This window comes from Lissotriton helveticus, chromosome 7 (genome assembly GCF_964261635.1).
Source record: "Lissotriton helveticus chromosome 7, aLisHel1.1, whole genome shotgun sequence".
NCBI lineage: Eukaryota > Metazoa > Chordata > Amphibia > Caudata > Salamandridae > Lissotriton > Lissotriton helveticus.
The window spans coordinates 193,337,220-193,481,398 of NC_136068.1; the positions used below are offsets into that span (position 1 = coordinate 193,337,220).

A 144,179-nucleotide genomic window follows, 5' to 3' on the forward strand; every position below is an offset into this window, starting at 1 on the left:
AGCTTGTTTCCTTCCCAGTGTAAGAATTGGCTTTTGTAGTCTGGTCTGCCCTGTTCCCATGATGCACTGGGCCAGGGACAGACTAATTTGCATACAGCCAGGTTCTGAAACTGGGATGGTGCAATGAGCTAAAAAACAGTGTTGGATCTAGCCCTGATCTCTTGACTGGGTGAGAGTACTCTGCTTAATTCAGAGACTCTGTCCATCACCACCCCTTGTTGTAAATAATTTTGTCCACCCTAAGCGTGGAAGGGTATACTCAGATGTGAGTCCCTTGCTCATTGCACCATCAGGATTCAAGCAAGCCGGGCCGAAGACGCCTGAAATGGCAGAAACCGGTCCCCGGAAGCTTGTTTCCTTCCCAGTGTAAGAATTGGCTTTTGTAGTCTGGTCTGCCCTGTTCCCATGATGCACTGGGCCAGGGACAGACTAATTTGCATACAGCCAGGTTCTGAAACTGGGATGGTGCAATGAGCTAAAAAACGGTGTTGGATCTAGCCCTGATCTCTTGACTGGGTGAGAGTACTCTGCTTAATTCAGAGACTCTGTCCATCACCACCCCTTGTTGTAAATAATTTTGTCCACCCTAAGCGTGGAAGGGTATACTCAGATGTGAGTCCCTTGCTCATTGCACCATCAGGATTCAAGCAAGCCGGGCCGAAGACGCCTGAAATGGCAGAAACCGGTCCCCGGAAGCTTGTTTCCTTCCCAGTGTAAGAATTGTCTTTTGTAGTCTGGTCTGCCCTGTTCCCATGATGCACTGGGCCAGGGACAGACTAATTTGCATACAGCCAGGTTCTGAAACTGGGATGGTGCAATGAGCTAAAAAACGGTGTTGGATCTAGCCCTGATCTCTTGACTGGGTGAGAGTACTCTGCTTAATTCAGAGACTCTGTCCATCACCACCCCTTGTTGTAAATAATTTTGTCCACCCTAAGCGTGGAAGGGTATACTCAGATGTGAGTCCCTTGCTCATTGCACCATCAGGATTCAAGCAAGCCGGGCCGAAGACGCCTGAAATGGCAGAAACCGGTCCCCGGAAGCTTGTTTCCTTCCCAGTGTAAGAATTGGCTTTTGCAGTCTGGTCTGCCCTGTTCCCATGATGCACTGGGCCAGGGACAGACTAATTTTCATACAGCCAGGTTCTGAAACTGGGATGGTGCAATGAGCTAAAAAACGGTGTTGGATCTAGCCCTGATCTCTTGACTGGGTGAGAGTACTCTGCTTAATTCAGAGACTCTGTCCATCACCACCCCTTGTTGTAAATAATTTTTGTCCACCCTAAGCGTGGAAGGGTATACTCAGATGTGAGTCCCTTGCTCATTGCACCATCAGGATTCAAGCAAGCCGGGCCGAAGACGCCTGAAATGGCAGAAACCGGTCCCCGGAAGCTTGTTTCCTTCCCAGTGTAAGAATTGGCTTTTGTAGTCTGGTCTGCCCTGTTCCCATGATGCACTGGGCCAGGGACAGACTAATTTGCATACAGCCAGGTTCTGAAACTGGGATGGTGCAATGAGCTAAAAAACGGTGTTGGATCTAGCCCTGATCTCTTGACTGGGTGAGAGTACTCTGCTTAATTCAGAGACTCTGTCCATCACCACCCCTTGTTGTAAATAATTTTGTCCACCCTAAGCGTGGAAGGGTATACTCAGATGTGAGTCCCTTGCTCATTGCACCATCAGGATTCAAGCAAGCCGGGCCGAAGACGCCTGAAATGGCAGAAACCGGTCCCCGGAAGCTTGTTTCCTTCCCAGTGTAAGAATTGGCTTTTGTAGTCTGGTCTGCCCTGTTCCCATGATGCACTGGGCCAGGGACAGACTAATTTGCATACAGCCAGGTTCTGAAACTGGGATGGTGCAATGAGCTAAAAAACGGTGTTGGATCTAGCCCTGATCTCTTGACTGGGTGAGAGTACTCTGCTTAATTCAGAGACTCTGTCCATCACCACCCCTTGTTGTAAATAATTTTGTCCACCCTAAGCGTGGAAGGGTATACTCAGATGTGAGTCCCTTGCTCATTGCACCATCAGGATTCAAGCAAGCCGGGCCGAAGACGCCTGAAATGGCAGAAACCGGTCCCCGGAAGCTTGTTTCCTTCCCAGTGTAAGAATTGGCTTTTGTAGTCTGGTCTGCCCTGTTCCCATGATGCACTGGGCCAGGGACAGACTAATTTGCATACAGCCAGGTTCTGAAACTGGGATGGTGCAATGAGCTAAAAAACGGTGTTGGATCTAGCCCTGATCTCTTGACTGGGTGAGAGTACTCTGCTTAATTCAGAGACTCTGTCCATCACCACCCCTTGTTGTAAATAATTTTGTCCACCCTAAGCGTGGAAGGGTATACTCAGATGTGAGTCCCTTGCTCATTGCACCATCAGGATTCAAGCAAGCCGGGCCGAAGACGCCTGAAATGGCAGAAACCGGTCCCCGGAAGCTTGTTTCCTTCCCAGTGTAAGAATTGGCTTTTGTAGTCTGGTCTGCCCTTTTCCCAGGATGCACTGGGCCAGGGACAGACTAATTTGCATACAGCCAGGTTCTGAAACTGGGATGGTGCAATGAGCTAAAAAACGGTGTTGGATCTAGCCCTGATCTCTTGACTGGGTGAGAGTACTCTGCTTAATTCAGAGACTCTGTCCATCACCACCCCTTGTTGTAAATAATTTTGTCCACCCTAAGCGTGGAAGGGTATACTCAGATGTGAGTCCCTTGCTCATTGCACCATCAGGATTCAAGCAAGCCGGGCCGAAGACGCCTGAAATGGCAGAAACCGGTCCCCGGAAGCTTGTTTCCTTCCCAGTGTAAGAATTGGCTTTTGTAGTCTGGTCTGCCCTGTTCCCATGATGCACTGGGCCAGGGACAGACTAATTTGCATACAGCCAGGTTCTGAAACTGGGATGGTGCAATGAGCTAAAAAACGGTGTTGGATCTAGCCCTGATCTCTTGACTGGGTGAGAGTACTCTGCTTAATTCAGAGACTCTGTCCATCACCACCCCTTGTTCCTATCAATGCTGATAGCATGTTATTAGTGATCTACCATCAAGTGGGCAATACTGATGTCCATCTACTGGGATTACGGTTCCCATTGTATTTGATTCATAGTATATGTTACTGCAAGATGTATATCAATTTGGAGTAGGTTCCGCCTGTTTGTCAAAATTATGTAACTCTAGAGTCACTATTTCCCTTCCCTTCCCCCCCCCTCCTAACAGCAACTTTGCAACTCTCTTCAAACAACAATCCTCCTTGAACCTTACTGTTTTATGTCACTTCAACCTGGTTTATGGGTTGAACAAATTTAAGAATATCTTTGATTGCAATGAAGATTGTAAAATGATTGTTTTTCATGTGCTGGTTTCGATGGTGCTTATTGTATTTTATTATGTAAATAGGTACAACAATTTGATTAGTCTGTTTCCTATGTATTAAGGCGATATATGCTCAGCTGAGCCTTTTGAGTCATTTTTTAATTGTATGTCTATATGTTTTTTGTTAAATACAGCCCTGAAGAAGTCCCAAGAGGGACGAAACGCGTCGGCTGTTCTTTCTTACGCATTGGAATAAAAAAAGATCAAAAACAATGGACGCCATTTCCTGTGATCATTGTAACAAGTCTTGGATACAGCTTTGGAGTCTGCTATGTGGTGCACCTGTGCTTTTGTATTGTATTGCAATGAGTTATCTTTTGAACTAGCATTGTGATGATGGGTGCTCATCGGTGGCACACAAATCCAGTTGTTTAAATTAAAACGACAACTACTATTTGGTTATTTTGGTTAGGTGCTTTTCTAATGAAGGATCCACTATAATTTTTTCTTTAAATTGGTAAATTCTTTGTTTTGCCTTTGTGATTACTTTTTTTAAGTTGCAGTTTGCCGAGTAGTTGCACACCATAAGTTACAGAAAGTCTGTTAATTGGGACTTGCTTATGTACAAAAAGGCAAAATATTGTGCTTTTACTAGTGGTATTGTGTAGGTGAATAGTGAAAGTTTGATGTAATAGCAATATTAGGTGTTTAGAGGTGTCCTGACAACTTTTAGGCTCAATGCCACTGCACTTTCTGCATTATTAAGTTGACCCTATTGCCTGTAGGGTAACTGCACTTGAGACTGCCTGTTTAGTAGTAAAAATATAATAAAATATAGGTGTTTAGAGGAGTTTCGATTACTTTTGGGCCCAGTGCCGTTGAACCATTGCAATCATGAACCTACTGCCAACTAGATAAATGCTTGTGACCGTCTTGCTTAGTAATAACGTTTAGCCATAATCTGGGATTAGTGGTGTCCCTAGAGTTGTTGGCCTCAGTGCTACTGCACCATTCAAATAAAGTCGCTTTTAACTGCAAGGTAACTTTAATTGCGACTGTGTGCTTAGTAGTCAAATATAGCAATATTATGTGTTTGAGGAGTTCTGACAACTTTTGGGCCCGGGCTACTGCACCTGTTGCACCATTCAAATCAGGACCCTGTTGTCTGCAAGGTAACTGCATTTGTAGCAGCCTGTATAGTAGTAAAATGTAGCATGGCTCTTGTATATTAACTATTTTTAAAGGACAGTGTATATAACATTTAGAATTTGATTATAACCAGATTAAGTGGAGGAGGAAATCAATCTGATAATGCCCAAAGTGCAAAGTAAGGTACTGATGCATGAATAGGACATGCCACAAACATTGTAAGGCTTTGCACAACTAATTAACAATCACGCATTCCAGCATACTGTTGAAGCAGTCTGCCTTTTCTGTGGGAAGGAATCTTATCTTTAAAGTAAATGGGGCTTAAACAGTGTGAACAGCTTTAGTAGAAGTATCGTAAATGAGTGCAGCCAGAGGAAGTAAACCAAAAAAAGTTCCACACAAAAGCAAATGAACACAGAAATTCAGCGTTGGGAACAGATAAACCCCCTTGTAAGACCTAATAAATACAGGATATTTCACAAGCCCAGCGCAGTCGAAACCTAAAAAGGTCAAGGCTAGCACTACAAGGTCTCATACCCAGTAAAAAAGCAGGGGGAGCAAAACTTAACTGGCAGTAACAGCCATGATTGGATAATGATAGTGTGTGCTTCCTTACAGAAACGGACACAGACTGCAGACCTCTTCGCCTGAAAACTGTCTACATAGCCCAGCCTCTTTTTTTCAGAATTAAAAAAGTTGGTAAAAATTTGTCTTCAGTCATTCTATGTTTCAATGAACGATTTCTTTAAATACAAAATTTGATTTTTTGCAGAGAAAAATATAAAAACTGACTGAGATTGTCACCGAATAAGCTATAGAAATTAAGAAGGAATTCATAAACATTCCTGGTTGAAAAAGGGCTCTAGGACAGTACTTGATTTGTAAAAGAATAAGTGTCAGGGCCCTCGCAAGAAGCACTGAATTTTGCACCACCCAATGCCCCTCCCAGCCACACTGTCAAAACACCTAACCACCAAACTCCTACAAGTGTTCCAATTCAGTGTATTCCAGGTCCCATAGCTATTAGAATGGGTTTAGCGGCAGGTATCAACACCAGTATTCAGAAAAACTTTATTCGGTTTTTCAAGCGAAAAAAACATAAAAGCAACTATAATGCAGTTAAAACATGGTGTATGATCATAAAAATCGTATGTTAAAAACATTCCATTTAAAAGAATATAATAAACAGCAACCATTGGGAAGCAGCTATAATAGTGGCAGCATTTATGAAATAATTAGGTCTCCCTACTATTTCTAAGTTTTAGGGCCGATTTTAAAAAACCAATCAAGAATAAAGTGCTTTCGGGCTTCAACATTTGCAAGTAACAGAGTGCTGGTTGGACCTGGGTAAAATTCAGTTTTTTTAAAAAGGGGCTTTAGAAAAAAAAACCCGGGGTGCATCATAGAGGGAAAAACAAATAAAAAGTGCACCAAGTCCTGCGGAGACTCATTGTCGCAGCCGCAGGACGGTAGCACTTGACCTCTGTGAGAGCCCCTCGGGACAGCTAGTAAAAGGTGGTAATAGTCCAACGGAACCTTATTAGCAGAAACCGCTCATAACCCGATATGGACCATGATAGATAGCTCCAGTGATGGTGTGGTTTTCAGCATGTGTTTGCGAACACTGGGTTTGATTAATTCCACCTCATCTCGATTCATTTGTTGTAATAAGGTGAAAGATTTTTTCACATACTCCACGTCAGCAAAAACAATCGAATCTGGATTTTAAAATGCACCAGTGCAAAAAAACAGTTTTTAAATATTTTAGCCAAGGAATTTTGAGCTTGTTATCCATGGACAATACTTCTTTTGAAAGCAGGTGATTTAGGACCAAATCTTTGTTAAGCCAGCACTTTAGCCAAAAATCTAGTGGCCGTAGTGCTAGGGTGTCACTAATAAAAGGAGTACCGGTTTCCTCATGAACAATTAAATTGGAGGTTCCTTTTGGGACCCCCAAAAGCTGTTACAAAAAATTGTTCTCAACCACCCAAATACCATCAGCTGCCACATATCCCCAAAGTTAACTACCGTAGCTACCTAGTGGATCACCTTTTGCCTGAGAAATATTTAGTAATGCAGCGATAGGTAGTTTGCCCATTTTCTTAGCAAAGTTAAATATAGCACAGTTTGCCAGAGTTCTCACCCCTTTTCCTTTGGAGCAGTGGTCCCCATTTTAACTGGTCGTCGAATAAAACTCCCAGATAAGAAAATGTTCTAGTCATGGGAACCTTCTCCGTATTTACCATAAATGGATACGGTTTCTTGGTACGCAGCCCCACCTGCATAATGTAGGATTTGGTGTTAATAGATAAATCGCGGGCAGCCATAAAACTATAAAAGGCACTTAATAGGGATTGAAGACCTCTGGCAGTTCTAGCCAGGAGAATGTCATCGTCTGCATATAACAGAACAGGCAAACCCCTACGACCAACATAGGGGTAGTCAACTCCAGTGTTGACCAGGCACTCATCCAAATCATTAATATATCAATTAAAAAGAAAGGGGGCCAGTATACAGCCCTGCCTTACGCCCCTATGAACACTAAAATCCCTGGATAGCAACACCAGTAATTAAGTGCTGGTGCCCAGCATCAGTAAACACGGACTCAAATTAAGCCCTGGTCTAGGATTATGCATGCTGATCATCCTTTATGGGAGGGTGGGAATAGAAAATTAGAAACCACACACATTGCAGGCCTGCAAAGTCCAGACATACTTGCTTTGCCAATGCTGGTATCTAGAGGTTGGTATTGGGATCTACAATCAGGAATAGGAATCAAGAGAACGGCCTTGGCAAAGGTTGACTGGTCACCTTTCTAGGTTGAGGCTACCGTCGCACTGCGAAGCAGTGGGCGGAGCCGAAGATCTTATGATCTTACAGTGTGGGGCTTTGTCCCGCCTTCTCTTTCATTGGCTAACTCCATAAAGCTCCATAAATGGAGGCTAGCCATTGGAAGAGATGTTTGTCAATTACGCTTTCCCCCTCACATCGCGAATCGGGGGCGTTTCTGTCTCTTTTTTCAAGTCCCGCCCTCCACACCCTCCCTCTCGCCAAGGTCCGTGGCTTGATGCGATCCATGGGCGTTTCTGTCTCTTTTTCCTAAGTCCCGCCCCCCACACCCTCCCTCTCGCCGAGGTCCGCGCTGAGGAGCGCTTCTTTTCATTTACTTAGTCCCGTTATTTATTTATTTATTTCGAGGGAGCCCACCCCTCATCTGTTGCCGTGTGAAAATCACCGCCGGTCGGCCCAGGACAACCCCCTGACGTCCTTCCCAGGGCCGCGCAGTGATTGGCTGCCGGCCCGGGACACCCCCATGACGTCCTTCCCCGGGCCGCGCAGTGATTGGCTGCCGGCCCGGGACACCCCCATGACGTCATTCCCCGGGCCGCGCTCTGATTGGCTGCCGGCCCGGGACCTGACTTGTTCATTAGGTACTCATAGCAGCAAATAAAAGATTGCACTTTTATTCAAGTATCATGTCCAGGCCTTTGAAGAATCTTAACAGATGAGCAAATGGCCAATAATCTTTTTCTAGGAAAGGTGGCAGCCCAACCCTACTTTTGAGACAGATGTGTCGGCGGCTGTTTTCCCATTCGCAGCGCAGATGCAGGAACTGTTTCCAATTTGAGGGAGGGGGGGGTTGATGGCGCGGAGTCCAGCGCTCTGACGGGACATTTGCATTTCAAACGCTGCAATCTTTCCGAGCCCGGCACAGCCTCCTTTCGCTGGGAAAAGCTAGGACCCTGTTTCAGTGACGCCAAGGGCTTGAAACGGCGACATTTTTCCAGATCAGGGGGTTGGGTGAAAACTTATGGCCCTATAAATTAAACCAGCTAGAAGGTTGAAGCCTGCTTCACACCCGCAGAACAGGGCACATATGGGAGAAGGTTAATGAGACCTGGACACGATAAATCAATAGCAACACGTGTGTGAGAGTGTGTGAGCAAGAACACACACAGAAACACACACATGCATGCACTATTTCTCTTTATGCGTGCACACCAAGCACTTCCGCGCAATGTTATTTGTTAATTTAGGTATTAAATCAAGCGCTGGGTGACATTTTACTTAACTTCAAAGCCTGAACAGTAAACGGGTGGACGTTTTCATGCATATATTTTTTGAATAGATAGAAGCACGGGTAGATATGTAGATTGATAGATGGCAGAATTTAGCTAGAAAAAAACACAGAAAAAAACATTGTTTAATTGGCAGACGGCGGGTATATAATTAGATAGAAAGAGACATATATTAGATGCATGGATGTGATAGGTAGGTAGATGGCACCGAGTTGTTTTAAATTAATCTGTTGCTCCTATACATGAAAAATAATCCCGTACGTCTTGAGTTCACATTTGTAATATATCTGTATTTAGTTGTAGAAAAACAGATCTATCTATCTATCTATCTATCTATCTATCTATCTTACACCATGTCGAGCAGTGGCATACAGGCCCTCCCTCCACTATCACAGACAGACGAATACATTGTCAAACGTGTTAGGCCTGTCTAGAGGTAGGTGAAGCCCTCCACCCCACAGAGTCGGGCCTCCCCTGGCCGGGCTGCACAGATCCCTGTTGGAGAACGCAGCCCTCCAGGCCAACCGTCAGACACCACCTCGTTGTCGCTCTTGCACCCACAGTGGGGGCACCCGTCTCCACTTCGAGCTGCGCCTGCCCTGCTGCCTCTGGGAGGGTCGCTCACCCGTCCGAGCCCGGCTGCTCCTCCAGCTCGCCTCTGCTCTTCGGCAGTCCGAGCAGGTCCCGCTCACTGATGCACCCTCGGAGTGCCTTTAGGGAGGGAGAGGTCAGAGGTCATGATTTCCATCCATACAGTGAGAGTGTCAGTGACACGTGGGCAGCGTATCTCAAGACGCTGCACTTCCTGGTGTGATCTGCAGCCACAAGGCGCCCTGAAGAGAGACAGCTCCCTCGGCACACGGTCTAACCCTCCCCAAGGCCCGGCCTTGACCTCTGATGAGAGGACCGTCCCCCCCAGGATTCAGGGGCGAAGAGACGTCACACCTGCCGGGCTGGAGGGACCAGCCGGCCAGGGCAAAATGCACCCCAACACCAGTTAGTGCAGGGCACTACGCCGCTTCCGGGAGTGTTTGCTGCGAATGCACCCTCGCGCGCGCACGGATGTCTATACCATGATCCTTTCTTTATATACACATGGGAATATCTGCATCTACCAAATATGTGAGCACCAAAGTGGCACTAAATGCAATGCTCTCACCTCCTGCCTATATTTTTGTTAATGTTTGCTAATTTATCATTTGTGTAGCATTTATTTATTGTATTTCTAAAGGGAACGAGAAAGTTGAACTAGTGTATATGCCTGCACGCACACGTATATTAAATAGTCTCTGTAAATATTCACTACAAAATACTTGGGATCGGTCACTATAACAGACTCAGAAATCTCAACTGGACATACTGTGCATACGGTTCTCCATAAAATAATTCCAAACTCCCTGAAGAAACTGTCAAGATCTTGCCTCCAAGAGGGCGAGGACTGGAATTAGAAGAGCAAATGAGCCCTGAATTAACATTGACAGAAATAGAGTTTGTCCGAGTTTATGAATCAAATGCAAGTGAAAACATTTGTAGGGAGACACTTTTTTTCCAACCAGGATATTTCCAGGCTGTATTTTAGACTGCATTATTTTCAAAAGATATGTCTGCAATATAGGACCGTATACAAGTACTTACTCATACCTAGCAATGTTGTATGTCCATCCCTCTGTTGACGTTCACATTAATAGATAAAGTACCGTATTCATACACACCTGCATACTCCTGCATTTATAGCCATGCGTATATGTCCACATAACTGACGTGCACATAAACGGAGGTAACTTTTACGCATTCCCTCTCTCCCTCCCTCCCTCCCTCTCGCTCAGTGTGTGTGTGTGTGTGTGTGTGTGTATATATATATATATATATATATACACAAACATATGTGTGTGTATATATAGATATATGCATCTCTTTCTGTGTGTGTATATATATACACGCGTATATATACACACATGTTTGAATATATATATATTCATACATCTCTTTCTCTCCCCCTCTATATGTATATATCTATACTCTATAGAGAGAGAAAAAGAGAGATAAAGGCGTATGTGCAAAGCAACACATGACTGCAATGCATCTATCGGTAAATATATAGATTCAACACACTGTTTATGTGTTTTCGTATGTATGCTTTCTGAATGTCGATGTTACTTCCTGTACTTCTCGGACATCTGTGTTGTTCACAAGACTGAATCCAGTTCAGGGAACCGTGAGCCTTTTTATTGATTCGAATTAAATTGCAAATTGTAGTCATGCCACAAAGGCTCACCCAAATATTCCAGCCTCAAGCAGAGATGGCTCAAACATCCTCGTTCCGTACAGTGCGCAACACACTGCGCTCCTTCTGCGCAATGTATACCTTAAATAGTTCCTGGCGTGTTTCCTTCCTTTTAATAGCCCAAGTTTGCGAAAGTGTCACATTTTGTTGCTTGGAAGTGTTAAAAAAAATCGAGCTGCTTTTGTTCATATATTTAGCAGTTTGAAAATGTACCTAAATAGTGCGCCTTCGTCGCGCAATATTATCCGAGCCAGTGTGTCACAAGTAACACGTCCTCACTAACTGCCCTGTTATGTAGCGCCGCTCCAATAAACTAGGCAAGCTGTCCATAAAATCATTAGCCAAAACAATACACGCAGAAATGAGTAAGAGAATGTTAACAAAAAAGCGATACAGTGCAAACGTAATTACCACACACTCCGTTCTCTGAACTGCGCGGTTTGTAGAATTCGGTTATATTGATAAAAGTCAGTAACATATCTCGATGTTGCATTTATTTTGAGGTCCACGTGAGCACTGAACAAAATCTAGAATTGATGCATGTGCAGAGGCTGCAATTGGGATTTTAGGCCGCTCTGACCTCGTGCCCTGTTGGCACCATTTTGAGAAACTCCAAAGCTCACCGACGATGCGGAAAATATATCAAAAACTACATGTGATGTAGTAATAATTCTGATTTCCGAAAGCACCTCCCACATCTAAATAAAGTGTATTTGTGAGAGACTTACATAGTCTCTGCATGCGCTGCCTTAGCATGTAGTTTTCAGTTAATCCAACACAAAATATTAAATATTTGTGTTTTTGGTCGTAAAATGTTAGAGTGGCCCCCACGACCTGCTCTGTTCTTAGTAACCTGCCGACGGGCAAGGCCTCGTGTTCCACTCCGGTGCTGTTGAGCTGTGATCTCTCTGCGCTGACTTTTCCTCTTGCCCAGAATGTCAGAGTCCTGCGCTATCCGCGCAACCGAAATGTGTGCAGAAAGGTGTGTAAAAAGTTGACCGCACACAGAGAGGGGCTGCTAAAGGTAACCCCCGGGTGAACCTCTTCAGCTGAGAGCTCCCGCTATCTTCTTTCATGTAGCGCATTTTTTCAGTTTTCCGTGATATACAATTTGTGCATTTGAGCTTTTATGCGCCTATGTATATACAAATAACGGTAAACACACACTCGGTTAGGAGCAGCCTGTGGTAAACACACAGCCGGTCACGGACAGGCTGTAGTAAACACACACTCGGTCAATGTAGTTTGGCATACACATTACGCGACTTTGAGCTATTGGCATTGTAAATGACAATGACTTTTATTTATGTTTTGGTTTTTAAAACATAAATAAAAGACCTTGTCATTTACAATGTCAAGACCTTAAACTCACGTTCATTTACAATGCGAATAGCTCTAACTTTTGCAATGCTGAGACCTTTGCATTGTAAATGCTTGTTCTTGCTAAATTTGGGTGTTAAACCGATACCGAGGTGTAACGTATGACCAGACAGTATTAACAAGTGTAAAAATAAGAAATTAATTAATACTATCAAAACATTTTAGCATTACGCCATCTATTTGGCCTTTAAGGCAGTGGTCTTCAAACTTTTTTGCTCTGAGCCCCCCCTAAGCAAAATGTTTTAAAGTGATGCACTCCCCCCCCCCCCCAAAAAAAAAACTTTACGCTGAGGATTGGATGAACAGGAGGGATAAGGCTGAAGGCAGGGGGCATGGCTTATGAGATCATTTCAGGAGTACTTATACTATTGCTCATAAACCACATTAAGGGCCTGATTAAGACTGGTGCTGCAGCGCCGGGTCCACCCCAGAACAGCACCACCAAAGCAGTGGTCGGGCTGCCAGCCAGATTACAAGTGTAAATCGTGTCTGGTGGGCTTTTATTTTGATGTTCCGACTGCGGGCCTGATAATGGGCACCGCAATAGTGAAGTACCAAAAAATATATGATCCCCTCCCAACAATAATCATTACATTACCAAGTCCCTTATCATTACAAATAAGCAGTCGGTCGGCAGTGTAGAAGGTTCAAGCGTTTATTAGACAAACACAAACTCTGCCAGAGGAGCTCCTTGCGACCTGACCCAAAAGGTCCGCCAAGAAGACTGCTGGCACATTGTCAGCACATCACATATATACAATTGCGTTGGCACCGGCATGGCCTAACATGGAAAAATACAAATTGGTACAAGCTAGTACAGTAATAGGAAAGCCCATATAAGGCACACAAAGAGCTCCTGATTTCGCTCAGGCAGCAAGGTCAGACGGGTGACTCCCTTCTGTCTTCTCAGAGACAAACCACCCTGCACCCCTCCCGGAATGTGCTTATCGGCCCTTCCTTGGCTAACTACGACCTTGCCGAGCCTACCGAGCTGAAACAGCAGTTTCTGCAACAGTTGGTTTCTTTCCCAGGAGCAGGGCTTTTAGAGCTAAGGGAGAATAAGGCCTGTGCATGTACGATATTAAAGAGGGCCATAATATGGTATTCATATAGCGTAACGTGGCATGAAGCTAAGTGAAAGAAGATACCGTAAATACTAATTATGCATGTCTACAGTGTGAGTTTAGTGACACCATGCTAATCCTAACATATCGATTATCAATACTACGTGATCAGGAATCGATTCTGGTACCTCAAACCCTCCTTTTAGCGTGGTGGCGCTAAATGATAACAGACGTCTACTCCTCAAATATTTCTTCATCGATGATCATCATACCATGTACCTCTTTCTGCAGCATTTGGGCTTTAACAGCGATAGGGGATGGAACACACAGAGTGGTGATACGGGAAGCACAGTAAGAACAGCAGGCTGGACCACAGTGCATCAAGACACAGCACGTGAAAACGATGGCAGCAGCTCCTCCTAAAATTAACATTACCTTCCATCCCCATGTGGCCAGAAGTCCCCAAAACCAACCTGACAATGACCAAGACCCATTGTCAACATGCATTTCGGAAGCAATGCGATGCAGTTTCTGAATGGCTAGATGGACGGAGGGGGCGGAGTCAGGAATATATACACAACAAGAACTGCCGATGACGCGGCATGCCCCACCCCGATCAGCTAAGATAACGTCTAGAACCATTCGATTTTGAAGCGCTACGAGGCGAGTAGCCTGAATTTCCACCGTTAGGTTAGTTAAAATATCAGTAGTGATATTAATGACATTCTCCACTATTCTAGACAGTCTCCTAATTTCCCTACTATTGAAAATAGGCCCCCAAAAGGGTACTAGACCCTTGCTGAAATCCGTAAATTGCTGCAAGGAAGTATCCGTCTGATCAACTTCAGTCATATCGAGCTGTCTACGTGCTCTATGTAAGAGTGTACTACGGGAATGGCTCGAGGTCACCTCGGTGAAGCTTGCTATCGGTGTGCTTGTGATTGGAGCGGCTGGGTTCCCATGATACGACCGCATCGGGTATAACTGATGCGTTTTATGATAGTTGGAGGGAGCCACATAAACAGGGGGAAACAGAAAAGACAGATAACAGCGTCCTCCCCAGTTTCGTGGTAGCCAAGTGTATGCATGTTCCCCGCACACGAAGTACACATTGTGGGGAGTAATCAAAGGAGGGCTAATACGTTTTCGCAGTCGATAGGTATAATTGCAGATGCTATTCCCCATTTGCACCTTACCTATCCCTTGCACACAAAATCCTGCAGAAACATTCAAAATAGGGATGGGGACAGTGCGATCTCTGGTAACATTTCGTTCGATGAAAATCTGAAAGTATTGAGTGGCATTAAAGTCTTTAAAATCATACAGTTCATCTTGTAACCAAGTTTTGTTCATTACCGCTAAATACAGCTGTATACACCCTTGTGGGTCAATTATCACCTTATCCCCATGTCCTGTTCTATTATAAGCATAGTGCGTTCGAACATAATCAAGAATAATATTGTGCTCATTGACATCTAGATCTCTGAAATGCTCACTCCCATGCCGGTATATCGCCAGAAACAGTTTGTACCATGCTTCACAACTACCTAGATAAGACAGAGGGCGGGAGAGAAATAGATCATGATTGCGCACCACAGTAGGCAGGAGTCCACAAACCCAACAATCCGTGGCGTTAGTAACATTGTGCGTCTGATGCAACATTTCTATGAATACATTTTTAGCATATTTTTGGCGATGTCTTTCTTTGTGGGGCGCTAGGGTAAACAGGAAATGTTCGGGAGGTGCGGCAGTTGTGGGCAAAAACTTTTGTAATGGGTATTTATGTTCTAGGTATACAAACAGACTCATGAACACAGCTACTATAACAGTTATAGTTACAACAAAAGCTATTTTGACCTTCGTGGTCCATGTGGAAAACATTGGCTCGTAAAAAGGTATGCGTCTAGGCGCAATAGGAAACTCTTCTTCTAGGATTACACGACCAAAAGGGTACATTGCTAGCTAAAAGTCCAGAAATAGGCCTAGCAGTCCGACCTGCCAGAGGGTTTCTTCGTTCCTGCGTCCGTCAGAGTCTCACAGGCAGACTCGTATCCCTATTCCAAGGTAGAAGCCATATCCATTTGAACAGAATCTTCTTTCTGAACAGAGCACAATGATTGAAAAGTTCCAGCTCTCAACGAGTTCAGTCCAGTGTCTCGCTCAGCGCTCAGACCGGTAGTCTAGCAAACCCTATCTTATGCAATGAAGTCCTTCCCTATCTCCTGACAATGTGGTCTGAGGCGCCGTGTGTCGGCCTTCTGGGCCGAAGATTGTATCGTTCACGACCCAACACTTCAGGGTCAGAAAAGAGCACACCCGGGGCTTTCCGTACTGGTGACGTTTGGTCGTCTGGGGTACTTGAAACAGAATTCAACGCTACTGCACGCTCACTTGCAACTTCAGTGGAGACCAAGTCATCTGATCTCGCCGATCCTTCCTGTAGCCTCTGCTCAATCTCGCAGGCATCAGAAAAGGGCACAAATGCATCAGCTCTTTCAGTTTCCTGTGTTAGAATTTCCCCTGGACGTGACCGCTCACCAGGGAGTGGAAGTGGTAGCCGTTTCAGATGCGAAACATGTATCCAATGTTTTCGGCCATCTACTTTAACCGCCGTCCGGGTGGCCAACAAAATCTGCCGTGGCTCAGACCATCTAGGAGCCAAGCTGGTGTCTCGCTCAAACTTTTTGACCAGGACCCACTGGCCGGGCTGTAAACGATGACCGGGGCCCTCTGGCAGTGGCTGCAGTACAGAAGCTACCTGCTGATGAATAGAACGAAGGTCTTTAGTCAAAGCATACAGGTAATCAATCAACATAGGATATTCAATATCTGCAAAAGAACGAGGTCGAGGTACCCCCCACACGTTAGCAGGTCTCCCAAACAGTATCTCATATGGAGAGAGACCCGAACGTGAGTGCGGGGTGACACGTAAAGACATAAGGGCTAGAGGTAAAGTGTCAGGCCAGTTCAACCCCGTGCTCTCCTTTATTTTTGCCATTTTCAATTTTAGAATGCCATTGTACTTTTCCACGAGCCCTGCTGATTGGGGGTGTCGGGCAGCATGGAACTTTTGTTGTATGTGTAAGCCCTCGCAGATATGCCGCACAAGGGCCCCATGGAAATGTTGCCCGTTGTCCGACCAGATCAAGCGAGGCAATCCGAAGCGAGGCACAAACTCTTTCAGGAGAGCTTTTGCAGTTGCCAATGCTGTGTTCTCCTTAGTAGGGTATGCCTCAACCCATTTGCTAAATGCACAAACTACAACCAGTACATATTTGAGATTATTGACGCGGTCCATATGAATATAATCCATTTGGAGCACTTCAAAAGGCAATGCAGGTGGTGCGAAATTCCCGGCTAAAACAGTTTCTCCTTTTCCTGGATTATGCTGCAAGCAGACCATACAATATTGGACCAAACGGACAGCCGTCCGTTGGATATTCGGATTATTCCAAACTGGATCTAAGATCCCACAGATACCTTTTGCTCCTATGTGTGCTGGTCCGTGCGCCATTGTTACCACAGCCTGTACTAATGCATTGGGCAGTAGCCATCTTTGTTTTTCAGTCAAATCGATCCAACAATTATTTTCATCCAATCTCCCTATCTCTTGTTCCCATTTCTCTAGTTCCGCTGAGGTGGCTTCCTTCTGTAGTATTCTCACACTTTCCATAGTATTATCAAATAATTCACAGTCTCCCCCCACCCATCTAGTAGAGGAATGAACGTACATGGGTGACATCAGCGACTGTGCTGTCTGCTTGGCCACCTGGTCTGCAAAAGCATTGCCTTCTCCTACCTCATCCACAATTACTTTGTGAGCACTGCATTTGATAATAGCCACTTTCTTGGGGAGAGTGAGAGCATCCAACAACCTCAAAACCAGCTGCCCATTCTGTATTTTCTGACCGTGTGAAGTAAGGAAACCCCTTTCTTTCCACAGCCGCCCAAAACTATGGGCTACGCCAAAGGCGTATTGGCTGTCCGTGTAAATGTTGACCTCTAGTCCCTCACTCAGCTCACAGGCTCGTAACAAGGCCATAAGTTCAGCGGCTTGGGCTGATCGGTGGGGTAGTCTGAGTGTTTCAACAACTGTTTTCAGAGTCGTGATCGCATATGCAGCTGTCGTTGTGCCATCTGTTAGTTTGAAACAGGAACCATCCACATATAGCTCTCCCTGGGGTTGATCTAAGGGTGTGTCTGTGAGGTCAATCCTACCCTTGGTTTCTTCCTCTGTGCGATATATGCAATCATGTAAATTAGTGTCCTGCTCACTCGTATGGAGTGGTAACAATGTGGCTGGGTTCAATGTTGCACATCGAGTAATCGTAATATGTGGTGCAAATAAGGTCAGCTCATACCCAGTAAGGCGTGCACTCGTAAGATGCTGCGTTTTTGTTTTATTTAGCAAGGTGTCTACTGCGTGCGGCACCATTACAGTCAAATTGGAATTCAAAACGAGTCCTTCTGACTGTCGGATGGCCACTGCTACTGCAGCCGTAGCCCTCAGACAGCTAGGAAGTGCTCTTGCAACATTATCCAATGTCGCTGACAAATAGGCGCACGGTCTTTGCTTACCTCCAAAGGCCTGCGTTAAAACAGACAATGAACACCCGTCGACCTCGTGTACATATAGTACAAAAGGTTTACGATAATCTGGAGTACCCAGAACAGGGGCAGAGCATAAAGCAGTTTTCAGAGAGTCAAAAGAGAGCTGACATTCATCCGTCCAGGGTAGGGGTTCATGCACGTCTTTGGTAGTCAAATGCAACAAAGGTTTAGCCAGAAGTGAAAAATTAGGTATCCATTGGCGACAGTAAGATGTGATGCCAAGAAAAGCGCGGACTTCACGCTGCGTGCAAGGTACAGACATGTTAGAAATGGTAGCAATACGTTCAGGTGTTAGTCGTCTACCCTCCTTCGATAAGAGATGACCTAAGTAGGTCACCTCCTTTCGACAATACTGAAATTTAGATAAGGATACCTTATTCCCCTTGGCAGCCAAATGGTGCAACAATTTAACCGTAGCTTTTCTACATCCATCCTCTGTGTCAGATGCAATGAGTAAGTCATCTACATATTGCAAGAGGACATTGCCATCCGGCAATTCTAAGTCATCCAACAGAGCCTTCAGAGCCTGGCTATATATGCTCGGACTTTCAGTGTAGCCTTGAGGAGCGCGACAGAAGCGGAAGCTGCGTCCGGATAATGAAAATCCGAAGATCTGTCTGCTATCAGGGTGGATAGGAATGCTGAAGAAAGCATTTTTCAGGTCAATGACCGAAAAGTACTGTGCAGTCGGAGGAATCATGGTGAGAATGGTAGTGATATCGGTCACCACAGGATACTGTGGTACCACAATTTTGTTAACGGCTCGCAAATCAATCACAAAACGATAGGCAGCACCCATCTCCCCTTGGTCATGGTTCCTCTTCAAAATCGGGAGGATCGGGCTATTGCAAATATTGGCGTTTGTTTCTTCTACAACCCCTTTGTCAATCAATTCCTGGATGATGTGCAATAAAGCCCGTTCCCCCGCCGGTGCTATTTTGTACTGTGGGATGCGTGGTAGTTTAGCGCCTTGCTTCAACGTGATGTGAACTGGGGGTATGTCCAGTACACCCACATCTGCATCCCCTGTCGCCCAAAGGGAGGTTGGGACGCCATCGAACTCCGGTGGGAGTCGTTCATTTTTCGTAAAACATTGTTTAACAGGTGTTACAGAGGGACGTATAGTTAAATAGACCCCATCCGCAGAACAATGTATAGTAGCATTCAATCTTTTCAGCATATCCAATCCCAACAGGTTCTCCCCACAATTCGATGTCAATAAGAAAGGAGTGTCCATAGTGGCTGGACCAATCGTAAAGGGGATAGGTTTAGAGATGGGGCTTACAACGGGGACTCCGGAAAAACCCACCGAAACATTGTTTTGCCCGGACAGAGCTGCCCCTGGAACCAATGATCGAGCAACGGAACTGTTCATTGCTCCTGTGTCAATTAGAAAATTTTCAGATGTCCCCAACACTTCCCCTCTGATGTAGGGTCCCCTCTGATTGACCGGAATTGACACATGGCCCCCCCTCTGTCCCTGGCTATCCTATGCTGGGGCATATTCATCATCATTCCCTTCGGCATAGTCACCATGATAGTATTGTCTGCGTTGGGTGTTATCGAAGTGGTTCCTTTCTGACCTGTCTTGTTGAACGTCTCTGTACTCGTCTCTATGCATATCACCTCGGTCGGGGCCCCCTCGTCCTCTACCTCGTCCGCGATTTGCTGCGTTCTGGGCGGCCAAGTATGGACACTGAGCCTTCCAGTGTCCCTCCTCTTTACAATAGGAACATTGGTTGATGCCTATTGACGGGGCTCCTCCTGAACCCCTTCCTGTCCCCGCCCCTCTCGTCATTGGGCCCCGACCACCTCTACCTCCTCCTTGCCCTCGAACCACTTGCTGTAACAGTACTCGGGTCTTCAGATCCTTAACCTTTTTATCCACTTTATCCTTATTTTCATTTTCTCTATGCTCATAGTACTGGGCCATGCTGAGTATTACAGACGGGGAAGAGGTAGTCCAGGTACTCTCTGCCGCCTCCAGTCGTGCTGAAATTTCCAGAGCCAGGTTCGTAACGAACCTGTTAACGAACAACCTTGTGCCCCCTTCTGTGGCCAAATCTTGTCCACTAAAATCAATAAAAACCTCTTCGAACCTGGTAAAGAAGTCGGACACACTTTCGTCCTTCTTTTGTCTACAGGCGGACAGTTTATCCCAATCGACTTTTCGGGGTGGGATCAGAGTATGCATAAAAGTTATTATTTTCGCTGGAAGAGAAGTTATTTCCACTCTTGGTTTGTCCCCTGGCTTGCGATCCTGGTCCCAGCCTCTAAACTCCTCCCACGTGCCACCAAATTCAGCATGATTAGAATCGTGCACCTGTCGCCATATATCAACCGGTACTAGTAGTCCGAAGAACAATTCAACATCGGCTAAAGTCATTACAGCGGACGCAGCTGCTTCGGTCAATTCTTTGTAGTACGCAGTAGGATTCTTTCGAGGATCTGGCAACTGAGATTTCAATGCCAGTACTTCACTTCTTTTCCATGGGGTATAAACCCACTGTTCCTGGAACCGAGCCGCCACCCCTTGTCGTATGATCGCCTGGTTACCATCTCGTTGTTCGGGGATTTCGGGATGATAGATTGGGTGTACTTCTCGCATAGGGTATTGCGTAGTCCACTGTGGACTTTTCAAGAATAATCTGTCGCGATATTGTACCAAAGTGTCTACATTCTTAAATACTTCTTCCGGTGTTAGGCTAAATTTATGGGCCCAATCTCTGATAGTATACAGGATCTGGGGGGCTGTCCCGTCCCTAAAGCTTATTTCCCAATACCCAATGAGCGAATTGGACATTTCGTATAGCACATGTTGTTGCATGACTGGCTCTAAATCCTTCACAGTACTCCATATGTCAATCAGGGTATATACTTCATTCCGCACCCACTTGACAGCCTGGTCTCCTAATGCTTCTTTTTCGCCATATTCTACGGATGCTCTAGTGAACAAACGCTTGCTATCTAGGCCCCCTACAGCTCCCCTCGGGGTCGGGTCAAACCCTCTGGGTGTAATACAAGCTCGGGGGGAGGATATCTCCGGCATAGGGAGACTCAAGTGCGTCTGAGGGGAAGTGATCAGTTGTGTAGACTCGGGGACAAGCGTAGCCAAGGCCCCACCTTGAGGAGAGGAAACATCGTTATTTTGGTCATTGATAACGGAGCCCCGTTCCTCGGGCGCAGATGCCCGTGGTCTAGCTTCTGGCTGGACAGGTATTGCAGGGTATATACGCTCCGGGGCATATGGTGGGGGAGGCCTTGCATTTAACAATTCCTCAATCTCATCTTCCGCCCCTTCTCTGGCTACATAACATTGGTCTACCTGCAGTTTAAACCGCCTGTCTGCAATTTCAATATTTTGTTCTACCTTATTTTTGTCATATGCGATAGCCTTCTGGGTAATAGTCTGTCCCTGCTCTATCTTCATTAATTTTTCAGATCGGATGCGTCGTCTCTTTGCTTCTTTCTGCCATTTGTTAAGGGTGTCGAACATCGACTGCCGACTGCGTTTAATAAAAAGACGTTCTTGTAAATATGCCAGTTTTTGTTCATCGAAAGACCCTGTTTTTGGCCACTGTAATTCTATATTGTCCTTAGTGTATTTATGCCACAGAGAGTTAAAGATGAGGGGGCCAATACCATGCTTACAATACATAAAGTGGCTAGGTGTCCCCTCTGGGGGGTTCGGCTGACTCTCGTCTAACCTCCCTTCCTCACTATGGACACAACCAAAACACAATTTGCTAAGGCACGGCATATTGTATTATCTAGTTTCTGGCTGAAAAGGAATTTCTCCGTTAGTACAAATTCAACAAAATTAAATATCACGTTATCCTTACGCTTTTATTCTCATGGCCATGACACCCATCATCCTCACATCCGTATTTTCCTTATACATCAGACAAACGTAAAACGTGACACATAAGTTCCTGCAATTGCAATCGAAAAAGTGGAGCCCGTCGGCTCCCACTCGTGGAGAACTCTTCTGCTAATTTATTCAAAAGGCTGCAAAAACACGACCAACAACAGTCTCGTCCTCAGACTGCCTAAAGATGGTTACACAGGTTTTAAACCACAGACCGGTCTACAAGCCATCCGACAGCATTCATGGTTCACCTCCCGAACTGTTCTGGCTAAGCCCGCGTTTCAGCGCCGCTCCAGATTTGTCCGGGTGCTACCCAATCTCAACCATCGGCTTTCCCGAGAACAGTCCGGCCGAGCGGGAACCGCAGTTCCCCTAGGCGTATAATCCTTATCTTTAGTGTACCCAGAGCGTTCGCACGTGCAGTTCCACACTGCCCCCGTCGAACCTCCGACCAAATCCTCTCTGTGACAACTAATGCAAAGTCAGAGTTTCTCCGTGACCATGGGCCACCAAATGCTTAAATCCCGTTATTTAAATCTGCATATGCAATTCAACATATAACGAGACACAACACTCACCTGGTGCACGCAGGTTTGCCGGAACGTTCTTCACTGCCGACGTTTGCCCAGTATCAGCGCTGCAGGTTCTCGGGTTGCACCCGAAGGACTCCGGCGTGGGGTTACTAGCAGCTGAAGCCCTCCGGATCGGGAGGGCAGAGCAAAACCCCAATTTCTTATGCGTCTGGTCTGCAACTCTCCCGATCAAGAGGACCCCTTTCGATGTCGCCTGTGGCTACACAGGGACGACCCCAACGCGGAGTCCCGGCGGAGTCGCCAACTGAAGTACCGAAAAATATATGATCCCCTCCCAACAATAATCATTACATTACCAAGTCCCTTATCATTACAAATAAGCAGTCGGTCGGCAGTGTAGAAGGTTCAAGCGTTTATTAGACAAACACAAACTCTGCCAGAGGAGCTCCTTGCGACCTGACCCAAAAGGTCCGCCAAGAAGACTGCTGGCACATTGTCAGCACATCACATATATACAATTGCGTTGGCACCGGCATGGCCTAACATGGAAAAATACAAATTGGTACAAGCTAGTACAGTAATAGGAAAGCCCATATAAGGCACACAAAGAGCTCCTGATTTCGCTCAGGCAGCAAGGTCAGACGGGTGACTCCCTTCTGTCTTCTCAGAGACAAACCACCCTGCACCCCTCCCGGAATGTGCTTATCGGCCCTTCCTTGGCTAACTACGACCTTGCCGAGCCTACCGAGCTGAAACAGCAGTTTCTGCAACAGTTGGTTTCTTTCCCAGGAGCAGGGCTTTTAGAGCTAAGGGAGAATAAGGCCTGTGCATGTACGATATTAAAGAGGGCCATAATATGGTATTCATATAGCGTAACGTGGCATGAAGCTAAGTGAAAGAAGATACCGTAAATACTAATTATGCATGTCTACAGTGTGAGTTTAGTGACACCATGCTAATCCTAACATATCGATTATCAATACTACGTGATCAGGAATCGATTCTGGTACCTCAATAGGAAAGCCAAAAACAGCTCCCGCACGGCATGGACTGAAAAGTTCATGCTGTGAAGGAACCAGGGTGCATGCACACAGCAGACACATGTTGAGATCCGCTGCATGCACCCCTGGGTTACAGATTCACAAGGGGGGTCCTGTAGAACCCCTTAGGTTTCCTCTCCACCAAGATTTTCATGGAGGAGGAACCGCCATGAAAACCATGGCAGAGAGGAGACTCCTAATATGTTTGGCAGAACGGTGGCGGTCCCACCAATTATATTGATGCCTTCTATCTGCTGCACCACTGCCAGGGAACAGTGGTTCCCTGGTGGCTGCGGCGGGACAATTGCAGCCCGAACCCCCTAATCATAATAGGGTCCTAATGCCTGAAGGATAATAAACAGCCATAATTAATGTTTAGTTGGTTCCTGGTATCTCTGGTTCCTGCAGTACCAATGAATATTTCTGGCCCTTTGTGTTAGAGAAGCAAACGTTATCTGGGCTCTAATGCTAACAAGGAAAATGGGCACCCACTCCACGGTAAGACAGCTATAACTAAGCAGCAGTGGCGCCATTTACACAGCGGACAGCATTACCTGCTGCACTAATGGATATATATATATATATATATATATATATATATATATATATATATATATATATATATTCTCCACTCCTGTGTTTACCCGATGATAAACAGGCGCTGACACCGTGGGATCTCGTTCAGGAACAAGTTTTATTAATCAAGTGAAAAGTTGACGCGTTTCGACAGATGAACCGTCTTGTTCACAACAAAGAATTCAAGTAAGTGAGTGCTTTTAAACTTTTCACAGTGCTCATTGGTCTGTGTGGCGGCATCAGTGTTGTCATAGTGACCATTGCCTCATGGCCACTGAAGAGTTACAATTTTACATGCAACAAACAATTCACGCTACACATTATATTCACCTTTGGCACAACAAAATAAATTAAACATGTCTGATGACAATTCAATTTCATTGTATCAGGGTAGAGTTTCTTATCACTTAAGGTTCGGCACTTATGAATATATGCAAATTGCTAATTATTTCATTCACAGTGACTTAGTGTGGCGTTTGATTGTGTATGTGTATTTTCTTGGGTCATGTACATACATTAAGAATACAGCTCACATACGTTTGTTTTGCGCTGAGAAGGGATCATGGTTTTAGGGTCTAGTGCCCTTAATTACTGCTCTGACACTAGTGGTGCTAATCCCTTCTTTCCATTGAGCAACTTTCAGATTGTTCTTAAATACAGCCCATGTGGGCAATTACAAATGACAATCTAACATATAGTGTGTTAATTTATTTACATTACTTCACCTATAGCAAGATGTTATTTACATTTATTTTCATGGAAAATATTATTCACAAAATCATACTATTATATCGCCACTCCCGTTGTCAATTGCCACCTCATATATACTCTACTCTGATACTTACAGCATTTGCTGAAAAGTAATAGTGAAGCTAATGTTACTCTTCTTTAGCGGAAGGGTGGGTTCAAAGATTGCATGGACAGCTACTTGTATTGTTACCTTTTGTTGTGGGCTATAAATGCACACTGAGGGCCTCATCTGCGTTCAGTCCCTGTGGGGCCTTGGTGTCTAACAGGATAATGTACCGAGATTCTAATCTTCGGAGGGCCAACTGTCTGTTCCCCCCTCTGATGTTTTTCTTGACATGGTCAATCACAAAGTACTTAATGTTCTCTGCTTTTCCTCCATGTATAGCGTTGACGTGCCTTGCCACTGGATATGAGGGGTCGTTGTTCGTAATAGCTCTTAGGTGCTGTAACACCCTTACGTGGGCAGGATGGATAGTGCTACCCACTTACTTTTTATTACAACTACATTGTAAGGCGTAAACTGCAAAGTCCGTCTTGCATGTATAATTTGCGCATATCTCGAGTGGTTTTCTTCTATTTGGCACATCAACTTTGGTAACATTCAGTCCATACTGGCATGCTTTGCACTTAGTGCATTTAAAGAAACCATTTTTTGCTTTTAGCCACAGGGGTTCTTTTTTCTTTGGGACAGGGTCATTTACTACCAGTTCTTCCTTCATACTTTTAGTTTTTCGAAAAGTATGCTGGGGGATTTTGTTACAGTCTTTCCCTATCACAGGATCATTCCTGATTATGGGCCAATGCCGATAGATGATATTCCTAAATTGTTTCGGATAGGCATTGTACCCTGTGATTAGGCGTGGGGTCCCTGTACTTCCTTTAGACTTATCTGTTACAGGTTTGTGAGAGAAAAGCAAGTCTTTTCTTTCTTTTAGATCGCATTTTTGTTCTGCTGTTTTTAGTGTCTGTTCAGAATAACCTCTAAGGCGTAACCTGCCAAACAAACTAGCCTTGGATTCTTTGTAGTTTGTGTCAGTACTGCAGTTTCGCCGCATTCTTAAACATTCTGCATAAGGGATGCTATTTATTAGGTTTGGTGGGTGGTAACTTGTGACGTGGAGGATTGTGTTTCCAGCGGTTGGCTTTCGGTAGGTACTCGATTGAATTTTCCCATCTGATACATACAGCTCCAAATCTAGGAAGTTAATCCTACTCTTGCTGGTTTCACAGGTAAATTTAAGGTTCAGGCTATTTTCATTTAGTTGCTCTGCAAATTCTCTCGCACTTTCCTCACTCCCTTTCCAAATAGTAAAAATGTCATCAATATAGCGACTATAGTGTGCCATATTTTCTGACATTATCGCAGTGTGTGTCTTCATGAGTACTTGCTCCTCCCACCAGCTCATGTGCAAATTAGCATAGCTGGGGGCGAAGCAAGTACCATGGCAGTTCCCTGTATTTGCTTATACAGTAATTTGTTAAATGCAAAGGCGTTATTTTCTAAACACCACTCAGTCATTTGGAGCAGCATCTGAGTATGTTGGTACAAATTACTGCTTCTTCCACCCAAATAATGCTTAATTGCGTTCAAACCATCTCTATGCCTTATGCTTGTATAAAGGCTTTGTACGTCCAAAGTCAAACACAAAATTGGGTTCCCACTTGATGTCAAAGATTTTTTTGAGAAAGTCCCCACGGTCTTTCGTGTAGGAGGGTAGTGTCTTTACGTGCGGTTGTAGGAAAAAGTCTATGAATCGGCTAGTGTTTTCAAAAAATCCACCTATTGCCGAAATTATGGGTCTCCCCGGGGGGCAGGTTGCATTCTTGTGCACCTTTGGGATGAGGTATAGGTTTGGCGTTACTGGATAGTTATTCTTTAAAAAATCGAATTCATTCTTCGAAATTGTTCCAGCACTTTTCCAATCATAGAGACTCCTATGATACCTCTCTTGGATGGTTGTAATGTTCGTTGCACTGATCCTCTGGTAACATTCCCTATCTGACAGCTGTGATTGTGCTTCAGAGTTGTACATTTCAAGCGGCCAGAGGACCACGTTTCCCCCTTTGTCGGACCACCGCACTACTACATCACTTCTTTCCTTGATTTTCGACATGACATTATCATACGTTGATCTCTCATTAGCATGTTTTTTGAAGAACTCATTACTACTACTCCAAGACAGAGATTTTAGATCACATAGGACTTTGTCAGAGAAGATATCGATGCAGTCTTTTGGCATGATGGGGCAAAATGTTGATCTTGGTTTGAACTGTGTCTTAATCGTGCCTGCAGTATAAATCCCTGCATGGTCTGCCGCATCTTGCGTACTCCTAATGCCATCATTTCCATTAGTATCCAGGTCCGCCATTTCCTTGATGAATGACATTTCATCAATTCGCCAGTTCGTATTGTCGGTGGTTGTCTGTCACTATTATCTCTCTCTTCATAGTTGAAGAAATGTTTTTTCAGTTTTAAATTTCGTATGAACTGATGTAGGTCTATTCGTGTTTGTGTGTAATTAAAATTTGTGCGCTTACAAAAGGATAATCCCAATGATAAAGTCTCTTCTTCCACATTTGTTAAAGCCATATCTGATAAATTTATGACTGTTTTTATCCTTGTCATCCATTATCGTCTGTAGTTCCTTCTGTAATTGTTTTTTTGTTTCTTTTTGCTGTTGTACATTTCCCCCATCTCCTGTTTTTCCGCTTTCTACTTTTTGTGATGTTTTGTTCTTGTTTTGATTTTGTTGAGGCCGCCGTGGTCTCAGGGTTCGCAGTCTTTCTTCCCGTAAAAAAGCAAACTCCTCTGCGGGGGTTGGTATTGATTTCATTTGGGCTGTGGCTGTTGAAGTGCTGGGGTCTGATTCTGCTCCCGAGCTTACTTCGGACTCCTCTGGTGTTGCATTCTCGTTGGCAGTTGGCAACTTCCTTTGTCTTATTGCATCATATTTCCTTGCAAATGTATATATGCGACCTTTCATGTAATCTGCACGGTCGCGCTGGAATTTTTGTGCTTTTCTTTCTTTTATTGTTTGTTCATATTTTGCCACGCGAGATTTGATCTCTATCATTTGTTTAGTTATGAAATCCTGTTCTGCATGTTTTTCAAGTTCCTCTGCAATAGTATTCAACTGTGCCAAAAGTTTGTCTCTGTCTGTGGTGGCGTATTTCACAAGTATTTCCAAGCTATTCCTCGATGCTTGTGCATAGTTATTTGCCCATTCCTGTAGCATCTTAGGGTCGGGGTTGTCGTATGTCGGCGCTAGAAGGATTCTCAGTCCTCGTGGTACTCTTTGTACTTCTAAGTACCTGCGCAACGAAGTACATTCATTGCTTTTTCCACTACCAGATACAGTGTTTGTATCTTTATCAATGTCCTCAAAAATATCAAGCGCTGCCTCCATGCGTTCTCGTTCCCATTCCTCCGCCATCTTTTCACTTGCTTTTACCAATTTCAAGTCGTTCCTGACACCCACTGTCCTTTGAGTGTTGACAAGCTCCTCAGCAGACTACCTCTTCCAGCTGCCACCTGGTCGGATGCGCTATGCGCTGACACCCGCACTCGCCGGCTTCCCTGGATTCCTAGATGCCCTCCAGCACGCTGAAGGATCCCGGTTGCCGTGTAGGTCATCTCCGCTGCTTCGGTCCGTCGCGTTTCAGGCTTGGGGGGCGCTTCGCATTCCTCGTTTACAAAGATTTCTCCAAAGTGCTTTTGCCAGCCGACGAAGAGCTCCAAAGCGAGGGGGGTCAGCGTGCGGGATTCTGGTACGTCCCGTAATATATTCTCCACTCCTGTGTTTACCCGATGATAAACAGGCGCTGACACCGTGGGATCTCGTTCAGGAACAAGTTTTATTAATCAAGTGAAAAGTTGACGAGTTTCGACGGATGAACCGTCTTGTTCACAACAAAGAATTCAAGTGAGTGCTATTAAACTTTTCACGGTGCTCATTGGTCTGTGTGGCGGCATCAGTGTTGTCATAGTGACCATTGCCTCATGGCCACTGAAGAGTTCACAACAAAATAAATTAAAAATTAAACATGTCTGATGACAATTCAATTTCATTGTATCAGGGTAAAGTTTCTTATCACTTAAGGTTTGGCACTTATGAATATATGCAAATTGCTAATTATTTCATTCACAGGGACTTAGTGTGGCGTTTGATTGTGTATGTGTATTTTCTTGGGTCATGTACATACATTAAGAATACATCTCACATACGTTTGTTTTGCGCTGAGGAGGGATCATGGTTTTAGGGTATATATACATTTCCCAAAAGTGCTTCCGGGCTTAAGGACGCCACTCCACGGTAGATTGTTTGAACACAAACATTTATTTATGAAAGCAGCACATCAATTCCGATATTTCCAAATCCCTGACGCGTTTGAGAACCTTTCTCCTTCCTCATAGGGCAAAGTCTGACAATTACGGAAACACACAACCTTTATTTCCGCTGATTGCATGCACTCTCCAGTGAGTGGCATGCTGGTAGTTGTGGTAACAATTCAATCCCTTAGGTGGGGTCCGTGCATTTGCCAGTTAATTTTCCTTTGTTTTTCACTTTCAATGAATACAGCCCTCCAGTGGGCCTCGAAATTAATGTCTGGTTTCCGATTAAGATCTCGCCGTGCTGTTCACAGAATGTAAGGTTACAACTGTGCAGGCCCGTGTCATATTTCCAACAGGTGGTGCATCCTCCGTGGCCGGAAATATATATATATATATATATATATATATATATATATATATATATATATAATTAAAAAAAAGGCTCCCTTATATCGTCCCCTTCCTTGGGTTAGCTCTGAGGATGCAGTCTCTGGCCATTTGGAACCATAAAAATGAAGCCCCTACACAGTGCTTCTTCTGAACCATCTCTTTAAGAATATTTATGAATATCATTTTTCTCCTTGACCATTAGTCTGAGGCCCTAGGGGTCAAGAGGGTCAGGGCTCTGCATCTGAATGAAACTGTTGACTTCTTCCTTGCCATCCCCTGGACTCAGCTTTTACAAAAGCAACTGCCCCTGAATGTTCAATGCTGACTTTGTGCTGCATCTCCCTGAAAGCAAATACGGGGTGGTGGTGCAGCCAGTTCAAAACAGAAGCAAGCATTTAAAAAAAAGATTTACACAGCGCAAACTCGACCTGAAGGTATCCGAGCACTTCACATGAGCACCGGTTGCATTACAGACTGACACGTTCATCTTTTTTCAGGCAAGGGGAGATTAAGTGATTTGCCTAGAATCACAGATGCTGGAGCCTCCTGCCAAGACTTGAACATGGTTCCCTAGCTTCAAAGTCAGGTGCTCTGGCCGTTACACTACATCCTCTTACCAGCCACTAAATGATTGAGCCACTTAAAGCCAGGGCCACTGGAATTATGGGTTTGAGGTAGCAGCGCTTTCCAAATAGTTATGGGTTTACCACCTTTGCTAAATAATCCATCATCTGCAGATTTTAACTAAAACATTTAATTCTAATTCAAATTAAGCAAAAGTTACTTAAAAAGTGGCTGGCCTGGCTAGCAACAGATGGTGATGGCCGCAGCCTAGGGAGGCTCCGTGCTCCCACTACCAATCCTGTAGATCCGCTGGATTTCCCGACCCAGCCCGTGTGCTGAAGGAGTGGGGGAGGCACTGGAACGAGCAATCCGGTCCCGGAGAGTGAGAGGTGATCTCCGGGCCGGTACGGACATCGAGCGGTTCTGCGGCGGCGTGAGAGGCCGGGGCCTCGAGTGGCAAGTCCTCCCGGAAACGTCTGCTGCCGGTGCGGAGTGGCGGGCTCGACCGCGCCGGGGGGGGGGAGCCGGTCGCCCAGCTGCTGCCATGGCTGAACCCTGGTCCCGGCGCAGGTCGGGCAACGCTCCGGTGAGTGCCTCGCTGGCCCCCATAGCCCCTGAAACCTGGCAGGGACCCATTAACTGCTGCGCGGCGGCCATTGTTGTTGCCCCGAGCCCACGCCCGTTGTTGCCCCCGGCCCGCGCCCATCGACGCTGCCACCTGTAACGATCCAGCGCTACACCACGCTGAGGACCCACAAGCGCGGGGCGCCCCGACCTGGCCCAACCTCCGCCGATTTCGGCCGCATCCCAGGTCACACGGAGGTGGAAGGAAAGTGATACCTGGTGCCACGTGTGCAGCCGGGACCTCGATTTGGCCGGTAGTCCCGAAACCATCCAGGGGCGCTGGGGACGAAGAGACACACGGCAGACCAGCTCTGGGCCCGGATTCTCACCACTGCGATAAACTAGCGGCACCGCGAGGGGAGGCCCTGCTCTGCCCGCTGCTTGGGTGCTACTAATTGTGATCCACGTGCCTTAAAGGCGAACAGTGACCTGCGGGGTGGGCAACGCCCGACCTTACCTGTCGCTGAGGGACATTATTGATCGGTGACGTCCCAACATTTGCAGAACCACACTGGGGGCCGCGGTGGCCTCCTACGAATCATCCAACGCATATAGCCGTGCTCTGTGGGGGCCCCCGCCAGAACTCTGTATTAGTACGCGCTGCTGGTCACGATGAGTGGTAGGAACACCAAAGGTTCTACCCAGGCGAAGCTTGACCAATTCACGTGCGCGAAGGCACAGATGAAGACGTCCGGCAGGGGGAACACGCCATCCCAGGGGGGAGCGGCCGGAGACGAGCAGGAGGTAACCCTACGAGATATAATGGCGAACTTAAACAAAGTGGACTCGCGTATTGAAACCCTTGCGGTGGATCTCTCCTTAATCAGGGTCGACTTCGGCAAATTATAGGCAAGGCTGACGGATGTCGAAACTCTCCCCGAAACTTTAACCGCTGACACCCCTACTCTCAAAACACAGATGAACCACCTTCTGGCTGAAAACAAACTGCTGGCTGCCAAACTGGAGGACCAGGAAGGTCACTCCAGATGCAATAACATTCGCCTTATAGGTGTGCCGGAACGGATCGGGGGGCCAGCCCTTGACCTCTTCGTGGAAGAGCTTATAACAAAACACCTGCAACCAAAGGGCTTGTCGAATTACTTCTCCGTGGAACGCGCCTATCGGGTCCCTGGTGGGCAGACCGAAGCCCGGGGCCCCACCACGGCCTGCCTTGGCCCGTATTTTCAACTTCAGGGACAGGGATGTGATACTACAGGTCGCCCGTACAGCTCCTCCACTGAAGATGGACAACGCAACCGTGACCATCTTTCCTGATTACACTGCAGCTGTCACGAAGCAACGGAGAGGATTCCAGGACGTCAAAAAGGCACTTGGGGAACGAGGTGTCAAATACTCAATGCTATTCCCGGCCAAATTGAGGGTGGAAGACGCCGGTAAAACAAATTTTTTCATCACCCCGGATGAAGAGCAGGCATGGCTTGAGTGCTGGCGGAAAGTGGAATGTTCTGGTAGGCACCGGGACACTGATAACTGGCGCCAGGACCGTGAGCTGACAAACACGTGAGTGACATTGATGTTCTAACTGTTTTTCCTGAATACTGTTTCCATCACGTCGGAGAGGTGGATGCGAGCGGCAGTGCGAGGATACTGAGACTGCGGAGACTCGGCCGGGGTTTTGTCCTCCTGAGTCAGACATGTTTGAGACAATTTTTTTTTACTCTGTTTATTGGCTTGATCTTGCAGACTGGGCGACTCCCGATTGATCTCTCCCTGTGGTACAGCACATTTGCTAGGTCCATCCTCAAGATGACATTTGGGGTCTGGCGGGGGATCCAAGAACCTAATGATCGTGTTGGGGTTGGGAGGGTACAAATGCGGACTCACCCCTGTTTAATCTGTGCTGGGATGGGATTTAAACACTCTGCTCGGTTGGGGAGGCGGGAAGTTCTGAATCCATCAGGCAGGGAGAGGGAGGTCATGTTCTCAAAGTTTTGTGTTTCTTTGTATTGTTTACAAGGGCTGATATGACGAACCACGAAATAGATGACAATTTAGAGCTGCATGGTGCTGCTGTGTTCACAACGCTGCGCTTTTCTTATGTCACAGATGGCTACCCACGATCGCCATGACTCGGCACAACAACTGACTCCACAATCCCTGGGGCTTCCTTTGACATTACTCACTTGGAATGTGCGGGGTCTGGGGGAAAGATAAAGAGGGGCCTGGTGCTGCAGTACATAAAACTGAGGCAACACTACAACACGCAGAATCCCCTACACACCACACTTCACAAAGACTGCACCTCACACAGCGCGAATGCGTAGCGTATCAGAGATGGTTATGACCAGACTGCAGGCCACACGAGTCTACGAACTTGGAGATAAGGCAGGTAAACTGCTGGCCTGGTTAGATAAAAAGGAGAAGGCAAGTAGAATGATCGCACAGTTGCGGACAGACGCAGACTCCATTGTATCGGCTCCCATCTGCATTGACAGTATTTGCCAACAACAAAATACTTAATCTACTTATTTTCTTTCTAGCCATCTTCGACACTCTGTGGCCTATCTTCATCTGAACTTTTTATCCCAATTTAAAGGGCTGCGTGTAAATAAAGAGCCTGGACATGCGGCAAATGAACAAGGCAGCAGTTCCAGGCAATCTTCATTTGCATGTAACTGCAGAGGCACACCCCCCCCCCCATGGAAACCATTCACGGACTTAAGGCATGATTCATTCAACCCGGACACATATGGCCATCTCCTGCCGCATAATTCGAGGCCCTGTGCATACTCATGTAGTGTAAGCTATGGTCGATTTGCTGTGTACAAGGAAAAGTGATAATTTATTGGTAGGTGTCAGCAGCAGGTAATGATCACCAATAAGTTAAAAGGTCAAAAACACATGGTAAAACAGCAAATAAAAAATAAAAAATTAAACAGGTTGAGAAGTTGAAAGCTATAGAATTGGGTAACTCCTCACCGGAGGAAAGCCCCTTGCACCTCAGAAAAGGATGGCGTTAAATATGAACCACAAGATATAGGTTTCTCAAGAGGCACATGTGAGACTTGCATTATCTAGCAGTTTGGGAAGAAATGGGTGCAAGGCATTTACAACAATTGTACATTGGTTAGATGAAGTTGAATTGTTACTCGGCATTACATGCAAGCAATAGAATATTTGTTATCAGTTACAATTCATACCAAAACTAAACTATTCTAATTATTCATATCCAAAGAAATAAATCCTCTGTTGGAAACATTAACTGTAGTCCACAACCAAAATTGACAGACACGTTTGTTTACATAGATATCATTTATTGTGAATTGGATTAAAGATGTGGCAATAAGCACCATTGTGACAGGCAAAGTAGTTTTAATGAATGCTCTGTAGCAGTAACTAGGTATTTAACAATCAGGTACAGTACTAAGTACTATCATGCCCACATCCTACAGCCAGTCACCTGTTTAAACCATCCACTGAGCTGGAAACAGACAATACAATACGTGCATATTATCATTAGTAAGGCGGATTTAGTGATGTGGGCATTTAGTAGTAAAGAAAGGACTAAAAGCATAGATTTCACAATGATCATCAAATAGGCCTAGTAAAGACTATCACTACCAATGTGTCTCAAATAAGTACTTGGAAAGTACAAGGATCTGTAGCATTGTTGTTCCAGACTGCCAGGCTGGTCTATCCACCCCCCCACCCCCGCAACCCACCACATTGAGACTGCTTTTAATTTAAGCACAGATACTTTAGTCCAACTAAAATAGAAGTTGAGAAATACCAATTCCCAGCTACTGATATCACAACAGATCCAATACATCACTAATATACAAAGGCTGCAAAAATCTCTGTAGTACTCAGATTTACATAAAGGTACTTTTACAGCAAATACCAGACATGGATATTTTATATATATAAAATAACAGAACACGCTGGAACTCTTAACATTTTTATTCCATTTATGTTTTTACACATTCCTGATTATTTTATGCAAGGTGAACCTAGAACTGCTTAAAAGACATACACAAATCTAGTACATCAATAACCATGTATTTCATTTCGCTATTCTATTTTCACAACCACGTGTGCTAGGCAATAAAACCACAAAAGCTAATTTTAGGCAGAATACTGGTCAGTAAAAAGAAAGCGAAAAAGAGCTACCAGATATACAGACAGGCTCGGTTCCACATTCACTACTGCATTTATCAAGCGCCAAAAGTATCAACTGAACATTTTGTGCAGTTGGTGAATGGGGTTTTAAAAATCAGTGCATGGATTTCTTTTTTAATCAGCAGACAGATGAACAGACATATGAGAGCTACAGCTAGGTAGAGTGTTAGGATTGAGGGATAATACTGTGATGCTGGGAGGCGGAGGTCCCAAATGAGACAGAACATCTACTCACTGCATTGCTGACCGTTATGATGGCTCTAATCTTAATGGACATCAAGCATCACTTTAGAAGGTAACTATTTGTCAGACAAAAGAATTGGAGGAAAACTAAAAATTGAGAAATAGGAATTCCATTCAAGTACTTTAATGCAGACCTTTCTGTGATTGAAATCCGTAATATACATGAAACTGAAGGAAGACTTATAGCAGCAAAATAAAAGGGAGAAAATCTAAAAACTCAAATCCATGACTAATTACACTTTTCTCCTTTCACTGGAGAATTAACAGGCATATACAAATAAAGTGTGCAAAGGTTCAATCAGGGAATAGGGTAAGATGCGTGCAAATGCTTAGACATTTAAGGGACGATTGAACATATTGAAACATATCAAAAACGCAAACAGATACAAATTATTAAATCCGTTATGCTAAGAGCCCCTGTAAAAGTGAAATGAACAAGCAAGAAAATGCCAGATTTTGGAAAGAGCAAATTAACTAAAGAACATTAAGAAAATCAATATCCTTGGACAGACAATTTGAAATGTATTCATTATTTTATCTACAATAGTTACTTAACAGTATTTCCTGGAAAACAAATTTAACTTACCACTGCCATGTATAACTTACAATTAATGCAATGAAAAAGTACCTGGAAGCTCGCTCAAGCTTTCAGTCAATTGCTACAATGAGGGGGAGCTTCATTGTCAATGCCATCAATGAATCACTTAAATGATTCATCACTACTGAATTTAGGTAAGAACTGCAGTGGTCCCAAACGTTTATACCATAGAGCACTAAGATTACCACTTTACAAATCTTATACCATAGCTTCTGTTTAAAATTGAGTGTATAGCAGTATTGTGAATGGGAATAGGAGTTATGTACATTTATTACTTGCCGAATGACAATGGGCCATCTGTCCTCCCTCAACCACCACCCTCACCAGGGTCACAGTATGAGCTCTAAAACATTCTGTACAAGTTGTAGAACAGAATTGTACTTCGACTTAATTACCAGTTTAAAAATAAAAAGTAACATGTTCTTGTTTACTTTTCCTACCGGTTAGAGTTTGTTAAACTAACTGCATTCACAAAACCCCATTTAATCACAGTGCTTCATTAAAAAAACGTAAAAACCCACAGTAACCATACAAATCTAGATGGAATTGAAAATGAATAGAAGAAAATTTTGAATGCAAGTGTATCTGTTTAGCTTGTACCTTATGTTAAAGTACACAAACACCAACCAAATATTTCTTCATCCCACAAAATGTTAGCTACACTGAGGTTGTGAAAGTCGATGTACTATTCTCATTACTTGTTGCACGAGGGAATACATGTGTAAGATACTGAGCGACGGTGAACAGATAGTTAATTGTGGCAGTAATTAGTTGTCCCCCTCTGCAGGATCGGCATCGTCTCCCTGATTTTCTGATGTCCACAACTGTAAAAAGAAATGCAAAAATAGGCTTTAAATTACAGTACAAGCGTTGAAGACTACAATGTCCGCAGAATTAGACTAAGCAGTGTAGCATATTAAAGGAACAGTGCAAAACAGGTTTATGAACTTGAGCAGTGTAAAAAAACTTTAACATATTGCCATTTAAGAACCGGTCATGGTCTACAGTTCAAAAGATACAATCAAGTGTGACATACACCGCAATCACTGCAGTAGATTGTTAAGTAAAGTGTTAAGAGTAGGATACTGGGCTGGAAGAGTAGGCGAAGGAAGTCAATGATGTGGTTTAAAAGAATTTAGTAATTCACCTTGAGGGTCAAAGCTACACACATGCATAATGAAACTGAATACATTTCTCAAGCTTTGTTCAAAGGACCCTTTTTGAAAGAAAAAAAAAATGTAGACTATGACAAACTATTCTAACACTGAACATTAGCAGGACTAAATTCATCGGGTGTATTCATGCAGTTTAATTTTAAAGAACTGTTTCACATGAGAGCCTTGGAGACCACTGCTACTCTACAACTAGTGATTGCCTGAATGCCATTCCTGAACTGAGACGCTAGTCTGAAAAGGTGAGCCATTTTAAATGACAGGGATATGGCACAAGTACACACATTAGTACAGAAGACTGAGGAAACCACTAGCATATACAGCTAGAAGAATAAATAGGCAAATGTTGAACGTTAACCACCATTTAGAACGTGGGCCTGGATTTGTAGCTCATTGAAAAATATAAGTTTAGGTCAACCATGGGTGCCTAACTAAGAATTATGCCACCGACAAATAGTCAGTGCCCGCATTCTTCAGGACATTGATTATGCTATGCTTCAGAATGACGTCAGTGTGATTTTGTGTAGGAACATGTAGGCTGCTACAGATACCAAGAGGCATAGTCTAGGACCGATTTCTGCAAATGAAGTAAAGAGCAGGTCTTGTACAGGGGTCTCAAGGATTGTATTCCCTTACGAAGAATATAGTATACAAATATTTTTCATTTGGCAGCATAGCACTCTTTTCGGGGGTCTACGAGCCAAGAAGCTGAATGGAGCAAAATTCTAAGACCGCAGAGACTACATCACAGGATTCAAGCCTTGGAATGTCAGGGTTTTAATATCTGCTCATGGTATGTTGCAGGGGTAGCTGCTAGTGCAATTGAAAAGACTGGTCCAGTGGCAAGCGGTACCATGGTTGGCTCTCCCAGGTGTGCCCCCTTGTTTCTGAATGAAGTACATTGTAGTTATATTATCTGTTGATATGAGTACAGCCATGTTAAAAGATCAAAAACATTTTCAGTGCCAGTTGCACTGAACCAGCTCAAAGAAACTTGTGTGTATAAGCTCCTGTAGGTACTTTCATAACTCCAGAGTGGTCAGGGTCCCTAAAGGTGCTCGCCAACCTGAAAGGGATGCATCTGTGGTAATAACGACCTACAGCGGAGGGTTGATAATCAATCTGAGCAGTCTTATGTTGATGTCCATCATTTTAGTTTGGATAATCTAGTGCTGGAAGAGTTGAGCCCAATCAACTAGCCATCTGTATATACTGCCTGCAAGGACACTCCTGGAGTGGGTGCACATGAAGGCATGTATTTGGCATTATCACAATCTAAAAAGCTATGATCCTCAAAAATGTCACGATCATTCTCATTTTCAGAGAATACAATGTCTGGCAGAGAGGAAGCAGCCTGTCTGAAGCCATTTTCAGGACTGGGCTTTGTCGCTGTTCAGTATGGCTCAAGAACTTTCTATTCTTTGGGGGAAAGATGCAATTTTTGGCATTTACTGTGCTATCCAATCGATGTAGAACCATCACTACTTGTGGAGAATGTGTTAGACTCCATATTTGGAGGACTGGCTGAAGAGCACCAGCCTCAAACCGCAAAGACACGAAAAGAGCTCCAGCACTGCAACCACCACTAAGCTTTGCAGAGTACACGTGGGGCTATCTTGACCTGGAACTTTAAACGGCCAATGTTTCCACTTACTAGGAACCAGAAGTAGCAATGGCGTTCCAGGAGGATGGGAATATGATAGTAGGTATTTGTGACAGAGGGCCACTAAATGATCCTCTGTATGGCAGAGAAATGACTTCTTACAAAGTTGCCATCTTTAAGTATTCTGACACAAAGTAACAAAGTAGCCATGGGGTCTTTCATTGTCCTTTGTGCCCCTTACTTTTTGGGATTAGTAAGTATAGTGAATATATTATTAGTCTTCCGATTCACCGGAAACCGCTCTATTGCCTTTTATGGAGATATAGATTCATCTCCTCCTGCAGTGGACTACGGGGGTTCTTTGTCGACAGTGTGGGTACGAGATGGTAGATTTGATGGTGTGGTATCAAATTCCGATCATCCATGGACAACTATGGATAACACCCAAAAGGATATTATTTCTCACCAGGGAAGAAAGAAGCGCATTCTTCTTTCAGTTGGTCTACGAGTGGCAGATTAAGCACTGTTGAAGAGGAACCCTTGCATTTGACTCATCTACATTCTCTGCAGAAGTTTCCCTGTATAGGCATTTCAGTTCCTTGAGGTTTTCCAACATCATATCTACCTGTGGGTCAAAAAAAGTACATTGGCAAAGGGGAAACTCAACAGATGTACTTCATGATGGAAGCCAGATACCCTGAGCCAAGGAGGGCACCTGAATGGTAAACTAGGGTTGTCCCTCTGTATAGGTTATCAGCTACATCAAGGGCACAACAGATATTGGCAGTGGAGAGAATTTTCTCTACTTGGATTAACTGCTTTCTTATCTTCCGATTAGCCTCTTGCGGGTGTTGCATCAGTGATCTAATCTCTTCACGGTGGAACTGTTAATGACTGACCAAACAGGCCCACTGAATTTGAGATGTTCCATAGTGTGACTGCACTGATCATTTTACTTGCTGCATTGATCCTTCTACTTGCCTTATCAGGTGCTTCCCACAGGCCAAGGCCCTCTTTCTGGCTTCACTAGAGAGGGCTTCAAAGATGGGCAAGTCTGTGGGTGCATGCTGTAGTCCTGGATCATCTACAACATTAACAGGGATAGGGTCTTCATTTATGCCCGGAACGCCCATGATCTACTCAGTGTGCACCAAAGTGTGATGGCAACTGGACTCCTACGTCCCCGCTCTTAGCGGTCGGGAGTGCACACAAGTTAATGAACGCATGATCCAGGGGCGAGGCAAACATGAAGAGGCAGGAAACTACAATAGCAGATTAACAAAAAGAAAGCAAATTAGTGACAATAAAATTAACTGTAAGCATCTAGGAGTATAAAAAATTGGGGGGTGGGGGTAGTTCTGCCAACATGTTGGTGGTTCACGGGTTATGCTCCTGCAGAATTGGTATGCCTAGTCCGAGAAAGAGTGCTTACTGCAATCCTATTCGTTTCCCACCTCACCCAAGATAGCCACAATTTTAAAACAATGACTGACGCAGCAGGAGTGTGCTGCGTGGTTGCATATTTAAGGCAGCTAGATATATTTCTTCATTACTGCACACAGTGAGCCACTGGGAGAATCTTCCACAGGGTTTGTGTAGCACCTTTTTTCAATGCACCTCTCAAGGCATTTCACGGATATAAATACATTATATTGGGATAGTAAAATGGCACTGTGCGCTTAAGCTACCCTTGTAGAGATCGGTGTGACTACTTAACTATAAACTGCCACAGTACCAATTGTTTGAAACTGAGAAATGTACTCCAACTCTTTGCATTCCCTTACACGTTTGCATTTATTCACAGTGCTGCCATCCCGATAGAATTTGGGCTAGTAGTCAAAGCACAGTGGAACAGTCACTCAAGAATTACAGTTATTGGTTTCTCTAGGCAAGAAACATTCTGATCTACATGTTGCAGACATGCATGTCTCTGCACATGGAGCATTCACACCTGATGGGGTGAGGGAAGTCTGTACACACGCAGGAAGGGCAGCAAACAATGAATTTGCATTAAGATCCTGGATAGGGAAATAATTCATGTCACCTAACATACAGAATTCAGATAAGAAAATGTACTTGTTTACAGGACAAGGTTCATATAATTTCCAAGGCTGCATTGTTAAACTTAGCAGCTGCGCTCGTATATTTTCAATCTGCTGAAGGATCCCCAGTGTTTAGTGGCAAACCCCCATCATTGAAATCTTAGTTTTGCACTTCCACCACTTTCCAATACAAGAGCATAATACAACATGCATAACATTAGGGTTTGTGGTCCATGGAATATGCAGTTTACGTCGTGGACGCAGCTTCAAGTTAACATGTCCGTCGTTCATCTTCTTGAAGTAATTAAAATGTGTACCAGGGGTTAGGCAACAAAGTTGTTCTGGAGGGGGTGAAGGGGTGTCAAGTAGCACCCCACATGGTACTGGTATTTATTAAGAAAAATGGTAAGGAATATGCTACTTACCAGTATGCATCTGTTCTTGGCATGTAGAGCTGCAGAGTCTTATACTGTGCATTAGATCGCCACCTGGTGTTGGGCTCGGATGATTGCAGTTTGTCGTCTTCTTGGAAGAAGTCTTTGTAGTCACGAGATAGGTGACTCCTCCCTTGGACAATACCGCGCATGGTCATCGACTCCATCCTCAGATTGTTTTTCGCCAATATGGGAAATGGAGTTAGTAGAAGTAAAGATAAAGAAAGGATGTTCCATGCGTGTGCATCTAAATAAGATAACTGGAACGGATACAAGTCCCGGGGAGGCGGGTGGGCGTATAAGACTCTGCAGCTCTACATGCCAAGAACAGATGCATACTGGTAAGTAGCATATTCCGTTCGAGGCATATGAGCTGCAGATCGTATACTGTGCATCGATTGTGCAGCAGTGTCTCCCCTAGCGGTGGTCGCCTGTATCCATTGCAGTATTTTGAAACAGTGTTCTAAGGACAGCTTGGCCTACTGCAGCTTGCTGCTTGGCTTGCACATCAACACAATAGTGTTTCGTGAAGGTGTGTATTGCAGACCATGTGGCTGCTGTGCATATGTCCTCTAGTGGTATATTTCCTAAGAAAGCCATAGAGGCTCCTAGTTTGCGAGTAGAGTGCGCTCTAGGAGGAACTGCTAGTGTACGTTTAGCCTTTTGATAGCATATTTGTATACACTTTACAATCCACCTGGCAATTAACCCCCTTAGAGATGGGGTTGCCTTTGTGTGGAGGAGAGAAGGATACAAATAATTGTTTTGTCTTTCTGAAGGTTTTAGTCCTATCTGTGTAGTATAACAGAACTCTAACATCTAAGGTGTGTAAAGCCCTTTCAGCAACAGAGTACGGGTTTTGAAAAAACACAGGTAACTGATTGGTTTAGGTGAAAAGGAGTAATAACTTTTGGCAGGAATTTTGGATTAGGCCTAAGAACCAGTTTGTTAGTGTGCATCTGAAAAAAATGGTTCTTGTATTGTGAATGCTTGTATTTCGCTAACTCTCCTGAGTGATGGCCACAAGGAAAGCAGTTTTCCACGTTAGGAACTGTAATTCACACTTATGTAAAGGCTCGAAGGGGGTCCCATAAGTCTAGGAAAGACCACGTTTAGGTTCCATACTGGAGCAGGTGGTAATCTAGGTGGGATTATAAATTTTAATCCTTCCATAAAAGCTTGGATAGCAGGTACTCTGAATAGAGATAGATGTTGTCTATTCTGTAAATGGGCTGCTATTGCTGCCAAATGCAGTCTTATAGAAGAATAAGCTAAATTGGACGTTTGTAGGTGTAGAAGGTAGCAAATGATATTTTGGATGGAAACATCCAGCGGATCAATGTGATTATTGTTGCAATATATCGCAAATCTCTTCCACTTAGCGGCATAACACGCTCTGGTAGTGGGTTTTCTAGCCTCTTTAATTATATTCATACAGTCTGGTGGTAGGTTTAAGTAACCAAGACTTCAGGAGCCAGATTGCCAAATTCAGTTGGCTTGGTTCTGGTTGTCTTATTTCTCCATGGTTCTGTGTTAACAGGGAGGGTGTAAGCTTTAATTTTTGATGTGGAACTAGTGAGAGATCCAGTAGTGTGGTGAACCACGGCTGGCGTGCCCATGTGGGCGCTACTAGTATCAGTTTGAGAGACTGTTTTCTGAGTTTGCGCACTACTAGTGGAATGAGTGGGAGAGGAGGAAAAGCGTACGCAAATCTGCCTGACCAGTTCATCCATATTGCATTCCCCCAAGACCTTGGGTGTGGAAACCTGACGGCGAAGGTTGGGCATTTTGTGTTCTCGTGGGTGGCAAACAGATCTATTTGTGGATGCCCCCACATTTGGAAGAATGGCTGAAGAACTTGTGGGTGTATCTCCCATTCGTGAATCTGTTGCGACTGTCGACTCAAAAGATCTGCTATCTGATTGTGAATTCCTGGAAGGTGCTCTGTCAGATGTATGTTTTGAGGAATGGCCCATCTCCAAATGTTCTGTGCAAGCTGGGACAGTTGCTGAGAGTGTGCCCCCCCCCCCCCCCCGTTTTTGTATATAGTACATGGCTGTCATGTTGTCCGTCCGGATCAGGACAGCTTTGTTTTGTACTTGAAATGTTTTCAGTGCTAGGAAGATTGCTAGCAGCTCTAGATGGTTGATATGGAACAGTTTTTGTTGGTTGTTCCATTGGCCTTGTGTGGTATAGTGTAGAAGATGGGCTCCCCATCCTGTGAGGGATGAGTCTGTCGTGAGCACTATCTGTGGAACAGGCTCTAGGAACAGCCGTCCCTTCGTCAAATTTTGGGTGTTCCACCATTGCAGAGAGCGATATGTACGGCGGTCCAACAACACCAGGTCTGTGAGCGGACCTTGAGCTTGATTCCATTGTTGTGCTAGACATTCTTGTAATGGTCGCATTTGCAGTCTTGCATGTGGCACTATAAAGATGCAAGACTCCATCATTCCTATTAGTCTCATGAACACCTTGGCTTGGAGAGACTGCTGGTGTTGAAAAATGGAGACTAAGGTCTGAATGCTCTGTATCCTGGCTGGACTGGGATACGCTGGAGCTGTAGATGTGTCTATGGTAGCTCCTAGATACTGATGAACGTGCGAAGGCTCTATGTGCGACTTGGTGTAGTTTATGGTAAACCCTAATTCGTGCAATGTCTGAATTGTTTGCTTCGTGTGACAGACACATTGACTGTATGATTTTGCTTTTATGAGCCAATCGTCTAGGTAAGGGAAGACGTGTATATGTTGTTTTCGGAGATGTGCCGCTACTACTGCTAAGCACTTTGTGAACACTTGTGGTGCTGTTGTGACCCCGAATTGAAGGACTTTGAATTGATAGTGCTGTCCTTGTATGACAAACCTTAGGTACTTCCTGTGAGCAGGATGTATAGGAATGTGGAAGTAGGCGTCCTTTAGGTCTAGTGTTGAAAGAAAATCGCCTTGTTGTAGTAGTGGGAGTACTTGCTGCAGAGTGATCATGTGGAAATGATCCGACTGTATGTAATGGTTGAGGGGCCTGAGGTCGAGGATTGGCCTTAGTGTCCCATCCTTTTTGGGAATTAGGAACTCCTGTTCCTTGTTCCTCTAAAGGAACTACTTGTAGAGCATCCTTTTGTAGAAGTGCTAGAACTTCTTGTAGGGTAATATGGTCTGTGGACATTGCACGCTGCCTGGGTTGTATGTTTGGGGGGGGGGGTTTGCTGCGAGTTGTAGGCAGTAACCATGTTGGATAATTGGTCTGTTGTGATGGAATTCCAGACAGGTAGGAACTGTGATAATCTGCCCCCCACAGGGGTGGAATGCTGTGTGGGAGTCAGAGGGAAGTCACTGTTTGGGAGTGGAAGAGGAGCGGTTGTTGTTATTACCTCTACCTCTTCCCTTGTTATTATTTCCTCTGTATCCTCCTCTGAAGTAGCACTTGTTAGAGGAGGTCTGTGTATTTGTTTTAAAAGAGGACGTTGTGTCTGCGCCGGTTTGCTTTGAGCCTCCTCTATAGAAGGAGTGGGAAAAGAACTTCGTCTGTGTGGATTGTAATGCACCCATAGACTTAGCTGTGTCTGTGTCCTTTTTCATTTTTTCTAGTGCGTGGTCTACTTCGGGCCCGAACAATTTGTTTTGATTGAAGGACTGGTTCAAGATGGTAGTCTGTACCTCGGTTTTAAAACCTGAAATGCGTAGCCACGCATGTAGTCTGAGTAGGACACTGGTATTGACTGCCCTGGATGCTGTGTCAGCTACATCTAGTGCACATTTGATTGAGGCATTGGATATTAACTTGCCTTCCTGTATGAGCTCTGTTGCCTGATCTTTGTACTGATCTGGGAGGTGCTCCATTAGTTTTTCTAGTTAGTCGTAGTGCGCCCTATCATAGCGTGAGAGCAGTGCTTGTGTATTTGCTATGCGCCATATGTTTGTTGCTTGCGCAGCAATCCGTTTCGCTGACGCATCAATAACTTTAGATTCTTTGTCAGGCGGGGGCGTGTCACCAGAAGTCTGGGAATTTGCTCTTTTTCGTGCATTAGACACTACTAGAGTCAGATGTCCCTTAATATAGACTGGATCAGATGGTGCTGTCTGTATTTCTTTTCAATTCTTGGATTCAGTACTCTACAGCGTACCAGGTCTTTAAATATTTCTGGAGCATGTTTAAGGACTCCTTTGCGGTACAAAAGGGGGTGGTGATGGACGGAGCATCTGAATCAAACACTCACACCCAGTCAAAAGATCTGGGTTTAATCCATCACCGTTCTTTAGCCCACTCTGCCACCCCAGTTCAGACATGGCCATATGCAAATCAGTCTGACCCTGTGCCTCATGGGAACAGTCCAGCCCGAACTGCCAAGCCATGTCTTCCCTGGACCGGAAACAAGCTTCCGAGGACCGGTTTCTGGCATTCCAGCCGTCTTCAGCCCGGCTTGCTTGAATCCAGTGGCAAAGTGAGCAAGGGACTCACGTCTGAGCATACCCTGCCACACTTATGGCGGCCAAAAGCGGTACAAAAGGGGGTGGTGATGGAAGGGTATGCTCAGACGTGAGCCCCTTGCTCACTTTGCCACTGGAGTCAAGCAAGCCCTGCTGAAGACGGCTGTAATGCCAGAAACCGGTCCTGGGAAGCTTGATTCCGGTCCAGGGAAGACATGGCTTGGCAGTTCGGGCTGGACTGTTCCCATGAGGCACAGGGTCAGACTTATTTGCATATGGCCATGTCTGAAAAGGGGTGGCGGAGTGAGCTAAAGAACGGTGATGGATTAAACACAGATCAGTTGACTGGGGGTGAGTGTTTGCAGTGTCAACGCTCCGTCCATCATCACCTTTGGTTTTTCTAAGGACTCCTTTGATCATAGGTAATATTTGTGTAGACCTTTGTGACTGCTCAAATGTATCCAGTAAAAAATCATCAATGGCATCAGAGTGCATTGAAACCCCGTGGTAAAGGGCTGCCCTATTAAATAAATGATTAGACCCAATACTATCCTCTGGAGGGGAAGGTTTTGTTGGGTAGGACTGAGGATCAGGAATGTCGGGCACATTGTGTGGTGGGAAGCCATACATGTCAGCGTCCTTAGGGTATTCAGGATTGACATCTTCATCTAAAGGGTATTCTTGTGGTTCTGGTATGTCATTCCCCCTATATCATACTCCTCATCAGTGTGGTGTGATGATGCAGGAGATTGAACAGGAGAAACTGTAGGTTCAATGTAAGGAGGGATAGGAGAGGAAGAAGGTAAAGGAGAGGAAGGGTGCATTGGAGAAGTTAGTCCTTTTTGGCAGGAACCACAGGTAGAATTGGTGTTTCTGCTGGTCTCTTTTTATAAGGAATAGCCTCTACATGTCCAGTCTTTGGATTGATATGGACTTTTTTGTTTAGGATCTGGCCTAAACAGTTCTTCCTCCTCTGCAACCTTCTTTGGCGTAGATTTTTTCGGTGCCGATAGGGGTTGTTTCGTGTGTTTTGCTTTAGGAGGTGTTATTGAGTCCCGTGTCAAAGGTGGTTTCGGCTTCGTAGGAGTTTTTGGTACCGAGGTTGGAGACTTCGGAGTGGAGACCGGTCCCATTGGCCTTGTGGCGTCGGACTCTGGTTTCACATGCTTATCTTTGGAACCTGAAGGCTGCGGATCCGGTACAGTCTTAGGCTTCGGCACCGACGCGTCTTTTGGTTTGGGTGCCGAAGGATGTTGGTCTTTGGTCACCGAAGGGCGTTTTGGCTTCGGAGTCGAGGAATCCTTCAGTGCCGAAGGATGTGTGTGCTTCGGTGCCAATGGAAGAGGTGGAATTGGCACATGTGGTTGTCTCTGCCGAGGCACCGGAAGGCGTAGTCGTTTTCCTCGGAGCCGAGCCCGAAGGGGGTATTTCGGTCCCGACTGGGCCCCATGGGCTGAGTGCTGACCGTTGCCTTTGGTTTGGGTAGTGTCTGTTGTGCAGGGGCAGAGGTACTCACGGGTTGTCGAGATGGAATCGAATCGTCCGAGTCCTCTGCCCCCGATATGATCTGGAGATCAGGAGAGTCTTCCTCGGCGACGAGTGGAGCCTCGTCCTCAGAGATATCCTTAGACTATCTCCTCCTCATCTCGACACGCCCTCCGATCCCGAATTGTCTTCTTCGATCGGAAGGACGCACAAGCTGTGCAGGTCAACTCGTCGTGTTCCGGCGACAGACCGAGGTTGCAGACCTCGTGATGGTCGCTATGAGGGAACTTTGCTTGACATACCGGGCATCTCTTGAATGGAGTTTTGTCCATGAGGCGTAGGCCGTACGGCGCCGAAAGGCCCAACAGCCCGCGTCGACGCACCGGGATGTAGTGGATGTCGAAAGTGGTTTATTCGATGTCGATAATGTTTGTTATAAAGTTGTTCGCTTCGAAGTTGCAGAAAAGTCTTTTCTAGCCGGAGCGGAAAACTCATCCGAACCCAGTGGCGGAAAAAAACAATCTGAGGATGGAGTCGATGACCATGCGCAGTATTGTCCAAGGGAGGAGCCACCTATCTCGTGACTACAAAGACTTATTCCAAGAAGACAACAAACTGCAATCAGAGCCCAACACCGGTGGCGATCTAATGCACAGTACACGATCTGTAGCTCATATGCCTCAAACATATTTTAGATGGGCGGGTATTACAAGGTATTGATCACAGGTTTCCAGCGAGGGGGGCAGTTTAATGTTGCCGTGAGCTCACATGTGAACATTGGAGTCGTTTGTAGTGATGCCTCACAATCACTGCAGGGACTATGGCTCAAAATGCAGCAATTTAAAGTGCAGCCAGCAGAGGTGGAATCAGGGAGCCAGCAAAAATCTTGATTCCCCTCCCCCTTCAGCAGAACAGCTAGAACATACAATGAAAGTTTCAGCAATCTGTAGCACAAATTAGGTGGGAATCGTCATACTATGGAGCAAGAGTTTTTTTCTTAGTTAAAAAAAAAATCAACTAGATTTCACTAAGTTAAAGGGTCAAAAATTTGTTCTGAAACTAAGAATAGACTTTAAAAAATATTTCTGCAAAGCAGAAGAGTATCATAGGCAGTAAAGTTTCAACCAAAATGTGCACATTCTTGCATTTTTACTGTGAAACTAATGAAGCATTGCACGGTGACTAACAATCCACATAGATCTACAACGTGAGGACTTGGACACTACACAGACGGTAGTAATGCACAGACTTTTACTACACTTTAGATACGGCATAACTTACCATAGATAAATACTTGAACCACATGTTTAGGTCGAGCATGCGAGACCTCTCGTATATACGAGTATGTGCATGTACTTTGTGGGCTCTGGCGTCAGCCCTAGAGCTTGTCTGCTCCCGCTTAGGGACTTTACGTTCTGTTCAACTGTCTCTATTTAACTGTCTTGATAGAAAACAGTGGGAAAAACAGCGTTTTTAAATATTCCTCACACCAAATAGTCCAGCGGAGCCACGGGGAGGCCGGACACGGCGGGGTAGTGTCCCAGGAGCAGTTGCAATTATAGGCACCCCTCCCACCAGTTACAGGCTCATGGGGCCAGTTTACTTATGGAAACAAATGAATAAAGATATTTATTTAGGCATCGTATATGTGCATTGAGAATCCACGTGCACATTATATTTATTTTCACACACTTTTCTGTAGATTAGTTGAATGAACACACCACATACTAAGTGAGTGTAGAAAGCGCTCTGTTAAGTCCTGAAGAAGCAGTCGGGGGGGGGGGGGGCTTCGAAACAGGTTGACTAACTCTGGAGGCATAGCTGATTAAGGCATACACCTCCGTCCCCACTTTTTAACAATACCAGCTCACAGGTGTATTAAAAATGATTTTCTAACAGACGAGCCAGGTATTTAACCTCACCCTTCCATTCACTCCAGACCCTTCCACTCACTCCTACACAACACAGTCGTCTCAACAACAGTGCTCCTGCGTATCCGTAGGTCGTAGCATGCCCTGTCTCGTAGAGGGGCGGGGCAGGAAGACCACTATGATTAAGCATGACACCAAAGGCCCTTTTGGTGTGTGAGGGCCATTTAAAACGACTGTTTTTCCCACCATTGTAGGAAGCATACTCAACCTGGGAGGACATGGCCGTTAAAACTGTTTGAGGGTGGATCTTTATGGTTCAATTATTAGACTAATGGAGGACGTATCCACCTCCACTGCTGCGATAAGTAGTACCTCTTTGCTCCTCCCTTTGTTTTTTCTGAATGATAGAAAGTGAACAGGTGGTCAGTAAAATACCAGAATTGCTTTCTGCTGAGGGACTTAATTTTTTTTTTTTTTTTTATTCTGGCAACTGCCTCTATTTAACTTTGATCGAAAACGACCAGTAGAGGTCAGTAAAATACCAGAATCACAGTCATGGTTTATAATTGTTTTCTTAATTTTTGTAAGCCAATGTTCTTTTTCTGTACGTGTTTTTTCCTTTTTCCTGCTCGGTGGTCAAGGGAGTACAAAATAACAATCAATTTAGCATTCTCTAGATTCCAGTCCATAGAAATGGTCTTCCACAAGCACCCGTAGACCATATTCTTTTAAAATCTTGCATTTTTAGTGATATGACCATCGATGCCCAGAATTTATATTAAAAACCGCTTCAGAGTATACCATTTCCAGCTGAAAAGCAATATTTCTCTTCATGTGTTCCCATGCCTGGTGTGTCACAGTTTGGTGCTTACTTTCCTTCCATGTTAAATAACAGTAGATGTTTCAGCACCCAGGCTAATGTGCTGCATAGCTAAATACATATACGGTGACAAAGGAGACAATGATTGCATCGCAAATGCTTGTTAAGTGCTGTTAGGACTTGGAACCGCATGATAAACCATAAAAGAATACGCCAATCTTGGACCTGAATAAATACTGTACAGTTCAAAAGACTGCACATGAAATAGAATTGCATTTCAATCCAAGCATTGAATTGTATTGGTGGTGGCGGAAACAGTGTGATAGTTCAAAATGCGACCATCTTAGTATCTTTTGTATCAGTGGGCAGACCCGCTCTCAAAGTGGAGAGCTACTGACAACCATCAGCATCAAATGAGTAAAAAAAAAAAAATACAACGTAAAATTATATATATATATATATATATATATATATATATATATATATATATATACACACACATACATACACATACATATACACACACACATATACACACACACACACACACATACACACACAAATGTTTGGCACAGTTTAGTAATCTGATGTGCCAACGCTTTAGTTACAGATGGCCTTGGGAATGGTGGAGACCTGGATCAAAACTCTGAAGAGAATTACACATCAGTCTGAAATAAAGTGATCCATTTTGATTGAGCAAATGTTGATTTTTTGTCCTTTTTCTGTCAAATGCATGTGGTTGTATAACTATCCTACTTTGAAATGCTACCTCCCTCTGTGTCCATAATGAATTCTAAAGTAAAGCATTTATCCTACTGCAGATGGTACAGACAGAATGTGTTGTCTTTAACAACGATCTGTGACCTTCTTAAATTTTGCACACATTTATGTTGAATAATTATTGTGAGGATAAATATTCCAAAAGGGTCAACACTAACTGTATTCATTCTTCTGATAATCCCAGAAGAAACTTATTCAAAATTGAACACTAGAAGTACTTACAGTAAGGTTATCCCGTAGAAGCTGCATGATAAGAGTGCTATCTTTGTACGATTCTTCATTGAGTGTGTCCAACTCAGCAATTGCCTCATCAAACGCCTGTTGCGGACAAGGAGAAAGGGAAAAATATTTAACTACGGCATAGCACATTCAAGTGTTCAAACAGAATCAACTTCGTATGGTCTTTACATCTTTGTTTTAACGCATACCTCCAGTGGTCATATGAACAATTCAAATTAAATGTTACTGCACAGCTCCATTGTGGATTTCAAAACCTAAAACCTGCAAGTATTCTTTAAATGACAGGGAAAAGCAAATCTGCAGAAAAACCCAGACGGCACTTTGGGAGGGCAGGTCTCAAGAAACCCCAAATTACCCTGCGTACACATTGCTCATTATTGAACATGCACAACAGTGAGACTAATTTGCAACACCAGCTTTTCCAATATTAGGTAGGGGGTCAATAGAAGTAACGAATCTTTTTTTTTTTTTTTTTGGAAGACCTTTATTTATAACGGTGGTACACAAAGCCCAACAAAAAGCCCGAAGGCTTAGTAGTACAGTATACAGCAATACGTCAGTGTATAGAGGATTAGTTACAGATTTACAGAGGTCAAATTTCAGTTCGTAAGGAGAAGTAGTATCAGGACAATTTAAATCAGAACATTGATTTCAGCCGCTAAGATCAGGAGAAATAAGTACACGTTTCGTTTGTTATACAAATACTGCAACTATCCTCATAGGAGGAAGCATGTGAATGATCAGTAGTACACACCATTTAAACTTCAATAATCGGGAAGTCAGTCCACTATATAGCTCATAAGAAAAAATAAAAAAGAATAGAAGGCCCATAGAACAAAAAGAAATAAACAAAAAACCCTCCTTCCCACCCCCCCACCCCTGCAGCTGGCTACGGCCTACCCCCCCTAGCAGTGTGCCTGTCGCCCCAAAAAAGGAGTCCCGAAGTATAGAAAGTAAGAAAAAGGTCCTAACCTATAACTACAATAAGAGTAGTGGGAAGCGGGGAGGAGCCTTCCACCAGTCCCTCAGCATCTCCCTCCCGTAACTCAATAACAGCACAGAGTGTAAAGTCCGGTAACAAGAACCATCACTAGCAAACAAGGTTCATAGCACAAATTCGCATATGGCGCAATCAGGGAAATCAGCACGTCGCACATCTATCACGGTCAGCAACGAAGAAACTGTAGGATTGTAGTGGGCAGTGTTCATCCCTGTCCCGTCTTATCTTTTCTGCCACTGCTTACCAAAGTGTCCCAAGCGAGCGTGAACAGCAGCCCAAAAGCGTCAATTTGATTCAACCATACCACGGCCATACCCTTCTCACGCTGATCCAGTGATCCCGGCCAGGGCCAAAAGTACACCTTCCACATGATACGCAGCGGAGCTGGGTCAGGGAGAAAAGTCTGTGTCAAACAAAAGCTGGAGTGGCCCCCGGGTGACCGGGAGCACGACTTGGGGCGAGCACTCACGTCGCAATTCCAATCCAAAGACCACATGTCGTCCCGGGCAAGCAATATCTTCAGCAAGGGACGTTTCGGGGCTAGGGGTCTCAAATCTGTCAGTGCCGCATAGTGCCGCCATCTTGTTGTAGACGGGCATAGGGTGAGGCATGTCGCTATGTACCCGTTGAGCAGCCATTCTCGATCGCCCCAGTGCACACACGATATCATAAACCTTGCTGGTCAGGGTTCGGACATAGTGCATCAGGTCGTGGCGAAGGGCGACAATAGCTGCCATAAGACCGCCATAGTACCCGTCTCTTCCGTGCCCCCTCTCCATCATGTCTCTCTGCTCCATACGTCCACGTTCCCCTCGTGACTCAGTCTCCTCGAGGCTGCACTCCATAGTGCACGTTGCGTTCATTGGCAGAGACCCACTGATTCGAGGCAGGCAACACACAAAGGGGCACCAGATATCTGCGTAGCGCAATAGTGACCGACAAAACCAATATGGTGCGATAAGCCACTATCTATAAAAGGGGGGGGCAGCCCCGCTCGATGGTAAGCAGAAATTCGGGAGCCTCCCGCCGACAGCGGGGCAATGCACCAGCAGTTCTCGGCAGCAGATGATCAAAGTTCCTGCGATCGTGCGATTCACCCCAAACAAATCGTTAGGCACGCCTAGGAGTCGTACCTTCAGTCCAGCAGGATATGCGTTTCGAAAGTCGGCCGCTTCTCGCCAGAAATGATCCGACCGGCTCCTCTCAGTCGCAGACGCCCGTTGTTGTTCACTTGGTGGCCAGCCCCGATATCTACTCGAGGCCCCGGTCACAGGGCTGCTACGGGCCGCAAACTCTAGCTGAGTGTTTCTCCCGTTTGCGAGTGGGCTCGAGCCTCAGGATTTCTCCGCGGGTCGTCGGAAGTTGGCATTTTCCTCAATATGCCGTTTCAGTGCAGGATCGCCGGCAGGATATGCGCACAGGAGGAGACGGTCTTCGGAGCCGAGGGACTAGGCGCCCGTCCCGGACGCCATCTTGGCTCCTCCGAAGTAACCAATCTTAATTGGAAAATCTGAGGGTCAAGTCTCCCATTGTAGCACACGAGTAAAACCACAGCCTCTCTTACTCAACTAATGCACTCCGATGCTCCAATGAACATCTTCTAAATTACCTCCTTAATGCCGGGAAAAGATCTTTGCAATATAGTAGTACTCAAAGAAAGGACTCAAGGTCCCACTTCACACTGGCCCAGAATGATTTGCACCCAATACTCGTACTAACAAATCAGCCTTCATCCGACTGGAGATCTAAGATCACTATTAAAGATTGCTGCAGGTCCCGTTCATAAAAGTTGAATGTGCAGCAGCAGCAGCTTTTTTTTTTTTTTAATGGAAAAACCTACATTTGATGCGAACTGCTTTTTTTTAATGCAGCCATCTAGCCAGGACGGTATGAAAGGCTTTGGAGGTTGCAAATCGTGGTGACTTGCAGGTGTAGATGGAATTCGCTGTTGAACTTTGTAGGCTGCAGGAGAAGGCAGCATTTAACCATCAAATGATAAACCCATTACTTTCTCTTGTATATTCAATAACCAGCAGCAACTCACATTCTGAAGCTATTATAAAGTAGTCTACATGCCTTCTGAAAAAAGACATTCTTCAGTGACATCCAAAGGGGGGGAAAAGTGCAAACTTTACCTCCTCTCAATTTTGCAAGTTACAAGCCACCATTACTGCGGCTGCACGACATCGGTCTAAAAGCAAGGCAGAGATTTTAATAAGCCTTTGTGCTTTGACCCTATACAACCTTGGAGTTAAAATATATATTATTTTCTGCACTATATCTAAATAGTATTATTTAATTCACTAAAAGTTCAGTTCTTTAAATCCAACATTTTAACAATTCAATGTAATTATATTCAGTTTTACATTAATTACAATTACTATGTAGTAACATTACAATTTATTCGAAATGTGTTAGTATTGGTAACATTCTAGTCATTTTAGTGAAGGTGGCTAGCGGGCATCATGTCCTGCATGAAAAGTGCAGTCTACCAAATACAAATCATCCTTAACCTAAGCATTTGGAGGGGTCATTTTCATGATTTCTCCGCGATTGTCCATTCCCATACTTTCCCTACCACAACTTTTATTGTATGACCCTTTCTGGACAACCAATAAGTGACTATCCTTCTTTAAGCCATTAAGAGTGTAAAATATGCCTTTTTCCTCAACTTGTTCTTAGGACTAAAATGGGGTGTCAAATGTAGTGGTAAACTTACTTGACATGCCTATCCGCCTCTTAATATGCCGCCATCGCGGACAAGATCTTATAAAATGGAAAATGTTGCACTGCTGCCATCACCATTGGTGCATCCTAGTAGCCTGCCAGCATCTATTTCATCGGTGGTGTTGTACACATTTTTACACATCACTTTAAAATGTGGAGTGGAAACCATGCATTTTTACCTGGGTTGGGAAACTGGGGGTGTGAGACTTCGAAATATGCAGTGATCCATGAAACTGGTTTGCTTCAAAGATATACTGGTCATGTAAAAACATTCACTTGCATCTTTTGGTGGCATGCAGTGAGATGACTTTCAGACAACGTTCCATTGTCAGAGCTCTGATAACATCCTTTGACTAAGGCTGGGTTCATTTTTATAAGAGTTTGAATTGGAGGAAAGCTCCTTTATTACCACCCTGCGAGGCAGATTCACATTAGCGCATACACACTTTCTGCTCATATAAAAAGTGAAATTCACAGAACGTTGACAGCAGAACGGTTTATAGGCCAACCTCTGCAAAATATTGTCAATTCCTAAAACTATTACATTTGCACCAATACAAGGCTGTTGCATGTAGTTGCACTTTTGTGATAAAAATTGTGCGCTTAAGTTTTATTCTAACTCCCCAATATTTATGATCCGTTTACTGAATTATGCTTCATGGAAATGTTGAATGTTCCACAATAGATAAGCAAATATTCTCCCCAAGATGCAAACTGGTGTACAATGAGAGCAAACAATCACCAATCTGGATTTCAGTCTCTTGCACGTTATTTGCATAAAATGGGGAATTCTGGAAACCTATGTAGTTTCAAATTATTTAAACATGAGTGCACGTTTTTGTATTGGAACCACTGTCCGCATTGCTCGAGCACTTGCCCAAATAGTAAAAGCGTTAGTATGGAGTAGATAACTTCCTCTCTAGTGGCAGACAGTATCTGGTTTCACCCTTGCATCAGATGATAGCCATCTAACCATTAACTAAAAGAATTAGTACATCATGAACCATATACTGTATGCATTAGGGAGTTTCCTTCACTGCACACCAATTTATTTATTTCAAAGTTTTATATAGCGCGAACAAGATCTTTGCAGATATCAGAGCGCTTTACAAGGACATGGGGTGATAGCATAATAGTAGGTATAGTTGAGGTAGTTAGGTACGATATGCATAGTTACATAGGTAGGTCAAAATAAGAGGTAGGTCATAGTTGAGGTAGTGTAGGTACACGGTGCATAGTCAAACAGGTACGCCAATAATATGAAAGTACATAAAGAGGGAGCATATACTTGTTTAAGCGTGCTTAAACTACTTTTGTAAATAGCATAGAGGTAGGCATAGTTGAGGTAGGAGAGTACAGGGTGCATAGTCACGCAGGAGAATCAGTAGTATAACAGTAGGTAATGTTTGAGGTGGTGTAGGTAAAGGGTGCAAAGTCAGATAGGCACGTCAATAATATAAAATAAGATATGCAGAGAGGGAACGTATACAGTCAAGTGAGTCGATAATACAAGTAATACAAATAGACCAAGGGGTCAGGAAGGTAGTACAACGCGGAGTCCTGGAGGTACAGAATAATAGCTCATGTGTATTTCGCCATGAAGATCGCTTTTACTTCTTTCTTAAAAAGTTTGTTGGAGGAGATTAGCCTGGTTTCAGGAGGGAGTGAGTTCCAGATCCTGGGCGCCATTCCTGAGAAGGAGCGTTTATAGGTTTTTACCTTCCGAAATCTTCGAGGCTTCAGCAGAAGATTGTTTGTGCTTCTAGTAGTTCTAGAGCCGCCCGAAATGGTCAGCTTTTGAGAGAGGTAGGCGGGTGAGTTCGTGTGTGTCATGCAGGCGATTTTCAGATGTATTCTGGCTTCAAAAGGCAGCCAGTTCAGGGATTTAAAGTCAGGGGAGATATGCGAGTGTTTTTTTGAGCCAGTGATGAGTCTTGCTGCAGCGTTAAGGGACGCTCTTAGGGGTGCCGTTGTGGTTAGGGGAAGCCCACAGAGGGCGATGCTGCCGTATTCTATGTGCGGGATGACTATAGATTGTACTGCAGTTTGAAAGTCTTTGGCTGGAAGGAAGGGTTTGAGTTCTCAAGGTATTGATTTGGAAGTTCGCTCCTTTGGTTGCCTTGCTGATGTGCTGTTGCATGTTGAGATTGGCGTCTAGTGTTATGCCTAAAGATTTTGCTGAGTCAACGAAGGTAGGTTGTACATTGAGAGCCGTTAAGTGCTTGAGCCAGGTTTGAGCGGTAGAGATTTTTGCGGGCGGTGAGATCAGGAGGAACTCCGTCTTCATCGCATTGAGTTTGAGGTGATTCTCTGCCAGCCAGGATTGGGTGTTTCTGATCGTGGAGTTCAGAAGCAAGATGTCCTTGGGGGGATTGTATTTTGAGATAAAGTTGGGTGTCGCCGGCATACATGTGAAAGTGAACATTGGATGCTTGTAACAGTAGTGAAAGGTTCCATGACTAAGTTGAACAGTGTAGGGGAGAGTGAGGAACCTTGAGGGACACCTAACGATACAGGTACCGAGGAGGACATCAGGTTGTTCCTTTTGAATCGCTGAGACCGGTTGTGTAGAAAGGAAGTGAACCACTTGAGAACAGTCCCAGATATACCCATTCTTGTGTTTAATAGTTCGAGTAGGTTCTCATGTTTAACTGTGTCGAATGCTGAAGAGAGATCAAGAAGGATGAGGAGGCAGGTATCATTTTGGTCTAGGATTTGGAGGGCGTCGTCAACTATGTGAGTCATAGCAGTTTCGGTACTGTGCCCTGCTCGGAAGCCTGATTGATGAGGGTTGAGGAGATCAAAATTATTTATGTGATTAGCCAGTTGTAGCTGTACGCATTTTTCCAACAGTTTAGCGAGCGTGGGAATATTTGTAATAGGACGGTAATTGTTTAGATCAGTGGGATCTGCTGTTTTTTTTTTAGTAACGGTGTGACTTGTCCGACTTTAAGGGCGTTAGGGATGGATCCTTGTTGAAGAGAGCTATTGATGATCTTAGTCCAAAGTGGGAGGAGCGACGGAGTAAAGACTTTTAAAGCGTTACCAGGAAGGGGGTCAGAGAGGTGATTGGATGGTTTCAGGGTGCTGAGCAGTCTGCCAATTTCTTCTTCGGAGTAGGTGCCAAAGGATGACCATGTAGCATTGTTCTTTGGTTCAGACGGTGCTGTGTGTTGGGGGTTGGAGTAAAGGATAGCGTCATTGAGGAGATCCCTTCTTATGTTGTCTGTTTTTTGGTTAAAGAAAGCAGAGAAGTCTTCACAGGAAGGTGTAGCGCCCCTGGTGCGGAGTGTCTGGGGTTGTTCTTTGGATTGTGTTCGGATTAGCTCAAACAGTTTTCTTGGGCGGTTTTTTGCTTGGGTGAGCTGGAGGCTGAAGAAATCTCTTTGAGCGTTTTATTTTCCTGAAGTAGGCGTTTGTTTTTTCAGAGTTTTTAGGTGCAGTGCAGAGGGGGCTGATCTCCAGGTGTGCTCTGCCATTCGCATGGCCCGTCTATCTTCATTGAGGCTCCCGTCATACCATGGGTTGGAGATCTTGGACGCGACTCTTTTCAGTTGCATGGGTGCAGCCTCATCGATTATTGTGGTCATAGCATTGAAATAATGGTCAGTCAGCAGTTGAACGTCCGTAACACCGGACGGAGGAAGTAAGAGATTACAGCTGTTAGGCGGTAAGGAGTTTGGGTTGAGTTTCTTCATGTCTCTTTTCCAAACTTTGGGCTTTGAGGGTTGAGCTGGGTTAAATTTAACTTTTTCATTGATGACGAAGGAGACAATATGATGATCTGACCAGTCACAAGGTTGGATTGACTCAAGTTGAATAGAGTCCTCTTTGGAAATGATGAGGTCAAGGATAGAGCCTCTCATGGGTCGGGCTATTGCATATTTGGGTGAGATCAAGGGCGTCGAGGACATTTTTGAGGCTATTCACCACTGTGTCACAGCGATCATTCCAATGGAGATTGTAGTCGCCAAGGAAAATTTGGGTGTTTTGCCGTCCTGAGTTGGTTGAGATTAAGTCCATGAGTTGTTGGGAGAAGGAGAGCTTGTCCCCAGTGGGTGGTATATGATGTGTAGTGAGCATACCGGTTTGCTTTCGCTGATGACATCAAGGCAGAGGTATTCACAAGAGGTAAGAGAGGGTACGGACGCTTTAATAACGGAGAGGTTGCTTCTATACATACATGCAATTCCACCGCCTGTCTTTTTGGACCTGTCAAGTCTACTGATACTGTAGTTGGGAGGGGGGGGGGGACGACGACTAGGATATCCATGATAGGTGTAGAAGAATCAGACAACCATGTTTCAGTCAGAATGGCTAGATCCGGTTCCAGAGACATGAGATCGGCGACCCCCGCGGAATGCCTTTGGGCCGATCTGCAATTGAGAAGTATGCATTTGAGTCTGGGGGCGCAGAGGGTGGAGGAAGGTTTTATAGTGAGGGGTACATTTGTGAGGTTGTTGGGGACGGATCCTCTGGTGTTATGCGTGTGGTGCCTGAGGGGGTTAGAGAGAATCGTTGGGATGGACAGGTGGTTGGAGGCTAGGCGATTTTGGGGAGCCGAGACGTAAGAGTGGAGAAGGGTGTGTATGTCATGGTCTGAGAGCGTATTGGTAGTGCGTCTGGGGCGATTGGTGGTATTGCGGGAGGGGATAGAGGTCCGGAGTGGGGCGTGTTGTGTGGTAAGGCGAGTAGGAAGTGAGGGGAGAGTATTGTTAGTAAGTTGTTGTGTGGTAAGGCGAGTAGGACGTGAGGGGAGAGTGTTGTTAGTTATGATCCTGGTGGTGGTGGGGGGTCTGAGGTGTGTGATGAGCAACTCTTTGACGGTGTGTAGTTCTTTCATTTGGAGGAGGGTGGACATAATCATGTACAGCTTGGTGTTGGGTACGGAGTTGGGGAAGGGTACTGGCGGTGAACAGGAGTATAGGTTACTGGAGAGGGGGGGAGAGACTGGGTGGAGAGGCGGTGCTGGGGAAGGGGTTGGAAAAGTTAGAGAGAGGGTTGGTGTTAGGGTGGGTGTTGGCGTTATTGGGCAGGGCAACAGTGCTAAGAGGGGAAGGGTAAGTGGGGGAGGTGTGGAGGCTGGGGGTTGCGGGGGTGGAGGTGGGATAGTGGGGAGTGAGAATGTGGGGTGAGAGGTTGAGGGAGGGGTGAAGGCTAGGCGTGGCGGGAGGGCCAAGTGTGGGGGGGGGAGATAGGAGGAGAGAGCGTCATGTTGTGTGGGGTGCAGTTGGGGGAGGAGGGGTGTTCTGAGAAGATTGGTGTGCGGGGCGGGACGGGAGTGCAAAGTGTAGGGGGGGATATGGGAAGAGCGCAAATCATGTTGCGTTGGGTGCAGTTAGGGGAGGGGGTGATCTGAGAGGCTAGTCGGAGGTGTGATTGGCGGGATATGTGGGGGAGGGGACGAGGCTGTGGCGGTGTGTGGGACGCAAGAGGAGGCGGGTTCGGCTTCTAAGGTTGAAGGGTGTGAGGAGTCTGTAGACGGAGGGTGATAGAGTAGAGTAATGGGGGGAGGGAGTGGGTGAGTGTTAGGAGGTGCTGATTAGTCCAGGGTGTTGGGAGTGAAGGCTGGAGGGCGTGGCCTCCGAGGTTTAGAGAGGTATTCTTTGAAGGTGGGGAACAGGATGTCAAATAGGTCTAGGTTTCTGTCTGTGGATTGAATTAAGATGGTGCCGTTGTTGTAGATGGTGATTCTAGCAGGATAGCGTTGTGATGGTGTGATTGAGAGTTTTAAACCATAGGCAGTTTTCCTAGTGGTCGAGACGGTGAGTAGGGTAAGGAGTGCTTTTCTCCATTGTGCTCTGCGTGAAGTGTATAGGATGATATCTGTGCTCTTCGTTCCATTGTTGAGGGAGAAGTAGGTGTCTACAAAGGGGGTTTCAGGGTGAGACTTCAAGAAGTTGTGCTTAAACTGTTTTGCGTTTTTTTTGGTGAGCCCGGTGGGGTAATTTATTTTATAAGTGTGTTTTCCCATGGGTTCCATGTTGGAAGTAGGGGGTGGGTGTAGTGCTGTGCTGTGGGGATAAGATAAACTAGTAATAATAGTATCAGCAGAGTGGAAGACTAGCTAGTCTAAGATGGCCTCCAAGAAGGAGAAGGGGAGACAAGAATGGAAGTCCTCTGTCTGTTGTAGTTACAGTTTAGTTTCCCTTTCTAATCTGAGGCAGGTCGAGGTAATCCAGCTGCTAAGAGGGGCGGAGAAAGTCTTATCTGTTATTGGAGAACCCTGGCCGAGATGTTGCGCAGCCTCGTGGAAATCTGGGGGCCATCAAGGTGATTAATTGCTCCAGGTTTATGGCCACGGCCATTTTGGGCAGTAAAGAGGACAAGAATGCAATGAGAGTCAGCGGTTACTGTTTGAAAGTGCATACCTTGTAATCTCAGCAAACATTGAGGTCGATAACCAACACGATGTACCAGCCCTATAATGACGAGCCAGACTATAGTTCTGTGCAGCAGGCAGGCACCCCCACGCCGCAGTTCAGGCACTCCAGAGCTGAATCATGTACATAAAGTAGCCGAGGGGATCCCCACCACGTGACCTGTGTTTTTAGATAAGAGCCCTTTCCCTGCCGTGCATTTAATGTTCAAGCTGTAAACCAAAACGATAGGATGAGGCTTGCTGGTGGCTGTACCCCCCGCCTGGCAGACGATGTCACATACGGCACAGAAAAACTCCAGTCCACTAGGAGAGGACGCTCGCTGTAGAACCTGCACTGTCTGATGCTACAGTTATTCTCAGCAAAGTAACATTTATGTCTTCATCAGTGCGCCGATAGCCGCTTACCGCATAGGGTTTACAACGCCGAGCTTACACGGTAAAAAGCACTCCTCGCGGGGTCATTGGAGGTTGTTTCCAAGCTCCGAAGGTTTGCGTTCCACTGCGGCAGCCATTTTTTGTTTTTACGTGGTTCGGTGGAACGCACGCCGTGGCTGCTGTTTTTCTTCTTTGTTGGTCAAATACCCGGCGCTTGTCACCAACTACAGGTATCCACTTGCTCTCCAAGGTATCCACAGTCTGGTCCGGTGAAGGGGGTCCGGTGCAGGGGGGAGGGGGTGAGCTTCAGATCGCCGACCCTCCGAAGGCTCGAGGCTCGTCGGGCGCAGGAGCCCTTCAACCGATCCACAGCTCCGATGCAGGGGTGGGGGAGGGGGTGAGCTTCAGATCGCTCAACAACCCACCGTGGGCACGAGACTCGTCGGGGGCAAAAGCCCTTCACGGGATCCACAATTCGGTGCGGGGGGGGGGGGGGTGAGCTTCAGGGCGCAGACCCTCCGCAGGCTCGAGACATCCGAACCAATGGTCAGCAGACGTCCGTTGAGAGTGGAGATGTCTCCAGGTGACCCGGACTGAGACGGGTGGCTCCAACCATCCACCGGATAAGGTAGGAAGAACTAAAAGATGCTGGTTGCAATCCTGTTACTCTTATGAGTTCGGTTCCCCGGAGCGATGGGCGCTGACAGGGATAAATCCAACAAGAGGGATCCCAAGCACCAGGAGCTCTTAGCAGGCTCCTGCTCCGGTGGCCATCTTGGCCAATGTACTAGCCTTCTCATAGAATACAGGCGTTCTTCCCTCTCCTCCTGCGCTGACAATTTCATTATTAACAAACTAACCAAGCATCCTCATACCACTACTGCAGGTCCTTAAAAATAACGTCTTCGGGAGGAGCCAAGCTCGCGAGCGTAATGGTCGCCTTTTAGCTCGGCTCCGTCAGCCCTCCGGCCTGACTCGTATATCCTGCCTTATATCCTGTCCGGAGACGACACATTATCGAAGAACTGGGAACATAACGCTTTGCTCATACTCACCATCTTTCCCGGAAGCTCCGACGTGCCGCGGTTCCGAAGTTGCGCCCCTGAATGGATCGGGGCCTCCGTGGAGCCTGGCCCGGGACCTCGCCTATGGGATCCGGCCTGGTATTGCTGTGACTGTCGACCTCGGCCGAGAGAGTGAGCCACTGGTGAGAGCCGTTGTGCGAACATCCCGGTGATCCTGAGCCGGGCCAGTCCTGGTGGCCTGAGGCTGATGCGGGGCGCGATGCTCCGGGGACTGGTCATGTGAAGGGGTCCCCCCCGCCGCTGCTGCGTCCGGCGACCCTGGACCCTCGCGCCTGGACTCTGCTAGTGAGGAGCGCCGGCGTTTGAGATAGGCGGCCCCCCGCATTGGGCGAGTACCCCTTCTGCACCGAGGCCGCCATCGCTGGGACCCCCCGGAGCTCTGTAAAGTCCTACATTTTTGAACCGTTTTGAGAGTGGCGGAGGGTGGTGAAGGGGCTGACTTCACAAAATGGCTGCCGCCTATCTGCAATATGGATCACCTCGTGGCGGCGGACTTGGGTTGCCGGACTGCACGGGGGCCTGGACATGTGTGCGTGAGCCTACAATTGGAGATGTTCTTGATGCCCTGAGATCCTTGCACGCGTCCCTGGCCCCCAATGCCCCTATACGCTCTTCGCGGTCCGCCGCCATCTTGGATGGACGCTTCTTCATGCATCCCCCTTGTCCCAGTGCTTCCATTGCCCCACCCCCTTCGGCTGTTGCGAGGGTTATTACCACTGGTCATCGACCGCTTAATGAGCCAGTGGCTTTGGAACTACCTGCTCTTCGAAGTATTGAGATCCGGGACTCGGATGTTGTGCCGGAGCCCGGTCCTACTTGGGTGCCTGGGAGGAATACTGGACTGCTGCCTGTCTCTGCATCTACGAGTTCGTGTTTCTACATTGCGGGGAAACTCCCGCGTTTCCGAACGGCGAAACTGAACTCCTGTTTTTCACTGCCCGTGCTGCTATTGCTGATACATTTGAACTACCTATTTGAACTTATGCTCACTTGCGGGTTGATTGACCCCCCTGGTTTACGTCTTTATCGTACTTTCGCTCAATTGTGTGCTTGCCTCGCATCAAGTGGCTCAATTCACATTGTCATGTGGTGGGTGGGGTTTGTGGTTAAGAAAGGATTGGGGTGATGTGCACAACTTCCGGTGGATTTTTGGTCTACGCACTTGTGGTGTAGTTGCTTATATTCATAGCGCGGTGGGAGGTCCCCCCCTGTAAGTATTATGGCGCTCGAGATCGTGTCGTTCTGGTTCATTCGTACAACGAGTGTAAGGTTGGGCGGAGGGCTGTGGCCGACTATTTGTTTCCGCCCTCTTGCTCCTCCCTCCCATTTCTTCCTTTGTGTTCATGTCTTCTTTTTGTCTCATTTATTCTCTCTCTTCTCTCTATTGCATTTCGGGTTCTGGTTTAGGGCGACAGGCACGCTGTCTGATGGGTAGGCCGTAGCCTTCTACAGGGGTGCAGGGTGGGATGGGTGGGTTGGGTCCTATTTGATGTTCATTTTCCTCAGTTCTATGGCCCTTTTGTATCTCTTTATAGGAGTGCCGCGTCTGTCCTTGCCTCCCGTGGTATGACTGGGGGTGGGTCTGTAGCTTATAGTTCTGCTGTTTTCCATAGCGACTGCCATACCCTCCTCGTTGCCAATGCTCCTCTCTCTCCTGTGTTCCCCACCGCGGGACGCCTGTGTCGGCGTGGCGCTCTTCTCTTTCGTTTTCTGTTTTCAACTCCCTCTCTTCCTTTCTCTCCCTTCGTGTCCTCTTCTCTCCCCCCCCCCCTCTTTCCTCCCCTTCCCTTTTTACCCAAGGTTAGTATGACGGGTCAGTTTTGGTAAGATGTTCATCAGATCCCTTCGTTCTGCTTCCGATGTGCTATTGGGTGGTGGGCATGCAAAGTCGATAGTGATCGAATGTTGATTGTGTTTAACGCAACTGTTTCTATACCTATGTATACGGTGTTGCCTCTCCTGTATTGCGGCCCCATACCCCCTTACTGTTGTTGAGGGTTTGTTTTGGGAATTCGGGTTCTTCTATGTTGACACTGAACCTGTCGTACTCCTTCTCCCCATATTATAAAATTAACCTTCTCTGCTCCTGTGCGCTGGTCGCCTAGACCTTCCGTGTTTCCTCCTTTTTGGGATTGTATCGCTTATGCTCCTTAATGATTGGTACTGTAATGCTCGCTCTGGATCTTTTGCCCGATTTCCGTATTGTGGCCGGCTAATTTGGTTGTAGGCCCAGATTTGTATATCCTTTTAATACGAATAAAGGTTTTTAAAAAAAATAAATTAAAAAAAAAACAACGTCTTCTAATATACCTTTAGTTCAACCCTATTCGTGAACTCTTCACCCAAACCTGCTTGAGTTTTTAGCTTTAGAATAAAAAGTTATTATAGCCTCACTACTCACAAGCACACTACGTTCATTTTCTAGTGGGAATCACCTTTCCAGTGCTTCACGAGTGTGTTCTAAAAAAATGGTTCACTTGTACAGAATTTAACCTAACAAAAATTACAAAACTCAAATATCAGCCTTGAAAAAGACCCAGGCTTAACAACCATACAGAGGTGAATAAAGTGTGGTCAGATTTTTTTTTTTTTACAAGGCATATAAAATATTTCCACCAGGATAAGTGATGGTATACAGGAACGTGAAAGAATAAATATGCCTTTAAATACTGTTCAATTTGCTATGCGTTCCAAGCCAGTGGTGAGATGTCAGCTTAGAGATTGTTCCTTATTTTATCCTGGCTATCGTGTTCACTAAAAGAAAAGTACAGGGAACAGTCTGACAATCATGCGGTGTACAATGAAAGGCTATGGGAATTCAGTTTAATTTCTAAAACATTTAATATCTTGTAAACTGTACAAATATTTCAAAATATATTTCAAAGTTGGGAAATCACTTTAAAATTCTGATGTGTGCTGGAAACATTAAATAGAAAAAAACAAGTCGTAATTCTTTACTCGATGTGAAAATGATCAAAATTCGCTGAAACCTAATTTCCCTATTATCGCTTGTATGCTAACTAGTTTGATCAGTAAAAAAGCAGGTCAGTGGGAATGTTTGTGGCCATTTCAATGGAAACGAGCAGTCTGTAAATGAAGTGGAGTACCACATCATGCTTCAATAATATATCTATTAAAAGCGCAAGTTTTTAAACATGGAACTCAGAAACATTCCTGCCCTAGCGCCGATGACCATGCCATTGATGGACCAAGAGGCAAGTGAGGGGTCATAAATAGCTTTGACTCAAAAGCGTTTTTATACAGCAGACATGCTGAACTCACATTTAGGGTGCTTTATTTAATAATGAAATAAAGGAGACTATAGAAAGTATTTGCTTAGGATCTCACAATTTGGACCAGCTTATGGGTCAAGCACATTACAGTTAGGTAGAGTAATTTATTCAACACACTAGACCTGCAGGTCTAGTAATATTTTTGCGATTGTGATGCCTGGTACACAATTAAATCATGCAAACTCAGAAAATCTTATCAAGATGTGGTATAAAATATAACAAATATAATTGCAAATGTAAATGATTGTGAAGCTCTTTTGATACCCTTGTTTTAAACTATTCCTTTTGGCTACTTGCACACTTAACAAATGCAGCTTACCCATACAGGTAAGTAGGCCTTACGTTCCTTTTGTGCCCGTTCCCAGGTTTTTGTGCCCGTTCCCAGGTATATACACTACTATCTCTTCACACTGTTAGCCAAGGATTGTCGTTTCCTACGCTCCGGGGGCATAATCTGGGTCCTTCTGATTTAAATAACAGACCGCAATGGAGGGGTGTCTGACCATCCACAAGAACTGCCTGGCCACATGCACTGCACGTCCTTGAAAGCCCAACGAAAATGATAAATACAATTTAAAACACCATATGTTGTTAAAGTCAGATTCTGCTCAGGCCTCATCTACCAGCTTAGCCCACATCTGTCACCCAATCTTGTATAAGAAACTTCCTGGCAAACGCTACAATCCGGATTTGGTTCAGAGATAAGCCTACTACTAAGACTAACACAAAAAGAGATGGCATAGTGAAAGAAAGGTGCACGAGTGACTTGAGTTGGAAAAAACATACTCCAGTTTTCAGAAACTAGCCTGTGTTTTAGGAAAATAACTTGATAAAATGGTCTTGCGGGTAATTATAGAAGGGGGCACAAGAACAACGTTACTAGTGAGGTACTGTTTAAGATGACTAAGAAACATTTACCACCTGGAACAGTAACCATGCCATTTGCCTACAAAATCCAGAGAATAGTAAACACTATTTTAAAAGTGCAGACTCGGATATAACTTGGGTTGGAGGACTAAACGGTTAGTCCTCCAACCCAATCTCGGATGCGGGAGAAGGCGCGGAGGGAGAGGATGTTCCGGTATTCAGAGATTGTTGCCTTTAAGGAAAATTTAGAAAAGTAAAATGTAAACTACTTTAAATTGCCATCATCCAAATTTATTTTACAGAAAAGAAAAAAAAAAACAAAAAAAACACAACTTATTAGCTGCAAAAAATGGGCACTCCGGCTACACAAGTATAGGAGTCTCCTCAAACCCTATGTTTACAAGCATCGGCAAAAATGTTTGTTATTGCCTTTGTGACTTATTGGCTTGGTCAATCGTTTTTAGATTCTGCACGGCATCCCCAATGCTGTACAGCAAGGTAAAAGTTTTAAAAAGTTAAGTCTTTCATGAGAGCGCTGCATAATTTTTCCAGGTGTGCACACCATACATGCATGTGCTCACAAAATGAAAGGAGCTTAGCTTTTTAGTTACCAAAAGAGTTGGATCGGTAGTAACTAAATAGAAAACTTGCTGTGTATTTTGGGGGTGGGGGAAGCAACACTGAGGTTGGGAAACTGCATATAGGGAGCGACATAGGGGAAGAGGGAAGTACTCTTGCTCAGAGCAGCACAGTGCAGGAGCAGAGAATTACACAAGACAGGCAGCTGGGGGGGGGGGGATATTGCATTTATATAATGCTTACAACCAAGGACGAGACGTCAAATTGCTCTTTCGGCGAGTAGCACGCTACTCCGGACTTGTAAAGAATTAGTGAAGTATTAGTATAGTGAAAATATGACAGAAATTTGAGTGGTGGATGTGTTATTCAGTTATTTGAATGGAGAAGGATAGTGGAGGGATATAAGAGTGAAAAGGTTTGCATTTATATAGTGCTTGCTACCCCTGATGGGATGTTGAAGTTTTTTTTCCGGCGAGTAGCACGCTACTCTGGAACCCATAAATGATTAGTGGTTTATTAGTATAGTGAAACTTTAAATTAAATTGAGTGGTGGACATGCAAGTCTGTTATTTGGATTTAAAAGGATAGGGGAGGGATAGAAGGGGAAAGGATTTAGAATTATTTGTTTTGGAGCCAATAGCAATAGGAGGCGGATTGGGATGAGTAAAATGGAGGTGGAAGAGTCAGAGGGAAGGGTTTAGAAAGGCTCGCTTGGGATATCTGAATAGTAAAGAGGTGGGATATGATGCAAGGAGGGGTAGAGTATGGAAGAGTCCAAAAAGGGTTATTTTGGGGGATCATAGTAGTGGTATAGGGTTTAGGGTGAATGAGTGAGTGCATGGATCATATCCAACCTTATAAGAAAACCTTCGGGAAGAAAGGGGGGAGCTTTCACAAGTTTTTCATCAAACAAGATTTGTTAAACTAGCTCCAACTAGGACAAACTAGTCGAAAAGCCTACCAGAAACATATTGCTTTTTCGACAGTGCATCAAATACCGCCCCAACAGCAATATGTTCTTTAAAATGAGAATCTGAAATCTGGAAAAACCCTTAGTCTCAGAATACCCAAAGCTCCATCCTGTTATCAATCATTAACAATCGCCACATGCAACCCATCAATATGCTGATGATTGTGAACTCCAGCTGAGCATCTCCACTGCTCGGGACACTCAGGAACTCAACATAATTCAGAACTAAGTGTGCTCACAAAACGTAATCTAACAAAGAATTCTTCCTTTCACGGATATCACCAAAATTCATGTACAGGCCGACAAATCCCAAAAGTTTTCCCCGAGCTTCACCCCTCCAACAAAAAGAAATAAATCATTTGAAAGCAGGCCTTTCCAATGCAATATTTACCAGGCTTACATAAGGTAAGTAAGCCCCCAATATATACTTTATTTACTTTATTTAATTTAAATGACTACTTTTTAATGTGGGAACCCCCAAACTCATTTAGTTTACTCCTAACGTCGCTTTACCGCTACCCACCTCTAACCAGTAAAATGACCCTTCCCTCCCTTAACCACTCCCCACCCTAAAATTTCAGTCACATTTTACCACCACCCAGTCCTAAAATGTACCCTTTAAAACTACCCGCAGCTAAACCTTACCTGCATGGTTCTTACTTGCGTGGTAAAGGCTGCTTATTAAAGGCATTGTGTGGAAAAACCTTCAATGTTTAAGGCTTTTCTCCCTTCAATTCACTCTCCACCGACTACTACTTCAAATATATTGACAAGAAAATCAAGACCGCATGGTAAAGGCTCTTCCTTAGCAAAATTAAACCAAAATTTACCTGAAACAGACTTCAACACAAACCATACCTTAGTCCTCTAGGGTAGCACAAAAGTAAGGTCCATTCTGAGGTCTCCCTGCACCACTTGGATTCTGTAGGTGACACTAGTCTGAAAGGCTTGAAGTCTCACCATAAAGATTGTAGGATCCCAGGTCCTTTGGCACAGTGTTCATGTAAAAAACCGGCTCCTCACTTTGTCATGCTTCAAGAACCCTCCATCGTTTGGGGGATGGGAGTCGTGCCATGATAAAACAAACCATTCCGCAAGTCTATGCAGGACTGGTCTTAAGAGCAGTACTTAGACGGAGACCTGAGACCCCTAACTTTTAGCACTGAACCATACCTTCAAACAATGGTTAAAGATCCAAGGCACATATGCCTCCACCCAGCAGCTGTCATTCACCCTCTGACCACCCATGCATAACTTGCAAAAGCAATAAACTCAGACTAACCTTGCCACAAACAAGCCAGGACAAACACAGATTGGGGAAAACATGCAAAACAGGAAAACTGAAGATATGCCTATGTTAAGAAAACACCCATTAACAGTTAAACGATCCCAACCACCTGGAAACTTATAACAGATCAATTAAGTACTTTCTTCACAGAAAGCTTCTTGTCTACGCAACAGAATTCGGCCAACACTCGGCCTCAGTTTAAGAGTGCAACAATAGCATCTCAGCTCACCTAGATTGTCTAGCTTGGGCCCGGACTACTGACAACTAGAATAACTATACACAAAGAAATTGTGCAGATTAGGGAACAAGATAAACGTCCACACAAAACATCTCCAATCAAAAATGTTCTTTGTGAAAGACTGCTAATTTCAAATATCTTATCTAGGTTTCAAGTTAGCTAGATACCAAAGAGCAGACCGCTCCTCCATAAATAAACATGGAAATCCAATTTAATTTCTAAACATAATGGTAATTAAGATAGTCAACTCCTAGACAAATCTAGTTGCTGGTCCATGGTCACAAAAGGAGACCTAACACATCAATCCTTGTATATGGATCTCGCACGAAGACTTAGTCACATCATTGACCGTATGAAGGATTCGTGTGAAAGCAACCCCTTATATCAGTTCGGACAGGAAAATGACTGCAATGAAGATAAAGGTGGGGGAGGGGTAGTAAATTGGCACCCAGGGAAAAAAAACAGTCTTCTGTAATTAAAAGTAAACAGTCAATATTAAATTTAAGTAAAAGAAACCTGCTTACCGTTTTTGCCAGGTGGCAGGCTCGATCAGGAGAATTAAGAATTTCATAATAAAACACGGAAAAATTTAAAGCGAGCCCAAGTCTAATCGGATGTGTTGGCTGCATTTCCTTCTTGCTAATTTCAAAGGCCAACTGATACGCCTCCTGGGATTTGTCTACAGTTTCTACCAAAAGCAAAAAAAGATATATATTACACAGATATAACCATCAAACGCACCTACAAACACACAAATGCCAACATTAAGAAAAAAAACCTGCACAATATGAGCCATGTGAGAAGAGATGTAAATGCCTGAATGATTGCTTATGTACTATATAAAGTTAACCCACGTGTCCCTCAATATGACGCTATATTTTTTTGATCAACTATTTTGTACCTGTTTGACGCCCATTAAAGCCTGAGCTATATATTCATACTGACATGCATTTTAAATGTTACATGTCATCCTGCTTTGGAGGCTGCACATCTTGGCTAAATTGTCCTGGCAACCATAGGCTCCTACTGAAGTTGGCACACTGACATAAGGTTTTAGGAAGTAGCAGATATATCTGGCGATATTTAAATCAAGCTGTGAGGCCCTCTCACGTTTTCCCCATGATGTGAGCCTGGCCCCCGTTTCATGGTTCCTTTATGTAGGTTCAGTTTTATCAGGTGTTCACTCTTTCATTCGCTTTCATTGAGGGGGGAAAAAAGTGTATAAATATAGCACCAAAATCTGAGGATTCTTTTTTGTTACATGCTCCAAGTGGTCAGGGACGCACCTTTAGTCCATTAACTAAGCAAATGCATTGGTTATTTCGGAGTGTTTGTTGGCTATGTTCTGCATTAAACGCACATTAGACTTCTACGAACTATCCAGTGTGTTTTCTTAAATAAAAAGACAATTGAGACTAATCAAGGTGTGAGCGCAGTCACTTTTGTTGAGCTATCATTAAGCAGCTACTTGGTCTAGTGTGCAAGTCAAAATCTACTTGCAAGCATAAAAAAGCCAAAATCTTGCTGGCAAGTATTTAGAATTTAAAAAAACAAGTAATGAGAAAGGGTAATTGAACAACCAAATAGAGGCAGTCACAAAATAAAAAATATATTTTAAAAAAATACACACCACTCGAGATCTTAAAAGTGTCTAGTGCTAACTGGACAACCAATGCCTAACAAACTCGATCATAATTTAAGCATGTACATCTCTAAGAACAAAAAGTAGAACAAAGAGCAGAGTATTGTGAATAGAGGAAGCAAGCTAACTTTGAAACCTGTACAGTTTTGGCAAATTGGCACGTTTGAACAATGTTGGAGGACACAAAGAATTTAACAGAAATATAAGTAGTGGAGTTTGGAAGCATATATATATATATATATATATATATATATATATATATATATATATATATATATTTTTTTTTACGCATGAGTGGCAATTAATTGAGTTGGAGGATACCAGTCTACAAGCTCTTAGAATTGCTACGTCTCACTGCAGATCTTACTGGAGGGACGGAGAAGACTGTTCCAGAGATCCAAAGGACCAAAGCCCAAATGACTGACCCAATGACCATGCTTGAAAAAGACTGAACCCCACATCCTCACTAATAGAAGCCTTGTAATAAAGGAGTTTTGTATTGAGTGAGTTTGCTTTGAAAATAATGGTGTCCAAAGATATAAAATAATGCTGCATCACTACTAGCGCTGCATGCAAGATGTTATTCCCAGGCCTTAGTGTACTGTAAAACATACCTTTCTTTTTGTCGCCACTTGCCACTTCAGAAAGATACCTGTAGTAGTCCCCTTTCATTTTCAAGTAAAAGACTTTGCTCTCAGGCTGTGATGCGTTTGCAATTAGGTGTTTGTCCAACAAGCACTAAAAAAAAGTTAAGGTAACGGAAAATTGGAATTAGTGAGGATAAACTTAGCATTTAGTTCCATAAACTACAACCAATGAGTACATTAAATAGGAAAATTATTTTAACATTCGAAATATTTCTGACAGGTAATCACCGTGGGATCTGCACTTGCAGCGCATAACGACCCCGCACATACCTTCTTACGGTCCACTTACAGGTGAAAGGATGGCTAAACTACTACTTCGTGTTGGTTACGCTTTTCGGATACAGCTAAGAGAACAATTTGCAATGTCAATTACTATGTTTTTCAAATAGGTTGATTTGATGCACATAAAGCTCCCATTTGAGCAGCATGAAGATAGAGACCCTCAACAAACATGTCTTAGAGTGAAATAAAGTGTAGGCGGCACAAGTGTGAAATGGCCTCCAGAGATTCAATATTACAGCTTTTAATGCTTGTGTCCAACAGAAAGCACATGAACAATACACTAGCACTTCTACAGACACAGAAGTGACACAAACAAACAAAAGTGGTTGGGAGGATGCTTGCAATAGGCTTAACCATTGGCAATCACTCAGGGGTAGCATTCCAACTCATCGTGCTTTTTCCCACCATATAACTGCAGATCAAACCCAGCCATATGCAAATGTGTCTTGATCCTGCTCCAATAGGAACAGTCCAGCTAGAACTGTCAAGTCATGTGTTCTCCGAACCAGATCATAAGCAACCCAAGAGGGAGGGGGGGGGGGCGGGGAATGGACTTTTCAGTTTGATGTAGCGAGGTTCCAGCAGTACAGTGAGCCAAGACCCATGTCAGGGCATAACCTTGAATGCTTAAGGCGGTACATCAAACAAAGGGTAATGGAGGATGCTTGCAACAAGTCTAACCGCTTGCACTCAATCTGGGTGGCATTCCAACCCATGGTTATTTTGCCCCACAGATGTGGGTCCTATGCTCACTGGAACCATACTATATCTGGCTGATGACCCCCTATCAGTGCAAAACCAGTCCTAGGTTGCTTGTGTTCTGGTTATAGGAGGTGCTGTCTTAGTTTGGCCTGAACTGTTTCGATTGGACCAGGGTCAACACTGATTTGCACGTGGCTGGGCACAAACTGAGGTGTCACCAGCTGAGATTAATATATTGCATTCGGTCGATCACATTTTGTGTTGCAGAATTGGACTGGAGCGATCAAGTGTCTCTGGAAAGTCAAGGATGGAGATGATAGATATAGACACACAGATTGGAGAGCCCCTGATTCTTTCAGAAGTTAACCTGCTTAAGCTGTACATCAAAATGGCTCCCTAAAAGTGCTAACCAAAATGCAGCATTTCAAATTTTGCTATAACTATTTTAAAGTTTATAGAAAGTTACCAAAACATCGTTGCAGATTTCCTGCAATTCGCCTTCAATTTTATCGCGGTACTCCCTGGACATTTGCTGCTTCTTCTCATTGCCTTCGGTTTTCTGCTCAATACTGGAGATGACGCGCCAGGAGGAGCGACGAGCCCCAACTACGTTCTTATATGCGACCGACAGCAGATTCCGTTCCTCATTGGTCAGCTCCTTCCCGTGTTCAGTCACCTCCTTCATGGCAGCAGCCATGTCGTCATACCGCTCGGCTTGCTCGGCGAGCTTAGCCTTCTGCACAAGCTCAGCTGGATCCATATCTACAACTATGGGGGGAAAAGGAACATTAAAAGCTGTTATCACAACATTCCTTGACTTACAACGTTCAGATCAAATTATCTAATATAAATATGAACAGATCACTCAATTAGGGGAATTGTGAACGATAAACAAGTACAAACGCATTTAAATGCCCAGAACAAAACTAGTTTCTGCACTTACCATCCTAGCTAAAAATATTTACTTTAGACGTTTGGGGTGTTACACCCCTCTAATAAATGCATGTTGTGGTGAATAGTTGGGTATGGGTGATTTCAGTCCGGTATGGTGGTGTCCGTCGGATTTTACCTGGGATTTTTGCATGCGCATGTAAAACACAACTTATTTGATTTTAAATGTACTAAAAAAAAATTTGATTTTACAAACTTTTGTTTCTCTCACTTAGTATTCATACCAATCTGCATTCCTCTCCCTTTAGGTTGCCACTTTCTATTTTTTTTTTTTTAACATATGCCAGCGTGATTGTCGGGAAATCTAAAGCTCCCCTCCAAAAGCAGACTGACCAATCTACGCCCAGGTGGATAAAAGTGCACACGTTCAAGTTCCTGTTGGAATTCTACAAGCCTCGCTAAACTTGGGCGGGTACATTATGTTCCGCCTCTAGTTATAGGAATTTTCTCCGTATCTTCTACATGTTTTCAGCAAAGATACCGGAAGTGTCCCTAGTTTTGGTTAAAGTACCACCCTCTACCGCGCGTGCATCACATTCGACTTCGCTCTAAATTTCTGCAGTCGCAACAGAGCATAACGAACAGCACAGCAAGCGAGGCCCCACACCCAAGTTTTACCCCTTATCCTTCCCCCGAGGCCAAGCTGACTGGCAGTTTCTCCATGCATGCACATAAGGGGATAGAAGAACATAATCAGGGTCACTGGGTAAAGGGATTATTAAATGCCCATGTTTTCCATACTGACTTGACACGGAGTTAGAATTTACTTATTGTGGCAACCACTCCAGCCGCCTTATTAAAACTGAAACGTGACCTTCAGCTGCCGAGTGCTATAATTAGCAAGTTAAAGAGAGGACTATGTTGCCACCTCATTATAAACGTTACCATTTCATGGACCCGGGGAACTGCTATTTTTTAATTAACAAACCCATGTGCAAATTACAGCGCTTATAAGGTGCAGTTAACAGGGCACCCGTACGTTATTAACATTACAAACTTGTATCTGAATTTAAGGTCAGAAGTCCTGACTTTAAGTGCCTCCTACATGCACGTAATAGAAAAGAAATATACTGAACGTCTCTAGAGAAGTGTTTGTCACGGGAAGCAGCGCAGCAAAAGTTGACTTTCCTTGCAGCCAGTTTGTTCGTCACTGCCACGCAATTCCTACCAGAACATGAATCCTCTGTACATTAAAACCATTAATGGCCTTTGGCAGTAATGTGCTAAGATGTCATGCAGTGCCGAGTTGGGCATGTTATGACAACGCAAATATGTGCAGAGTTATTTTTTGGGAACTTTTTTTTACGAATCTGCAAATTGAGTGTGCACGGACAAAGCATAGATTTTGCCGACTAAGTAGCTGTTAGGGAGCAGGTTTAGTTGGGTTCAGGTTATCAGAAGATGGGGTTCGAGGGTTCCGGCCAGAGGTAGAGGAGCATCTAAAGATGGGGGGTTAAGAAATCGGATTCTGTAATACACATGTTAAATGTGTAAACGAGGGTGGATATGGAGTTTTGCTTGTTTGCCACGAGGGGTAAGTGGAATGCCAATGTCAGAGTTTGCAAGTGGTTGCATTGGCGACAGTGGTGCCTGGTGGATTTTGGGGACACATTGCATTTGGTGTTAAGCGAAGTGTTGGGTACGATGTGTTCAGCAAGAATAAGGGGCTGCAGTCCAAAACCAGGAGCTGCACTTGTTTTTTTACACACTTGGGCAAGGACACCCGAGTACAACTTTGGTGACACTGGCATGACGTAGCCAATGTATTCAGGAATGGGGCATTTTAAGCATGAATGGGCAAGCAATCTCCCCAAAGGGCCATTGAGCACTCAAATCAAATGACATGAAACACTACAGCCCCGTTCATAGTCAAGTTCTTTGGATGAAATGGAATAAGTTGCAGAATGTGCTAAAAGGACCAAGTTGCACAGGGGCCATTCGCTTGAACACTGATTTTACACAAAAAAAGCTGGAGGAAGAGACTTTTTGTAGCAATTGACAAATCGCCAGGAAGTGCAACACTTAAAGATTAAACAAACTGAATATTCCCCTAGTCCAATTATTAGTTTATAAAATGTCGAACCAATGCAACCTGAAGATAAATACACCTAGCTTGATTTAAAATAATCACATTATAATCGAAAGATGGATTTGTAAACGGCTGCATCCACTAAACAGGTGGGGTAAAAGTAAAGAGTAAAACGCATTTACGACCATAAATGTTAAGATTTCTAAATCTCAAAGCTAGGGCGGTAAAAATAGGGCACAATAAAATGCCGGAAATAGAGCAACTTACTAGATCTGAAAGACACTTATGTCAGGACTAAAAGAAAGCACATATGCTGTCTATTAAGAAGCATACTTTTGCTTTTCATCGATACAAAAGTGCTGGGAGTCCGCCAATTACATACAATGTGTTGGCTTCCCTTATTGCACTTATCTGCCTGCTTCTCATTTATGCCTCAGCTTGTCAATCTTGTGTTGGTACCTGCCATGGAGCAGCGAATCCTTACTATCAGATTGGCTGCCGTCGCTGCTTTTATAGATGATTTTGCTTCTTGCTTTCAAGCACTATTTATGTTTAGTGTGATGCACTCCATTACAGTGAGCTGTAACAAATGCGCACGTCTCTTTCCATGCACTATCATTCCCCTTTGCTTTTCCCCCCTTTACTTTAGCCATACTGCACAGCACCACAGACCCTGGGCAGCATGCCCCCCCCCCCCCCCCCCCCCCCCGCCTCCAAAAAACCCAATGACAATAGGTCACAAAGGTGACGCCTATTGGCTGTGCCAATACTCATTTTCATCTGGCACAACCTGAACTGCATTCCTCTCCAATGGGGATGACTTGCCTATTAGAATAGTAAAACAAGCATTTGCAATGTAATAGGTCTCGCAATTGCTAAAGTTAGAGCGGTTGGCGTTGAAAATAATGTTTTTTACTTTTGTTATTTTTTTTTTTATTTACAATGGGGTTAGATTTGCATAGCACTATTGTCAATGGTATAAAAAAAAAAAAGTAAAAAACATTTTCATTTTCAACACCAACAATCAACTTTAACAAATGCAAGACCTAATGCTTTGGAAATGCAATTGGTCTAGCAGTTGTTGGAGTAGGAATTGGAGTAGGAGTTATTGGCATTATAAATGGGGCACCCGGTTTTATGGTATTTCTTTTTTATATTTCCGTCTGTATTTATCCATATTTATTTTGGGTTTTGTGGAAAAATTAAGCTGCAATTAGTATATTTAACCAGTAAATGTGCACTAATGCTTGAATGCCTACTAGGTACGCACATTTCAGTATAAGCCTTGTGCATATCTACTGCTGTTAAAGCCTCTTTACTAAAAGTCCTTTCTTTTTTAATCTTTTACCTACCAATCCACAAAGCAATTGGCCTGGTAGTCATGGCAGACAGTACTTCGAATTGGTCAAAAAGCTGCCCAATTTCAGTCTTTATCCACATTTACAAATAAATAGAAAATAGAAAAAAAAATATTTTATGTCTATTTATCAGTAAAAATGGAAAACAGGGAGCCTTAATTATAGGGTGCTGTACTATATGTGGCCAAAAGCAGTCCAGTGGGACCTCCTTTGGTCACATATGGTACTGCATCCTGAAGAAGCTGTGGTAAATCCACCCAACTACCCATAATATACTACATGCAAGAGAGTACCACAAGTACATTCAAATAGCTATGTCCATATGTACAATTAGTAGCTTTGAAATGTGACAAAAGAATGATTATATTAATTTCAGATTAGGTTGTACTCTGTATGGAGCCGATGAAGTGAAACTTAGATGGTCTTATAAATGTGAGATGTGCTAGTGAGCAAAGTAACCACTGCCATCATTGCTTAGGATCAAGCCAATGTCCTGCCTGAAGCCCTTTAAGAAAATAGTGCTGTGAGGCTGTAATTAAAACCTAGGGAGTAACAACATGTGTTAAAAGGGGGGAGTCCTCATGGGCGGTTACAGAAAGAGACAAGGCAGTACTAGGGAGGGACTGCCAAGCCTACTGACCAATAAAAAGCAGCCACCATTTACAAAGGACAGGAGACAAATAAAAAGATGGGCAGAGCTTTATGCCCATGTCCTGAATCTAGTATGTCCCGAAGAGACAGCGCAAGCGCTGCAAAGGAGGGACCTAAAAAGGAGGCTTCAAGCTTTCCCTCTGTATCCCGAAATCTGTAACATAGATGGTGGAGGTGAAAATCAAGGTTCCACCACAAAAAGGCATCACAGGATGTAAATACTCAGGCTCTAGTGTGGATATCGATATTTTGTTGAATGATGCAAATGTGGCAGCAACAACTTTATTCACAAGACCAAAACAAATGATACAGTAAACAAAAACATGAAACCCCCTCCCCAAAAACAAGCATTTGCAAAGTAGATAGATTTGGTTGCAGTCGGCCTATGTGTGCAAAGATAGGCACCCAGAAACTAGGCTAGTTTGCATTAGCACAGTTAAAACACATCTGCTGGTTTTGACACTGCTTGATTTGTGGGGGCCAATCTTGCCATACAAGTTTATCAGGGTGAAAGTGGAAATGTGCAGGTGGTTTTGATAGTGTTCGAGATCAGACCAGCCTGGCACTACAGTGTCCACCCAAATCAAACAGGAATGCAGCTTTTATTTGATTTGAGATGCCGGGTGGCCATTTAGGTACCAGACTGCCCTAATTGCAAAGAGAAAAGCTAATAAGGCCACCATCATAGAATCATGTTTGTGCTTCTGTTAGAAAAATGTATTAAAACGCCTGCTACAGTTCTATTTTTAAAAAAAAGCTAATCCTTTCAAATGGATGTAAGAGATAAATGAGTGAATGTGACCAAGTGTGATGATTGATTCTACTTCACTGGTTTAAAATAGCCCCTAGTGAACTGGAAGAGTAACACTACCTAGCCAATATCAAGACCAATGTATTTATACTTCTCTAAAAGAGTAACACCAACAAACACTGGCAAAGCCAAGAGGTCTCGCCACTACGAGAGCTATTGGCAACGTGCTTTAGCCATTATGTAGGTCAGTTTGGCTGCTGTTCAGCATGGCTAAAAGTTAGTGGCGTGGGGTAGATTGGAGCGGGGACAGAATGGGGTAGAATGGAGTGAGGTATATTAGGTGAATTATAGTTGGGTGAATAGAATGGAGTATATTGGGTCAGATTGGTACAAAGTAGATTGGGGCAGAGTGAGTGAGGAAGATTGAACTGAGGTAGATTGGGTGAGGTGGAGTAGATAAGGGTCAAGTGGAGTGTGGCCTAGACTAGAGTGGGTTAAATGTGGAAAATTAAAGTAGAGTGGGGTACAGTGGAATGCAGGGGGTGGAGTTGGAAAGATTGGAGTGGATTTTGAATTAGAGTGGAGTGTGGCCGACTGGAGAGAAATTGAAAGATTACTAGAGTTTGGAGTGGAGTAAATTTGAATGGACTGGGAGCAGAGTGTGGAAAACCGGATCAGAGTGAATTGGGTTAAAGTGGTGTAGATTGTAGGGAGGTAGATTGGAGTAGGGTGGAGTAGATAGTAGCAAAGTGGAGTGTGGCGATTGGGGTACAGTGGAGTGGAATAAGTTGTTTAGATGGGCGTGAAGTGTCATGGTATACTCCTCACAGGTACTCAGACCCCCACCGACCCCTTCCTCAACAAGATAGCAACCATCTATAGAAACTTTGATCCCCAATCCAGACCACCTTCCCACCGCATGGGAGCAACTATGCACACCAAACACAACCCGAATGGATGGAGTTCATAAGAGTGGAGCACCCACCGACCCCTGCCCCCACCAAATGTTTAACCCCAGAAGAGACCAGATCAGCTCACCACCATTCTCAATGCCTCGACAACCACCTTTCCAGACACCTAGAAACTTGCGGAGGTCAGACTCTTCCTCAAGAAACCCTCTGCAGACCCCAGCAAGCTCCAGAACTACTGTCCCCTCTCTGCTCCAGTTTCCTGCCAAAGTCAGGCCATAAACCTCCAACTCACAGAACACCTGGAGAGAAACAACCTATTAACACTCCCAATCAGGCTCCATAACCAATCACAGCATCAAGACCGCTTTGATCACCGCAACAGACAACATCCAAACCCTATTCAACACGATGACAATCGGCCGCCCAGATCCTGCATGACCTTTCTGCAGTCTTCGACATAGATTCCCACCACACACTCATTGATTGACTATGCCAGATCAAAACCACAGAATACTCGCTCAGGTGGATGGGCAACCTACCGGGCGCACCCAGAGTCTGCGCCTCTTACCTTGCAAGCCACGCACACCATCTGCGGCATCCCCCAAGGCTCATCCTTCAGCCCAATTCTCTTCAATGTCTACATGCCACCACTCACAGACATTGTCAGACTGCAAGACGACATCTCCTACGCCAACCACAGCTCACCCTCACTTTCGGCAGACCCCACCCCAACGAAGACCAAGTTCCACAACTGTATGAAGAACGTCTCAACCTGGATGAAGGACAAATTACTGAAGCCCAACACATCAACTGAAATGCTGATCTTTGGCAGACACCGCCCTCTGGAACGATTCCTGGGGGCTGTGGGAACTCAGACCCCACCCCCACAGACCAAGCCCGCAACCTAGGCATCACCCTCAACAGTAATCTCTCAGTGAAGCGTCAAGCCAATGCCATCTCCTCAGCCCGTTTCTACACACTCAGCAAAGTTTTCAAGTGGCTCCCCATCAGCAGCAGAAAGACTGTCACAGGCCGGTTGTGGTTCCCAGTCCGGCCCTGGCCCTCATCACCAGCAGAATAGACTACAGCAACGCAATCTGTGCAGGTACCTCTGAACCCATGCAGGCACCTGCCGATCCAGAACGCAGCCGCCAGACTGATCCCTTAAGAACCCACATCACCCAGCACCTGAAGGACCTTCACTGGCTCCCGGTCCAGAAGAAATGCCAATACAACCTCCTGACCAACACCTAGAAAGCCCTCCATGACCAAGAACATGCTTACATTTCCACTGACCTCCCAGGAACCTCAGCTCACCTCGCACAGATACTGCAGCCGCTCCAGAGGACGCTGCTGCAGCTCTAGGAGACGCTACTTCTCCCATCTTGCTGCCAAGCCTGGAATGCCCCACCCCCGCATTACACCCTCGCTGACCAAGTCAGGAAGAGGCTCAAGGCCTGGCTCTTCGATGGATGACTGCAAAAACCGCCTGGATACCCTCATGTGACAAACTGCGATTTACAAGTACTACTTCTCATGGAGTTGAGAGGCTTGTCATGGAGAGGCATTGAGTGAGTGTTGGAAGTGTTGTAAAAGGGAGTGGTATGGCACAGAGTGGAAGGGTGTGCAGTGGCCTAAGCACCAAGCTCCCGGACAGCTTGACATTTGACCACAGTTAATGTATGCACAGCTAATGAGACAGGATAAAAGCAAGATGTAAAGGCCAGTTTACAGAAAGCGAGTTTGTGGAAGAATACAGTAAATATGGTTTGAACAACGGAAGGGACGAAATCAAGCTGGACAGCCTAAAGCAAATACAGCCAGATAATGTGAGTTACAAACAAACACAATGCTAAGCAAAGGGTGGAATGCATTCCTAGGCTAGCTTTCAAAGTGTCCCCAAGATGTCTTTAGCAAACCAGACTAGTAGGCTGCGACCTAAAACGCTTTGTTAAACAGACCTAACATGGCACTGCAAGTAATGAAGGGACTCTGCAGAGATTTTAGTAAAAGTTCTCCCTACTCTTCATTGGTTAGACTGTTCTGCAGGTAAATCAATGAAAAGTCTAGCTGCAACCCCCACTGCAGCAGAAGACAAGTCCGGTCAAAAGATTTATAGAATTCAAGCCTCCCAACTTAAGTCAAAAGGAGCACACCCAAAGAGTAGCCTTTAGTGTGCTTTTATAAAACAAAGTGTAATACAACGAACATCATGGATGGGTTACTACAAAAGTGAGCATGCAGTGCAAAAGACATATTGGCTTCTATTAAACAAGTATAGACCATGCACTTGAAAAATGCAATCCCTTTACTACACCATAAATTACATCAGTGCTTAATCTGTATAAAAAAAAAAAAAAAACAACAAGTGCCACATCCCTTCTAAAGAGGACACTGCCGCTTGCGTCACACATTGCCCTTGCATGTGCAGCGGATGACCGTACCAACATAGATACTGAACATTGCACTCATCTGTGACTATTCCATGCCACTGAAGGGTAAGAATAGCATGAGCAAACCGGTATTGCTCATTTTTAAGGTATATTTAAGTTTAACAGTTGTTGTGCTTATCTTTAAAAAACAGACAGCCAACGCCACCATGTGGTGTACTGTAGATAGTGCCACTGTGGAGAATTAAGTGCGGATTACGAGCACCGAAAACCACCAGCTCAAATTAAGCACCTATACCACCAATGTGTGCTTGGTAACTCAGTAAGCTGTACTGGTTGAATGAATGTGCCTATTCGCTCAACAGTGTCAGCTTATGATGCTGGCCACAGACTCCTCAATACTCGCTGGTATGTGACCCATCTCCAAGCCGGATTAGCCCTGTTGAATGTTTCAGCAAATCAGAGTACGTTAAGAAATGGGAGTTAAAACTGCTTGGCGTAAAAATAAATAAAAAATAAATACAGGAGAGGCTCAGACAAGGTGTGTCACAGCAGTGACAAGCAATAAACTAATGCCGGTGGTTATAAAATATACTTTGTGCTGGTTGTGGTGACTCCTAGACTATCTCATGATCATTTTGCTAGCGTACGAGCAACGAATATACTTTATTTAAACCACCTAAAAACATTTTGGTGAACGAACACAAACTACCACCTCCATCATGTCAGAAATAAAGACGCAATAGGCGTAAAACATATCACCCCATTTAGATGTATTAGGCCAAATAAGACTCCTGTGACACAGGTGATTCCTTTGGCAACAGAAAAAATATGACGTCGGGAGAAGGGCGTCAACTTCAGCAACAAATTAGCTCCACGTACTGTGGTATAAGCAAGTAACAAGGCGTGTAACAATTAAGTGGATAAGCTAGTAACATTAAAAGTGAAAGCCAAACTACCATGAACGTATGCGGCAATTCTCTAAAGTACCAAATTCTCAGTAAAAACAAGTAAACTAAGAAACAGTGGAAATTGCGGCAGTTTCTCTAGTCTAAAAAGACATTTGGACATCCTGGGAAATTTATATTTTACAGCGTAACCGCAGACATCGTAGCAAACGAGGGGCAACATATCAAGAATACAACGGAGGAAGAGTGGTGAGTTACTTTGTGTAGAGTAAAAATGGTGCGAGTAATGTAGCCACCGAGCAGAAAAACTCCGGTGTAACACCGCAACATTGTTGCGATCACAGTAACGCGAGCTGCCGAAAAGCCATATAGTAACCGAAGCTGTATAAAGTTCATCTTTTAAGCACTCAAGGTCTCTGAAGAGCTAGAATTACTGATCTGACACATGCGGGCCTAGACAGGCCGCTAGGTAGAATTTGTTTTAAAAAACACGACAAAGTCGCGTCTCGGAAGGCCCCGTGGACAGAGGAAAACGATATGCTGAATTGAACGCTATATCGCAAGCCCAGTGCTCCTTAAAACGGGATAGTAACTGCTAGCAAGGGGCACCCGAGGGGAGGAGTATCGAGGTGGCGATCTGGCGGAAGGCAGATGTAGTGACACACAAAACCTTCTTGTGGAAGGGTAATTCTAAAGAGGGGACATATACCCTAAAATAATCGATCTATACAAAAAATACCCAACGCGCAGCTTGGGTGAATGGCAGAGCCTCCCAGGGGCCCTGCGGTATGCGCCAGCCCCACCCCGGTACCAGAGGCCACCAGGCCGGCGGAAGTCTACGTTTCTGAATTGCGGGCCCCTCGTTTCAGAAGGGACCGATATACGAAGTCTGTATACACCGATTGATTGATTGGTTGGTTTCGTGGGGGCGCAGGCACGGCCTGCCACCCGCCCCCGCAGAGCAGCGGCCGCGCCTCTCGCCGCACCCCTCCCAGGTCTCACTACTCAGCCCCACCTACACGGCCCTTGCCCTGCACCCCCACTCGAGCCGGTGGCCCACATGAAGCCTGTAAAGAAAGGGCGCCGCACTCACCGCGGCCCGGATTCACCAATGCTCACGATAAATCACCGAAAGCAGCCGTAGCTTTCCGTCCTCGGGCAGCCTTACGGTCGTTTTCTTACTTCCGTTCAGTTCGTCACTTCCGCTTCCGGACAACTCCACCCTTCTATGCAAAGTGCCCTATTGCAATCGTGACAACCAGATCACTAAAGAGCGTGCGCAGCCCTGTCCAGGAAGTACCCAACCGATTTTCATAATTGAGGGTATTCATAGTTTTTTTTTCCCGGTGGAGTGTCGTTTTTTGGAGTACCACTTTACGCAATACAATATTGCCACTTTCTATGTGCATTATTAGGTTTGAAGGTAACACGGCCGCCGCCGGTAAGCAAACGCGAATGAGCAATGCACACCTTTAAAAGCACTACCACTTTCAGCTATAAAAAACGTTTTCAGGAATCAACCTGAATACAAAAAAAACATGATATTAAGATATATTCACACACTAAAAGAGAACAAAAAAATAAAAGTCACTTATAGAAACAATTCTTTATTAGAAGTCTAATGCATAGCATTGTATAAATTAAACGAATTCGACACTTTTCACTTGTGTGTCTTTTGACGAAAAATCGGTTTAAGGTAAGTATGGTTGTCATTGCTATAGTAACCGAGGAGAAATTTGAAGATGGCCGCTAAATTGGATCATATCGCGGCAAAAGCCTCGTCAACCCACGAGGTAGTTTACTTCCCGGTTGTCTGTCTTCTCCTTCCATTGATCATCACAAGCTAGTGCCGAAAATATGGTAATTGTGTGAACGTCATCACAAACGTAATTGGCAACACCTGTAGGCATTACGTCACGGCAGTCTAACGTGGTTAATTAATGCCAGTTACGGACAAAGAGCTGTTCACATACAGTAACATTTTTGCAGAGTTCATGTTTTTTCATAGTAGCCTAAACATGCTGTTGAGGTTATACAATGTTGCAAAAGGTTTTTTTTTTTTGCAGAGTAGTTTGAATTTTACCGCAAGGGGAAAGGCTACTGTACTGTTAAAGGCAAATTGTGTGGCTCATTCTTTACGAATGTAACGAAAACTCGGTGGTTCGATAGCCTGAAAAGTCGAACACGCTTTTAATGAAGACTAGCCATCGAGTAATGAAATGAATGTAAGCCCACTGCCGTTTCAACGGATCAGATTCATATACCTACTTTTGACCAGTTGGAGGTAGGGCCTTCTTTAGTGCTGGTGGCACCCCGTGCGAGAATCTTATTTGACCTTCTCTAGGGATTCACTCACACCTCAGAAAATCCTACTGAGCTGCTTGAATGGGGCGAAGCAGCACAGCGGGAGAATCTAAACAAGTAAACTTCCATCCCCGGTTTCTGAGAGGGCCAGTTGTAATCTGAGACTGCATGCTTCTGTGATTAACAAGGGCGTAGGTTCCTAAGGAATGTAAACACAAGGAGATGATGGACTGAGCACTGAAACTTTTCGGACACTCACCCCCAGTCACAGATCTGGGTTGAATCCATCATCATTCTTTAGCTTACTACACCACCTAAGTTTGGACCCAGCCATATGCAAATCAGTCTTGACCCTGTGCCTCATTGGGAACTGTCCAGCCTGAACTGCCAACCCAGGTCTTCCCTGAACCGGAAACAAGCAACCTGGGTTCGGTTTCTGGGTAACGCCCTTCATCTGCCAGGCTAGCTTGAATCCAGTGACAAAGTGTGTTTGCTTTGTTCGTCCTAAGGAATGTAACCTGTAGTAAATCGTGGGGTATAGGTGCCCTCAGTTGCGTATGGTGAGCTGTATGTTGGATTTCACCCTTGATTTTCACATGTCCATACTAACAAACACACACACACTGTTTCTCCTCTCAGCCTCCAAACTTGGTTAGTTTAAAAACGATTGTGTTTTTAGTACCCCTAATAATCCGCACTCCTTACTCTTTCCAGTGCATCTTAAGCCCCCCCCCCCCGTCCTGCTTCTCATGATGCAAGCTACCTCAACGTGATTGTTGGGAAATCTTAAATTTACACCCCCCTATTTTATTAACCAATCTACGCCCCTGGTGATTAATGTGCCGGTTCACCCGACCCTCCATTCAAATCTGGGATCGTAGTTTTGTTTTACACAAAAGTGTCAGGACGCCGGGACAGCCCTTCATAAACCTGCACTGTCCAGGCAAATGCATGAGGTCTGGTCATCCTAACATGAGAAAATCAGTCTATAGAAAATGTTACATAAGACGAGGGCAACAAGGTATGGGAGTCCCATGTCATCCATACTTGTAGGCAGTATATTTTAAGTGTGTTAAGTCTGGAGAAGCACAGACTCAGGTTTTAAAACATACCACAGTGGGTCCGGTAGATTTTACTAATACAAATGTATTCTTACTCAAACAAAGCTTTTTAGCAACATTAGGATAATGAAATATTGTGGAAAAGCCAGTCCTTCCTCCCTCCATACATTTTGGGCCACTTGCTCATTGGAGCCCAGATCTTGCGGCCTTTCCTGCTGGGGTACCTGCCCATGCGGTTATACAAGGTACTTTTGAGATTGTATTTGGCAAGTAAGCGGCCCAGCCAGGCCTGATAGATTGGGGGCTCGGCATCCTTCCACCACTTAGCAATAAGCAGCCGGGCTACAGCAACCACAATAAAGATAAAGTTGATCTGAGATTGATCCAGCGGCCTATAGGAAATATATCATAAACAACGCTACCTAACTCTATAACCTACTTCATAATACACCATTCTAACTCATGGACCCATTAACCAAATATGACATATTTTGGCCTACTGAATCAGGTGGTCAAATTAAACCTATATACACCTTATTTACAAATTATATACATCTATATACATCCGCGGTAGATGATGACAACATATGAACAAGTCCTAACTATTTAAATGACCACCATGGCGATGACATCTAGCTAATAGTAACCTGCGCCTCTGAATAACCAAGACCAGCTTGAGTTCAAAAGTAAGATTTTATTAACTAATTGTAAATATTTCAAAATATAGTTTCATAAATGTAATTTTATTAGCATTTAAGCAAGCATGTATGAAAAGTATTATGAGAAAATATAGTTTGAGCAAGAAAATATAAGTTTAACATTTCTAAATCCTAAGTCCCTAACTGAGCTAAAATAAATGGAAATAAAGTAAAGTTCTTTGAGGATTCTTACGTGCTCCACGCAAAGTCCAGTAGCATGACACCCTCATCGGAAAGTCAGAAAGTAGCAGCCAGCCCATCCCTAGGGGCATGGACTTTTTATACCTTTCTATGCTAGCTAATCTAAGTAAAGGAAAAATTTCTGCAAACAACGATGTCCCATTGGTCCAAGAGTGACAAGTGACATGTCACCCACATTTCAAAACTTCCATTAGGTCATATTCTTTGGGACCATTGTCTTTCTTGTACGTGTTCCAAAACTTCCTTAGTTTGAAACAATTTTAGGCAACTGTTCTCACTGACTCCATTCCACTTCCGCGGATGCCAAATGATCAAAATTGTTCTTTTCTACCGGTTTCTGACCTTGGCCACGTCCGACAGAATGATGACAACACATCAGCTTTTGTTCAGTGAATGCGACTTTAACGAACACTTTTTTTTCAAAAATGGACATCTCGTGCTCCTTGCAGAAGTAAAATTCATCTTTTAGCAAACTCGAGCAAACTAGGCCCAAAAGCAGGCAACTTATTTTTCTAGTATAAAACAAACACAAGAAAAGTATTAATGTAAGAATTGTCATTTATTCTGTATCCACCCTTCATTTACTAATTGATTAACCCACCCAATTAGTCTAATGTTACCTAGCACCAAGCAACATATAAGCAGCATTTTATATCTACCAGTCTTCATGAATCCATGAAACCTTATGTGCACCTAGAATAGTAGAAATGACATCACATAGACAAGGAAAGCAAAATAAGCACATGCCACTTTTAAATTTGCTGCAGTTAATAATGACAAAACGAAAACGACAAAATTAATTTATTATTTTGCACGAACAAAAGATGCAACATTTATGCACGTTTATGAGCACACGTGTTACCAACCCCATGTGTAAAATTTAATCTAGGTTATGTTAGCAAAACACATCACAAATCATTAATTTTATTATTTATGTTATGGAAATGTGACTTCACGAGTTCAAACAGATTTCTGTTTTCTATCTCGCTCCATCAACTCCCTCATCTGGTGATTAACAAATCACCACACCACCACCCAAATTTTGGAAATTTAGTCTTCTTAGAAAATGATTCAAATTCATCTGTGTCAGTATTTCTAAAAATCTGTTTCTGCAAAATCCTTGCAATTATCATAACGAGCTCTGTGTAATTCTTGTAACTCAATCTCCCTCTCCTCTTCCTTTTTGAGTTTATAAATTCTTTTCTTTTCCTTCATTTGTTTCTTTCTTTTGTGCAACAAACATCCAATTTTTGTCAAAATAAAAATGAATATTATCACAATCAAAGGTGCCAAAATCTTGCCAAGAACTGAACTTCCAATGTCATGGAACCAGTTTTTAATCGCTTGAAATCTTTTTGAAAGTCTTTCTGTAAAATCTTCTTCTTCTAATGGAATTATCTCTGAATGCATCTCTGTGATGTTTTTAATGTACATCTCAATGTTCTTGCTCTCGTCAGGGATATATGTGCAACAATGTTGCACATGCAAAATGCCACAGACTCCTCCCTCTTTTGCTAGGAGTATGTCTAAAGCAAGGCGATCTTGAATCACCATAGATCTGATTGCAATGACCTCAACGTTCACTAATTGGAAACCATCAGCTGTATCTGTTGACAATCTGTCAACAATTGTGGACAATTTTCTGATTCTCCCTGCATTTAAGGTTATACCTACAAAAGGTATCACTGCTTGAAAAATATCTCCCAAAACTTCTGTGAAAGTTTCTCTTTTGACCCTATTTACATAGTTGTGAATTTTGAACAATCCTTCCGAATCTCTGTCAACATGGAACACTTTGGGAAAAACAATTCCAACATAACAAGTTCCATACCAATGGTCAGGAAGGTTGTAGTAAGCCTTATCACCACAAACAAAATAAATCCCAGGAAAAATTGGATCTTTTCCACCTTTGAATCCCCAACCTCCCATGATCTGATAAGTATCTTCACAATTACTTGCACCCACAAAATAGTTATCAAAAAGTGTATTGTCTCTTCTAATGCAAAGCTTACCACTAATTGGTTTATCTATGTGTATTGCAACATTTTCAAGCATTTTGCCATTAGGCTTCTCATCCTCCTTCTGCCAGAACCTGGACTTAGTCTGCTTGACTATTTCATTTCTCTTGTAAATTGCTCTCCTCTCTTCAACCAGATTCAAAAATTTCTTTCCTTCTGCACTAAGTTTGCAGGTTAAATTATTCTTGTAAGCATACTCATAGGTGAGTTCATTAGTAACAAGGAAAAATTCCCTCATCTGTTTGGCTTTCTTATGCTTATTCAAAGCACCCTCAATTTTTAAATTTGCGAAAATCTCGTCAAAATCTGAATAATAGTATTCTAAGCGTCCAGTTTGATAGAACAAGCTAGCTAACACACTGCAAGTCACACCATATGTAAGAGGAAGCATATTGTATGTTACTCCCTCGGAAACAGAAGCAGGTAACTTGACACAGACATAGCAGTCTTTTGCATCCATTACCTTGACATATTCACTCAAAAGCTTTGTGAATGTATTGCTTGAAAAATCACTAATAGATTTGTCCTGATGAATGTTAGGTTGATGATCAATAACTTTGCCAGTTACACTATGTTTGTTTTGACTAACTGAAGCTTTGCTTGTCATGTTAACTTTATGAAAATCTTTGTGAAACTCAAATGGAATAATAACAGCTAAAACTACCCAGAGCAGAATTAAAATGAGCAAACACACCAGAGTCATCTTACAGCAGCTCTTAAAAATGGAACATCTCGAAGTATTCTGCTCCATAACGTAAGGCATCTTTGATTAGTATTGCCTTAAAACAAAAAAACTATTTTAAAAATGAAATAATACATTTTTTATTTACACCCCCTTTTTAAAATATATATATATATTTTTTTTTTCAACACCCTAACAGTATTTCTTCGACCTTATGTCACAAGTAAGTCCTCAACTAAACAACTTTTCTTCGACCTTGTGTCACCTAACAAGTTTTCTTCAGCCTTTTGCCAAAAATTAAAAACTCAAAAATCCAATTAAAAATTCTATATTTCAATCATTGTCACTAATTTCCTCATTTTCTCCTTCTTCTTGACTACTATCGTAAATGTCAATAACAGGTGGAATTACTAGATAAGTCCACTCAGGAGATTTGTATTTCTGATTCGGCCTTATAATCCTCTTTCCTTTTCTTGTCACTACTTCAATTTTCCTTCCAACTCCAACTTCCTTTCCAGAATCCTTTTGACTACTGATTTCTTCCACCTGGTCCTTTGGTTTTTTGATCAACCTGACTCTCAATCTTCCACCAGGCCAGTAATCCGCTTTTCTCACGAATTTTCTCTTTGGTTCTGAAGCATTTGTCTCCGACTTCCAAGATCTTTTCTTGGCACTTCCACTTTCACCATCCACGTCACTTTCTTCAGTTTCACAGTCTGAAACTTCAATTATTGACTCAGGAACTTCTCTATTCGGCAGTTTCACTCCTTCAGGAACTATACTTTGTCTTCCATCACTGGTACTCGGTAATTCGTCTTCCTCTTCTTCTTCAATTACCTCCAACTTCCCAGCTTCTGGACTTCTGTTCCTTACTTCAGAGCTTAACTCCTGCTTTTCGATACTCTCCTGGTCAGAAATTTCTTTTGATTCAGCCTCTCTGTCTTCAATGGAACTCACTCCATTAATCTTCTTGACTGAGTCCTCAGTCGTTTTTCCTTTTGATAGATTCTCTTCTTCTCCTGAATCTATTTCAATTATCTCAAGGTCTTTCCTTGTCAGTTCTCCATTCACAGGCACAAGTTCCAGATGTCGACCCCCTTGTCGATCTTCAGAATCTGGATTTGTTTCACCTTCTACTTCAGAATCAGAATCATCTGTAGTATCACTTTCAACATCAGAACTATCAGGAGTTGGTACTGGAATAGTGTGACTAGGATGAATCCACCGTTTCAATCCTCTGCATTTCACAGCATATGTAGTGACCAGAATTATTTGTCTAGGTTTCTGCCACCTAGGAGCCAGACAATTTCTTCTCCGATGTACTTTTGTTCTGACCCAATCACCAGGTCTCAAATCATGTGTTAGAACTTTCTCATTTGATTGTGCTTCAGTTCCCACCTGATTAGACACAGAAGTCACTATGTCAGATAACCTTTTACAGTAATCCAAAATAGCACTGTCATTTATGCTCAATAATTTGCCTACAGGTACAAAAGCTTGCCTCATGACTCTTCCCATCAGTATTTCATGAGGACTGAAACCTGTCTTCTTATCAGGTGTACTTCTCAATGACATCAAAACAAGTGGAAGAGCATCAGTCCACTTTACACCTGTTTCCAAACACATTTTTCCAATTCTGTTTTTAATTATCCCATTAATTTGTTCAACCACCCCAGATGCCTCTGGTCTGTATGCACAGTGTGTTTTCTGCTCAATGCTTAATGCCTCACATATTAGCTTCATCAGATGGTTATCAAAATGGCTTCCTCCATCACTCTCAATAGTGACTGGAAAACCGTACCTTGGGATGATTTCTCTGAGTAGCAGTTTCGCCACTGTGATTGAATCACAATGTCGTGTAGGGAATGCTTCCACCCATCTTGAAAACAAACAAACAATCACAAGAACATATTTCAAACAATTGTGTAAGGGCATTTCAATAAAATCCATCTGCAACCTGGTAAAGGGACCACCCTCTCGACCAATTATCCCTGTACCCACAACTGATTTTCTGTTTGGGTTCATTTGTTGGCATGACAAACACCTTTGACAAAAAGACTCTGCAATCGTTCTGAATTTAGTATTGAACCAAGTCTCTCGGAAAAGTCTAATCATAGAATCTCTTCCAAGGTGAGCTGGGCCATGATACAATCTGGCCATATCAGCAATCAAACAATTTGGTAAAACTACTCTGCCATCTTTATATACCCACACTCCATCTTCTTCACGTGGTCTACAATCTGATCTTAACCATTGATCTTTTTCATCATCGTCTGCTTCATTTTGTAAATCCCTAATCTCATGCCATGTTTCTACAACTGTTGTTAGCATTAATGAATTTGAATCAGTTTCTTTACTCTTTTCCCGATTGTATGCACAACATTTTCTTGCACAGTACTTTGCTGTCTCATCTGCATAAGCATTGCCTTTTGAGATGTAATCCACCCCTTTTGTGTGTGCTGCGCACTTCACAATTGCAATCTCTTTCGGCAACTGTATGGCTTCAATTAATCTTTTGATGAAAACTGCATTTTTAATTGGTGACCCTGCTGAGGTCAAATAACCTCTCTGAGACCAGAGCTGTCCATAATCATGTACAACTCCGTACCCATACTGACTATCAGTAATGATGGTAACTCTTATGTCCTTTGACACTTCACAAGCACGAATCAAAGCAATCAATTCAGCTACTTGAGCTGAACGAATTCCTTCAAGACATGATGCTTCTTTCACATCTGCAACTGTACAGACTGAGTATGATGCTTTTAAAACACCTCCCTCTGTCCTCAGACAGGAGCCATCCACAAAGTAGACAACATCTGATTCAGGCAAAGGTACATCTTTAATGTCCTGCCTTGGTTTGGTGCAAAACTCCATGACATCCAAACACTCATGTTCCACTTCATTTTCATCAATAATTTCTGAATCAGGCAGCAATGTAGAAGGATTCAGATTCAAACATCTTGAAATGGAAACATTATCTGCTCCTAGTATGATTTTCTCATACTTGGTCAATCTGCTGCTTGTTAAATGCTGAGTTTGACCTCTTGTCAGTAATATTTCAACCGAATGAGGTACAAAAACCTTCACAGGAAACCCCATAATGATTCCTTCACTCTGCTCAAGACTGACACTTGTAGCTGCAACTGCTTTTAAACATCCTGGTAAAGCTTTTGCAATGGGATCAAGAACTGCAGAGAAGTATGCAATAGGTTTCTTTAGATTCCCATGTCTCTGAATCAACACAGACAATGCACATCCTTCTCTCTCACGGCAATACAGTTCAAAATCTTTCTCATAATTCGGCATACCCAAAGCAGGAGCTTGACATAAGCTCTTTTTCAGGTTCTCAAAAGATTCCATCTCAGCTTCATTGAGAATAATTGGATCTTTCACATCAGACCTTGTCAGTCTCTGTAGTGGTTTTGCAATTACCGAAAATCCACTTATCCATTGTCGACAGTAACCAACCATTCCCAAAAACATTCTAACCTGTCGCTGTGTTCTTGGAGGTTGCATTGCTTGAATCATTTTTATTCTCTCAACTGTCACCTGTCTTTTTCCTTTTGCAATTCTGTGACCAAGATATTTCACTTCTTGTTTGCAAAACTGTAATTTTGCTGGGGACACCTTATGTCCCTCATCTGCAAGATGATTCAAAAGTATAATTGTGTCTGTCACACAATTTTCTCTCGTTTTGGCAGCTATCAACAAATCGTCAATATGCTGCACCAACGTAGACCTACCAGGTAAGTCTAAATTCTCCAAAGATCTTTTCAACAGCTCATTAAAGATAGAAGGACTCTCTGTATATCCCTGGGGGATTCTACACCATGCGAGGGTCCTACTCTGGAATCTGAAAGCGAAAATTTCCTGACTCTCTGGATGTAAAGGAACAGTAAAGAATGCATTGCAAAGATCAATGACAGTGTACCATTCCGCATCATGTGGAATCTGATACAAAATAACTGCTGGATTTGGAACCACAGGGCAACATGGAACGACAATCTGATGAACTTTTCTCAAATCTTGAACTATCCTGTACGTTCCATTCGACTTTTTAATTCCCATAATTGGCGAATTACAAGGGCTACTCTCAATTTCTTTTAAAACACCTTGTTTAATGAATTTTTCAATCACAGGTATGACTCCCTCAATTGTTTTTATACTGTGGAATATTAGGAAATTCTATTCCCTGCTTCAATGTGATTTTTACTGGATCAACATGTTTCATCAGACCCATCTCATTTCCAGACAAATCCCAAATTTCAGATTTCACTGTTTCCTTGAACTCTTCAGGCAAATTTTCTTTTTCAAACGTAGGAAACAATTTTGTTTCCTCCGTTTCCATTAGCATCATTGTCATCCTGTACAAGCCATCCTCTTCCATTGTTTGTAATTCAACTCCTTCAGGAGAACAATATATTCTGCAGTTCATTTTACACAATATATCTCTGCCCAATAGATTCACTGGACTACTGTTACAAACCACAAATCTGTGTTTGTCTTTGAAATTTCCAATTTCAACTGGTACTGGATCAGTCAAATCAGTCCTGATTTGTTGATTGCTTACTCCGACAACTTGGATGGTATCCCCAGAGAGAGGTAGGTTTTCAATTTCCACTGATCTAACAGTAGAACGGGTAGCACCAGTGTCCACTAGAAAAGTAATGTCTACATCATTAACTTTCCCATTCACGAATGGACCAGACTGGTCAACCTCAAGAGTGGCTCCAACAACACACTCTTCCTCCTCTCTCGGGCACCGTCAGTAATAATCATCAGAATCACTCTCCTGCCCTTCTGTTAACAAAAATTGTTGTGCTGCATTTTGCATTTGCACTCTTTGCCTTTGTGGTTTTATCACCTGTTCATCTCCTTGAAATCCCACACCTGAATTATATTTCTGAGTTCCCCCACAATTTGGAAACGGTGCTTGTGGCAATTGATTCTGCCGGTTATTATTCACCTGATTCACCTGTTGCTGCAGCTGTCGCTGAAGATTTAATTCGTTTAAACTCTGCTGCATCTGTAGCTGTTGCTGCAGGTCAACATCATTCTGCATCTGTGGATTTAACAATGGACTTTTTAAATTCCTATGCGGTTTCTTACACTCGTCTCTCCAGTGTCCAATCTCGCCACAATTAAAACAAGGTAATTTTTGTTTCATCTCTTCAATCTTTGGGTTAATTTTCCTAACAAAATTATTACCTTTAAACTTCCCTTGCCCTTGATTTGAATTTGCAGTTTGAATAAAATTTGTGTTTTTATTACCAAGACTGGCAATCTGTTGCTCAGCCACCTTTACCTGAGCCCACATGGCTTTCTCCTTGAGTTTCTTTTGTCTCACCTCTAGCTCATCGCTGCAGTATTTTGCCTTTCTCAAGATGTCATCAACAGAAAGTGCTTGCCATCCGACAATGCTATTCCTGATCATATCTGCAATTTCTGGTTTCAAACCATAAACAAATCTGTAGACGAAATGACTCATATCTTTCTCGTCCAGTTTTTCATAGACACTGTATTGTTTAAAAATCAACAGCAACCTTTCGTAAAACGAATGAACTGATTCTTTTGTTTCCTGATTTGTTCTCTCAATTTTAACCCAATCAACCTCCTTTGGTGGAATTTTGTTTTTCAACCAGTAAATCACTTTTTCATAAAAATCCATTACAAGAGGATTTGGAGCACCTGTTTCTTTAACCCGATCAGGTTCCGTTTTTGGCCAACTTATGGATATTTTACATTCTGTCCAAAGATCTGATGGGACAACTATGTCAAAGAATCCATCCAAATCAATCCACAGAACTTTTGAGACTTTGATGAACCTGTCCACCTGCCTATACCACTCCACTGGCTTTTCCCTCAGTTTCGGAAAATCATTTGTAAACAGCAGTATGTCCTGTCTTGACCATGGGACATGAACATATCCTCCACCTGCGATCTCTCTCATTGGAAATTGTTTTGACAATTTTTCCAATTTCTCATCTTCCTTCTTTTTAGTCCATTTCACTCTCCACTTATTCAATTCTCCCAGTTTTTTAATGTAAACAATCAGGTCTTTTATGTGCATTATTCTTCCCATTGAGTTCAAACTCTCAATGTCACTTTCTGAAAAGTCTAATCTGTAATATTTTGCAAAATTCTTTTGCTTGCTCACATCAATTTCAAGTTCAGCTGCCAGTTCTTCCAACTGCTCATATTTATTTTTAGTTTTCCATTGCATACTCTTGCAAATGAACAGTAGTTCATCATCTCGATAATAATTTAAACTGTCAGGACCAATCGTACCAATTATTAATTCCTCAATATTTGCTTTTAATTTTGCAACATCAAGTTTAGGTTTGGTCACCCTGACTTCAGGACTCTCTGCATCAGATTCTGCACCCATCGGTGTTTTTGGAGATAAATCCTCATTAAAAGTTAAATCTGGCATTCTCGATCTTGAAGAGTTTATTTCAGATATATCTGAGTAAAATTTTTCAGCAACCTTCTGGATTTCTGCATTTAAAGGAACAGTTAACCCTGTCTTATTAGCTTCTCTTTGCTCAAAAACAGGCTGAACAGGACCAATCGTCACTGGAACTGTCACAGCTTCCATGCTTTTTGTTATTTGTCTAATTAATTCTTCCTTTGATCGTAAATACTCAGAAGAATCAACAGCCTCAACGTTTCTTGTTTCTCTCACATAATTTTTTGGAGCTTCCCTTGCTCTTGGAGTCGCTGAAAAATGTCTACCCTCATTACGGACATTCTCAAATTCTGGTCTTCTTGGAGTTTCAACAATTTCACAATTATTGGGATAAAGTTTAGGAGCTTCATTAATTGGAGGTGCACTTGGTGAAGTTTCTGTAGAAACCACCGGAGTAGACCATGACCTAGGAGGTCTCAAAGGCTGATTCCTTTTATCTGTAGTGTATATTTCCTCTAAGACTGCATCTTCGGATTCACTTTCTAAAGGAGCACTATTTCTCTTTTCTGTTCTTTTTCCACCAGGAGAACCTAAAACCATTTCTCTAATTACAAAAAGTCCCTCACTCATGTTTCCCTGTCTCCACATTCGCATCCTGTCTTCATGTGTCTCTCTCTTCCAACTTGGAGGTTTAGAAGATCTTTTAATTCCACTTGCTTCCCTTTGTAGTTGGTACATTTCATCCTCCCACTCAACTAAAGCCTCGAATTGAGTTGGTCTCGGCTTGGGTTTAAGAGCATTCATTTTCTCTCGCAAATTTCTCAAAATCTTTACATTAAATGAACCATCATCAGGCCAAGTCAAAACACCATCGTCCTTTGTGTAGTGTTTCCAGCTATCGAACCACAGAACAGTATGATAACCATATTCACCTTCTATATACGCTGCAGGTGTTTTGTACTTATGAAGTAATTTACCACCTCGCGTTTCAATTTTCTTGTCAGGCGAAATAAAAATTTTAAATTTCTGGAACAACGTTGGCTTTTTCTCAACGTGTTTAAAATGATAACTCATTTTTAAAACTTAAATTCAATCAACAAATTTGTTCGAAAAGTATTTCCGGGATGTTCCGCAAAAGCAACCAATCCGTGCGCGAAACACACCAACAAACCAATGAGAGTTGAGCTACGTCACTTCTCTTACTCAACCAATAAACATGGAGATTTTCTGAAGAACCAATCAGCTTACAGTTCGACAGAGGCTCAAGAACCAATCAGAGCACAGCTTGTGACGTATGTCACCCAATCCCAGCGCGGCTCTGTGACGTACACAGCAGCTGCGGTTTCTCACTTCTCACTCCTTGCGCTTACCCCTCCTTCACAAAATCTTTTCACAGCGCCATTTTGAGAATGTTTTCTCTGTTAAAATTAATTTTTAACAATGACAATAAGGACTCATCTGTCTATTTCTCTAAATAGGATAGTTTACACACATTCAAGTATTCACGCTTCGGAATAGTCGGCGCTATTCTCATTAAGAATATTTTCCAATTGCCAGTAGAGCAACTCTTACTCTACCCTTCTAACAAGTAAAATATGGACTCATTTCCCTCTGAACGCACAACTAAGTGACTGTCCGAAAGTTCCACTTGAACATACCTTACAAAACAATCACGCACTTTCACACGGAAAAATCCCTAAATTCAAACATACATAAAATCCGTACAGGACTCTCACCTGTTTATAGAAATCATGCACCGTTAGCAAAATAACGACGTTATCCGTACAGGACTCTCACCTGTTTATAGATATAAAACATGTACCCCTACAGGACTCTCACCTGTTTATAGATAATCATGCACCGACGCTACCCTACCCTTCACTCAAGCTCGAATACTAGATAAGTCCACTCAGGAGATTTGTATTTCTGATTCGGCCTTATAATCCTCTTTACTTTTCTTGTCACTACTTCAATTTTCCTTCCAACTCCAACTTCCTTTCCAGAATCCTTTTGACTACTGATTTCTTCCACCTGGTCCTTTGGTTTTTTGATCAACCTGACTCTCAATCTTCCACCAGGCCAGTAATCCGCTTTTCTCACGAATTTTCTCTTTGGTTCTGAAGCATTTGTCTCCGACTTCCAAGATCTTTTCTTGGCACTTCCACTTTCACCATCCACGTCACTTTCTTCAGTTTCACAGTCTGAAACTTCAATTATTGACTCAGGAACTTCTCTATTCGGCAGTTTCACTCCTTCAGGAACTATACTTTGTCTTCCATCACTGGTACTCGGTAATTCGTCTTCCTCTTCTTCTTCAATTACCTCCAACTTCCCAGCTTCTGGACTTCTGTTCCTTACTTCAGAGCTTAACTCCTGCTTTTCGATACTCTCCTGGTCAGAAATTTCTTTTGATTCAGCCTCTCTGTCTTCAATGGAACTCACTCCATTAATCTTCTTGACTGAGTCCTCAGTCGTTTTTCCTTTTGATAGATTCTCTTCTTCTCCTGAATCTATTTCAATTATCTCAAGGTCTTTCCTTGTCAGTTCTCCATTCACAGGCACAAGTTCCAGATGTCGACCCCCTTGTCGATCTTCAGAATCTGGATTTGTTTCACCTTCTACTTCAGAATCAGAATCATCTGTAGTATCACTTTCAACATCAGAACTATCAGGAGTTGGTACTGGAATAGTGTGACTAGGATGAATCCACCGTTTCAATCCTCTGCATTTCACAGCATTTGTAGTGACCAGAATTATTTGTCTAGGTTTCTGCCACCTAGGAGCCAGACAATTTCTTCTCCGATGTACTTTTGTTCTGACCCAATCACCAGGTCTCAAATCATGTGTTAGAACTTTCTCATTTGATTGTGCTTCAGTTCCCACCTGATTAGACACAGAAGTCACTATGTCAGATAACCTTTTACAGTAATCCAAAATAGCACTGTCATTTATGCTCAATAATTTGCCTACAGGTACAAAAGCTTGCCTCATGACTCTTCCCATCAGTATTTCATGAGGACTCAAACCTGTCTTCTTATCAGGTGTACTTCTCAATGACATCAAAACAAGTGGAAGAGCATCAGTCCACTTTACACCTGTTTCCAAACACATTTTTCCAATTCTGTTTTTAATTGTCCCATTAATTTGTTCAACCACCCCAGATGCCTCTGGTCTGTATGCACAGTGTGTTTTCTGCTCAATGCTTAATGCCTCACATATTAGCTTCATCAGTTTGTTATCAAAATGGCTTCCTCCATCACTCTCAATAGTGACTGGAAAACCGTACCTTGGGATTATTTCTCTGAGTAGCAGTTTCGCCACTGTGATTGAATCACAATGTCGTGTAGGGAATGCTTCCACCCATCTTGAAAACAAACAAACAATCACAAGAACATATTTCAAACAATTGTGTAAGGGCATTTCAATAAAATCCATCTGCAACCTGGTAAAGGGACCACCCTCTCGACCAATTATCCCTGTACCCACAACTGATTTTCTGTTTGGGTTAATTTGTTGGCATGACAAACACCTTTGACAAAAAGACTCTGCAATCGTTCTGAATTTAGTATTGAACCAAGTCTCTCGGAAAAGTCTAATCATAGAATCTCTTCCAGGGTGAGCTGGGCCATGATACAATCTGGCCATATCAGCAATCAAACAATTTGGTAAAACTACTCTGCCATCTTTATATACCCACACTCCATCTTCTTCACGTGGTCTACAATCTGATCTTAACCATTGATCTTTTTCATCATCGTCTGCTTCATTTTGTAAATCCCTAATCTCATGCCATGTTTCTACAACTGTTGTTAGCATTAATGAATTTGAATCAGTTTCTTTACTCTTTTCCCGATTCTATGCACAACATTTTCTTGCGCAGTACTTTGCTGTCTCATCTGCATAAGCATTGCCTTTTGAGATGTAATCCACCCCTTTTGTGTGTGCTGCGCACTTCACAATTGCAATCTCTTTCGGCAACTGTATGGCTTCAATTAATCTTTTGATGAAAACTGCATTTTTAATTGGTGACCCTGCTGAGGTCAAATAACCTCTCTGAGACCAGAGCTGTCCATAATCATGTACAACTCCGTACCCATACTGACTATCAGTAATGATGGTAACTCTTATGTCCTTTGACACTTCACAAGCACGAATCAAAGCAATCAATTCAGCTACTTGAGCTGAACGAATTCCTTCAAGACATGATGCTTCTTTCACATCTGCAACTGTACAGACTGAGTATGATGCTTTTAAAACACCTCCCTCTGTCCTCAGACAGGAGCCATCCACAAAGTAGACAACATCTGATTCAGGCAAAGGTACATCTTTAATGTCCTGCCTTGGTTTGGTGCAAAACTCCATGACATCCAAACACTCATGTTCCACTTCATTTTCATCAATAATTTCTGAATCAGGCAGCAATGTAGAAGGATTCAGATTCAAACATCTTGAAATGGAAACATTATCTGCTCCTAGTATGATTTTCTCATACTTGGTCAATCTGCTGCTTGTTAAATGCTGAGTTTTACCTCTTGTCAGTAATATTTCAACCGAATGAGGTACAAAAACCTTCACAGGAAACCCCATAATGATTCCTTCACTCTGCTCAAGACTGACACTTGTAGCTGCAACTGCTTTTAAACATCCTGGTAAAGCTTTTGCAATGGGATCAAGAACTGCAGAGAAGTATGCAATAGGTTTCTTTAGATTCCCATGTCTCTGAATCAACACAGACAATGCACATCCTTCTCTCTCACGGCAATACAGTTCAAAATCTTTCTCATAATTCGGCATACCCAAAGCAGGAGCTTGACATAAGCTCTTTTTCAGGTTCTCAAAAGATTCCATCTCAGCTTCATTGAGAATAATTGGATCTTTCACAACAGACCTTGTCAGTCTCTGTAGTGGTTTTGCAATTACCGAAAATCCACTTATCCATTGTCGACAGTAACCAACCATTCCCAAAAACATTCTAACCTGTCGCTGTGTTCTTGGAGGTTGCATTGCTTGAATCATTTTTATTCTCTCAACTGTCACCTGTCTTTTTCCTTTTGCAATTCTGTGCCTAGATATTTCACTTCTTGTTTGCAAAACTGTAATTTTGCTGGGGACACCTTATGTCCCTCATCTGCAAGATGATTCAAAAGTATAATTGTGTCTGTCACACAATTTTCTCTCGTTTTGGCAGCTATCAACAAATCGTCAATATGCTGCACCAACGTAGACCTACCAGGTAAGTCTAAATTCTCCAAAGATCTTTTCAACAGCTCATTAAAGATAGAAGGACTCTCTGTATACCCCTGGGGGATTCTACACCATGCGAGGGTCCTACTCTGGAATCTGAAAGCGAAAATTTCCTGACTCTCTGGATGTAAAGGAACAGTAAAGAATGCATTGCAAAGATCAATGACAGTGTACCATTCCGCATCATGTGGAATCTGATACAAAATAACTGCTGGATTTGGAACCACAGGGCAACATGGAACGACAATCTGATTAACTTTTCTCAAATCTTGAACTATCCTGTACGTTCCATTCGACTTTTTAATTCCCATAATTGGCGAATTACAAGGGCTACTCTCAATTTCTTTTAAAACACCTTGTTTAATGAATTTTTCAATCACAGGTATGACTCCCTCAATTGTTTCTGCTTTCATTTTATACTGTGGAATATTAGGAAATTCTATTCCCTGCTTCAATGTGATTTTTACTGGATCAACATGTTTCATCAGACCCATCTCATTTCCAGACAAATCCCAAATTTCAGATTTCACTGTTTCCTTGAACTCTTCAGGCAAATTTTCTTTTTCAAACGTAGGAAACAATTTTGTTTCCTCCGTTTCCATTAGCATCATTGTCATCCTGTACAAGCCATCCTCTTCCATTGTTTGTAATTCAACTCCTTCAGGAGATTAATATATTCTGCAGTTCATTTTACACAATATATCTCTGCCCAATAGATTCACTGGACTACTGTTACAAACCACAAATCTGTGTTTGTCTTTGAAATTTCCAATTTCAACTGGTACTGGATCAGTCAAATCAGTCCTGATTTGTTGATTGCTTACTCCGACAACTTGGATGGTATCCCCAGAGAGAGGTAGGTTTTCAATTTCCACTGATCTAACAGTAGAACGGGTAGCACCAGTGTCCACTAGAAAAGTAATGTCTACATCATTAACTTTCCCATTCACGAATGGACCAGACTGGTCAACCTCAAGAGTGGCTCCAACAACACACTCTTCCTCCTCTCTCGGGCACCGTCAGTAATAATCATCAGAATCACTCTCCTGCCCTTCTGTTAACAAAAATTGTTGTGCTGCATTTTGCATTTGCACTCTTTGCCTTTGTGGTTTTATCACCTGTTCATCTCCTTGAAATCCCACACCTGAATTATATTTCTGAGTTCCCCCACAATTTGGAAACGGTGCTTGTGGCAATTGATTCTGCCGGTTATTATTCACCTGATTCACCTGTTGCTGCAGCTGTCGCTGAAGATTTAATTCGTTTAAACTCTGCTGCATCTGTAGCTGTTGCTGCAGGTCAACATCATTCTGCATCTGTGGATTTAACAATGGACTTTTTAAATTCCTATGCGGTTTCTTACACTCGTCTCTCCAGTGTCCAATCTCGCCACAATTAAAACAAGGTAATTTTTGTTTCATCTCTTCAATCTTTGGGTTAATTTTCCTAACAAAATTTTTACCTTTAAACTTCCCTTGCCCTTGATTTGAATTTGCAGTTTGAATAAAATTTGTGTTTTTATTACCAAGACTGGCAATCTGTTGCTCAGCCACCTTTACCTGAGCCCACATGGCTTTCTCCTTGAGTTTCTTTTGTCTCACCTCTAGCTCATCGCTGCAGTATTTTGCCTTTCTCAAGATGTCATCAACAGAAAGTGCTTGCCATCCGACAATGCTATTCCTGATCATATCTGCAATTTCTGGTTTTAAACCATAAACAAATCTGTAGACGAAATGACTCATATCTTTCTCGTCCAGTTTTTCATAGACACTGTATTGTTTAAAAATCAACAGCAACCTTTCGTAAAACGAATGAACTGATTCTTTTGTTTCCTGATTTGTTCTCTCAATTTTAACCCAATCAACCTCCTTTGGTGGAATTTTGTTTTTCAACCAGTAAATCACTTTTTCATAAAAATCCATTACAAGAGGATTTGGAGCACCTGTTTCTTTAACCCGATCAGGTTCCGTTTTTGGCCAACTTATGGATATTTTACATTCTGTCCAAAGATCTGATGGGACAACTATGTCAAAGAATCCATCCAAATCAATCCACAGAACTTTTGAGACTTTGATGAACCTGTCCACCTGCCTATACCACTCCACTGGCTTTTCCCTCAGTTTCGGAAAATCATTTGTGAACAGCAGTATGTCCTGTCTTGACCATGGGACATGAACATATCCTCCACCTGCGATCTCTCTCATTGGAAATTGTTTTGACAATTTTTCCAATTTCTCATCTTCCTTCTTTTTAGTCCATTTCACTCTCCACTTATTCAATTCTCCCAGTTTTTTAATGTAAACAATCAGGTCTTTTATGTGCATTATTCTTCCCATTGAGTTCAAACTCTCAATGTCACTTTCTGAAAAGTCTAATCTGTAATATTTTGCAAAATTCTTTTGCTTGCTCACATCAATTTCAAGTTCAGCTGCCAGTTCTTCCAACTGCTCATATTTATTTTTAGTTTTCCATTGCATACTCTTGCAAATGAACAGTAGTTCATCATCTCGATAATAATTTAAACTGTCAGGACCAATCGTACCAATTATTAATTCCTCAATATTTGCTTTTAATTTTGCAACATCAAGTTTAGGTTTGGTCACCCTGACTTCAGGACTCTCTGCATCAGATTCTGCACCCATCGGTGTTTTTGGAGATAAATCCTCATCAAAAGTTAAATCTGGCATTCTCGATCTTGAAGAGTTTATTTCAGATATATCTGAGTAAAATTTTTCAGCAACCTTCTGGATTTCTGCATTTAAAGGAACAGTTAACCCTGTCTTATTAGCTTCTCTTTGCTCAAAAACAGGCTGAACAGGACCAATCGTCACTGGAACTGTCACAGCTTCCATGCTTTTTGTTATTTGTCTAATTAATTCTTCCTTTGATCGTAAATACTCAGAAGAATCAACAGCCTCAACGTTTCTTGTTTCTCTCACATAATTTTTTGGAGCTTCCCTTGCTCTTGGAGTCGCTGAAAAATGTCTACCCTCATTACGGACATTCTCAAATTCTGGTCTTCTTGGAGTTTCAACAATTTCACAATTATTGGGATAAAGTTTAGGAGCTTCATTAATTGGAGGTGCACTTGGTGAAGTTTCTGTAGAAACCACCGGAGTAGACCATGACCTAGGAGGTCTCAAAGGCTGATTCCTTTTATCTGTAGTGTATATTTCCTCTAAGACTGCATCTTCGGATTCACTTTCTAAAGGAGCACTATTTCTCTTTTCTGTTCTTTTTCCACCAGGAGAACCTAAAACCATTTCTCTAATTACAAAAAGTCCCTCACTCATGTTTCCCTGTCTCCACATTCGCATCCTGTCTTCATGTGTCTCTCTCTTCCAACTTGGAGGTTTAGAAGATCTTTTAATTCCACTTGCTTCCCTTTGTAGTTGGTACATTTCATCCTCCCACTCAACTAAAGCCTCGAATTGAGTTGGTCTCGGCTTGGGTTTAAGAGCATTCATTTTCTCTCGCAAATTTCTCAAAATCTTTACATTAAATGAACCATCATCAGGCCAAGTCAAAACACCATCGTCCTTTGTGTAGTGTTTCCAGCTATCGAACCACAGAACAGTATGATAACCATATTCACCTTCTATATACGCTGCAGGTGTTTTGTACTTATGAAGTAATTTACCACCTCGCGTTTCAATTTTCTTGTCAGGCGAAATAAAATTTTTAAATTTCTGGAACAACGTTGGCTTTTTCTCAACGTGTTTAAAATGATAACTCATTTTTAAAACTTAAATTCAATCAACAAATTTGTTCGAAAAGTATTTCCGGGATGTTCCGCAAAAGCAACCAATCCGTGCGCGAAACACACCAACAAACCAATGAGAGTTGAGCTACGTCACTTCTCTTACTCAACCAATAAACATGGAGATTTTCTGAAGAACCAATCAGCTTACAGTTCGACAGAGGCTCAAGAACCAATCAGAGCACAGCTTGTGACGTATGTCACCCAATCCCAGCGCGGCTCTGTGACGTACACAGCAGCTGCGGTTTCTCACTTCTCACTCCTTGCGCTTACCCCTCCTTCACAAAATCTTTTCACAGCGCCATTTTGAGAATGTTTTCTCTGTTAAAATTAATTTTTAACAATGACAATAAGGACTCATCTGTCTATTTCTCTAAATAGGATAGTTTACACACATTCAAGTATTCACGCTTCGGAATAGTCGGCGCTATTCTCATTAAGAATATTTTCCAATTGCCAGTAGAGCAACTCTTACTCTACCCTTCTAACAAGTAAAATATGGACTCATTTCCCTCTGAACGCACAACTAAGTGACTGTCCGAAAGTTCCACTTGAACATACCTTACAAAACAATCACGCACTTTCACACGGAAAAATCCCTAAATTCAAACATACATGAAATCCGTACAGGACTCTCACCTGTTTATAGAAATCATGCACCGTTAGCAAAATAACGACGTTATCTGTACAGGACTCTCACCTGTTTATAGATATAAAACATGTACCCCTACAGGACTCTCACCTGTTTATAGATAATCATGCACCGACGCTACCCTACCCTTCACTCAAGCTCGAATATAACTAATACTCTTATCACAGTGAGTTTTACAACAGGCGCTTTGTCCCTATTCTCATGCTGCTCTAATTTCTTAGAAAATCCTCACTATACAAGATTCACACCTAGCCCTAAAACTGTGTTGCACGGCCACAACACTGTGTTGCACGGCGACAACACGTGATACACGGCGATATCACTTGTGATACACGGCGATATCACAAACAGATCAGATGTCTTGCGTGACTACCTTCTCATCACACAATCTGTACCGGTACATACATATAGCACGAAAAACGAACTTAACATGTGTTAAACATCGATCCTATTTCTATACCATAACACCATATCGCCTTGGTTACCCTTAGCAACCATCAATTTCTGCTACCAGAAGAATTGATCCAGCGGCCTATAGGAAATATATCATAAACAACGCTACCTAACTCTATAACCTACTTCATAATACACCATTCTAACTCATGGACCCATTAACCAAATATGACATATTTTGGCCTACTGAATCAGGTGGTCAAATTAAACCTATATACACCTTATTTACAAATTATATACATCTATATACATCCGCGGTAGATGATGACAACATATGAACAAGTCCTAACTATTTAAATGACCACCATGGCGATGACATCTAGCTAATAGTAACCTGCGCTTCTGAATAACCAAGACCAGCTTGAGTTCAAAAGTAAGATTTTATTAACTAATTGTAAATATTTCAAAATATAGCTTCATAAATGTAATTTTATTAGCATTTAAGCAAGCATGTATGAAAAGTATTATGAGAAAATATAGTTTGAGCAAGAAAATATAAGTTTAACATTTCTAAATCCTAAGTCCCTAACTGAGCTAAAATAAATGGAAATAAAGTAAAGTTCTTTGAGGATTCTTACGTGCTCCACGCAAAGTCCAGTAGCATGACACCCTCATCGGAAAGTCAGAAAGTAGCAGCCAGCCCATCCCTAGGGGCATGGACTTTTTATACCTTTCTATGCTAGCTAATCTAAGTAAAGGAAAATTTTCTGCAAACAACGATGTCCCATTGGTCCAAGAGTGACAAGTGACATGTCACCCACATTTCAAAACTTCCATTAGGTCATATTCTTTGGGACCATTGTCTTTCTTGTACGTGTTCCAAAACTTCCTTAGTTTGCAACAATTTTAGGCAACTGTTCTCACTGACTCCATTCCACTTCCGCGGATGCCAAATGATCAAAATTGTTCTTTTCTACCGGTTTCTGACCTTGGCCACGTCCGACAGAATGATGACAACACATCAGCTTTTGTTCAGTGAATGCGACTTTAACGAACACTTTTTTTTCAAAAATGGACATCTCGTGCTCCTTGCAGAAGTAAAATTCATCTTTTAGCAAACTCGAGCAAACTAGGCCCAAAAGCAGGCAACTTATTTTTCTAGTATAAAACAAACACAAGAAAAGTATTAATGTAAGAATTGTCATTTATTCTGTATCCACCCTTCATTTACTAATTGATTAACCCACCCAATTAGTCTAATGTTACCTAGCACCAAGCAACATATAAGCAGCATTTTATATCTACCAGTCTTCATGAATCCATGAAACCTTATGTGCACCTAGAATAGTAGAAATGACATCACATAGACAAGGAAAGCAAAATAAGCACATGCCACTTTTAAATTTGCTGCAGTTCATAATGACAAAACGAAAACGACAAAATTAATGTATTATTTTGCACGAACAAAAGATGCAACATTTATGCACGTTTATGAGCACACGTGTTACCAACCCCATGTGTAAAATTTAATCTAGGTTATGTTAGCAAAACACATCACAAATCATTAATTTTATTATTTATGTTATGGAAATGTGACTTCACGAGTTCAAACAGATTTCTGTTTTCTATCTCGCTCCATCAAGATATATCGAGTTGCTCTTTATTATCATAGCCCAGAAACATCAATAATGGAGTTATGTGAACCCTTCTACCCAATGCTTTGTGCAAGAACTCCTCGATCCCTTCTTTTAACCCCTTCCATGCTCATGACGAGCTGAGCTCGTCATGAGTCAAAAGGAGCTGAGCTCGCCATGAGTCAAAAGGAGCTGTGCTCATGACGAGCTGAGCTCGTCATAACGACCGTGGCCCGCCCACGTGCGGCTAATTCCCCGCCTGTGCGGGAGAATTAATGAGTGGGCGAGTCTGTGACGAGCTCAGCTCGTCATGAGCACAGCTCCACTGTGAGTCATGACGAGCTGAGCTCGTCATGAGCACAGCTGGGCCGCGGACTCCCCCGCCCTACCCGCACCGTGGGTGAATTACCCCAGCTGCCAAGGGGTTAAAAGGGGCAGTTTCCCACAGCTAAAAAAACATATGTATCAAGTTGGCTGGATCTTGAGCAGACCTAGGGCATTAATCATCCTCCCTTTTGACCCAGCTAAAGATCTTAGCCGGAGTAAAGTAGAGATTAAAAATAGTTTGATAGTGCTGAGCTTTTAAGTTGGCTGAGAGAAAGCTTTCACTACCAAATACAACTGACTGATATATTTCTGTATCCCGATCCCCCAGTTTCCTAACCCAGTTGGCTTCACCCTTCTCTAGGTCACAGGGAATTATATCCACAACATTTCATAGATGTGTTTTATCCTATACTGGGGACAGGTAACAGCTTCCAGAAGTAGGATTTTGTTTAAAGTGAACTTTTCGGTCTTAAGTTGAGTTAAAAAGCTAGTAGTCTGTATATACTTGATATGAGACCCAGCAGTTACTTCATGTCCCTGCTGCAGGTCTGTAAATGAGCAGATTTGTCTGGGCAAGTATAGATCCCCTATCCTGCTTATACCCTTTTGTTCCCAATGCCTATCCATCACATCGTAAGCCATTGCAGGAACAGAGGGGATTGCTACAGATGTGTATATTGTTTGTACATTGGTATCTGCATATGTTTTATCACTTTGCTCCATGCTTACCAGGTCGCTATCATACACTTGAAACCCGTTTTCTTGTAGTAGCTGGGCTCAACCTGTCGAAGAAGAATGCCGGGTGCTGATCTACATATAGCCAACTTGTATATAGTAGGGATAACCATACCAAGCTCCTGGTCCCGGATGCTCCAGCCAGTATTTTCTGATGTAAACAGCACCGCCATCTGTTGTAAAAAAAACTGCATAATAATAGTTTCCTAAATTAGGAGCCATCCACCCTCCGCCCTCTTGCGGCAGAGTTAATAATGTTAAAGATCGTCAGGTTTTCTTATATCTCCAAATGAAATTAATGAAAATGGAGTCTAATTTCTTTAAAAAGTAACCTTAAATCTCTAGGGGGTGGATTGAAACAGGTACAAAATCTTAGGGAGAATAATCATTTAATGAATATTGTATCTTCCTATTATTGAAAGATGGAGCCTATCCATGCGTCTTAAATCCGTACTAATCTTATTTAGCATGGGGCTCAGATTTATTGACCATATAGTGCTAGCCCTACTACTAACCCTAACCTAGACTGCTGCATCCTGGTTTCGGCAATCCAAAAGAGGAGTATTGGAGTTACAAACAATCTGTGTTTTCCCTGCATTCAGTTAATAGCCTAATTTTTGGCCACATTCCCCAGCTAAACTTTCTATTTGTAATATTGCGGCTTCCGGGTCTGGAGCCACTATGGCGATATCTTTAGCGTATGCCATTACCTAGGTGCAAAATCCATTAATACTTATTGGCTTTATTATCTGGTTTTGGAGGATTTGCTGGATAAACGGATCGATATATAAGGCAAAGAAAATTGGAGAGCAGGGGCAGCCCTGCCTTGTCCCCCTGGCTGTCTGAATACAGCCTCATTCCTGGTTGCACTTATGGACGTTATAAGACCCAGACTGAACCTCTTTTGAGCCAAGATTCCCCATAAGTACAACCAGGGCACTCGGTCAAAGGCCTTTTCTGTGTCCAGGAGGATCATAGCCATCCTCTCTACTGTTACCTCTGTTATGTCAGATAAAGCTATGGCACACCTGATACGATCGGTGTTGCCTCTACCAGGTATAAAGCCATTTTGCCATGGGGAGACAAGGCGGGCTATGACCTCCGACTACGGCTCAGTGAAGCCCAAGGTGCCGATGGAGAGAGCGGTGCCTCACGTCCTGAGCAATTGCCAGGTGAGGTGAGGTTTCTTACCCACACACTATGGGTTTGACAACTACATGCACCTAGAACACAGAGGTTTGGCATAGATGGTTGTATCTGTTCTTTTCTGCAGTTACACCTGTGTTTTGTATTTTAATGTTTTCACATTATATGCAGTAGCTTACACTTTTAGGTCCTGAGGAATTCTAGACACTTTGTAGGTCATGATCACAGAATCATGTAGACTGACCCTCTAACTTGATAGTTGCAGTTATTTTTTCAAAACTGCACTAGCACTGTTTTTAACCCTGACATCACAAGATACATATTAAAACTTTTTCATCCTGATAGTTAGTTTTAGTATACCTCTTCACGTTTTTTCTTTGAGCACTGCACCCATCACCAGTAACAAATTCTAACTCTTCATCCGGTGGATTTTAGTATATGCTTATAACATTGAAAACATCCCTGAGCTTCTCCCTCACAGTGAGGGGCTTGTAGCCCTCGGCTGTACTAGGAATTACAACTGGGAGGAGATCCCAGATGATGATGCATTTCACTTTGGTGAGTAATGGGACTCTGTCCTTTAATTAGGGCTTCTCTGTGTGAGATTCAATATACTTTGCCTGTGTTTAGGACACCATAGGCCGCCAAGTAACTAGACCCACAGATAATTTAGTCTGTTTTTGGGCTATGATCCTGCCTAACCGAGATGCTAAACTCTTGGAATATAGCTTGACATCTGAATTAATAGGAGATATGGGTCGATAGGATGCAGGATTGTTTGAGGGCTTATCCTTTTTTAAAGAAGATGACTGTCTGTTCCTTGCTAGGATTCCAGAGGGACTCCACTATGCTGTACACCTCCAGAAGTAGGGGAGTTATCTCTGCCTGTATTACCATATATAGCTCCAGGGGAATTCTATCTGGGCCTGCCGCTTTACCTGAGGCCATAGAGTATAAGGTATTTTAAACTTCCTCTAATATAATATCTGCCTCCAGCTCCTGCCTCGTCTCTTCGTCAGCCCTCGTAGGTCCCCCATGATTCTTACAATCCAATTAATAGAAAAAGGGCTGAGATTGTCATGTCGATATAGATCCTGATAGAAGCTTTCAAATACTTATATAATATCCTTTAAACCTGTAATATACTGTCTATCCTGCCTTTCAATGCCGGGGATATTATTCCTGTGCAGCGTCTGCCTTGTGCGGAGCGCTAACAACTTACTCACAGACTCTCTGTACTCATAACTTTCATTCTTATACACCGAATTCCTGCAGTGCTCCTCCTACTATAATAACTACTGATTTCAGCTTTAGCGATCACAATTTCTTCCCGAAATACTGATTTATTCGCCTCTTGATTCTCGCTTGTTGCTAAAGTGTGCTCCTTTTCTAAAACCTCCTACCTCCCAATCAGGCCATTAATTTCCTCCTTTGCTGTTTCCTGGCATTTCCGACAAAGCGGATGATCTCGTCCCTTAAACCAGCCGTAAAACTATCACAAACCATGCCATGTGAGGTACTATACTGGTTTGCATCAAAGTACTGTACCACCCACTGCCTAATGTGGTGGACAAATAAAGTATTGGAAAGCAATTTTCTATCTAATGTCCACTTGGACCGGGCCTGGGCTTCTGCTTGAATTGCCATATCTATGATTAACGGGTTATGGTCAGACAGTAATTTAGGTAACTTCTTGATTCCCACTGCAGTAAGAATAGAGGGAGAACTAGGGAATAACCTAACCTGACATACTTCTTATGGGGAAATGAGCATTATGTAAACCCTGGGTCAGTCAGGTTCTTGGCGGCCCACACTTCGACTGGATGGTTTTTAAAGCAGCCAAGGCCTTATACACAAGTGGCTTCCTTCCATAGTATTAATGTGCTTGGTCCCTGCTCACTTCCTGATTTATATTTAGGTCCTCATAAATTATTAACAGGTCTTTCCAGGATGCCAGCTCAACCTCTAGGTCATTGAATATCTTTAGGTCATCCTGGTTTGATCCATACATAGTGAAAATGTGAATCTCATGGGCAACGACACAATCGCCCATCTACCCCACTTATCCTCCAATACTCGTTTTACAGGGCCAATGCTATTTCGAAAATGAATATCAACCTCCCTCATAGTGGAGGTTTGAGTGGAGCATGCTGCCAAGTTGTAGCCTTTAATCACCAGGGTGTCTCGCTTCCCCCACGGAATGTGTATGTCCTGTTGAAAAATTATGTCAGTCCCATGAGATCTAGAGCCTCGGCTACACTTGCACATTTAATCCTATCATTTAAGCCCCCCCACATTGATTGAGCATATATTTATCTTACCCACTCACATAATAAAAGAGGTTGCCATTCCTTATACTCTCAAATGCCTTTCCTAGTTGATTCCTCTCACATGCCTTATTGTGCTCTCTCTACAATTTCCCCACCCTTTTTCCGTGCCCTACACCCAGTGAGCCTCTCTCCCACCGCCCCACCCCAGCCCAACCCTCCCTACTCTTACCCTCCCCCTATATGGTGAGTCCTCCACCCCCTCTCTACCCACCCAGCACTATTAGACTGCCAGACTGGATTCAGTCTGTGGTGATGAGCGCTGCTCCCTGACCGGCATTCCAACTGTACCTCAGCCGACTCTTGATGGCAGCAACAATGACAGCCGGAAGGAAAGAGAGATAAAAAGAAAAAGGAACCTCCAAAGGAGCAATAGGAAAAAAAGAAATCAGAGGGCAAAACATCGTATCCCTCACTAACTATTGCTGTGCCTCACAGCAGCCCCTACCCCGCTCAAATCTTTTTATGGTGTTGGCCCCCACCCGTCTAAATATTCCTTAGCCTTAAACTCTGAAGTAAAGAACCAGATTTGATCTGCCTGCATCACTTTAAGGCAGGCTGGATTTAGCAAAAAGGCTTGACACCCCTTATCTTAAAGCGTTTAATCATCTGGCAAAGGCACGAGCGTCTCTCAACTGTAAAATGGCAATAATCCAGCCTGACAAAAAAGAATAAATCTCCCCCACTCCGCTTCTGGTCTGACCTTCTATGGATAAATTGTCACTGGAGAAAGTTGCCGTAAATAGAAAAGAATAGCACAGGGCTTCATATCTGATCTGGCTGGTTGCTTTAAATTGTATGGCACCCGGTGGGTCCTCTGTACTTCCAGTGACCAGTTCCACCCTTCCAAATCTGGGAATGCTTTAGCTAACATCCACCATGCACAACCGGACATCAGAGCCTTCCTTGCCCTCCGGGACTCCAATAAGCCAAAGATTATTGCAGCGTTGGTGTTTTTCTTGGTCCTCCAGCTTCCACTGTATATCAACCAGCTGTGCCTCATGAGCCGTCGTCTGTGCTTGGGTGCCAGCCAGATCACTCTCAAAAGCCTCCGCTCTAGTTACAAGATTAGACAGCCTCTCCCCAATTGCACTACATGTCTTCACCACTTTCCTTAATGATCCTTGGAGCCTTTGCATGGTTGTCTGTTACCGCTGACCGTCCTGGCAGGTTCCTCCCGGTGGGAGAGTATGCTTTGTAGGATGGTATCCAAGATTTGAGGTATTAGGGCAGGTGAGTCTTGAGGGGGGGGGGTGTTACAGTCCCAAGCAAATGCTCCGTAGCTGAGTAATTCCATTTTAGATCTTTTTTATGCGGATTGGATCGTCCTGAACTTCTAGGTACTTTGCGGGCTGTAGCCATGGGGTCAGTTTTACTAGTGTCTGTATATAATTCCATCCTCATTAGATTCAGTTAATGAGTCTGTTCCAGGACCATCTCCCTACCATACCTCATCCAACAGAGAAAAAAAAAATTAATTGGACTCGAAGTCTTGCTCACTAGGAATGAAACCAGTAGATCGTGCCTTTAGTTGTAGAATAGCCTGAGGGTCCAGCAATGCTATTGCCTCACTGATGACGTCACCCCCCCCACCTGCCCCGGATACTGAGCTCCAGGCGAGCCAAAGAAGTCTCCACAACTTCCTCCATCCACTACTTTAATAGAATAAGGAGACGGTAGAATTACCTTTTCACTTGCATCTGATCTGCTCTGCTCGTTCCGGGCTGTTGCCTCTTTTACCGCACAAGCGCCGCTTGCCTTCCATGGATTCTCCTCTTGCTGAGCTACTGCTTGTTCCTGGGCTTCCTCAGGCTGGACAGGACTGGAGGGGGCATAGCTCTCACCCGTAGAAGCACGCAGCAGCTTCAGAACAGACTAACCAAGCAAGCATCGCCTTTACCCTTCCTCTCTTCCACAGTCTCCACCCAGGTTGTAGAAACTGCTGCGGGAGGCTTCCGGCTGTTCCTCTTTGTTTGCCCCGAGGTCTTCGCTCCGGCCTCAGCACCACAGTGGAGTTCCACCGGTATCCCGCACTTCGGGGGAAGGGGGCTACCGCCACTACATTCTGAGTCTTTCCTCTTGTGTTTCCCCTGCCGGGAATCTTTGGACCCATCTCCTGCAGAGAAAAAAGTTGCTGGCACCCTCTGCAGTTTCAGCGTTCCCCTCACCCCTACAACTCAGTCAGCAGCTGCTGCAGTGCTTGGAGCAGTTCAGTCTGACATGCGGCAATTCTGTAGCAGTTGGGACAGCGCGGTAAGTGCTCAGCTGGTACGGCAGTTTCCATTAGCTTCTCTGAAATATAAGACATAAAAGGGTTCCTGCTCTTACTCCATGTTGCTGCCTTGCTGCACTAGGTCAGGGAGCCACAACGTGGCTGACTCAAGCAGCCGCCATCTTGCCTATCCCACTGCCCACAGCCAATGCTTTTAAATGTTTACGCTATTTTTTACACACATCGCCACTGAGGTCAGCGCCAAGTGCAACGACACCAGTTGCCCCGCCCTAGAGCTGGCCCTGGTTGGAGGAGCATTTAGTGCTAAAATCCATATTATTTATCTACATTTTTATGTTTTCTCTCAGTGCATGTAAACAGGAGTGAGAATTCCTGGTAAAATAGTAACTTGAAGATAACAACCAAAGAGTAGTTGCCAGGATCTTCTGGAGTGTAGGAATGTGAGAGGTTATTAACAGAGTGATACAAGTAACACTGAGGGATTCTGACCATTTTGTTTTCTAAAATCCTCGCTTCGTTGTGCCAGCTTCAGAACAAAGCTACGCTTTGCTAACACAGTTCAGTAAATGAGCATTGTACAACATGGAATTATATCGCCACTGTGCATTTAAAATACATACAGATGTTCCAGAATACTAATATTTTAGTGGTCTTCAAGCAGATATTAAAAAATCATAACAAATGAAAAATGATATACGGTAGTACATGTTAAGGCACACAGGAGCGTTAGCATTTTGATAGTAAACCTATTAGCAATATGGCACTGATATGGGTATATTTGCTTTTTCAGGGACCTTCTTTTATCAGTAAGTTATGTAACACATATTGATACCAAATGAATTCCAATGCTATGGCAGTTTCATAATTTTTTGGACATAATAGATACTATCATCTTCGGGGTCCGGTCGAGGGAAGACATAGGTGCCGAGCGGGTGCCGAACGTCGAGGGCGGTGTGCCAATTACGTTCCCACCCCCCTCCTGAGACCCATGGTGCGAACTTTGAACACCAGAAAAGTGCAGAAACGCTCAAGTTGGAAGCCTCCTAAACCAGGAGTTATTAGGTAGAACTAATTTTTTCTCCCTAATTATTTTTGCACTTTGTCACGATTTTGTTATATTTTCACTTTCACGTCCCATGGTTGGGGTGGGCCTTAGCGCGTCCATTTCCACCAGGGTTTATCTCACTATAGTCCTGATGAATGCCAGGTAAAATCACACCGTTTCATGGCTGAAACATGTCGACTGATACTTAAGAAATTCCCACTCTATTAATTGTGGACGCAATTTCCAGACACATAATTTTAAGTCTTTTCCTAGTGGTCATTCCAATAAAGTTATTATTTTGATACACTATGGACTGGTTTTAACCACTCAACACTCACTAGTTAACCTCTCTCCGCACAACACTGACTGAACTCACTAACCCGCTCCGCAGTAGATCTGGCGTTGTAGCACACCGAAGAGACACTCGGTCTCTTTGGTGGGCCCAATGATGAAGCATGTCATCACTAGGTGGTGAGTGAGGGCTTTCTTCAAACCACTTGAACGCCTTAATTGAAGTCGTTGTCGTGCTCCCCATGTGTGGTCGTGCTTGAACTCATAGCATTTGACACTCTTCCATTGTTTATTCATAATAGATACTAGTCACAACTACAAACTTCCACAAAACCTCAAGGGTGTAGCCAGAAAAATAAAGTGATGATTAAAGAAAAGGGGTAACCCTGTGCCCCTCAGAAGCTGGGTAGTTAATGGTTAAACACAATAGTGGTTCTGTTGGGTAAGACACATTACTTTGACAATGCTATTGAATGCAATTTGAGATTAGAAGCTCTCTGATACACATATGCAATGAGAAATAAATGGTCAAGCAATCTAATGATAAAGTTCATATAGCCAAGCGATGATTTCATGTAATTTTATATCAGAATTCATTCATGTTACATCTGAATTACTTCATTCAATGATAACATTTGATTCATAATTTGACCGTCGGTGGTCGCGGCGGGTCACTCAGACAGCAGAGAGGAGGAACATAGCACCTCCTCCAACAGTGACCGGTTTTGAAAACGACTAACACGGATTTGACCAGCCACCGTGCGGCACCCCATCAGGCAGAGACCCCTCCTCCTGATCCACATACTGTCTACCTCCACACACCTGTCTTGAAAAAGACCCGCTGCGACCACCGACTGGGTCACACTAGGGTCGAAACGTTGACGCCCACCTGAGGTCCAGAACCTCCAGGATCCCCTACAAGAACACTAGGACTCCTAGGATGTGAAATAGCTTCTGGCCAATCTAACTCTTGTACATAATTGTATATATGTATTTCTTTATTTCACTGTACATTGCTTCATGCACCGAGCACCTTTCAGCAATTGTCACCAAATTTCACTTGTTATTGACGGTCAAATTATGAATCAAATGTTATCATTGAATGAAGTAATTCAGATGTAACATGAATGAATTCTGATATAAAATTGCATGAAATCATCGCTTGGCTATATGAACTTTATCATTAGATTTCTTGAGCATTTATTTCTCATTGCATATGTGTATCAGAGAGCTTCTAATCTGAAATTCCATTCGATAGCATTGTCAAAGTAATGTGTCTTACCCAACAGAACCACTATTGTGTTTAACCAGAAAAATAAAGTACCCCTCACCTTGAAATATATATCAGCCACTGAATGAGTAAGCAACCATTAAAGTAATGGGGTAACCCTAAAGGTACTGGACCTGGGTAATAACTAATATAAACAAACAATGGTCCGAGACCAATCTATTTATGAAAGCAATAGGTCAAAACTTAAACAATTAGAGGCTTATGTTATATTAACGAACCTTACTCAATTAATGAAGAGCAGAAAATAGGCAACAGCAACAAGCTCCAAATATATGCAATATTTTAATCTATTGTCATAATGAAAAGCCAATTCACAGTATTATGTACATTTTATATATAATGCCCCGTATCAAGAGCGTGCAGTAAAGAAAAAAGAAGTGTCAAAAGAGCGTGATCGTGATAAGATGAAAGGAAAAGAAATCACACAGAGTATGTAAAAATTATTCTCAATGATTCAGAAAAAACACCAGCCAATAAATGCCGGAACAATATATCCTGGCCACTTCAATAAGTCAATATGCAGTCCTTAATGCTATTCATAAGACATGAGATGTATAAATGTCTGCACTAATAGAGGGGGATAACATTAGTGGTCCAGGTTTTTTTAGTAGGTGTCGACGTTTCCTTTCTCGTTCTTCACTACCAGGAAGCGGATTAACTGGGCACCAACACAGGGTGTCAGACTATGCCGGGGTTCCCTCCGTGAGTAGTTGCCCTGGGGTTCTACCATGACGCGTGTCTGATTAAAACCACGCTCCCTATCTTGCCGCTGCCGTTTTGCACTACTTAGAATCGGCAAGTAATTTACAATTAGCCCTTTCTACGAAGCTACTGAAAATAATCAACTCAGGCTAATGTATTGGTGAAGAGTTACCAGCCTGATATTTCGCATTGGAGTTCAAGCAAAAGACATGTAGTGGTACATGTGCTTATGAGTAGGATAGGAACCCCATACACACTGAAGAGAACATCTGGACAATACTCTTATTGGATACATAAGGACTGAGTTACCTTGGAGTGGAAATTACGTCCATTTCATCCCGTGAAGGGGTCATCAATGAGATCCCTTGCCCCGTCCTATCTGTCCTGAAGAAGACTCGCATGGCCCAGGCATAACCAACCGCAAGGCCGCAAGACGAGTCGAAACGTCGACACCTACTAAAAAAACCTGGACCACTAATGTTATCCCCCTCTATTAGTGCAGACATTTATACATCTCATGTCTTATGAATAGCATTAAGGACTGCATATTGACTTATTGAAGTGGCCAGGATATATTGTTCCGGCATTTATTGGCTGGTGTTTTTTCTGAATCATTGAGAATAATTTTTACATACTCTGTGTGATTTCTTTTCCTTTCATCTTATCACGATCACGCTCTTTTGACACTTCTTTTTTCTTTACTGCACGCTCTTGATACGGGGCATTATATATAAAATGTACATAATACTGTGAATTGGCTTTTCATTATGACAATAGATTAAAATATTGCATATATTTGGAGCTTGTTGCTGTTGCCTATTTTCTGCTCTTCATTAATTGAATGAGTAAGCAAAGCGTGCAATCCTGACCTTTTCAAAGAACATCCACAGGTATTGTTTCCTCAGATAAAGTTTCCTTACATCTTTCTTCCTTTTCTTATCTCCTTTCTATTTTTCATTGCTTCTTTTGATTTTTGTTTAGTTCCTTAAAACCATCTTCCATTCTCCCTTTTTCCTTCTATCTTTCTTTCTTTGAACTCTTGTATCCTCCCTTCTCTCACTCTTAAATTCCATTTGCCTCTTGCATTTTCGTTGCGATTTCCATCTTTTCTTACTTTATGTAACCACGATTGGTTCTTTTTGTATCCATGGCATCTACTTCTGTTATTGATCAGTTTCTGCTTCTATTTTGTAATCGAGGAGCCAATTCAATTCAATAAGCTTTATTCGGTTGAAGCAAAGCAACCATAAAAGCACAATACATAATCAAAATACATGAGAGACAATCAATAAAAGAATCAACATCAATAAACTAACCATTAAAACATCATACACTACTCAGCAGAAATAAGAGTAAGAATGGCACCTGTCAGTTCTCTTAATGTAAACAGTAGACTCATAGCAACTTTTCAGTAAGATGAAATGGCACAACTTCAGTTCTCATAATGTAAATAATAAACTCATAGCAGCATTACATGTTTTTTTTGGTGATAAAATCCAAAAACACGTAGGCTTCAGAAAGTGCAAAGTGCAAAGTGCTAAGTTAGTATAACCATCCCCTAACTTAAGGGGGGGGTGGTTAATTACATTAGAACAACATACTCTTCCTAGCGTAATTAAACTTAAAATAAATGTTGCAGTATAAAAACAAATCTCAGGTTCTCTTAGCGTGAAAAGTAGGGTCATAGCAGCATTAGTGGTTTTGGCTTCATATTTCTTAAACAATGGTTTAAGGTAAGCAATTCTAAAAGACAGATACAAATCACATAAAAGTAAAAAGGGCAAGGTGCTCTTCTTAGTATTCCCGTCACAAGGGCATTGGGAGACAGGGCACTGTTTCATCGTAGGGAACGCTACTAAATGGTGCACAAGGCCTAACCTCATTCTAGTTAGGACATAGCGTGGGAAGGTCTTGTGACAAGTGAAAGGTAAGTTTGGAAGCCAACGGTAGCTATATGCAGATGGTAAACCTGGTACGTGGTTTGCTTCCCTACTGTTTTCAGCATTTGTTCATTCTTATGGCACAGGAAGGTACTCTTTAACTCCTGTTTGGACAAACCTGATACTTCATTTAGATTTTCCAAGATTGTTCGATTGAATATGACCCGAAAGAATTAGCTAAATAATTAAGCCAGGGGATCTTAAGGTAGTTATCCAATCGCAGGCAGTCATTAATAATAGACTTGGTAAAAATATTCTCCTTTAGCCATATGGATCTCCATAACAGAAGGGATCTCAAAGATATTAAATCCGTCAGATAGTTAAGACTCATTTCACAGTGAATGAGTTCGGAGGAGACTTAAACTAGAAGGCATAAAAGCTTTTTTTTTTAAATAATCCATTTGTAAATCACAACAAGGTTGGAGTCCCCATAAAGTGCAACAGAGGTACATCTTGCTTTATAAATATTAACCATGTCTTTAATGCGACGATCACCCAAATTAGATGCAAATTTAAAAACACTGCATATACCTTTGCTCATTTTGGCCCGAACATTAGACAATTTGTGATTTCATTTCCCATCACAGGAAAAGGATATACCTAGATAACAAAAATGATCCACGTTTTGCACTTTGTTACCTTCAATAAAGAACGGTTTCAGACTCTTGTATTTCGGACCGCATACCATTGTGAATGTTTTCGCCTTGTTAATCATTGGATTCCTCTTACTAATAAAAAACGCAAACCCATTGATCAACCTCTGAAGGCCTACCGGCGTTCTAGATAAAAGCACAGCGTCGTCCGCATAAAGCAGGACTGGAACTTCCTTGCCTTCCACTAGTGGGCAATCGGCCTGTATTAACTTAAGTGCTGCGTCCACTTCGTTAATAAATAAGGTAAAAGGCAACGGGGCTAGGACGCAGCCTTGGCGGATACCACGTTTTACATTAAAATTAGGGGTACATTCTCCCATTTTGCCGTACCGTATTTTGGTCGATAATTTTTCGTACAGCCTGGCTAAAAAGTAAACAATGGGTTTTGGGGTGCCAAGATTAAGTAAAACTGGCCATAAAATAACGTGATCCACTAAATCAAAAGCGCTGCTCAAATCAACAAAGCATAAAAAGAGCCGTCCCTGTTTAGCACGTGTGTATTTTCCGACTAAGAGCTCCAAGTTGATACACTGTTCTAACGTGCCTAACCCCTTTCTAAAACCATATTGTGCCTGAGCCAATATACCGTGGTCCTTGACCCAATCCTCCAATCTTAGCAATAGAACCCTACTCATAATTTTGACTGAGGAGTCGAGTAGGGAAATGGGCCGATAGTTCCTGGCTTCAGATTTGTCGCCCTTTTTGTAGATAGGAATAATAACAGATTCCCCCCACGTAGACAGGCAACCCTCAGTTACTGCAGCGCTAAAAACTCTTGTAAATTTCAGACCCCATAATTCAGGTGCAGTTTTATGTACATCGATGGGAACACCATCCATACCTGGTGCTTTCCCCCCTTTGCTGCTTCCTATACCAGTCATGACCTCGTCAAGGGTAATGTCTAACGGGATAATGGGCCATTTGTGCAAATTGGTTGGGTCCTTAATAGATAGGTGCCTTGGGTTAAAAATATTAGTAACATGAGCCACCCATTCCTCACAGCTGACATGACATAAAACTTCTGGGAGGGATTAGTTTTTGTGAAATTTAGATTTCACCATATCCCAGAACAGTTTATTGTTGGATGTATCTGCCGCTAGTGCAAGGTTATCCCACGCCTCCTGTTGAAGCTCCATCTTTCTACGTTTTAGATTAGATTTATATTCCACTCTTAGATCATGAACTAATGCATTATCCCTTGGTTTATTAGAAAGTGCTTGTTTCAGCTGATTCAAAGAGACGGTACATGAATGGTTGAACCAACCCCTGGCCTGTGTTTGTTTCCTAGATGGTGCCGCAGTAAATAGTTTCGAGATTGAATCATTGATTCTACAAAAATTTGTCAAGATCTTATCTGGTTTGGTCTCAACCAATAAGCTGTCTTCAATTTCGTTACCACAGACCTGTACAATATTTTTTGTTAATTCACCAGAGTTAGTACACTTCCATCTAATTCTAGTACCGTTTGGGTGGTACAGCATGATGTTATTGATGACCGTACATTGCTCAACAGTTTTGTTCCCCCAAACAAACAGTCTCATAATAATGCAATTGTGATCACTCATCAACAAGTCAACAATCCACGGGGTGGAACATAGATTCACAATGTTGGCAGAAACAATTACATGGTCGATAATACTATGTGCTGATCTTCCAGTAAAGGTTGGAATCTCCTGTCCACTTCCATCCGTTGCACATTGCATAATATCTAAATCAAATTCTGCCAGAACCGCATTTAAGGTGTCACCATAGGCGGTGTGTGTGAAGTAAATGTAAATGTAAATGTAAATGTAGTATACTTGTAAAGCGCACAGCTGCCCCAGCAACGGAATTGGTGGGGCCGTTGTGGAGATTAGGCAAGCTAATGCCCAGAGTTGCCGAGTGGAACCCCTGATTAGAGTAAGCACCGAAGCGAGAATTATCGAGTCCGCTGACCAAGTTCCACGACCCTGCCGCGTCGGGAATTGAACCCTGGTCCCAGGCTGACTTCTGCTCTCAGGCCTGCCGCCTCTAACCAGTGAGCCACACTACTCCACTCCTCCAAGTGTAAGTAGTCATCACCCTCATCATTTTGAAACCTACAAACTTTTGTCATAGACAGGGGCAAGATGGGATATTAAAATCACCGATTGAGTTCCTGTTTCAATTCCGTAACTACACCATGGCGGGTGGAATAAAATATATTGTTGTAAAAATTAATCAATAGGACATCCTGACCGTCCCTATGATGTCTGACTGACTGACTGATTGTAATTATAAAGCGCACTAATGCCGAGGCGTCTTGGCGCTGTTGTAGCCAAAGTAACTGCGAATGATGCCCTATATTGATAGTTCTTTTGACTCTCAAGGGCAGGTTATTTTTTAAAAGTATTAGCTGTCCTCCCTTTGCTCTGCCAGAAGAAGAAGGGGTTGCGGGTAAATCGTATGAGGTAAACCCATCAAAATAAACAGTAACAGTGCTCCAGGTTTCCTGCAGGCAAACTATATCATACAAATTAATACACTCCTTCCAGCCTAACATTTCATTTTTACTTGCTATTCCGGCTATATTCCCAGTGGCAATAGTATATCCACAGGCAGAGGGGGTTCCTGAGTAATGTGGAGGTAAATCATTACCTGTGCTAGTAGTATCACTGGCAGCTTCCTCTCTAAAATCTCGTGACACTACAGGGAGAGTTGGATTCAATGCCATTCCATGCCCAATACTCACATCTGGATTAACTCCTATTTTTACAGCTTGACAGTTTCCTAGATGAACAGATAGATTTTTATTACTTGGTGAATATTTTGGCGTGGTAAAAACATCTGTGTCCTTGTTAAACACACTTCCTGACAATGACCCTGGGCCCATAGACCTAATACCTCCTCGCTCCCCCTGGGGCAGACGAGCTGTATCCAGTCAATCATTAATATCTAGTGTGCTAAGAGTTGAGAATCTATTGAATGTGGGCAAACTAAATGTGGCTGCGGATTAACTACTGATTTAAATCTGCGTAACTCCCAATCCCTTCCTAACGTTCGGAAACATTTCCCCTGTCTGCTTCCTGTGGTTAAGAAAACAGGCATATATTTTGTCCGTCCACATTTGTTTGTAGTGACTCCTTTTACATCTACTGCAATATAAATCGTAAGTGCATTCCACCTATGTGTCACATTGATATTGAAGAGGAAAAAACTTTAATGGACAATCCATCATACATTATCACACACTTTGGAACAAGCGCTAGCAGGTGAAGCTACACACAGTTGGTGTCATTTATAAGTGACAATTTCATAGGCTAATGCTTAATTTTTCAAAGTTTTGTTCAGGTGAAATGGCATGCTTAACTGTGCTCGTTCCCGGGCGTTCATCTCGTGCTTACATACTTATTTAGTATCAGCTACTAGCCTCATAGGCAGCTTGGGGGTGGTCAGCCTTGTAGTGACACACTAAAGTTAACACAGGAATTCAGGTTATATTGAGGATTCTATCGAGGGGCTTGATAGTTCTAACCTTGTTTCTAACCAAAGTCACGACTTTGTCAAAGGTCTTGACCAGCGGCTCACCTATTACTTCCCCCAGCGCCTGCATCTTGACAAAGAGACCAGCTTTGCATTTTATAACTCTATGGGAGACTATTACGCATGTTTTGACCACAAAACACACTACCACACATGTATATAGAGTTTCATTAAAAGTGCCTTTACCGCGCATTCCATTACCACGTATCACATTTACACGCATACAGGTAGAGCGTGTTGTTATAACAATGTAGAAAAGTAGTTTTAGTTACAAAATGTTAAAAAAAGACAATCTACATATATATAAAAACGAATGTTTGTCTGTCTGTCTGTTTGTCCTTTATGCATTACTACACCAATCATCCGATCGCCATGAAAGCCGCGAAGGTTTCTGGCATAAATTTGTTTTAAATATCGGCCCTCCAGGGTCCTCATAATCTTTCGAATACTGATGTACGCACCAGACGGAAAAACAACAAATCGTGTATCAACAAGCGCTCTAATAAATAAATAGAATTAAAACACCATTCATCCGATCGCCATGAAACTTTGGGAAGTTGTTGAGTACACTCCCGCGAAGGTTTCTGGCATAACATTATTTTAAAGATCGGCCCCCCAGGGCCCTCATAATCTTTCGAATACTGATGTACGCACAAGGCGGAAAATCAAAAAATTGTGTATCCACAAGCACTCGAATAAATAAATAGAATTAAAACAGCATTCATCCGATCTCCAGGAAACTTTGGGAAGTCGTTGAGTACACTCCCGCAAAGGTTTCTGGCATAATTGTTTTAAAAATATCGGCCCCTCCAGGGCCCTCATAATCTTTTGAATACTGATGTACGCACCAGACGGAAAAACAAAAAATCGTATATCCACAAGCACTCGAATAAATAAATAGAATTAAAACAACACTTTGAAACATTTTCCATATTAAAATGAATAAGTTTCAATAAAAATGACACAATGTAAATTGAATGTTATCATAACGACTTTCCTTGAATTTCGATTCTTCGGAGATCGCAGCAACGCGCGACAGGTAAGCTAGTTTATTTATAAAAAATACACCCCAAAATTAGCAAATTAATGTTTTCCAAAATATTTTCCACAGATAAAAATTATAAATAAAATATGACCCAATATGGCTATTAGTTCAATGAACACATTTCCAAGTATAGCGTTTGCAACTTAGGGCCCGATTATGATCTCGCTAGGAAAGCCCTCTGTACGGCTCAGATCTGGAGGGCTTTCCGAGCGAAACGTGCTCCAGGAGTCCGAATGAGCGAGTACGATGCATTCGTATGCTTACGGACTCGGTTCGCTCGGACTCCCATTGAATTCAATGGGAGCCTGTGTACCAATGCGTACACAGGCTCCCATAGCAAAAAGGGGTGGGTGGGGAAAAGCATATCGGGAGGACTCGTGGGCACCCCCCAGTAACAAATCCGAAAGACCCTATATAAAGAGGGGCCTGCTACGGCCCCCCAAAGTATGATTCCGACAGCCGTTTCGTCTCACTGAGACCAAGTCGATGCGGCTGTCCGAATCGTGCATCTTACTCGCTCGGTTGGAATCCGGCTCCATTGCGCGGCACGGTTCAGCTATGAACAAGTCGTATGGACAGGATCGGGTTCCGGAAACGATTCGGTTCACGCATACGCTATCTTCGCATCGTACTTGGTCGTTCGGACCTGAGTATGATTCAGTTGGAAACAAGGGCTATGAATCGGATCCGGGAAAGCAAAATCCAATTTGGAGGTGTTCCGAACGACATCGTAATCAGGCCCTTAGTCCTTCCATTATTTTAACCCCCTATTTTCAGCTTCTCCCAAATTAAAAGGGCTCTTGTTGTACAACAGGAAGTGGAATAAATGTTTTCTTTATCCAAACAAAATAATAAAACATCCATATACAATAAAACACTTGAAAAAGTACATTCCAAAACATATCTTTGTTTACATTTTTATCTACCACACCAAACATGTATAAAATCGGCAGCCCACCATTTTGCATTCACTGGTACACCCACTCAGTTCATGACCACACTGCTAACAGAGATTGTTGCTGAAGCTACACTTTACTTTCAGAGACTATCATCCATTCGTCCAAGTAAGAAGAACTTTAACAAAAAAGTACTTGTGTTTCTACCAGTTAACTCTATTACATATCAATTAATTTATTTTTCCTAAACTTACAGACCTCAAAAACAAAATCTGCTATAGTTTGCCCGACAAACACTTATGGGGCTCATATAATTTAATCAGTTTTTATAAAACGATATTGCAGTTTTTTAAAATGGTATTTTTATAACATATAATATATTAATAAAAACAATAAATTAACAAAATGTTGTGATATATTTTTTCCCACAAAACAATTGCTAAAGGTTAAGTTAAATAAGTATGGTGAAATAGCTAAGTGTACACTGAGAAGCAAATATCAATAATTTACTGGAAGCTAAAATTACTATTATACACCACTAGCTGTTTCCCTCTTTGCAGGTGCAGTTCAATAACTAGGATGGGAACTTAGGCCCTGATTTAAATCTTGGCTGTACTTCCATCATCCCGCCACGGCTCCAAGTACTCCGTCTAGCTGATGGCTGTCCGCCATCTCTATTTACATGTATGCTGTCTGACTCTCCGTCCACGACAGAGTGTTTACTGTCGGGTGCGCTGCTCATCACTGTCAACGCTGCGGATTCCTCAGATGACGAATAGTATTCCATCACTGTCAGGGCGCGGGATAGCGCCGAGCTGATTTAGATTTCACAGTTGTGTTGGCGGTGTTCTAGCGGCGGGATGCAGACGGAGTGATTCCGTCTGGGATATGGTTAACATTGGACTATTCCCGTGGCTGTAGGCTGGATACTAGCATCACACACCTGATTTGTATTGGGTAATTATTTGCACCTGCATACCTCACTATAAAACACGCTTCATATTACGCCATGGTCCTTTGCATCTACAGATGCACAACATTGTTCCATGGCGATTTCTCAGTTAAGTCAGGTTTTCTTTTTGCTTTTCCTGTTACTTGTTTATTCTCTCTGATTTGTAAATTCTTTTTGGTGGTTAATTACAATCAGTTAAGATTATCATTTCATAATGCCAGGGAACAAAAATGTACGTTTTTCTGAGGAAGAATTGTAAGTCATTGTAGGAAAGTAAGATTTGATTCTTATGGTTACCCCCACTTTTTGCTTGATGTTATGCTGTTTTTGACTAGTCTGACTGGGATCCTGCTAATCAGGACCCCAGTATATATGCTTTCTCCCTAAATTGTTGTGTTCAGTACTTAGGTATATCCCAGATTGGATACTGGGGTATCCTTGTGAGTCCCTAGTATATGGTGCCCATGTACCTAGGGCATAGGTACCCCAGAGGTCTCCCATTGGCTGCAGCATGCATTATGCCACCCATGAGAGACCATTCAAAATGGAACTACAGGCCTGCCATTGCAGCCTGTGTAAGTTGGTGCATACACCACTTACTAACAATATAGGTTTACTATATCTAAGGGTCACTGCCCTTAAAACCTATAAGTCACTCCTAAAGCAGGCCTTTATAATCCTAAAGGCAGGGTGCTTGGTTCTATGTGAGAGGGTGCCCCTGCATGAGCCGGACACCCCTGCAGCCTATGTAGTCCACTCTCTGGGGTTGTCAGTGAAGCAGCCATATACTAAGTACAGGGGCATCTCGTAATCGCGCAATGACCATCTCGAAAACGGCTGCAACAAATCCTTTCATGTTTGGTATCAAACATGTTGGAATCATTCCCCCACACCAGAGCTATGACTGGAAGAGCCCTCCGTTAGGCTCTCAGTGTTCCCGGTACCAACCTTTTAGTCCCACACAGCACAAAATGGTTGCTGCCGACCAGAGACACATTTCTGCCCTCCTTCTGCTGAGCCAAGCTCGAGCAGGGGAAGGTAGAACTATAGACATCCTGTCACAGGGAGGTATGACCACCTCCCAGACAGGATTTAGGGCCAGATGTACAACCCGCCAGTTAGCGAGTCGCAAATTGCATCGCATTAGCAACTCGCTAATTGGAATGCACAACAGTGTCTCAGAAACTGTTTGTGATTCCTAATGTGGTTGCAAATTGCATGCCTCATTAATATTAATGAGGAAGGCGCAATTTTCTACCCCTTTAGGAATGGCTAGCATTCACAGGGATGGTGGCCTGCAGCAGACCACCATGTCTGTGACTGCGTTTTTAATAAAGCAGTTTTTTTCTTCAAATGCAGCCCGTTTTCCTCAAAGGAAAATGGGAAGCATTTATAAAAGAAAAATCTAACTTTTCAGTTTCATTTTTTAAGGGCAGGCAGTGGTCTCCGGGACCACTGCCTGTTCTTAAAAAATATTTTCCCACATCCCCAGGGGACCCCTTCCCCTTTGCGAGTGGTTTACCTCCTACTTGAAATATGTGGTAAACGGCCAGTATTTTGCAAGCATGTTGACATGCTATTAGGAAGGGATGCCCCTTCCTAACAGCGAGAGTCGCAAATGCTATTTTGCGAGTCAGTGACTTGCAAAATAGCATTTGTACATGCTATTGCCCTTTTTTGCGGCCACAAACGGGATGGATCTCCTGTTTGCGGCCGCAAAAAAGGGTTGTACATCTGACCATTAATGTATTAGGGCTGGGTGGGTGCACTTGCCAGCGCCTGAAAGTCTGCATGAGGGGCACATTTGGTGTCCCTGAGCATAATCCAGTTCAAACCAGTCCTGGGAGCTGTTGGCTCCTGCTCTGGCACAAAACTGGACAAAGGACATGGGAGTAAACTCCCCCCTGTCCAGACCCTCCCCTGGGAAGGTCCCCTGAATCGTACCAACCCTTTCCTTAGGGTACTTAAGGGCCTACCTGCGTGTATGTCCCTAGATTCGTTGTGGGATACTATTCAGAACTGAAACCACTGAACTTCTACTGTCTGGACACTCTGGACTTCACTGGACTTCGTTTGGGCCTTACTTCATCTCCCTTCCAGTCTGCTGCATCTTCTGTGCCTGTGCATCATACAGAAACCTTCCAAGGCCTGTGAAGCATCAAAGACAACCAAAGTAATCTCCCTTAGAGTGAAGAAGTCACTCACCTGCATTCGCAGGCACCGCAACTTAGTCGACCGGTCTGCAGATCCTGAGCACTTCCGGACTCCGTGGGCTTTGCATCACAGGTGGTGGTTTTCCACAGCTCCCAAGGCCTGCTCTACCCTTTCCCCATGTTTCATGCCAGTAGTCCTCGTGGGGGTTGCAATAACCGAACCCCTGAGTACTGCGTTCACTTTGCAGTTGCGAAGGCTTGTTGTCATCTTTGCAAGAAGATCTTTGGGTCCCAACCTCGAGCACCTACAGTGACTGGAATCTTCAGCCACACCACACTGTGGGCATCGTGGCCTGCAGCTTTTGGTGAGCTGCTTAATGTCTTCTCGCGACTCAGTGCCTCCGGCCTGTGGGTCCACTTGAGGGTCACACTTGTTTCATTTGGGCTCCCCTGCTTGCTCGGGGCGGCCCTGACTCTCCTGCTTGTGGTGAGTCTCCTGAACCTTGCTGGTCCCATCGTTGCACGTTCTTAACTTCCTGCATGGGTTACATTTGACAAGGCTTGTTGGTGCTCCTGCCGGACACCGACCCCTCAGCACTCGACATCCTTTATGGATTCTCGTATCCGGGTCCTGGTAATCCTCAGCGCTGCTTTGTCCTCGCAGCTGCAGAGTCACAGTCATCGTCATCTTTCCTGAAGCACCCGACATCGGAGGGCATTCGTCTTCCAGGGCTCCTGGTCACTCCCGAGTGACATAGACTCTGCTGCCTTTGCTTTCAGGTACTCCTCTTCAAGAATCCACGTTTGGATTCCTCTTCCAGCAGCGGGATCTTCCTGAAGTCCTCCATTGGGTTCGACTGCGGTTTCCGACACCACTTCACACCTATGCACCTGGCTTCCCTGGGATAGGTAACTTGGGTATCACGGTATCCACAAGTGGGGTGGCTGTCCAACCTTCTGTCTTCCACAGGGTTTCTTCAAAGTGCCCTGGGAAGGGTCCCTAATCTTTAAAAATCCCAGCACGACTTGCACATAGACTTGTACGGGACATGCTGTTGTGTTCACATACTGCACACGCTCTCCATGGGGTCCCTATCTATTTACCTTGGGTGGGTCTGTGGGTCCCCAGCAATTCTAGATCCTCTCAACATTATCCAGACTCGAGCCGTGGTTCTTATACCACTTTCTTAGTATATGGTTTGGTTCCCCCCCCCAGACCTCCCCTCCCCGGGGCCCACTGTGTATTAGTGCTGTTTACTGTGATATCTTTGCTAAGGTATTGTGTGCTTTGTGTCTATATCCATGTGGGGGATACTGTAACATACTAGATAGTGTTATTAAATAAATGCATATTTTTATAAATACTTTTTGTGGTTCTTTTTCATTTAATCTATACTATAAAATTGCATTCTGGTAAAACAAGCTGCTTTACACTCCTTCAAGACTAAGCCTGAAGGCTGTTCTCCACAGCTACCACTTGGATTGCTTTCTAAGGTTGTCTACGACCTCCTAAATCACCATAAGGGTTGTCTGGACTGGTGCAAGGTGCCCACTTACAATAGTAGACATAATATACCAGGACAGCTTCTCACAGTCGTGGTGGATGATGTCATAAGAATAGAGCCACAATTATTTGGAGCCCAAGTACAAAACAAACCCCTATCTCAGAAAAGTCAAATGTGTGCCAGAACAGTTGACAGAGTGAATGCTGTCGTGAACAACCTGCGCGCCCAGGAGGAAATTAGGAAGAAGTGGAACGACCTGCGGGGGTGAGTGGGATCCCTGGCCTCCAAGCATCAACTGGAGGCCCAGAGAACTGGTGGTGCTTCTCCCAGCCCCCCTTTCATATGTATCCCTGGGAAGAGAAGGTCTTGCAAATTCTACATCCTGCAGGCTTGACAGGAATCCCTGGTGGAGTGAAGACTGGTAAGTTATACTTTGCAATGTGTCCCTAAACTAAAATGCCCCTTTTGCTTTGAAGTTAGCGGTTGCGAATATGTTCAGTGCAATCTATTTTACATAGACGCCTAAATACATCAGTAACATCTTGTGTGGCTTGCCTTTTTGAATGTATTGAATTGTATTTAAGATAATAGGTTTCAATAGCCATCACATTTCACATGATGATATGGTACCTTTAAGTGTATGTATGCCAAGAAATAGGTAACATATATGTATTTCACAAAGTTAATGTATGTTTTCTTTTTACTGCAGATTTACACAAGGTATGTTCAACTTACAATTTTGCAAGTGTAGTGAATGTATCATTGAAATAACTGCAACTACCACAATGCCTTGCTTCGGTTTTGTAAAAACCATATTACTATGTAATTTTGCTCGTTCTCCTTTTTCAATTTTTTTTACATATGATATAATGTCATTTATTGCTCAATATCTATTTAATGTTTTCTATTGAAAATTGTTTGTGTTTACGTTGTGTATGTTGTTCCTTTCTTGTCATGTAATTGAATAAATGTAATGAGTTGCACAAATCAAAATTTGTTGCCTTAAAAATGTTTATTATTGTAAATTTGTATGCTGAATATAAGTGATGTCTGTGATAAGCCGCGGCCACTGCAAGTAAGAGCAATGGGGCGGTGGGGCCAGGTGAGGGGGGATTTCGAGAGATGACCACGAGGGAAAATTAATTATTTATTTAATTTTCCATTGTGGTCACCTCTCGAAATCCACCCTTACCTGCAGCAGCCGCGGCTGATAATGAATAGTTCTAACACTCCATCTAAGTTGTGTAAATTACATAGACTGATCAAATTGCAATTTCAGAATTACTCTGGGATCAGAATTTTTTTGTTGCAAAGTTGAAAAAAGTGTGACAATGAAAAAAAGAAGAAAAAACATCAAGATCAAAAAGATAAAAATTGGGTTGATATCCAAATCTCAGTTAAATGCAAAAATAGCAAAGCATTTTGGAGTATAGTAGCTAAATAAATGGGGACAAGGAAACCCCTACAAGCATCTCCAATATCATCATCCAACTGGGAAACATATCTATATGAGTTATACAAACCAAAAACACAGAATTCGGAAAACTCAAGTCAACCTACCTACAGTAAGGGAAAAAATAATCAAGATGTTTTAGCACCAACAGCTAAGCAAATAGCTCATTTTATAAAGGCCGTAAGATATTTTGCAGCAATAGGACCAGATAAAATCCATACTAAAGTCCTCCAAAGTAACCCTGAAGAGTAGAGCAAATTTTTAGCTCCCCTATATTCCCACTGTTTTGCTCCTGGAAAAAATCCAAAATCTTGGCAGGGGAGCATTGTGGTTCCTCTCTCAAAAAATTGCTCCAGGTCAATCCCCAACAACTATCGGCAAATTGCAGTGTTGGATGCCACCGGGAAGATCTTTACAGCATGTGTCCGTGACCATCTGAAAGATTGGGCATTTTCTAGAGGAGTGATCCCTATGACACAGGCCGGTTTTCACCCAAAACACTCTGTAATAAACAATATTGAGGCTCTCCAGAGCATCATAGACAAATATGTAGTGTCGAAACTGCAGGACGTCTACTGTGTTTTTGTCGATTTCACTACAACTTTAGATAGTGTAGATAGACCAACACTCTGGGAGAAGTTAGAGAGTTTAGAAATACCCAATGACCTACTAACAATAATTATATCATTACATACATCAACATGGTATAGAGTCCAAATGGGGGGAGAAAAGGGATTAACTCGATCTATACCAATGTTGAATGGACTAAAGCAAGGCTGTCTTTTGGCCCCCAATTTTATTTTCTCTCTATATAAGTGATCTTCCAGAGCGTTTTCTACAAATTAATAATTTTCCTGCAAATTAATTAATTTTCCACCAAAAATACAATTTAGTAAGATTCATATTTTAATGTATGCCAACTATGTTGTAATTTTAGATCTCACACCAATAGGCCTACAAAGAAATGTAAATGCACTAAACTGCTATGCAAAAAAAATTTCTGGGTTCCAAATACCTCTAAAATGAAAGTTGTACCTTTTAGAAGAAAAAAGCAATGTTTCCATTTTAATTGGACATTAGGTGGAAAATCTTTGGATCAGATTCAATAGACAAATTATTATTGATTGATGTCATCAGTTTGAGCTAGATCATCTGCCTCATATTTAGGAATCCTACATCAATTAAAAATATATATTTTTATTGGTAGTATGCATGTGAGGATCAATATACAGACATCATGTTACAAACATCAATGCGATATATTGTTACCCGGCTGTGAGCAGCAGCTCAGAGCCATTCCCAGCTCATGGAGCGCTACTTTTTGGGGATGTCATAAAAGGAGTTAGTTTTACAATTTAACCGTGGCCATATTGCTGGTACTATTTTCTAGGGACCTTTTATATCCCCCCATCATAATGGCCCATTTGCAATTGTATCCTGTAATCACATTACTACTCTTGATTTGCGTTTTTCTGAAACGAAAAATAAACAAAGCAAATTAACATCTATCACTATTTGACTGCTTCTGGCGGAGTGGGCAACCCTCCTTAGGTTGCAGCCGTGTGTCTTTCTTCACTGTTTAGGCACGGTTCTGGTATTGTACAGTATCCCATGTCCCTGACCCCTAAACACAGTAGTGGATATATCTCTGCGGGGGCTCATGGGCATGTGTGTGGGGGTGCGTTCCTAGTGCAGGCTGGCAGTGAGGGCCTAGCTTATCTGTGGGGCCATCCTGGCATGAGCGCGGGGGTGTATTGGATCAGAGCATGGGAGAGCGTGATACATATCAACAGTTTCATACACTTTACACTAAACAAGGATTTAGCCAATGTGAAGGCACATTAGTATTGTTTGGCTCCACTACCACATGTGGTTGGAACAATTAAAGGCACACATTTTGCCTTCGTGCCAACACACGACAGAGAATGTGAGACCAATGCAATCTTCAAAACTTCCATTCAATCACTTTACAAGTTGTCTTTGTACAAGATATGCACACCCAAAGTCTGTGTGTGTCTTTCCCAGGACCAACCCATGGTCACTTTGTACTTCGAAACATCATAATTTAACTGCAAACGTCACAACTTTGAAATGTCCAAACGAAGATGACATGGTGAAGATACCTAAAACAGATTAAAACAAAAACGTGAGTAATGAAATAGCGAAATAGACACATTACAAAGTCATCTTTTTGAGGACACATTTTCAAAAACACAATGAGAGATAAACAATGAAAATTAACACATAAGTCATTGTATCAAAATGTGTATCAACAAAGAACTGTGCCCTGGATTTCCCTGATTTTGCCCTTCCTAAAAAAAGTCCAGCACATACGTTTTTCCTCATTACATCAATAGTTGTTTTAATAGTTAATGTGATAATATGTAAAGAGATACTTACACTAATGAAGAAGTTGTCAATGACATGCTGACATATGTCAACTCTTTCCTAATCACCAATGTCATCTACATTTCTACATTTGCCATTTCAAGATCCTTACCTGGTGGCTCGTCATCTTCTCCGTCCTCTGCGATGTAAGGGATGTTCTGTTGCAGGGATATGTTGTGCAGCATGGAGATTTGGCACACCTTCTCGATGAGTAGAGGAGGGCTCCACTAGTCTTGTCCAGACAGCAAAATCTAGACTTTAAAGAGCCCAAAAGCCTGCTGACTGGCCTCCGAGTTCTTCCATGCGCCTCCCATGCGTTGTTGGTTCCTCACTGGTGCAAACAACCATGGTCCGTTAGGATAAGCTGAGTCTACTAAATGGAGAAAAAAAAGAGAAGAGCAAAGATATGTAGCACAATTTCAGATGATTCACCTTGAAATTACCCCAAAAATATTATGTCAGATTGTACTTACCAACAAGCCAGGCACTCTCACCTCCAAGTTGTGACATTTGCAGGATTATGCTGCTGTTCCATGGTACAAAGGAATCATGGGCTGATCCAGGGAAATGCGCACAGACACTTGTGATGTACAAATCAATAAAGCAGACAACTTTCACATTGATTGAATGGAAGGACGTATGAGGCCGAAAGACTTGTTCACTAGCGTGTGGTGGCACTAAGGCAATATGTGCGCCACCGAGTGCTCTAACCACATGTGGTAGGTGACCTAAAGCATTGAAATCGCCCTTCCCAATTGCAAAAATCCTCATGTCTTGGAAACTGGAAGAAACTGTTGATGTGTCTCAGCATTGATGAAAGAACTTTGTTTGACCTGGCATCATTGGCGTAGGTCTCCCTTCCCCTGCTACTCTTCCTGTCTTGTATGTTGGCTGGATATAGATGTTCTGGGCGCGTTGCCACTGCTACTCAGTGCCACAACGCAAATGCTCCATATATATATATATATATATATATATATATATATATATATAGCTGTGTGGAGTAGGATAACTCTGACGCTTACATTAGTATAGCTTGTGTTGTTAAGGATTACTGACTGTCACCCTATCTGGGCCTAGGAACTTGATAGGAACTTGGAGTTTAACATGTTGATAACGGGCCGGCGACGGCCACTTTTTAGTGATGACCATTTATGTATGGTAAACATCACTTACAACGAAACTTTTACAACGCACTACCATTACAACACGGTCATTACAACGCAAACTATTACAACGCATTGCGCTGGGGGGCGCTCTAGGATAGGGAATAGGTTAATTTACTATCCAATAACCTTCCCTAGTGTCCACGGGGACTGGAGTTGGAATAGTAAATTAAACTATTCACTATCCAACACCCAAAAGCGCTATGCGTTGTAATGGTATGCGATGTAAAAACCGCGTTGTAAAGGCAGGCGTTGTAATAGCCTGCGTTGTAACGTCATACATCCTTTAGGTATTATATGTTGTGAAATGCCTTTCCTGAAAACGCTGTAGTTTCTTGGTTAAAGCTTTACTGCGGCTGTTGCGATTATTTATTTTATTTATTTATTTAGTGAGCTTGTAGAGCGCGACAGCTACCCACAAAGGGTTTCCCGGCGCTGGACGGTCAGAGAACTGGTAAACCTAGGTACCCCAGGTAGACAGAGTTATTGGTTGAATAGCCAGGTCTTAAGAGCTCTGCGAAAGCGTATGTAGATGGTTTCTCTGCGGATGTCAGGGGGGAGAGAATTCCACAGTGTGGGGCCAAGGTAAGATAAAGGACTGACCCATCCTGGCGAGTTTAATTCTGGATATAGTAAAGTTTCCGTGAGATGTAGATCGGAGGGGGCGAGAGTGAGTGTATGGGATTGTAGGTATTGTGGGGCTGTGCCCATTTTGATTTTGAACATATAGCTCAGGGTTTTGAATTTGATGCGACTCTCTACCCTGAGCCAATGTAGGTTGCGAAGATGTCCAGAGATGTGGGTGGTTTTGGGAATTTTGCACAGTAGTCTTGCGGCAGAGTTTTGTACCAGTTGTAGTAATCTAGTCACTGCCTTGTTAGCGCCCAAGTAAAGGACATTGCCGTAGTCCAGCCGGGATGTAATAAGGGCATGGACTACAGGTTTTTGGGTATCACTAGGCAGCACCCAGATGATTTTCTTGAGCCAACGCAAGATTGTAAAGCAGACTGCCGAGACCTTGACTACCTGTTGGTGCATGGTCAAGGCATCATTAATCGTAATTCCCAGATTACGGACGTGTCTGGAGGGCAGCGGGAGGGGACCCATCTCAGCAGGCCAGTGAGACGAGGTCCATAGCTCTTTCTTTTTCCCGAGAATCAAGACCTCGGTCTTACCGCCATTTCGTTTTAGGAGGTTGTCATTCATCCAAGTAGCGATTTTCCCTAAACCTGATTGAAGAAGCGAGGTGGAGCCGGGATCACTATTAGAAAGGGAAATGGTCATCTGGGAGTCATCTGTGTAAGTGAATAGGGTTAGACTGGCTTGTTCAGCAATGTAAGCTAGAGGCCTGATGTACAAGTTAAAAAGCAAAGTACTGAGCACTGAGCCCTGGGGTACCCCATATGGTGAAGAGTGAAAGTTGGAATTGGATGTGGTAGAGAAAATTTGAAACGTACGGTGGGCAAGGAATGAGGAGATCCATTTCAGTGCTGGGCCATGAATGCCCAGTGAGTTTAGTGTATTGATGAGTATGGTGTGTGAGATCGTATCGAACACTGCGCTGAGGTCGAGCAGTATTAGTGCCACTGTGTCTCCTCTATCAAGATGTTGGCGCAGGTTCTCTGTTACTCCCAGTAATGTAGTTTCGGTGGAGAATCCAGTTCTAATGCCAGACTGAGAGGGATGAAGAATTTGATTGGATTCAATATACTGGGAGAGGTGTAAGTGAATGTGTCTCTCAAGAATCTTGGAGAAAGCTGGTAGAAGAGAGATTGGGCGATAGTTGGACAAATCGCTAGGGTCAGTGGATTCAAGCAAGGAAGTGTTAAGGGTGTTTAGTATCAGGGATAAATGAGGGTTGCCGAGTTGTTTTAGTATAGGGATGGGAAGAGGGTCCTTGGGCGAGCCAGATTTTAATTTCCCTAGAATGTTTTTCAGGGAGTCCAGATTGAGAAGTGGCCAGGAGTCCATGTGGGGGTAAGTGTGAGGAGAGTCGGTTGAAGATGGGCAGGTAGTGGCGAGGGATGTGGGAGAGTGTGTTTGCCGGGTCCGATCGGAGTGTGATTTGGCTATGTCCAGGTAGATAGTTTCAATTTTTTTCGTGAAGAACTGTGCAAGCTCTTCGCACTAGTTGCTGTTCAGGGGCGGTGGTTTAGCAGTGGTCTCGGAGCCAGCCAGCTCTTTGACCAGTCCGAAGAGCATTTTGGAACAACTTGCCGCATCAGAAATAGTTTTAGAGACAAAGCTGGCCCTAGCAGTAGCACATAAATTGTGGTAGGATTTTTTAGCCATCTTGTTGGCCGCTTTGGATTCAGGGGAATAGTCTTTCTTCCATTTCCGTTTGAGGGGCTTGCATTTGGATTTCTCAGTTTTTAAGGATTCGCTGAACCAAGGAGCCGGATTATGATGGTTCTTAGGCTGTTTCTGATTGAGGGGGAGGCAGGTATTTATGGTGCCATAGAGCCAGTTGTCAACATCTCCTGATAGTGTTTCAGTGCTGGAATGAACAGAGGGTGGATTGGAACAAAGGAGGCACCTATATCAAGTTTTTTCCAGTCTCTTTTAGGAATTTTAAGGCGCAAACTGGGAAAGGTAGGAGCGGGAGGGGGGTGATGCTGAATTTTGATAGGAAATGATCTGACCAATCTAAAGGCACTGCCGGAGTGCAGTGAATATGAGAAAGGTTAGAGAAGATAGGATCGAGCAGATGTCAGGCTCTGTGAGTGGAGCCAGAATTAAAGAGCGTAATGTTCATGGCAGCTAGATCGATATGAAGTTGCTGCACGTAGAGTTATGGGGTCATCTAGGTGGAGATTGAGGTCACCAATGATTGAGAAGTTTTTGGAGTGTATGAGGAAAGGGGTGATTAGGTTTGGAAAGGATAAGGCATAGGAACTGGGGGACCAGGTGGACGGTAGACAAAAAAGCCTGAGAAAGTAAAATTAGGGTTAAGAGAAAGTTTAAAAAGGGCAGCCTCGCAGTTAGGAAAGTTTTGAGGATCAAATTTGCATTGGAGATGGATTTTAAAAACAATTGCTATACCACCCCCTATTTTGATGTCTCTATCCATCCTGACAATAGCATAGTTGGGGGGTAAGGCTACAGCGACGTCGGTCCCCGCGCTTTCATGGAGCCAGGTCTCTGTGAGGAATAAGGCGTCGGGTTGTTCATCTGTCAGAAGGTCCCTTTTATGCTTGGGTAATGAGCGGCAGTTAAGACTAAGGAAGGTGAAGTTGTTTGTGGGCTGGGTTGATAATAAGGGGTTCGCCAACGTCCCTGATAGGTGAGGGATGCAAGGTTGAGGGGAGTAAAGGGAACATTTGCAGTTTGGGCATGGTGGGGTGTTAGTCCTATCTGTTGGGAGCCGGGTACAGCCTTGCTTGGCTTGGGGGCGAAGAGCGTGGAGCTGGTCTTCAGAAAGAACAATTCGGTTTAAGAGTTTTTGTGCAGGGGTCGTGGCCCATAGCCCCTTTCGGGCGTAGACGGGCTTGCCTTTTGCGCGCCTTTACCGCGCCTGCGGCGCGCCCACTGAACATCCGGAATGGCATTTGCATTAAGTAGAGGGAAGCTCTAGGTCATGTGACCGTCCGAGCCCGCCTCTACCGAGCCCCCCAGCTGCGGGTAATTAGGTGGAATTGTCGCGCACAACACCCTCCACAACAATCAGAGTAGGAGCCCTGCGGTGGACCGAGGTAAGTGCGCTGCTTCAAAAGCGGGATTAAAAAGTGCTAGCGATTCTATAATTATACAGTTTTAAAATGCGTGGCTGTGCTTGCAAGGAAGTATTTTAAAAAGAAGGTAGCGCTCGGTAAAACAGACTTGACACCATCTGCTGCCCATGAGAAATGGCAGGCATCAAGTAAAGGGAAGCTCTAGGTCATGTAACCGTCCGAGTCCGCCTCTACCGAGCCCCCCAGCTGCGAGCAATTAGGTGGAAGTGCCAGGCACAACACTCTCCACAACATTCAGGGTAGGAGCCCTGCGGTGGACCGAGGGGTGTGTGCTGCTTCAAAAGCGGGAGTAAAAAGTGCTAGCGATTCTATAATTATACTGTTTTAAAATGCGTGGCAGTGCTTGCAAGGAAGTATTTTAAAAAGAAGGTAGCGCTCAGTAAAACAGACCTGACACCATCCGCTGCGCGTGAGAAATGGCAGGTATCAAGTAGAGGGAAGCTCTAGGACATTTGACTGTCCGAGCCCGCCTCTACCGAGCCACCCAGCTGCGAGCAATTAGGTGGAAGTGCCGCGCATAACACCCTCCACAACAATCAGGGTAGGAGCCCTGCGGCGGACCGAGGTGAGTGCGCTGCTTCAAAAGCAGGAGTAAAAAGTGCTAGCGATTCTATAATTATACAGTTTTAAAATGCTTGGCAGTGCTTGCAAGGAAGTATTTTAAAAAGAAGGTAGCGTCGGTAAAACAGACCTGACACCATCCCGTATGCGTATTGGCCATCTGGTTTGGAGCAGCAGGGCCAGCTAGGTGAGACCTCGCTGGAGAGAAGGATCGGTATTCCAAGCGTGGGGAGGGGTGACTCTTTGATCCAAGCAGGGTTGCGCCTGGCAAGGTGAATGATGGCTCCACCTCCCACTGGATGTCTGAGAGCAGACCCCCTCATTCTGAAAGGGCAGGATGTCGCCTCGTAATCCAAGTGCTCCTCGACCCCACCGATCTGGTTCTGACTGGAGTCTGTGATTTGCAAACTTAGAGAACAAAGACTTGTTAGGTATAAAATGCTGCGCAGGAACTTTGGCCAAGTGTGTTCCTTCTGGATGTCAAGACGAGACTCTGTCCGAGTGAACTTAGAAAATGACTTTGCAACTTTAACCCATCTTGCCGAAGAAACTACCTGAGGGCCCAAATCGAGGGAGCCTACTACCGAAGTCTCAGAGACATTAGACTTCACCCAGTCAGCCGTTGGAATTCCCGTGCGGGGAGTTCCGCTTACAGGTGAGGCACCCGTCGAGTAATCCGGAGCATCTAGGTCTACTGTAAGGGCTGTGGACTGGACCTCTTCTGAAACTTTTACTGAACTTGTGCGGACAGCTGTAGCTCAGAGGGAACTGCCGCCACTGAGCGCCCGCCTAACTCTGAACCTTTGAACCTTTTTTTGCTGACCTTGTGCGGGCACTGCAGCTCAGAGGGAACTGCCGCCGCTGAGCGCCCGCCTAACTCTGAACCTTTGAACCTTTCTTTGCTGAACCTGTGTGGGCCACTGCAGCTCAGAGAGCCGTCGCCGCTGAGAACCTGCCTAAATCTGCACCGCTAACCTTCTGCAGGATCCGTGTGGGCCGCTGCAGCTGAGGGAGAGCTGTCGCCGCTGAGAGCTGCCAGAACCTGCCCATCGTGATCTGTCCCGTGGGCTGCCGCAGCCGAGAGAGACCTGTAGCCGCTGAGTGCCTACACCTTTTGCTTCTGTTCACCATTGTGATTTGTCCCGTGGGCCGCCGCAGCTGAGAGAGAGCTGTAGCCGCTGAGTGCCCACACCTTTTGCTACTGTACACTATCGTGATTTGTCCCGTGGGTCGCCACAGCCGAGAGAGAGTTGTAGCCGCTGAGTGCCCACATCTTTGCTACGGTGTACCATTGTGATTTGTCCCATGAGCCGCCGCAGCCGAGAGCGAGCTGTAGCCGCTGAGTGCCCACATCTTCTGCTACTATGCACCCTCGTGAGTGGTCCTGTGTGCCGCTGCAGCCGGAGGAGATCTGTAGCCGCTGAGTGCCCACCACTCTGTTTTACTGTGCATCATCGTGCTTTGTGGAGTGGAGTGCCGCAGCTGAGAGAGCGATGTAGCCGCTAAGCGCCCGCACCCTCGACACCTTTGACTACTTTACATCCCCCTTTGTAATTGTCCCACAGGCCTCCGCAGCTGAGAGAGAGCTGTAGCCGTGGAGCGCCCGCACCCTTGACACCTTTGACTACTTTGCATCCCCCTTGGAATTGTCCCGCGGGCCGCCATAGCTGAGAGAGAGCTTTAGCCGCTGATTGGCTGCACCCTTGGCAACTTTGCATCTCCGCCACCGGAATTGTCCTGCAGGCCGCCGCAGCCAAGAGAGAGAGCTGCTGCCACTGTGCGCCCACCACGGAGCAACCCGGCGAGAGTCCTTACCCCCCCCAATCTGGGTCGCCACAGCCGCGTGCAGCTACTGCGGGGATCCCGCCTGTCTCTTAGTGCCTGAGTCAGTGTAGGCTGCGAACCTCTGCCACCCCTGATTGTGGTTGCTGGGAGTCCGCCTGCCACGGTCTCCGCTCCTTTGAGAAGCTGCCTGCTGCCCCCCTTCCAACGACAGGTACCTGGTGCGCAACGGGTCGCGTAGGCCCCGCCCCTGAACTAAGTCAGTGTTACGATTGGGTCGAGACTTTGTCATATCTTTGAGTCCCTACAGGTTGACGTGAATTGTTATTGTTGATATGCTTTGAGAGTTGAGTTAAACTGCTAGATAAAGATATTATTTTTCTATACCTACCTGAGTTGTGTCCTTTTGTGGTGTCATTGCTGACTTATTGTACGTGGTCATAAACACTTCACACACTGCCTTTGAGATAGGCCTAACTGCTCATGCTACGTTACCACAGGGTTGAGCAGGGGTTGTCAAAAGGGGTGACCCACTTTCCCTGACTTAGGAGGAAGGGTCTCTATTTGAACAGTGGCGCCCAGCCAGGGCCAACTAGAGACCCCCCATTTCTAACAAACCTCTTCTAGAAACAATCCTGAAAGTTGGTTGTGACATTCCACCAGATACTGCCACAATGTATTGGAATGATCCTGTGGCCACAAAATGAAGTACTGCCATGAGTTTGACAATTGATGTAATAGATCTGGGATTTCTGGGGTGAGGCAGAAGATCTTGCTTGATGACATAAACCCAGTATAGTTTGCCTATTTAATCTAAACTTTTGATAATATCATGTTCTTCCATGTTGCAATGCCTAGAAATGGGTGGTACACTTGTTGTCTAATCACTCTCCCAGAGTTCAAATGTCTGCATTGGAAAAAATGTGAACATGTAAAAATATTTTCCACATATTTAATTTTAATTATTAAACAATTGTCATGTTGTGCTAAAAATATATGTGGTTTCACAGCATATTTCAATCTAACATTTATTTTTGTCATTTTTACTTCACTAATGTAATATTTTAAATATGAAAGAATATGTAAATTATAAATTTCTGATGTATTATTTACACAATCATTTTGTAAAAAAAAGTCACCAAAATACCATCAATAGAGGTATAAACAACACTGCACAACTATCACATTTAACCACAGTAACGCACTACATAGAGATATATTTTTTAAATACATGAGTGTCCTTCGAAGTTTGAATATGTAAACAAACAAGCCACCATTTTGAGTGGTGGAGGCTCACCTAAAAGTCACAAACACACTATTTGACCTTCTAAAAAGGCGGGTGTTTGACCTCGTCGTCAGGACATTTGTAATCAGATGTCAGCAGCGGAAGTTGACCGCTTAGTGGGTGTTCTACTCCATGACCCACACAGCCATAGGTTAATGTGTGTGAAAGCAACGTATGAAGGCCAATGGTTGTGCCCTTCTCCGCTGACTATCGCGTACATATAAGCGGCAGTTCAAAAAAAGCTCACTTGTCTCCTAATACTGCCGCCATCAAGACCTCCTCCACTTTTGCTGCTGTTTGTGACCGCTGGGAGCAACGATGCCAGGTCGAGCAGGTGACAGGGCCCCTGCCTTCTTCCCAGAGGTGCTGGAGTTGCTGGAAAGGAGGTCCTGCCCCTTTATAGCCAGGTCTACGGCTCACCAGAACAAGTACATGTTTGAACTGCATATGTGAATCTGTCTAACAATTTTTGTCCGGTGAATTGAGTTCTTGAGTGAAGTGCAGTGAGTGATGCTAAGTGTCTTATATTCTGTTTCTTTATAAAAATAGCAAATCCTAGGCAACTATGGGGTCCTGAAGGATGTCAGGTACAATAACACAACAAATATAAGAGCACAGCAGATATGGGCTAATGCAGTGTACAGGAAAAATTAACAATGAAAACAAATAAAAGATATATAGTTCATTTATTGTCCAAAATATACATCACATAATTTAAATATACAAGACTCATTGATATTATTACAGTTGTTGACAGGGATTTCAACATATATGTTCAAACATGTAATAAGTCATTATCATACATAAATGGTAAAAACATATACAATTATAAAAACAACCAAGTGGGTTAGTTAATAATCTCTACACGCGTTTCGGCGTGACACGTGCCTTCTTCGGGAGAACCACTTGAAGATTCTAAAAATTCGAAGGAATATGACTTAAATTACAGGAAATTATATTCTGTTTCTTACATAGGAAAATGATGTTGGGGATTTGTAAACATTTTACAATTTAAAAAAAACAACAACGTTAGTATCCGTTTTGTGTTTAAAACCCTAGATTCTATTTGATGTGTATGCAGAGATATAGCCATGTATATGTTTGAATTACATGTGAAATGTAGAAATCTCACATCATGTTAATTAGAAAATATATTATATTGCCTTTACAACTGTACATATATATGTTTTATGTACAAACAAAATGAAAAATATGTTTGGTATGTGTATCGTTCCACAAATTACTCAGGCTAGATTAGGGGTCTCCAAACAGTTGATTCGGAGCTAACAGTATCTCCCAGACAAATTCAGAGTTAGCACACAGCCTTGAGGCCATTTATTAGATGGGCATAAGTTCTTTTTTCCATTTAAAAGTCAAGGGAAGGCTGTGCTCATTTGATATCCTGATGATCAGGCTGCCGATAGGAGGGCCTGACAATGAGGAATGTTCAGTCAGAATCATGGGCGAGGCTGGGACTGAGTCAGAGCAGCAAACAACTGAAGCACTGAGGGAAAGGTCTCATAAAAATATTTCCTTGTCAACTCAAATTTAGAGGTGTGAGCAAAAATATGCCCCTGGATGC

At 43.4% G+C, this 144,179-nt stretch overlaps 1 protein-coding gene across 1 annotated transcript; it reads right to left on the minus strand.

The window, feature by feature from the left end:
* Window positions 1-33,803: 33,803 nt before the first annotated feature.
* On the minus strand, window positions 33,804-83,736 carry YWHAB (tyrosine 3-monooxygenase/tryptophan 5-monooxygenase activation protein beta). The gene is made up of 6 exons (XM_078651921.1): window positions 83,524-83,736; window positions 72,948-73,249; window positions 71,465-71,588; window positions 69,733-69,896; window positions 50,387-50,482; window positions 33,804-36,354 (listed from the first exon to the last, which is right to left on the minus strand). The coding sequence occupies exons 2-6, from the start codon at window positions 73,239-73,241 to the stop codon at window positions 36,298-36,300; spliced, it is 735 nt and encodes a 244-aa protein (XP_078508047.1). The 5' UTR covers window positions 73,242-73,249; window positions 83,524-83,736; the 3' UTR covers window positions 33,804-36,297.
* Window positions 83,737-144,179: the final 60,443 nt, after the last annotated feature.

What these genes read in the sequence shown, in the direction of transcription:
- YWHAB (XM_078651921.1), bottom strand. Translation starts at nt 73,241, where the DNA reads ATGGATCCAGCTGAGCTTGTGCAGAAGGCTAAGCTCGCCGAGCAAGCC. An exon ending in AAATCTGCAACGATGTTTTG is followed by an intron (nt 71,589 to 72,947) that starts GTAACTTTCTAT and finishes ACTTTTTTTTAG; the next exon opens with TGCTTGTTGGACAAACACCT. An exon ending in AAGTGGCGACAAAAAGAAAG is followed by an intron (nt 69,897 to 71,464) that starts GTATGTTTTACA and finishes TGCTTTTGGTAG; the next exon opens with AAACTGTAGACAAATCCCAG.